This window comes from Oncorhynchus masou, chromosome 31 (assembly GCF_036934945.1).
Source record: "Oncorhynchus masou masou isolate Uvic2021 chromosome 31, UVic_Omas_1.1, whole genome shotgun sequence".
Lineage (NCBI taxonomy): Eukaryota > Metazoa > Chordata > Actinopteri > Salmoniformes > Salmonidae > Oncorhynchus > Oncorhynchus masou.
The window spans coordinates 87121607-87265785 of NC_088242.1; the positions used below are offsets into that span (position 1 = coordinate 87121607).

Sequence of the window (144179 nt, forward strand, 5' to 3'; positions counted from 1 at the left end):
GCTGGTTTGATATGATTGGATATCTTCGTTTTATTAACTTTGGTTTGGTCTGTGGATTGGTCAACAATTCTTTTTGAATACAAACAGTTCAGATCTGGTATAAATGGAATGAAGCTCTCTCTTATCCTGTATCCTGTCCATCAGAGAACGGTGGTATGATATGTTCTCATTTCCTAGGCTTCTAGGCCTCCAGACTATTAGGCATCTATTTGTAAGTTAACCCCAGGCCTGGGAAACTCCAGGTCTTGGGTGCCTGGTTGGTGTCATACTTTTTGCCCAGCTCCAGCTAATACACCTGACTCCAATAATCAACTAATCATGATCTTCAGTTAAAAATGCAATTAGTTTAAATCAAGTGTGTTTGCTAGGGATGGTGGGAGAAGTGACACCAATCAGGCCCCCGAGGACTGGAATTGCCAAGGCCTGTGGCTGTACCCTGAGTGTACAAAACATTAGGAACACCTTTCTAATATTAAGTCATGGCACAACGCAGACTGTGAAGAAAAACACACACATACTTTAACACACACACTCTACACATAAAATAAAGATCTCAAGTGTGTGTGAGTTAGGCAATTACCCCTCTTTTCCTGAACCCACTGGACCTTTGTTGGCCACCTGTACCATGATACCATGTGTTGTGGGATGGGTCAGCTGTACAGTACATGGAAGTCTTTGTGCAACAGCCCTGGGCCTGAGATGGGCGTTAGCTGGTTATCAACTTAGCATTTGGTGCGGGGAGCTAACTCAGAGATATCTGGCCGGATGTCCGTGTTGTTTTGAAGGAGCTCTGAACACAAGTGTGTCTTCTGTAGTGGCAACAGGGTGAGATCCAATGGGATATTTTATTTATTTTATTTTACTAGGCAAGTCAGTTAATAAGAACAAATTCTTATTTATAATGACTGCCTACCCCGGCTAAACCCTAACCAGGACAGCGCTGTGTGCCGCCCTATGGGACTCCCAATCACGGCCGGTTGTGGTACATCCTGGAATCACTGATATGCAATGCCTTAGACCGCTGCACCATTAGGGATCCAATTAACATAATACAAGCCATGCTTAATCCCTGTCCTAAAGGTAAGCTCACTGATTATGCAGTTGTATCAAGAAAGAATTTTGTTCACTTATATAGACAACTCAAGAGCAATGGTACATGTTCCGTCAGCAACTTGCCACCCGACAGAGCTAGTTTTCACCAACTGAGGGATTGCGCGCTTACCTGAGGAGCAGATCTCAAGACAGGGGTAAGACTGACTTTGTACGGCAGGTAGCCTAGCATTTAAGAGTGTTGGGCCAGTAACCTAAAGGCCACTGGTTTGAATCCCAAGCAGACTAGATGAATAATTTGTTGATGCTCAGGATCACATGCGCTGAATAAAACATTACTGTGAAATGCTTACTTACGAGCCCTTTCACAGCAATTCAGGGTATGAAGAAGTATGAAAATTAGCAAAAAATAGGAAAGAGTAACACAATAAATAACAATAACAAGGCTATATACAAGAAGTACCAGTACAAGGTCAAAGTGCAGGGTTTCAATGTAGTTGAGGTAATATGAATGATACTCGTTAGTACCATTCCATACTAATACAGTACAGGCTTAGCTGGGCAAGTATCACAACATAATGACACGTATTATAAGGTAAGTACCACAAATCCAGACATGAAACAGCACAGTAATGTGATTGGAAATGTGAAATATTTCCACCAGGTGGCGCCTAATCACTACAATACAGTATTTTGGCTACTCAAGGTAATTGTGACAGTGTGATGGCTCCAACCTGTTATGACATATAACCAAAACTAAACCACGATATCTACATAGTGTTATTCTTATTCGGAGTTATTTTGCTCTGATATAGGTTAGATGGCATGGCAATCTAACATGTTGGACCCTGGTGCTAGATCAAACAGTATTGAGAAGCATGTGAAGAGTCATGGGACTCCTAACCTGAAACAAGCATCTCTGCTTATTGGTATGCAATTGCTCCCTTCCTAATATATTTAATCCAATTTAAAGTATGCTTCTATACAACCAAATCAAAACCAATTGATTTATATAGCCCTTCTTACATCAGCTGTTATATCAAAGTGCTGTACAGAAACCCAGCCTTAAACCCCAAACAGCAAGCAATGCAGGTGTAGAAGCAACCACATATTTAAAGTATGATTGAATAATAGGTGACGTATCTGTAACGCTCAATGAGTGAGTGTGTGTGGAGTCAGGCGCAGAGAGCAAAGGATGCGGGGAAAAAACACGCTTTAATGTAAACAAATAGTACCCTTTGGTAAAATACTAGGACAGCGAAAAAACCCAACACGAATACTAACACCTCTCACAATTACAGTAGAACAAGCCCGCACAAACAGAAGCGGGCTAAACAAACTTAAATAACCCCACCCTAACAACCAAACAAGGAACAGGTGAAACCAATTAGACAAAAACAAACGAACACAGAATCTGTGGCAGCTAGTAGACCGGCGACGACGACCGCCGAGCGCCACCTGAACCAGAAGGGGAGCCAACATCGGTAATATTCGTGACAGTATCAAATACAAACCTACGAATTTGCACCATAGAAAAATGCTGCCGTAAAGTAAGTTGCTGTTAGTGTTGAGGAATTGAACCTGCATTGATAGAGCTAACAAGCAGCCAATCTGGCATGTCATTAGAACATAACAGCCTATTTTACAGTATTATGGTCCTGCATACAACACTAAGATAGCCTAGCTTAGCTCCCATGCATTTAACATGGCCCACAAGTAGCTATAAAAGCTGCAGATGTAATTACAGCTACTCTGTCTTAAAAGCAAAGTGATTGATACTAACAATTAGTGCTCCGAGCAAGTCTATCATCAATTACTACTACAAAGGGTCCTGGTAGAATTTAGGAGAGAAACAGTGACCTCATCACAAGCCTGATAGAAAAACAAAGCTGAACAGAAAAGTATGCCCTGTCGATTCTTTGAAGCCAGAGAGATTCATAGATCAAACTACAGTAGTCCCTTGCCAGTTGTCTATCCCCACATAAAAAAACTGCAATGCACACACTTAAGCAGGTTAGTAGCAGGAGCACATCTGGAACTTTGCTATTTTTTTCTGTGATTTCTGCCCCATGGCTATAAATGCAAGAAATCCAATCTTACTAGGCCGAGTTCCTCTGTCCAGTGTCTGTGTTCTTTTGTCCATCGTAATATTTTATTTTTATTGGCCAGTCTGAGATATGGCTTTTTCTTTGCAACTCTGCCTAGAAGGCCCGGATCCCGGAGTCGCCTCTTCACTGTTGACGTTGAAACTGGTGTTTTGCGGATACTATTTAATGAAGCTGCCAGTTGAAGACTTGTGAGGCATCTGTTTCTCAAACTAGACATAAATGTACTTGTCCTCTTGCTCAGTTGTGCACCAGGGCCTCCCACTCCTCTTTCTATTCTGGTTAGAGACAGTTTCGCTCTGTTCTGAGAAGGGAGTAGTACACAGCGTTGTACGAGATCTTCAGTTTCTTGACAATTTCTTGCATGGAATAGCCTTCATTTCTCAGAACAAGAATAGACTGACGAGTTTCAGAAGAAAGTTCAATGTTTCTGGCCATTTTGAGCCTGTAATCGAACCCACAAATGCTGATGCTCCAGATACTCAACTAGTCTAAAGAAGGCCAGTTGTATTACTTCTTTCATCAGAACAACAGTTTTCAGCTGTGCTAACATAATTGCAAAAGTGTTTTCTAATGATCAATTAGCCTTTTAAAATGATTAACTTGGATTAGCTAACACAACTGCAAAAGTGTTTTCTAATGATCAATTAGCCTTTTAAAATGATTAACTTGGATTAGCTAACACAACGTGCCATTGGAACACAGGAGTGATGGTTGATGATAATGGGCCTCTGTACGCCCATGTAGATAGCTATTTCCAGCTACAATAGACATTTACAAAATGAACAATGTCTACACTGTATTTCTGATCAATTTGATGTTAATTTAATGGAAAAAAATGTGATTCTCTTTCAAAAACAAGGACATTTCTAAGTGACCCCAAACTTTTGAACGGTAGTGTATATTATTTAAAAAAAATAAAGATTTCAAGGGCAAACATTGGAACACTCTAGCACACTTGTTGGCGCAGGTAGGCCCACTACATCCCGAAGATTCTCAAGATTCTAAACGACATCATAACCGCCATCGATAAGAGACATTACTGTGCAGCCGTATTCATCGACCCGGCCAAGGTTTTCGACTCTGTCAATCACCACATTCTTATTGGCATACTCGACAGCCTTGGTTTCTCAAATGATTGCCTCGCCTGGTTTAACAACTACTTCTCTGATAGAGTTCAGTGTGTCAAATCGAATGGTCTGCTGTCCGGACCTCTGGCAGTCTCTATGGGTGTGCCACAGGGTTCAATTCTTGGACCGACTCTCTTCTCTGTATACATCAATGAGGTCGCTCTTGCTGCTGGTGAGTCTCTGATCCACCTCTACGCAGACGACACCATTCTGTATACTTCTGGCCCCTCCTTGGACACTGTTAACTAACCTCCAGACGAGCTTCAATGCCATAAAACTCACCTTCCGTGGCCTCCAACTGCTCTTAAACGCAAGTAAAACTAAATGCATGCTATTTAATCGATCACTGCCCGCACCTGCCCGGCTGTCCAGCATCACTATTCTGGAAGGCTCTGACTTAGAATACGTGGACAACTACAAATACCTGGGTGTCTGGTTAGACTGTAAACTCTCCTCCCAGACTCACATTAAGCATCTCCAATCCAAAATTAAATCTAGAATCGGCTTCCTATATCGCAACAAAGCATCCTTCACTCATGCTGCCAAACATACCCTCGTAAAACTGACCATCCTACCGATCCACGACTTCGGTGATGTCATCTATAAAATAGCCTCCAACACTCTACTCAACAAACTGGATGCAGTCTATCACAGTGCCATCCGTTTTGTCACCAAAGCCCCATACACTACCCACCATTGCGGCCTGTACGCTCTCGTTGGTTGGCCCTCGCTTCATACTCGTTGCCAAATCCACTGGCTACAGGTTATCTACAAGTCTCTGCTAGGTAAAGCCCCGCCTTATCTCAGCTCTCTGATCACCATAGCAGCACCCACTCGTAGGACGCGCTCCAGCAGGTAAATCTCACTGGTCACCCCCAAAGCCAATTCCCCCTTTGGTCGTCAGGGGGAATCGTCAGATCATGAAGGTTCTGAAGAGAGCATGAAGACCTATACGTAAAATGAGTTGGTTTGTAGTCAGGAGATGTTTTTATGTCTACCTCGAACAAAGGTGTAAGCTCAGAAGAAGAATATCTGATTATAAGAGCGCCATTCTTACACTTTCACTTAATCTCAGAACTTTGCAGGGAATCATGTCAACAAACCTGAGCCACCATAGCAATGATATATAATCCATTATTTGACGGAGTGTGTGAGCGCGTTCCAGTGGATCACTTTTGGCGAATCAGTGACCGTTGATCAATACATTTATAAGTTTGTCACATTTCAAAGAATTGCAGGACTTGCACCTACGTACAGTACCAGTCAAACATTTGGACATACCTACTCATTCAAAGGTTTTTCTTTATTTTTTATTTTTATTTTTTCTACATTGTAGAATAATAGTGAAGATATCAACTGTTAAATAACACATATGGAATCATGTAGTAACCAAAAAAGTGTTAAACAAATCAAAATATATTTTATATTTGAGTTTTCATCAAAGTAGCCACCCTTTGCCTTGATAACTGCTTTGCACTCTCTTGGCATTCTCTCAACCAGCTTCAGGATGTAATCACCTGTATTGCATGTCAATTTGTTGATGTGTGTGCCTTGATAAAAGTTTATTTGTGGAATTACTTAACTTCTTAATTAATGTGTTTGAGCCAATCAGTTGTGTTGTGACAAGGTAGGGGTGGTATACAGAAGATAGCCCTATTTGGTAAAAGACCAAGTCCATATTATGGCAAGAACAGCTCAAATGAGCAAAGAGAAACAACAGTCCATCATTACTTTAAGACATGAAGGTCAAAGGTTTCTTCAAGTGCAGTCACAAAAACCTCCAAGTGCTATGATGAAACTGGCTCTCATGAGGACCGCCACAGGAAAGGAAGACCCAGAGTTATCTCTGCTGCAGAGGATAAATTCATTAGAGTTAACTGCACCTCAGATTGCAGACCCAAAAAATGCTTCACAGAGTTCAAGTAACAGACACATCTCAACATCAACTGTTCAGAGGAGACTGTGTGAATCAGGCTTTCATGGTCAAATTGCTGCAAAGAAAACACTACGATGGAAATAATAAGAAGATACTCCTTTGGGCCAAGAAACATGAGCAATGGAGATTAGACTGGTGGAAATCTGTCCTTTGGTCTGATGAGTCCAAATTTGAGATTTTTCGTTCCAACCACTGTCTCTTTGTGAGACACAGGGTAGGTGAACGGATGATCTCCGCATGTGTGGTTCCCACCGTGAAGCATGGAGGAGGTGTGATAGTGTAGGGGTGATTTGCTGGTGAAACTGTCAATGATTTATTTAGAATTTGTCACGCCATGGCCTTAGTATTCTGTGTTTTCTTTATTATTTTGGTTAGGCCAGGGTGTGACATGGGTGATTTATTGTGTTTTGTCTTGTCTAGGGGTTTATTAGATTTATGGGGTTGTGTTCAGTGTAGTTGTCTAGGTAAGTCTATGGTTGCCTAGAGTGGTTCTCAATCAGAGGCAGGTGTTTATCGTTGTCTCTAATTGGGAACCATATTTAGGCAGCCATATTCTTTGGGTATTTTGTGGGTGGTTGTTCATGTCTCTGTGTTTTTCACCAGTTAGGACTGTTTCGGGTTTTCCACGTTTTCTTATTTTGTATAGTGTTCACGTTTTCATCTTTCATTAAAGATGTTCATAAATAACCACGCTGCCTTTTGGTCCGCCTCTCCTTCCCAGGAAGAAAACCGTTACAGAACCACCCACCAACCAAGGACCAAGCAGCGTGGTAACGGGCAGCAGCAACAGCGGCAGAAGACTCCTGGACGTGGGAGGAGATCCTAGACGGGAAAGGACCCTGGGCACAGCCAGGGTAATATCACCGCCCAAAGGCAGAGCTGGAGGCAGACAAATTGGAGAGGCGGCGGTTTGAGGAGGCAGCACGGCGGCGCGGATGGAAGCCCGAGAGTCAGCCCCAAAAATTTATTGGGGGGGAGGCACAGGGAGAGTGTGGCAGAGTCAGACCTGAGCCAATTCCCCCTGTTTATCGTAAGGAGCCAAGGAGGAAACCAGAACCAGAGCCAGTGTTGGAGGTGAGCGAAACAGAGACTGTGAAGGTGTTAATGGGGAAATTGGAGGAGAGAGTTATGAGGGAGTTGCTGTGTTGGTGCATGAGGCACGGCATTCGCCCGACGGAGTGTGTCGGGATTTGATGGGTCAGCTCTCCATACTCGTCCTGAGGTGCGTGTTAGTCGTCTGGTGAAGATTGTGCCAGCCTCACGCACCAGGCCTCCTGTGCACCTCCCTAGCCTTGCACGTCCTGTGCCAGCTCAGCGCTACAGTGCTCCTAGCAGTGCTAACCATGGCGGGCGTGGTACTGGTCAGGCACCGTGTTATGTGGTGGAACACACGGTGTCCCCAGTACGCGTGCTTAGCCCGGTACGCTACATCCCAGCTCCCCACATCTGCTGGGCTAGGGTAAAGATCCAGCCAGGGCGGTTGGTGCCAGCCCTGCTCTCAAGATCTCCAGTACGCCTTTACGGTCCAGTCCATCCAGTGCCACCTCCACACACCAGCTCTCCAGTGGCAGCTCCCCGCACCAGGCTTCCTGTGCATGTCCAGAGCCCAGTACTCCCTGTTCCTCCTCCCCGCACTCACCCTGAGGTGCGTGTCCTCGGTCCAGTACCACCCGAACCGGCACCACGCACCAGGCCTACAGTGCGCCTCGCCTGTCCAGAGCCGCTAGAGTCTCCCGTCTGTCCAGAGCCGCTAGAGTCTCCCGTCTGTCCAGAGTCGCTAGAGTCTCCCGTCTGTCCAGAGTCGCTAGAGTCTCCCGTCTGTCCAGAGTCGCTAGAGTCTCCCGTCTGTCCAGAGTCGCTAGAGTCTCCCGTCTGTCCAGAGTCGCGAGAGTCTCCCGTCTGTCCAGAGTCGCGAGAGTCTCCCGTCTGTCCAGAGTCGCGAGAGTCTCCCGTCTGTCCAGAGTCGCGAGAGTCTCCCGTCTGTCCAGAGTCGCGAGAGTCTCCCGTCTGTCCAGAGTCGCGAGAGTCTCCCGTCTGTCCAGAGTCGCGAGAGTCTCCCGTCTGTCCAGAGCCGCGAGAGTCTCCCGTCTGTCCAGAGCCGCGAGAGTCTCCCGTCTGTCCAGAGCCGCGAGAGTCTCCCGTCTGTCCAGAGCCGCGAGAGTCTCCCGTCTGTCCAGAGCCGCGAGAGTCTCCCGTCAGCATGGATCCTCCAGAGCCGCCAGTCAGCCAGGATCCTCCAGAGCCGCCAGTCAGCCAGGATCTTCCAGAGCCGCCAGTCAGCCAAGAGCCGCCAGTCAGCCAGGGTCAGCCAAGAGCCGCCAGTCAGCCAGGGTCCGCCAGAGCCGCCAGTCAGCCAGGATCCGCCAGACAGCCAGGATCCGCCAGAGCCGCCAGCCAGCCAGGATCCGCCAGAGCCGCCAGCCAGCCAGGATCCGCCAGAGCCTCCAGCCAGCCAGGATCCGCCAGAGCCTCCAGCCAGCCAGGATCCGCCAGAGCCGCCAGCCAGGATCCGCCAGAGCCGCCAGCCAGCCAGGATCCGCCAGAGCCGCCAGCCAGCCAGGATCCGCCAGAGCCGCCATTCAGCCAGGATCCGCCAGAGCCGTCAACCTGCCTGAGCTATCTCTTAGTCCTGAGCTACCTCTCAGTCCTGAGCTACCTCTCAGGTCTGAGCTACCCCTCGGTCTTGAGCTTCCTCAGTAATGAGGCACCCCTCAGTCCAGGTGGGCCCTTTGTTAGGGTTACTAGGCCAAGGTCGGCGGCAAGGGTCGCCACTCAAAGGACGCTAAGAAAGCGGACTAAGACTATGTTGGAGTGGGGTCCACGTCCCGTGCCTGAGCCGCCACCGTGGACAGACGCCCACCCAGACCCTCCCCTATGGGTTTAGTTGTGCGGCCGGGAGTCCGCACCTTTGGGGAGGGGGGGGGTACTGTCACGCCCTGGCCTTAGTATTCTGTGTTTTCTTTATTATTTTGGTTAGGCCAGGGTGTGACATGGGTGATTTATTGTGTTTCGTCTTGTCTAGGGGTTTATTAGATTTATGGGGTCTTGTTCAGTGTAGTTGTCTAGGTAAGTCTATGGTTGCCTAGAGTGGTTCTCAATGAGAGGCAGGTGTTTATCGTTGTCTCTGATTGGGAACCATATTTAGGCAGCCATATTCTTTAGGTATTTTGTGGGTGGTTGTTCCTGTCTCTGTGTTTTGCACCAGTTAGGACTGTTTCGGTTTTTCCACGTTTTCTTATTTTGTATAGTGTTCACGTTTTCATCTTTCAATTAAGATGTTTATAAATTACCACGCTGCGTTTTGGTCCGCCTCTCCTTCCCAGGAAGAAAACTGTGACAGAATTCAAGGCACACTTAAAACTCATAAGGATCCGCCCCTTTTTAAAAACATTTTGCCCAAAATGACGTACCCAAATCTGAGCCTGTAGCTCTGGACCTGATGCAAGGATATACATATTCTTGATATCATTAGAAAGGAAACACTTAGAAGTTTGTGGAAATCTGAAAGGAATGTAGGAGAATATAACACAATAGATATGTTAAAAGATAATACAAAGAAAAAACAACTTTTTTTCTGCACCATCATCTTTGAAATGCAATTTAGATTTCAGCCACTAGATGGCAGCAGTGTATGTGCAAAGTTTTAGACTGATCCAATAAACCATTGCATTTCTGTTCAAAATGTTGTATCAAGACTGCCCAAATGTGCCTAATTGGTTTATTAATAACTTTTGGACGACTGTCATTCACCAAGTTCAATGTAACACTAATAGGTTTAGGCTTACATGATAGGTTTAGATAATACTCAAATTTTCTCTACGCCCATCATGAGGTTGCTACAACCTAGCCTATGAATGGACGTTTACAACGTAGGTGCAACACAGGTTGAGAGAAAATGTTTAGGTGACAGACAGTGACACATTCAACATCGCCTTGCACACTTGCCTGCATCACGCTGATCTAGAGTGGAATCATGTGTCCAACAGTTGCAAACGAGTTTCTATTGGACGCATTCAGGTATGTTTGCTTCCGTTCTATTTGCTTCCGTTTAAGAAACATTTTACAACAGATTCGGCAGAATGAATACACCCCTGATCACATGTAAAAACAGTTCACTTTCATAGCAGCATCCCTACTCTGGATGGTTTTGACTTAGAATATGTGGACAACTACAAATACCTGGGTGTTTGGTTAGACTGTAAACTCTGCTTCCAGACTCACATTAAGCATCTCCAATCCAAAATTAAATCCAGAATCGGCTTCCTATTTTGCAGCAAAGCCTCCTTCACTCATGCTGCCAAACATACCCTCGTAAAACTGACTGTCCTACCGATCCTTGACTTCGGCGATGTCATTTACAAAATAGCCTCCAACACTCTACTCAGCAAACTAGATGTAGTCTATCACAGTGCCTTCCATTTTGTCACCAAGGCTCCATATACTACCCACCACTGCGACCTGTGTGCTCTCTTTGTCTGGCCCTCGCTACATATTCGTTGCCAGACCCACTGGCTCCAGGTCATCTATAAGTCTTTGCTAGGTAAAGCCCCGCCTTATCTCAGCTCGCTGGTCACCATAGCAAAGCCCACCCGTAGCACGCACTCCAGCAGGAATATTTCACTGGTCATCCCCAAAGCCAACACTTGCTTTGGCCGCCTTTCCTTCCAGTTCTCTGCTGCCAATGACTGGAACGAATTGCAAAAATCACTGAATCTGGAGTCTTATATCTCCCTCTCTAACTTTAAGCATCAGCTGTCTGAGCAGCTTACCGATCACTGTACCTGTACACAGCCAATCTGTAAATAGCACACCCAACTACCTCATCCCCATATTATTATTTATCTTCTTGCTCTTTTGCACACCAGTATCTCCACTTGCACATCATCATCTGCTCATCTATCACTCCATTGTTAATGCGAAATGGTAATTATTTTGCCTCTATGGCCTTTTTATTGCCTTACCTCCCTAATCTTCTACATTTGCACACATGCATCTAGATTTTTCTATTGTGTTATTTACTGTACGTTTGTTTGTAACTCTGTGTTGTTTTTGTCGCACTGCTTTGCTTTATCTTGGCTATCTTGGTCGCAGTTGTAAATGAGAACTTCTCAACTGTCCTACCTGATTAAATAAAGGTGAAATAAAAAACCTGTGCGCTCTCCTCCTCTCACCCTTTCCCTTCGCTTATGGACTTCAATACACAACACATCAGCTGTAAGTGACCAGGCAAAAAAAACTTTAGAGCCAAACCATAACAGAACAATTACACACACTCTACATCATTGTCACCATATTAGCTAAAGCAACATCATTCGTCAAGATAGTTTCTAGAACAAATACGTTAGTAAACCCGCTACAATTATATGGTAACGTTGCCGTGCACAGTCAGTAAGCAGTTTAGCAGTTACACCAGCGGGCAATACATTTGTAAAACCAAATAGCTACCTTGAATTGGAAGAGTTCCAGTGTTGTGTTGGATACTCATAGCCAGCTAGATAGCTGCATTTGATAAATAAGTAAGTGAAAGTGAAAAAAAAAAATCTCGCATTCTTGCTTCTCCTACATTTTTTAAGAAATTAATTTGTTAAAAACTGTTCAACTATTGTCTTTCTCTTTGAGTCAACTACTCATCACACTTTATGCACTGCTGTGCTAGCTAGCTGTAGCTTACGCTTTCAGTTCTAGATTAATTCTCTGCTCCTTTGATTGGGTGGACAACATTTCAGTGCATGCTGCAAGAGCTGTGATAGGTTGGAGGACATCCTCTGGAAGCTGTCATAATTACTGTGTAAGTCTATGGAAGGGGGTGACAACAAAGAGCTGCCTAGGTTTTGTATTGAAGTCAGTGTACCCAGAGGAGGATGGAAGTTGGCTGTCCTTCAACCAACTCAAATCGAGAATCGGCTTTCTATTTCGCAACAAAGCCTCCTTCACTTACGCCGCCAAACTTATCCTAGTAAAATTGACTATCCTACCGATCCTCGACTTCGGCAATGTCATCTACAAAATAGCTGCCAATACTCTACTCAGTTGAAAAGCATGCATTTGGTTTAGCTAGCGTTTAAGAGCAGTTGGAGGCCATGGAAGGAGTGTTGTATGGCATTGAAGCCTGTTTGGAGGTTAGTTAACACAGTGTCCGAAGAAGGGCCAGATGTATAGCGTAGACGCCGTCTGCGTAGAGGTGGATCAGGGAATCACCCGCAGCAAGAGCGACATCATTGATATATACATTGAAAAGAGTCGGCCCGCAAGGCAGTCATTTGATAAACCAAGGCTATTGAGTCTGCCGATAAGAATACTGTGATTGACAGAGTCAAAAGCCTTGGCCAGGTCGATGAAGACGGCTGCACAGTACTGTCTTTTATCGATGGCAGTTATGATATCATTTAGTACCTTGAGCGTGGCTGAGGTGCACCCTTGACCAGCTCAGAAACTGGATTGCACAGCGGAGAAGGTACGGTGAGATTCAAAATGGTCAGTGATCTGTTTGGGAACTTGGCTTTCGAAGACTTTAAAAAGTCAGAGCAGGATGGATATAGGTCTATAACAGTTTGGGTCTAGAGTGTCACCCCCTTTGAAGAGGGGAATGACTGCGGCAGCTTTCCAATCTTTAGGGATCTCGGACGAGAGGCTGAACAGACTGGTAATAGGGATTGCAACAATGGCGGTGGATAGTTTTATAAATAGAGGGTCCAGAATGTCTAGCCCAGCTGATTTGTATGGGTCCAGGTTTTGCAGCTCTTTCAGAACATCTGCTATCTGGATTTGGGTGAAGGAGAAGCTGGGGAGGCTCAGGAAAGTAGCTGGGGGGGGCTGTTGGCCAGGGTTGGGGTATCCAGGAGGAAAGCATGGCCAGCCGTAGAGAGATGCTAATTGAAATGTTCGATTATCATGGATTTATCGTAGTAGTGGGCAGCTGGGAGGATGTGCTCTTGTTCTCCATGGACTTTACAGTGTCTCAAAACATTTTGGAATTAAAGCTACAGGATGCAAATTTCTGTTTGAAAAAGCTAGCCTTTGCTTTCCTGACTTGACTGCGTGTATTGGTTCCTGACTTCCCTGAACAGTTGCATATCGCAGGGACTATTCGATGCTATTGCAGTCCGCCACAGGATGTTTTTGTGCTGGTCAAGGGCAGTCAGGTCTGGAGTGAACCAAGGGCTATATCTGTTCGTAGTTCTATATATTTTTTGAATGTGGCATATTTATTTAAGATGGTGAGGAAATTACGGCCAGGCATCCTCTACTGACTGGATGAGGTCAATATCCTTCCAGGATACCCGAGCCAGGATTATTAGAAGGCCTGCTCTCAGAAGTGTTTTAGGGAGCATTTGATAGTGATGAGGGGTGGTCATTTGACCGTGGACCCATAGCGGATGCAGGCAATGAGGCAGTGATTGCTGAGATCCTGATTGAAAACAACAGAGGTGTATTTGGAGGGCAAGTTGGTCTGGCTTAGCTTGTAGGACTGCCGTGGTGTTAAGCATATCCCAGTTTAGGTCATCTAACTGAATGAACTCTGAAGATAAATGAGGGGCAATCAATTTGCTTAAACCACACCAGGGGATTACTTTTGAGGCCTGGGGATTTTTTTTTCAAGAAACTTTATTTCAGTAAACATGCCCTGCAGTGTTGTTTGGTTAGCAGTTTTTATGTAGAGCACATGAGTTTGCAAATCAAATGCCCACTTGTGATGTCACTGGACAGCTAAAAAATAGTAAGTTAACTTTTGTTTATTGTAATTTAAATTAGCTTGTAGCAGTTAAGTGTTGAGTTAGATTACATAGCTACCTCAATAGTTATTTCAAATAATTTCAGTGACTTCACAACAATTGCTACCTAGCTCGCTAATGAAATTTAGCTAGCTAGCAGGATCAGCTAAATCCCTTGAGATACAGCCACATCTCATAGCCATGTCATGAGATGTGTATATAAAAGAGGAATACAAAAATAAGAATGGAGGTTCCCATATCCCCCTTGGAGTATTTCTGGCCCAGCAAAGAAATTCCCTTATCCAGATGGTGTGACAAAGGCATTTCCTTACATACTTGATTTGTTGCTGGTGGGAATATGCAGTACCTCCAGCAGGCAGAGGCAATAACCATTCATCCACCAGCTCAGGAACAAGCTATACTGTTCACACTGTTCACTATACACACTGTTCACTGTACATTGTACACAGCCCTGTGTAATAATGTTCAATGTATTTACATTGCTGGACTTTTTTAAACTTAATGTATGTGTATTGTTTAAAGAATGTGAGGAAATGTATGGCTTAAACATGTCTTTAATGTTTATTTTTTTAACTGTTAGTGATAATTCCCTAAGTATTAATACATTTGTGTTTACATCATTAAGCCTTTAAGTATATGTTATGGATGACTAAAGATGTCTCACTTTATGGCAAGTGCAGCATCATATGATACAAGGCATTTATGTATGTGTTATACATTACTAAAGGGGTCTGACTTTAAAGTAAGGACATTACATAAAGTTTCAATAAATAGGTTATTAACGTTCTTGTAACATGTGCGCTGAGAGCCGGGAAGCAAGTTCATTGAGTGAATCAGTTAATAAATAAATGAGAACATAATACAAAACACAAACAACCCACAGAACTGAAACAGAAACAATGACGCCTGGGGGATGAAACCAAAGGGAGTGACATATATAGGGCAGGTATAAGAAGGTGATGGAGTCCAGGTGAGTGTCAAAATGCGCTAATGCGCATAACGATGGTGACAGGTGTGCGCTGTAACGAGCAGCCTGGTGACCTAGAGGCCGGAGAGGGAGCACACGTGACAGATCTGCTGACATATGAAGGTTCTCTCATGAGCCGAAGGTTACTGTAGAGTGAGAGCTACTTAAATTGGTTGATGGACCTGCAAAGCTTGTGTGTGTGTGTGTGTGTGTGTGTGTGTGTGTGTGTGTGTGTGTGTGTGTGTGTGTGTGTGTGTGTGTGTGTGTGTGTGTGTGTGTGTGTGTGTGTGTGTGTGTGTGTGTCAGAGCCAAGATGATTTGGAGTACTTCAACCTGAGACTACTTCACCAGGTCTCCTCTTCTATTCCCATGGAGACCAGAGAGTGATTACAACCTGTTACAATGGTGCCAGCATTTTGTGGCTGATCTTTCAGCTGGGGAGTGGGTGAATGGGTCAAAGACCTGACTGGTCCCAGCCCCGCATGGTAAGGTTTGTTATATTGTTGTGTAGGTGATTGTGTAGTGAGGAACATGTAACTGTCACGCCCTGATCTTTAGAGAGCCGTTTTATTTCTCTATCTGGTTCGGTCAGGGTGTGATTTGGGGTGGGCATTCCATGTTGTCTATTTCTTTGTTTTTTTGGCTGAGTATGGTTCCCAATCAGAGACACCTGTCTATCATTGTCTCTGATTGGGGATCATACTTAGGCAGCCCTTTTGCCAACTTTCTGTTGTGGGATCTTTTGTTAGTTGCTGGTTTAGGGCTACAATACTTTACGTGCTGTTTATCTTTCTTGTTTTTTTGTGTTCATTTAATAAATTCAAAATGTACGCCTACAACGCTGCACTTTGGTCTCATTCCAAAGACAGCCATAACAGAATATCCCACACGACAAATGGACCAAGCAGTGTGGTCAGGAGGAGAGGACAAAACGGAAACCCGAGAGGCAGCCCCAAAAATGTTTTGGGGGGGGGACAGATGATGATTACCAGCTGCCTCTAATTGAGAGTCATACAAAACACTAACATATAAAATATAAACTAGAACACAACATAGAAATTATAATCTAGAATGCCCCCTAGTCAAGCCCTACGACACCATAGAGAAACCAGGGCTCTCTATGGTCAGGGCTCCGGACCGGGGACCGTTGCCGGAAGCTCCGGACTGTGAACCGTCGCCGGAAGCTCTGGTCTGTGAACCGTTGCCACTGGAGGCCTAGTGCGTGGAGCCAGTACAGGTGGCACCGGACTGGTGACACACACTTCAGGGCGAGTGCAAGGAGGAGGCACAGGACGTACCGGACTGGGGAGGCGCACTTGGAGGCCTGATGCGTGGATCTGGCACAGGTGGCACCTGACTGGTGACACACACTTCAGGGACAGTGCGGGGAGCAGGCACAGGATGTACCGGACTGGGGAGGCGCACTGGAGGCCTGATGCGTGGATCCGGCACAGGTGGCACTGGACTGGTGACACGGACTTCAGGGAGAGTGCGGGGAGCGGGCACAGGACGTACCAGACAGGGAAGGCGCACTGGAGGCCTGATGTGTGGATCCGGCACAGGTGGCACTGGACTGGTGACACGCACTTCAGGGAGAGTGCGGGGAGCGGGCACAGGACATACCAGACAGGAAGGCACACTGGAGGCTAGATGTGTGAAACCGGTGCAGATGTCACGCTCTTCAGCACGCCTGTACGGCAGCATTCTCATCGCTACCACCTCTCTCTGGAATCTTTCATCAAATTCCTCCTCCAACTCCCAAACAGGCTCTGGCACTCTCCGCTGCTCGACCGCCAGTTCCATGTGCCCCCTCCCCCAAAACATCTTGGGGTTTCTGTGGCCGTGGTCCCTGGTGTCGTCGCTGTCCTTCCATGCTCCTTGGTGACTTCCGCCAAGGAAGGGTCTCGTGTCCTCTCATGTCCTCCCAAGTCCAAAACGTCCTTACCTCATTTTCACGCTGCTTGGTCCTTTGTTGGTGGGATATTCTGTCACGTTCGTGTGGAGAGACGGACCAAGGCGCAGCGTGATTGGAGTTCCACATCTTTATTCCAAAGTGAAAAACAACATATGTGGAACTCCAATCATGCTGCACCTGCCCATTACATATCAGTCTATGTAATGGGCAGGTGTTCGACATGTTTTTTACACTCAGTGTATATCAGTAGAAGTCACTGTTCAGGCAGGAATCGTTGGATGGTGGCTTCTAGTTTTATTTATTATACCTCTTTATTTAGGTTGATGGCATGACGTCGAAACAATGACGTTGTTTCAAAGATGCCATTTTACTATCAACATCGAAACAAGATAAATTAAAATGTCTAATCAAATATAAGATCCTGTGTAGTGCAGTGACCTGGGTGTGGTTTCATTCTCACCCAGTAAAACAGGTTTTAGGGTAATTGAAGTTGACCCTTGATGTCACGCCCTGGTCTTAGTATTTTGTGTTTTCTTTATTTATTTTGGTCAGGCCAGGGTGTGACATGGGTTTTGGTATGTGGTGTGTTTTGTCTTGGGGTTTTTCATAGGTATTGGGATTGTGGCTTAGTGGGGTGTTCTAGTTAAGTCTATGGCTGTCTGAAGTGGTTCTCAATCAGAGGCAGGTGTTTATCGTTGTCTCTGATTGGGAACCATATTTAGGCAGCCATATTCTTTGAGTGTGTCGTGGGTGATTGTCCTTGTTTCTGTCTCTGTGTTACTTTGCACCAGTTTTGGCTCTTTCGGTTTTCGTGTTACGTTTGTTGTTTTTGTATTGATTAATGTTTTCCTTGTTTCATTAAAACATGAATCTCAATAGCCACGCCGCATTTTGGTCCGACTCTACTTCACCTAAAGAGAGCCGTTACACTTGACCCTCAAATCAAAACAAATACAGAGTTGTCTACATTTAGGTGTTGTTCATAATTGCATGATATGGAGGTAACATATCTCTGGACGATGGTGTTAATATAAAGTGAAACTTTAAACTGTCATGGGGAACAATTCTTCTTGACCCTTCCCCAGTCAGTCAGAGCACATTGGGGTCAGTCATGTTATGCTAATTATGAGATATAACAGCCTTGAATCTGTATCTGTCAGTCAAACAGTGACACTCTGTAACCCTGTATTCTGTAGTGTACATCGGTGCCCTGGCTAGGCTACTACTATGGCCAAGTGACCTTGTGTAATCCCCTTATGGCAGTCTGTTGGCCCACTGCAAACAAGTGTACCTCTATCTCTCTCTCCCTGTCCCTCCCTTCTGCCTTCTACTTATTAAGCATCCCGATGACAGCTCGCGCTCGTTCTAAGCGGTAATCAAACACTGTCGGGCTGCGGCCTGTCCAATCCCTCTGAGAAGATCCAGCCATTGATTTTAGCCTGCTCATTCCAGCCCCCCACGATTTGAATATGAATTCATATAATACTTCCTTCTCATGTATAACACACCTGAGAACAAGTCTTTTTTCTATACATGTATAATACATCTGAATACAATTATCATGCAGCCTACTGCAGCCTACCTACCGCAGGTTCATGCTCACTCGAAATACATTTTGCCACTAGAGACAGCGACTCATACTTTAGAAATATGTGAATTAACCAATGACCAATTAATTATATGTACATTTAGTTGTCTTTATTTAGCAGTTCCTTCACATGATTCAAGTGAAAGTGTTCATGTATAAGACAGGAGAATGTGTGAGGCAACCAGAGAGCATCAAAGGGTTTACCAGAAGATCAAATGTCACTGTGCTCCAAATCCTCAAAGTGTTGTCATGTCATATTGCTAAAGCAGCAGTATGTGATTTGGGGATTGGAAAAAATATTCAAATGGGGGGCATTAAGAGCATTTGGAGCGTATAAATATATTATTTACAGAGCATACAATATATAAATAACAGTGGATTGTAAAAAATAAAATAAAAAATCCATCAGATTTTTATCGAAGGTAAAATCAACGTTGATATAGACACCTACATTGATGGTATGAGGGTCCAGACATTTGTTAAATAAATGTATTCAAAAACATTTACATTTCAAACGTGCTTTGTCTGCTTGTTGTTTTTGTTCTGGTTGTGCTTTGTTCAGCTAAAGCTCACTTTGATTATGAAATTATGCAAAATGTCTAGTCAACTGGTAGGAAAGGCATTTCAAATGTACAGCAAAATGCAGACCACTTGCAGCAAAATGCAGAGACCACTTGCAGCAAAATGCAGAGACCACTTGCAGCTATCTTTTCCATCTTTTTTTATTATCTACACTCACAGTCACATGCTACTGTTAATTAGCAATACTAATCTGGACTAATCTGTACCTGTAATATACTGTATAATGTATTAAACTTTCAATTAACAACTTTATTGAATGCAATACCTAGTTCTCAAATCCCATCCATTCACCAGGTTACGGGTAGACATGGAGATACTGAAGGCGAAAGCCCAACTTGTGCTTACGGACGTCCATTTGAATTGATGAAAGTCGTGTTTCCATTACTCCAACATTAAACATGATACCTCTCTCATTCTCCTGCAAATCCACCCTATTACGTATCCAATCATAGGAGTCAAGTGGCTGCCCAGCAAACAGGGGACATCCTGAGGACATTCAGTGACGTTCCTTTAGGTCCCTTAAGTGTTTCAGCTTGACGTTATCCTTGTGACGTTCTGAGAACTTTCTAAGAACATTGCGTGATGGTCTCAAGGGAACATTCTCTGGGGGACCTTTGTCTTAGGTCCCTGTAAATTCCCAGGACGTCACTGAGTTAATCTGAGTATTGTCTAATTTATTTCAATTACCTATTTCAGCAATTTGAGTTTGGATTTTCAGAATAGTTGTCTAATTTTGGTGGGGCATATTTTTCTGTTTTAATGTTATTCCTGAATCACTATGACAAATATAATCCTTTTCATGAGTGTACACTTCCGTTCAAAAGGTTGGGGTCACTTAGAAATGTCCTTGTTTTTAAAAGAAAAGCAAATGTTTTGTCCATTAAAGAAATATCAAATTGATCAGAAATACAGACATTGTTAATGTTGTAAATGTCTATTGTAACTGGAAACGGCTGATTTTGATTGGAGTATCTACATAGGCGTACAGAGGCCCATTATCAGCAACCATCACTCCTGTGTTCCAATGGCACGTTGTGTTAGCTAATCCAAGTTACTCATTTTAAAAGACTAATTGATCATTAGAAAACCCCTTTCCAATTATGTTAGCACAGCTGAAAACTGTAGTTCTGATTAAAGAAGCAATTAAACTGGCCTTCTTTAGACTAGTTAAGTATCTGGAGCATCAGCAATTGTGGGTTCGATTACAGGCTCCAAATGGCCAGAAACAAATAACTTTCTTCTGAAACTTGTCAGTCTATTCTTGTTCTGAGAAATGAAGGCTATTCAATGCAAGAAATTGCCAAGAAACTGAAGATCTGGTACAGCGCTGTGTACTACTCCCTTCACAGAACAGCGCAAACTGTCTCGAATCAGAATAGAAAGAGTAGTGGCAGGCCCTGGTGCACAACTGAGCAAGAGGACAAGTACATTAGAGCGTCTAGTTTGAGAAACAGACTCCTCACATGTCCTCAACTGGCAGCTTCATTAAATAGTACCTGCAAAACACTGTCTCAGCATCAACAGTGATGAGGCAACTCTGGGATGCTGGCCTTCTAGGCAGAGTTCCTCTGTCCAGTGTCTGTGTTCTTTTGTCCATCTTAATCTTTTCTTTTTATTGGCCAGTCTGAGATATGGCTTTTTCTTTGCATCTCTGCCTAGAGGGCCAGGATCCCAGAGTAGCCTCTTCACTGTTGACGTTGAGACTGGTGTTTTGTGTGTACTTAATGAAGCAGTATATATTCCATTAAAAAATCTGTCGTTTCCAGCTACAATAGTCATTTACAACATTAAAAATGCTTACACTGTATTTCTGATCATTTTGATGTTATTTTAATGGACAAAGAATGTGCTTTTATTTCTATGGACAATTCTATGTGACCCTAAACTTTTGAACGGTAGTGTATGTTTCACAGTGCTGAGATTTCATTTTAAGTGCAAAGTCTCCATGGGACTATGGCACAACGTCCCAAGAACATCCTAAAAACATCCTCGGAACAAACCGGGAACAAGACAAAACCTCCAGGGGACATTGACACAACATCCTGACGACTTTAGGCGACCATTTTGTGATGTCCTGGGGACGTCTTAACAACTCATTATTGTTTGCAGGGTGTCTCATATTAGCAGGAGAGAGACAGCTATAGGAGAAGAGGGCGAACGTGGGGTGAAGAATATTGAAATGGGTTCTGAGTTTGTAATAATGCCCTGAACTTGAGAGGATATCAATTGTCAGGGCTCCATATTCTTTCATTTTTCTCATCAAAGTAGAATTGCATCAAGGCTTGATCTTCTCTTCTCTTTGAACTTGAATAGCCTCTTTGTGGGGGGGGGGGTCACCTCTGTTGGGATAAAATAACCCCTCTCAGACGAGCCCCGTCCCACCCCTACCTTCCCTCCATTCCTCGAAGTGACTCTCTTCAAGAACATCTACACTTTGCACCACCACCACCACCCTCCCCAACCCCAGTCTTTCCTTCTAAGGGTCAGGCATCAACTCTCCCTCCCTACATGATGCTGCACTTGCCCTTGAGCTTGTCGGCACGCTTCTGCTTGCCGGAGCGCTTGCCATCGATGCTCAGACTCATGTTCCTCTTCTTCTCCAGGGTGAGCAGCTCCTGGAAGAGCTCTTTGACGTTGTAGTTCATCTTGGCAGAGGTTTCCATGAAGGCACACTTCCATGCTGCAGCCTGCGCCTCACCCTCCGTGGTCTCCACCTCACGCTGGGTTTCGTCACTCTTGTTGCCTACCAGCATGACAGGGATGGCGTCCACACTACCCTTGATGGCAAGCACCTGCTGGTAGATGGGCTTGAGCTCCTCCAGGGACTGGCGGCTGGTGACAGAGTAGACCAGGATGAAGGCGTGGCCCTTGGATATGGACAAGCGCTGCATGGCGGGAAATTGGTGGCTGCCCGTGGTGTCGGTGATCTGGAGGGTGCACACGCTCTTGTCACAGCTGATCACCTGACGGTAGGTGTCCTCCACAGTGGGGATGTAGGTGTCCCGGAAGGTGCCCTTGACGAAGCGGAGGACCAGGGAGCTCTTGCCCACGCCGCCGGCCCCAAACACCACCACACGGTAGTCGTTGCTCTGCTCCGGCATGCTGGGCCTCTTGGGGGGGGGGTTCCTAAGACCTGAGTTTTCCTAAGACCTGTTTCCTAAGACTTAAGGAAGAGAGAAGAAAGAGAAGATCAGGTAATCAATGGAGGGGAACAGAAGCAGTATCAGGAAAAACATGAATGCCATTCTTTGTTGATTCAAATCAAATCTAATTTTATTGGTGACATATACATGTTTAGCAGATGATGTTGCGGGTGTAGCGAAATACTTGTGGGTGTAGCAAAATGCTTGTAGGAGGGATTGCGATTTTTCTTGCTGAAGCTACTCCAGTGGTTGAAATTATGTCAAATGATGTAATTTCAACCAGTTTGGGACACGGCTATAAAACAACAACAACATAACAATCACACCTGGGCAGGCTTTAGCCTTTTGGTGGGCCCAAAGCGAGATTTGGTTGTAGGGCCCCCCACCTTTCGGCAAAACCTTTTAGTAGCCCCCCTCTTGACGGTGGAGAGAACAATTTAAGCTTGAAAGTTCATTTCCTGCAATTCTATTATTTGACCATGGGACGTAGAGAAAATGTTGCTGTTTTAAAACAAGTTTTCTGCAATTACACATTTTACCATGGTGCAGAAAGAAAACATTGCAATTTAATAACACATTTCATGCAAGTCTACAAATTTTGCCATAGGACAGAGATAATTTTTTTGCAGTTTTAAAGCAAATTTCCTTAAATTCTACCCACTTTGTCATGGGGTGGAGAGAAATGTTTGCAGGTTTAAAGCAAATGTTATGCCATTCTACACATTTTGTAATGACATGCCCTATTAATAGCATATCTGAGTGAGAATTAATAACAAAATCAATGGGAGCACCCTTGAGGTTACCTGGCTAGACAAAGTACCAACATGAAAATGTTTAGCTGACAATGCTAATTGAGAGAGAAACTGCTGATGCATAACCACATTTCGAAAATTGCACCGGGTGTATTCTACTATTCTTAGTGGTTAAGTTGAGACCCCAATTGAGTTGTATATACACAGCACCAGTCAAAAGTTTGGACACACCTACTCATTCAAAGGTTTTTCATTATTTTGACTATTTTCTACATTGTAGAATAATAGTGAAGACATCAAAACTATGAAATAACACATGGAATCACTTAGTAACCAAAAAAGTGTTAAACAAATCCAAAAATATTTTAGTTTCTTCAAAGTAGCCACCCTTTGCCTTGATGACAGCTATGTACACTCTCGGCATTCTATCAACCAGCTTCATGAGGAATGCTTTTCCAACAGTCTGGAAAGAGTTCCAACATATGTGAACTTGTTGGATGCTTTTTCTTCAATCTGCAGTCTAACTCATCCCAAACCATCTCAAATGGGTTTGAGGTCAGGTGATTGTGGAGGCCAGGTCATCTGATGCAGCACTCCACTGTCCTTGGTCAAATAGCCCTCCACAGCCTGGAGGTGTGTTTTGGGTCATTGTCCTGATAGTCCCACTAAGCCCAAACCAGATGGGATGGCGTATCGCTGCAGAATGCTGTGGTAGCCATGCTGGTTCAGTGTGCCTTGAATTCTAAATAAATCACAGACAGTGTCACCAGCAAAGCACCATCACACCTCCTCCATGCTTCACAGGGGGAACCATACATGCGGAGATCATCCGTTCACCTACTCAGGCCTATTCTGTAAAGTGAGTAGTACACAACGTTGTACGAGATCTTCAGTTTCTTGGCAATTTCTTGCATGGAATAGCCTTCATTTCTTAGAACAAGAATAGACGGATGAGTTTCAGAAGAAAGTCTTTGTTTCTGGCCATTTTGAGCCTGCAATCGAACCCACAAATGCTGATGCTCCAGATACTCAATTAGTCTAAAGAAGGCCAGTTGTATTGCTTCTTTAATCAGAACTACAGTTTTCAGCTGTGCTAACATAATTGCAAAAGATCAATTAGCCTTTTCAAATGAAAAACTTGGATTAGCTAACACAACGTGCCATTGGAACACAGGAGTGATGGTTGCTGATAATGGGCCTCTGTACGCCTATGTAAATATTCCAATCAAAATCAGTCGTTTCCAGCTACAATAGTCATTTACAACATTAACAATGTCTACACTGTATTTCTGATAAATTTTATGTTATTTTAATTACAAAAAATAGCTTTTCTTTCAAAAACAAGAACATTTCTAAGTGACCCCAAACTTTTAAACGGTAGGTAGTATATATATAAAAACTGGTCCTGGAGGCCATACCCAACACAATATCTTAATCATGGCATAAAACTAGTTGTTATCTAAATAGCATCCTCGCTTACACAGATCTTGTTGTGCACTTGAACAATATATAAGCGACCCTAAACTGAGATAAACAGTGTGATTGTCACGTCCTGACCATAGAGTCCTTATTTTCTATGGTGGAGTAGGTCAGGGCGTGACTGGGGGTTAGTCTAGTTTATTATTTCTATGTGGGGTTCTAGTTTTGTTTTCTATGTTGGTGATTTTGTATGATTCCCAATTAGAGGCAGCTGGTAATCGTTGTCTCTAATTGGGGATCATATTTAGGTAGCCTTTTTCCACCTGTGTTTTGTGGGATATTGCTTATGGGTAGTTGTATGTCAGCAATCCATTGGCGTCACTGTTGTTATTAGTTTGTTTTTGCTAAGTTTCACGATTAATAAATTATGTGGAACTCAACATGGTCCATTTCTACAAACGATTTTGACAGTGATGATAAGCTTGTTTTTCCCTTTAAAGCCAAGCTTGCCATCATAGATTATGCAAATCAATGAGTTCTCAGATCTATCCACAGCACAGGGGGCAGAAGATGCCAAGCACATTGTTGTCAAATGCGTGTTTGATCCAAGATCTGTTTGTGCTGTCTTGCCACCTCCTATGGAGATTGCTTGGAATTGTCACGCAAACAGTTTTTGGAATGACAATTACCATACGAATTGGCAAGACTGCAAAACATATCTCGGACTAGGCAAGTGCTTGTGCGATCCAATGTTACATGGGGGCTGCATTGCAATAATGTCAAAGAATAGAAAGGTATGGAAAACATCAACACAAAATAGTGATAGTACTATTTTTCAAATAGTAATTAAAATAATTATATGTACTGTATCATTAATCTTAATGTACATTAGTTGGTAATGGATAAAATATGTATGTTAAATGCGAAACTGTAGCTCCGTAGTTGGAGTGTCATGTAGGCCTATTGCATTTTCAGACGCAAACTCATGTGCATGACAATGAGTGTAAAGGAGGTGGTTCAGTAAGCTATGCTTGCATTTTGAATAACTTTGCCCAGTCTTTAGCTCAGTGGGCTAACACAATCCTGAGGTGACAGACAACCCAGGTTCAATACCAATCAGTCACATGAGCACAGGTTCAGACATGCAAATAAGTACACTCGTGGGAGTGTTAAGGTATGTGTCTGTGCGCAGGCATGTGTGTGAAAGATCGTGTGTTTGCTGCCATCAGCACTATAGTCAGGGTGTATTAGGAAGTCATTAATCTTGCGGTGGCTGAGCAGTGGGCTATCAGTCTTTGGGTGTGTAGGTGGAGAAACAAGGTGGAATGGAAGGGGGCCAAGCCTGGGGAGGGCTGACAGATTGCCACTCTGAGTGGGAAGATGACTGAGTGAGAGACTAAGAGGAAGAACAGTCCGGATCTAGTGTCAGAATGTGTCACGCCTTGATCTGTTTCACCTGTCTTTGTTATTGTCTCCACCCCCCTCCAGGTGTCGCCCATCTTCCCCATTAGCCACTGTGTATTTATACATGTGTTCTCTATTTGTCTGTTGCCAGTTTGTCTTGTTTGTCAAGCTTACCAGCATTTGTCCTGTCAGTGCTTGTTTTTTTTTCCCAGACTCTCTTTTTCTCGCCCTCCTGGTTTTTGACCCTTGCCTTCCCTGTCCTGACCCTGAACCCACCCGCCTGACCACTCTGCCTGACCCTGAGCCTGCCTGCCGCCCTGTACCTTTGCCCCTTTCTGGATTTCAGACCTCTGCCTGACCTGACCCTGAGCCTTCCTGTTGTCCTGTACCTTTGCCCCTTTCTGGATTTCAGACCTCTGCCTGACCTGACCCTGAGCCTTCCTGTTGTCCTGTACCTTTGCCCCTTTCTGGATTTCAGACCTCTGCCTGACCTGACCCTGAGCCTGCCTGCCGCCCTGTACCTTTGCCCCTTTCTGGATTTCAGACCTCTGCCTGACCTGACCCTGAGCCTTCCTGTTGTCCTGTACCTTTGCCTCTGTTGCTATAATAAACACTGTTACTTCAACACGGTCTGGGTCTTACCTTATCCTGATAAGAATGACTAATTCAAGGTTTTGGTTGGGGGGTTTGCTCAAACATAGGGACATGGTCAAAAGAGCGTTTTGCCAGCTTTCTGTCAGTTAATCAAGTGATCACTATCAGTTCTATCTATGTACTCCAAGTGACATTAAAAACACTCAAAATATCACTTCAACTATATTACTGCAGTTTGAGTGTCAACCCAGACTATTCCAGGCAATCAAAAGCCATAACCAAGGCCATCCAGGTGACCATCAAAATGGAATATCAAGGTTCATAGGACAAGACAACACTCATCTACAAGACAGTCTACCAGGACTTGATTCATGGGTCTCTGAAGGTTGCTGGAGCATTTTTTAAACCGAATGGTATGCCCTTAAACTCAGAGACTATGGGGGAGACAAAACGTAATATTGGATCTGCTATCAGCAAACATATCCACCTGCTAGTTGTTGACTTTCAAAAAACACAAGATTCCAAGAATTCCTCTAAGATCAAGAATGGAGTTCCTTCAGTAAGTAGAGCAGTAGTGGAAATACCCCAGCCATTAATGTCTACTGCAGGAGAGTGCTTGAGTACAGAGACACTGACATGTTTGGGATTCGGATAATGGAGGGTCTAGGTGTCACAAATCAACAGCTATAAGTCAATCACAGTGAATAGAGACGTAAAGGGTTACATATTAGGTAGCATACTCCACCTCTATGCCTTGCTTATCTTGTGAGTATTTATCATTAAAGCTGAGCAGGTAGAAGCAATATCATCACACCCATGATCGTTTATGTTAAAGGGATAGTCCACTCTAGCTTCACAAGGTGTGGGACATAGACTCATCTCGACATGAGACCACATCTGATGTCTGAAAACATCTTAGCAACTTGGATTTTTCAAGCAAACTATCATTCGAATGTACTGTACTAGAAGACTACACCATGTTGCTCCTACCTATTCAGTGCTTTCAGCTCAGCGAACAGTAGGAGACATATTTCCCTGTGTGGGTATCTGAGCCTTGTATGTTACAGCCAAATGATTCCCATGGACCAGACAGATGCTAGATGGACCTCCGCTGTTCGTCTGTGGATGAAGGCTCCTGTGCGGCACCATGCATAGTAATCTGTTTGTAGTACTGTTTGTAGTACATCCCAACCAATACAATGAGCCTGTTGTCCTATAGCACCTCCCACCAGTCTCCTCTGGGGTAATTTACATATTTTAGCTGGACTTTGATTAATGCATACAAGGTTGTCCTTTTGCTAGTAAACAGTGAAAATAACTGGTTGTTGCTTACAGCACAATGTTAATGTTGTTGCTTATAGCACAACATTAATGTCCTGTATGATGAACTTAAAAAACAACTCTGATTTTATATCAGGTTTGTTTATATTTCTACATATTGAAATGGTGATGTGTCACTCCTAGGTGTTTAAGTCGCTGCTCTGTCTCTGTCTGTGCCTGCTGTACTGCTGTGTCCACCCAGAGAGATTGCTGGGTTGGTAATGAAGGCTCTGTAGACCAGTGGAGAGATAGGGTCCCCCGCAGAGACATTTCCATACTACCACCCCCATCTATCTGCCTGTGATAGCAATGCGTAATGACAGCCTGGACACTGCTGCTCTGGGCTCCCCCTGGCCTGCATGTCTGGTGGCCAGACCATATAGCCCAAGAGGCCACTGTTAGCCCAAGAGGCCATTTCCAGGGAAATTCTCTCCTGGCTACAGTTACATTGTCATTTGTTTCATGATTTACAGTGCCTTCACTGTAAAGGCACTGTTCCTTCACTCCTTGACTTTCTCCTAATTTTGTTGTGTTACAAGGTGGAATTAAAATGGATTTAATTTACATTTTTTGGTCAACGATCTACACAAAATATGTCAGTGTAAAAAAAATTCTAACATTTGAAAGAACTAAAATGAAAAATAAAACACTAATATATCTTGATTACTTACAGTACTAGTCAAAAGTTTGGACACACCTGCTCACTCAAGGGTTTTTCTTTATTTTTTAAAAACTATTTTCTACATTGTAGAATAATAGTGAAGACATCAAAACTATGAAATAACACATATGGAATCGTGAAGTAACCAAAAAAGTGTTAAACAAATCAAAATATATTTTATATTTTCACACTCTTGGCATTCTCTCAACCAGCTTCACCTGGAATGCTTTTACAACAGTCTTGAAGGAGTTCCCACATATGCTGAGTACTTGTTGGCTGATTTTGCTTCACTCTGTGGTCCAACTCATCCCAAACCCTCTCAATTGGGTTGAGGTCGGGTGATTGTGGAGGCCAGGTCATCTGATGCACCACTCCATCACTCTCCTTCTTGGTCAAATAGCCCTTACACAGCCTGGAGGTGGGTTGGGTTTATTGTCCTTTTGAAAAACAAATGATAAGTCCCACTAAGCGTGGTTTCTTTGCAGCAATTCGACCATGGAGGCCTGATTCACGCAGTCTCCTCTGAACAGTTGATGTTGAGATGTATCTGTTACTTGAACTCTGATGTTTGTATTTGGTCTACAATTTCTGAGGCTGGTAACTCTATGAACTTATCCTCTGTAGCAGAGGTAACTCTGGGTCTTCCTTTCATGTGGCAGTCCTCCTGAGAGACAGTTTCATCATAGCGCTTGATGGTTTTTGTGACTGCACTTGAAGAACCTTTCAAAGTTCTTGACATTTTCCAGATTGACTGACCTTTATGTCTTAAAGTAATGATGGACTGTCGTTTTTCTTTGCTTACTTGAACTCAAATGCATTCAGAAGGAAAGAAATTCCACAAATGAACTTTTAACAAGGCACACCTGCTAATTGAAATGCATTCCAGGTGACAACCTCATGAAGCTCGTTGAGAGAATGTCAAGAGTGTGCAAAGCTGTCATCAAGACAAACAGTGACGACTTTGAAGAATCTCAAATATATCATATATTTTGATTTGTTTAACCCTTTTTTGGTTACTACATGATTCCATATGTGTAATTTCATCATTTTGATGTCTTCACTACTTTATACAATGTAGAAAATAGTAAAAAAATAAAGAAAAACCCTTACATGACAAGGTGTGTCCAAACTTGAGTAATTACATGTTACAATCACCGTTGGCAATTATTACAGCTGTGAATCTTTCTGGATAAGCCTCTAAGATTTGCACACCTGGATTGTACAATATTTGAACATTATTCTTTTAAAATTCTTCAAGCTCTATCAAGTTGGTTGTGGATCATTGCTAGACAGACATTTTCATGTCTTGCCATAGATTTTCAAGACGATTTAAGTCAAAACTGTAACTTGGCCACTCGGTAACATTCATTGTCGTCTTGGTAAGCAATTCCAGTGTATATTTGGCCTTGTGTTTTAGGTTATTGCCCTGCTGAAAGGTGAATTTGTCTCCCAGTACCTGTTGGAAAGCAGACTGAACCAGGTTTTCCTCTAGGATTTTTCCTGTCTTCCTCTATTCCATCTCTTTTTATCCCAAAAAACTCCCTAATCCTTGCAGATGACAAGCATACCCATAACATGATGCGACCACCACCATGCTTAAAACTATGTAGAGTGGTACTCTGTGATGTGTTGTGTTGGATTTGCCCCAAACATAGCGTGTTGTATTCAGGATATAAAGTTAATTTATTTGCCACATGTTTTGCTGTTTTATAGTGCCTTATTGCAAACAAGATGCATGTTTTGCAATATTTGTATTCTGTACAGTCTTCCTTCTTTTCACTCTGTCATTTAGGTTAGTATTGTGGAGTGATTACAATGTTGTTGATCTATTTTCAGTTATCCTATCACAAACATTAAACTCTCTAATTGATTTTAAGTCACTACTGGCCTCATGGTGAAATCCCTTAGCAGTTTCCTTCCTCTCCGGCAACTGAGTTAGGAATGACACCTGTATCTTTGTAGTGACTGGGTGTATTGATACACCATCCAAAGTGTAATTAATAACTTCATCATGCACAAAGGGATATTCAATATCTGTTTGTTTTTTACCCATCTACCAATAGGTGTCCTTTTTGCAAGGCATTTGAAAGCCTCCCTGGTTTTTGTGGTTGAATCTCCGTTTGAAATCTCCTCTCAACTGAGGGATCTTACAGATAATTGTATATGTGGGATACAGAGATGAGGTAGTCATTCAAAAATCATGTTAAACACTACTATTGCACACAGAGAGTCCATGCAACTTATGTGACTTGTTAAGCAAATATTTACTCCTGAACTTTTTAAGCTTGCAATAACAAAGGGGTTGAATACTTATTGACTTAAGACATTTCAGCTTTTAATTTTCTATTAATTTGTAAACATTTCTAAAAACACAATTCCACTTTGACATTATGGGGTATTGTGGGTAAGCCAGTGACACAAAATATAAATGTAATCAATTTTACATTCAGGCTGTGACACAACAAAATGTGGAATAGACACCTAATATTGTTTCATCACATGTGCTTCTTGTTTTTGTTTATAAATAACTTACAAATAGATAAATTCAATCTCTCTATATAGTTAATGTTAATGTTAAAGTTAATGTTATAGTTAATGTTATATTTTTGAACAGAGCTTAAAGATGAAAAGATTACAAGTTAATTCACACAGTGTCACCTCCAGAAGAAGCTTTTTTTAGTTTCTAATGTTTAACGTCAGCCCTCTACCCACAGTGAGAGACAGATTTAGAAGAATGACTTGGAGGTCTGGTAATCAATCTACTCCCAAGATTTGGTTCATGTATGCTTGCCGTGTGTGTGTGTGTGTGTGTGTGTGTGTGTGTGTGTGTGTGTGTGTGTGTGTGTGTGTGTGTGTGTGTGTGTGTGTGTGTGTGTGTGTGTGTGTGTGTGTGTGTGTGTGTGTGTGTGTGTGTTCTCTCCCTCTGCAGCTCTGGAATTTCTCCGTTGTGTGTATTGTTTTCTACAGATCTCTAGGAGATCTCTGGTTACTGTGGTAACAAGGCCCAGAGGAAAATCTATGACAGAGGAAGAGAGGGTGTGTGTGTGTGTGTGTGTGTGTGTGTGTGTGTGTGTGTGTTCTCTCCCCTGCAGCTCTGGAATTTCTGTTGTGTATTGTTTTCTACAGATCTCTAGGAGATCTCTGGTTACTGTGGTAACAAGGCCCAGAGGAAAATCTATGACAGAGGAAGAGAGGGTGTGTGTGTGTGTGTGTGTGTGTGTGTGTGTGTGTGTGTGTGTGTGTGTGTGTGTGTGTGTGTGTGTGTGTGTGTGTGTGTGTGTGTGTGTGTGTGTGTGTGTGTGTGTGTGTGTGTGTGTGCGCGCGTGTGTGTTAAAGGAGATAGACAAATACAGCAGAGGGGTGATGACTTGTACATTTTGGGACAGGTTAAAAACATGTCATCGCCCCTGTCATCACTCAGTTGCCATGGTTACTTGCCCACACGCTTTTATGTCATATCTTTTTTCAGAGAGGTCAACAACACAACAAGAGAATGTCAGGGATTGACGTCAAATTTTCTCAGACTCTCTTTCTGAAATTGACAGTATGGCAATTCCTATCATTGTCAAATGTTTGGACCATTACTGAGAATTGACAACTTGCTAGCCATATAGAGTACCACAGTTTGAACCATAATACCCATAAAACCTAGAGGTCAAATAGGGAAATGGTTCCAATCGTTTTTCTACCATTCATTTTTCCCATGGGGGATTTTAGACACACTTAAAATAAGGGCAGTATCTTGTGTAGGCTTATCCTGGCGTGAGTCAGAGCCTAGAGTCTAGAGCCTAGAGTCTCCCTCCAGTCCGGAGCTGCCAGAGCCGTCCTTCACTCCGGAGCCGCCGCCCCTCAGTCCAGTGGCACCCTCTACGAGGGTCTTCAGTCCGGGGCCAGTTGTGAGGGTCCCCACGTACCACACCCGAGCCGCCGCCGTACAGAAGGCCCACCCGGACCCTACCATTTAGAATCAGGTTTTGAGTCCGCACCTTTGGGGGGGGGTTCTTTTTTCTATGTTTTTGTCTTTCTTTGTTTTTGGCCGGGTATGGTTCTCAATCAGGGACAGCTGTCTGTCATTGTCTCTGATTGAGAACCATACTTAGGTAGCTCTTGCCCACGTGGGTTTTGTGGGTAGTTATTTTCTGTTTAATGTGTTTTGCACCTGACAGAGCTGTTTCGATTGTTCCTTGTGTTACTTTGTATTTAGTGTTCAGTGCTATTTAATAAAATGACGAACAGGTACCACGCTGCACCTTGGTCCTCACCTTCTTCCGCCAACGACCGTTACACATATCCTATCTGTGTAGCGCCTAGCCATCTGCATAGATGCCTACCTACTGTAGTAATCATATTCACACCAGCATTTCATATTACAGTAATAACTATCTAAAAACACAAACCACCACATTGTAAGAATGCCAAAGCTACATACAGTGCCTTGCGAAGGTATTCAGCCCCTTTGAACTTTGCGACCTTTTGCCACATTTCAGGCTTCAAACATGAAGATATAAAACTTAAGGGGGCTGAATAATATTGCACGCCCAATTTTTCAGTTTTTGATTTGTTAAAAAAGTTTGAAATATCCAATAAATGTCTTTCCACTTCATGATTGTGTCCCACTTGTTGTTGATTCTTCACAAAAAAATGCAGTTTTATATCTTTATGTTTGAAGCCTGAAATGTGGCAAAAGGTCGCAAAGTTCAAGGGGGCAGAATACTTTCGCAAGGCACTGTATCTCATCGCTCCACCACCAACATCAACAACAACAGCCAAGATGGAGAACTCATCCAGAGAATCGTCCAGTGAACAACATGGCTTCCTCACACACACCTAATGAATGGCATTGTCTGTGGCAGGCATGTAACAGCCCAGATAAAGGGAGTAGTTCTGCCATCTCTCTTAGGCCCAGCTTAGTGCCTCTCTTCCCTGCCTGCCTCCCCCAGTGTAGTCTTGGGCTTTGTGTGGACGATACCCTGGAGAATGCAGCACGCTGTCCTGAGAATGTGTGTTTGAGCGAAACATGCTGATGCTAACAACAGTCCAAGGTGCCACACGTGATTAAGTATATAGCCTATTCTGGGGATGAGCTATCTACCAACACACACACAAACCACACACACACACACAGAGAGAGCAATTTATAATAGACATTAAGTGACGTCCAGACCAGTATTGCCAGAATGGTGTGGGGGAGGTAGTAGACAGACCACAACAGTATGTCAAGAGAGGGGGATTTTGATGTTATGACAATTGGGAAATAATGCCAGCCTCCAATATCTTGATTCCTGTGCATTTTGGCGAGGAAAACCATGGCAACACAACTGCAAAACAATGGCAACACAAACACGTTCGCAGGAACGCACATCAATTTTTCAATGGTTGGACAGATTGTTCCACTGGGACTGAGTTTCAATACTTTTGAAACCTTGGCTGCGATTCCCTTACTACACGTTTATAGTGGCACCCACCACCCGCCACACACCACTCACCACTAACCACCCACCACCCGCCACACACCACTCACCACTCACCACTAACCACCCACCACCCGCCACACACCACTCACCACTAACCACCCACCACTCACCCACTGTGCCACAACCCCATGACACTAATAGACCCATCCACAAACATGAACAACCCCTAGTTCCTCCATACCCCTGAATGTTGAGATTTGAAACGATTGGATATGTTGGAAAATTTCACACATCAACCAAAATGATAGCAGAAAAAAGTCATTGTAATATAGCGTAGGCTAGATTGGAAAATTGTCAATGGTTAAAACGTTAATATATTCTTAACATCTGGTACAGGGGTCATTGATGTAGAGTTGGTTCCGGCTCGATTGGTGGTGGTAAAATGATTAATGATTCCCTATAGTGATCAAGATGTGATGATTGCCCCACTACTTTCCTAACACATGCTAAGGTTAGCGGTTATAGAGTCAGGGGTGGCAGGTAGCCTGGCGGTTAGGAGCGTTGGGCCAGTAACAATATAAAACTCTGTTTCGCCCTTAAGCATGGCAATTAACCCTAATTGCTCCAGGGTAGCCGTCAATAATGGCTGATCCCCTGGCTGGGACCCCACTCTCCGAGGGTGTCTCAGGGGGAGTGAGATATTCAAAAAACACATTTCCATTTCACACCTGTAGTGATTATCCACTTGTACATACAGAGAAACAGGACTATATAAGCACGCCCTAATTTTGATTATTATTATTATTATCATTATCAGGGTCTCACCCCTACAATGCATCTTTCATACATCTGTAAGGACAGACGCTGGGAGACTATTTAATGAATAAACAGACAGGAAACAAAACACGAGCGGCGTCTGGACAAGGGACACATTACGACATTAATGCTGACTCGGGAAAGAAACTGAGGAGGTGACAGAAGATATAAGGGAGGTAATTAATAACGTGATGAGTCCAGGTGAGTCCGATGAAGCACTGATGCACGTAACGATGGTGACAGGTGTGCGTAATGATAAGCAGCCTGGTGACCATAAGCGTTAGCGAGGGGGAGCGGGAGCAAGAGCAGACGAGACAGTACCCCCCCCCCGGGGAAGCCCGATGGGCCGGCGAGGCATGGGAGAGGGCCAGCGAGGCATGGGAGCCCGACGAGCCGGCCAAGGCGCGGGAGTCTGACGAGCCAGCTGAGGCATCCCCGGTTGCTTCGACAGCGGCACCCGGACCCATAGCCACCAACAAAAACAAAAAACTCCCTGATGCTTCTAATTGAGGAGTCATCATTCTGCAGGGACAGATGCTGGGAGACGAGAAGGAAATGTTCAAGGAGTGAATATTTAATTAATAAACAGACAGGAAACAAAACACGAACAGTGTCTGGACAAGGGACACATAACAACATTAATGCTGACTAAATAAACTGAGGAAGTGACAAAGAACCCTTTTAGAACCCTGTCTTCTGAATGTTCTCAAATGAAAAAAGGTTCCCAGCTGAACCCTTGAAGATCTCAAGATGTTTTTGTTTGTTCTAAGAGTGTACCTTGTCAACGCTGCAATAACAAGACCTTGCCAATGCTTCAATTCTATTAATAAGCAAAGAAAATGACCTACAGTACCTGGATTAATTCTTTGAATTAGAACGTCCCATTGGGGGACCCTCCTGATGTCCAAGTGGGGGACCCTCCTGATGTCCAAGTGGGGGACCCTCCTGTCTGAGGTGTTCAGTGTCCCGTCGTAAAAGACACCTCACGCTCTGCCCTACTAGGTCCTCAGTCTATAGCCCCCTCGCCTGTCGTCGCAGCAGGGGACCAGCTGAGCTCTCCTGCTGCGGCCTAGCATCACAACCCGGGGCCTTCGTCTGGTCACCCTACTTTGCTCTGGTCTCCTGATGCGAGGCCTTCGCCTGGTTCCTCAGCCTGGGTCTGGCCTGTCCGGTGGCCACCGCCTGTTGCTGCTCCGTGAGTCCAGCCACCCAAGTATCCAGTCTCAGACTCCTTGTTGAGCTCTGTCGCTGTGACCTTGAGGTCTCCAGTCCGACTGACCTCAGCTGACCCCATGCTGTGGGTCAAGATGACTCCTGTTCCTCAGCTGGGGGTCTCACCTGCCCTCACTGCCCAGGTCGTTCTGTTGCCTGTTTCTTGGCAGAGGTTGGCGCTCCTCTTCCACAACTGCTGCACAGCCTGCACTGGTATCGGCCTCATCAAACAGCCAGGTTTGGTGACCTCAAACACCTACTTGCTGGGGTGGCCAGATGCACCAAAAAAACAATTCCTGCTTGACCAGATGCCTATGCTCTATGATGTTTCTGAAGGGGTGGCCAGACACACTCAAGGACTGGACTTTCTCTTGTCTGGCTCCTTCACAGCTCTGCCTCCCTGTCCAAGTGAATGAACACACACAAGTGACCTTATGATAGAGCCTTTTGTTTAGAGTTCACATTTACACAGTACATTTGGGGGTGGCTGATAAAAAGGACATTTCTGATTTGGCAGTTTCAGCACCACTTAACTATTAGTTAGTTGTACATGTCCGACACCCCTTATTTTCTTATTAGTCGTACCTGCAAGTCACCCCACTTGTATTGGCCAATCACATTTCGCCTTTCCCTGTGCACCTCACTCAACCCCACTCCCGCCGTCAGAGTGAGATTCCGGTCAGAAGAGAATGGACTCGTTGTACTGTTTACCTCAAGTGTTTTTGTAATCGCCTGTGTGTTTGATTTTGTCCCTTAAGTTATATATCATGTCATAGCAGTATAGAGATTGTATATACTATGTCATGATGTGTGTACACTGAGTGTACAAAACATTATGCTCTTTCCATGACATAAACTGACCAGGTGAATCCAGGAGAAAGCTAGGGTCCCTTATTGAGGTCACTTGTTAAATCCATTCCAATCAGTGTAGATGAAGGGGAGGAGACAGGTTAAATGTTTAAGCCTTGAGACAATTGAAACATAGGTTGTGTACACTACCGGTCAAAAGTTTTAGAACACCTACTCATTCAAGGGTTATTCTTTATTTTTACTATTTTCTACATTGTATAATAATAGGGAAGAAATCAAAACTATGAAATAACACATATGGAAACATTTAGTAACCAAAAAAGTGTTAAACAAATCAAAATCAAATCAAAATCAAAATGTTATATTTGAGATTCTTCAAATAGCCACCCTTTCCCTTGATGACAGCTTCGCACACTTGGCATTCTCTCAACCAGCTTCATGAGGTAGTCACCTGGAATGCATTTCAATTAACAGGTGTGCCTTGTTAAAAGTTCATTTGTGGAATGTCTTTCCTTCTTAATGCGTTTGACCGAATCAGTTGTGTTGTGACAAGGTAGGGGGTATATAGAAGATAGCCCTATTTGGTAAAAGACCAAGTCCATATTATGGTAAGAAAAGCTCAAACAGCTCTCCTTTCCTTCCAGACTCACATTAAGCATCTCCAATCGAAAGTTAAATCGCAACAAAGCCTCCTTCACTCATGCTGCCAAACATACCCTCGTAAAACTGACTATCCTACCGATCCTCGACTTTGCCGATGTAATTTACAAAATAGCCTCCAACACTCTACTCAGCAAATTGGATGCAATCTATCACAGTGCATTCCGTTTTGTTACCAAATATACTACCCACCACTGCGTCCTGTGTGCTCTTGTTGGCTGGTCCTCGCTACATATTCATTGCCAAACCCACTGGCTCCAGGTCATCTATAAGTCTTTGCTAGGTAAAGCTCCGCCTTATCTCAGCTCACTGGTCACCATAGCAACACCCACCCATAGCACGCGCTCCAGCAGGTATTTCTCACTGGCCATCCCCAAAGCCAACACCTTCTTTCCTTCCAGTTCTCTGCTGCCAATGACTGGAACGAATTGCAAAAATCGCTGAAGTTGGAGACTTATATCTCCCTCACTAACTTAAAGCGTCAGCTGTCAGAGCAGCTTACCGATCGCTGCAGCTGTGCAGAGCCCATCTGAAAATAGCCCATTCAACCAACTACCTACCTCATCCCCATATTGTTTTTGTATTTCTACTTGCACATTCTCATCTGCACATATATCACTCCAGTGTAAATTGCTCAATTGTAATGACTTCTATTGTGTTATTGACTGTATGTTTGTTTATCCCATGTGTAACTCTGTTGTTGTTTTTGTTGCACTGCTTTGCTTTATCTTGGCCAGGTCGCAGTTGTAAATGAGAACTTGTTCTCAACTGGCCTACCTGGTTAAATAAAGGTTAAATAAAATAAAATAAAAAATAAGCAAAGAGAAATGACAGTCCATCATTACTTTAAGGCATGAAAGTCAGTAAATACGGAAGACTTCAAACACTTTGAAAGTTTCTTCAAGTGCAGTCGCAAAAACCATCAAGCAGTATAATGAAACTGGCTCTCATGAGGACAGCCTCATAAATTGCAGCCCAAATAAATGCTTCACAGAGTTCATGCAACAGACACATTTGTGTGAATCAGGCTATCACGTCGAATTGCTGCAAAGAAACCACTCCTAAAGGACACCAATAAGAAGAAGAGACTTGCTTGGGGCAAGAAACACAAGCAGTGGACAAATCCAAATTTGAGATTTTTGGTTCCAACCGCGGTGTTTTTTTGAGACGTGGAGTGGGTGAACGGATGATCTCTGCATGTGTATTTCCCACCGTAAAGCATGGAGGAGAAGGTGTTATGGGGTGGGGGTGCTTTGCTGGTGACACTGTCTGTGATTTATTTATAATTCTTCAAGGCACACTTAACCAGTATGACTACCACAGTATTCTGCAGCGATACGCCATCCCATCTGGTTTGGGCTTAGTGGGACTATCATTTGTTTTTCAGCAGGACAATAACCGCAAAAATCAAATCAAACAAGTATTTAAAGAGCAGCAGTAGAAAAACAATAGCAAGACGATATACAGGGGGGTACGGAGTCAATGGGCAGGGGCACCGGTTAGTTGAGGTAATATGTACATGTAGGTAGAGTTATTAAAGTGACTATGCATAGATGGTAACAAAAGAGAGTTGCAGCTGTGTAAAGGGGGGGAGGGCAAAGCAAATAGTCTGGGTAGCCATTGGATTAGATGTTCAGGAGTCTCATGGCTTGGGGGGTAGAAGCTGTTTAGAAGCCTCTTGGATCTAAACTATGTGCTCCGGTACCGCTAGCCGTGCAGTAGCAGAGAGAACAGTCTATGACTAGAGTGGCTGGAGTTTTTGACAATTTTTAGAGCCTTCCTCTGACACCTCCTGGTATGTAGTTCCTGGATGGCAAGAAGCTTGGCACCAGTGATGTACTGGGACGTTCGCACTACCCTCTGTAGTGCCTTGCGGTCGGAGGCTGAGCAGTTGCCATACCAGGCAGTGATGCAACCCGTCAGGATGCTCTCGATGGTGCAGCTGTAGAACCTTTTGAGGATCTGAGGACTGATGCCAAATCGTTTCAGTCTATTGAGGAGGAATAGATTTTGTCGTGCCCTCTTCACAACTGTCTTGATGTGCTTGGACCATGTTAGTTTGTTGGTGATGTGGACACCAAGAAACTTGAAGCTCTAAACCTGCTCCACTGCAGCCCCGTCAATGAGGCAGAGGTTGTTGTCCTGGCACCACACGGCCAGGTCTCTGACCTCCTCCCTATAGGAAGTCTCGTTGTCTCACTGTTGTGTCATCGGCAAACTTAATGATGGTGTTGGAGTTGTGCCTGGCCGTGCAGTCATGATTGAACAGGGAGTACAGGAGGGGACTGAGCACGCACCCCTGAGGGGCCTATTTTGAGGATCAGCGTGGCAGAAGTGTTGTTACCTACCCTTACCACCTGGGACGGTCCATCAGGAAGTCCAGGATCCAGTTGCAGAGGGATGTGTTTGGTCCCAGGGTCCTTAGCTGATTGATGAGCTTTGAGGGCACTATGGTGTTGAACGCTGAGCTGTAGTCAATGAATAGCATTCTCACATAGGTGTTCCTTTTGTCCAGGTGGGAAAGGGCAGTGTGACGCGCAATATAGGTTGCATCATCTGTGGATCTGTTGGGGTGGTATGCAATTTGGAGTGGGTCTAGTGTTTCTGGAATAATGGTGTTGATGTGAGCCATGACCTCCTTTCAAAGCACTTCATGGCTACAGACGTGAGTGCCAAGGGTCTGTAGTCATTTAGGCTGGTTACCTTAGTGTTCTTGGGCACAAGGACTATGGTGGTCTGCTTAAAACATGTTGGTATTACAGACTCGGACAGGGAGAGGTTGTAAATGTCAGTGAAGACACTTGCCATTTGGTCAGCGCATTCTAGCAGTACACATCCTGGTAATCCGTCTGGCCCCACAGCCTTGTGAATGTTGACCTGTTTAAAGGTCTTACGCACATCGGCTGCGGAGAGCATGATCACACAGTCATCCATAACAGCTGGTGCTCTCATGCATGTTTCAATGTTATTTGCCTCGAAGTGAGCATAGAAGTAGTTTAGCTCGTCTGGTAGGCTCGTGTCACTGGGCAACTCTCGGCTGTGCTTCCCTTAGTAGTCTGTAATGGTTTGCAAGCCCTGCCACATCCGATGAGCGTCAGAGCCAGTGTAGTAGGATTCAATCTTGGTAATGTATAGACTCTTTGCCTGTTTGATGGTTCGTCGGAGGGAATAGCGTGATTTCTTATAAGCTTCTGGGTTAGAGTTCACCTCAATGAAAGCGGCAGCTCTACCCTTTAGCTCAGTGTGGATGTTGCCTGTAATCCATGGTTTCTGGTTGGGGTATGTACATACAGTCACTGTAGGAACTACGTCATCGATGCACTTATTGATGAAGCCAATGACTGATGTGATGTACTCCTCAATGCCATCGGAGGAATCCAGGACGTATTCTAGTCTGTGCTAGCAAAACAGTCCTGTAGCTTAGCATCCACTTCATCTGACCACTTTTTTTTATTGATCTTGTCACTGATGCTTCCTGCTTGTAAGGACAATAGAATTATGGTCAGATTTGCCAAATGGAGGGCGAGGGGGAGCTTTGTATGCGACTCTGTGTGTGGAGTAAAGGTGGTCCAGAGTTTTTTTCCCTCTGGTTGCACATTTAACATGCCGATAGAAATTTGGTAAAACAGATTTAAGTTCCCCTACATTAAAGTTCCCGTCCTCGCCTCTGGGTGAGCGTTTTATTGTTTGCTTATGGAGGAATACAGCTCATTCAATGCTGTCTTAGTGCCAGCCTCAGTCTGTGGTGGTATGTAAACAGCTACGAAAAATATGGATGAAAACTCTCTAGGTAGATAGTGTGGTCTACAGCTTATCATGAGATACTCTACCTCAGGCGAGCAATGGCTTGAGACTTCCTTAAATATCATGCACCAGCTATTATTTACAAAATACATAGTCCGCCACCCCTTGTCTTACCAGACGCCACTGTTCTATCCTGCCGGTACAGCGTATAACCAGTCAGCTGTATGTTGACAATGTCGTCGTTCAGCCACAACTCTGTGAAGCATAAGACATTATAGTTTTGAATGTTCCATTGGTAGCTCAGTCTTCTGCAAAGGTCATCTATTTTATTGTTCAAAGATTGCACGTTTGCGAGCAGAATGGAAGGAAGTGGAGGTTTATTTGATCAACTACGAAATCTCAAAAGGCAGCCCGCCCTCTGGTCTCTTTTTCTCTGCCTCCTCTTTATGTAAATCACAGGGATCTGGGCCTGTTCCTGAGAAAGCAGTACATTATTTGCATCGGATTCGTCAGACTCGTTAAAGGAAAAAAATATTATTTCAGTCCGTGGTGAGTAATTGCAGTCCTGATGTCCAGAAGTTATTTTCGGTCATAAGAGATGGTAGCGGCAGCATTATGTACAAAATAAGTTACAGACAAAGCAAATAAACTAACAAAAAACACAATTGGTTGGGGACATTTAAAACGTCATCCTTATTCTCAACACACCTCCAGGCTGTGTAAAGGCTATTTTGCCAAGAAGGAGAGTGATGGAGTACTGCATCAGATGACCTGGCCTCCACAATCCCACGACCTCAGCCAAATTGAGATGGTTTGGGATGAGTCGGACCGCAGAGTGAAGGAAAAGCAGCCAACAAGTGCTCAGCATATGTGGGAACTCCTTCAAGACTGTTGGAAAAGCATTCCAGGTGATGCTGGTTGTGAGAATGCCAAGAGTGTGCAAAGCTATCATCAAGGGAAAGGGTGGCTATTTGAAGAACCTCAAATATAAAATATATTTTGATTTGTTTAACACTTTTTTGGTTACTACATGACTCCATATGTGTTATTTCATAGTTTTGATGTCTTCACTATTATTATACAATGTAGAAAATAGTAAAAATAAAGAAAAACCCTTGAATGAGTCGGTGTTCTAAAACTCTTGACCGGTAGTGTATGTGTGCCATTCAGAGGGTGAATGGGTGAAACAAAAAATGTAAGTGCCTTTGAACAGGGTAAGGTAGTAGGTGCCTGGCACACCGGTTTGTGTCAAGATCTACAATGCCGCTGAGTTTTTCATCCTCAACAATTTCCCGTGTGTATCAAGAGCGGTGCATCACCCAAAGGAAATCCAGCCAACTGGACAGAACTGTGGGAAGCAATGGAGTCAACATCGGCGAGCATCCGTGGGGAACACTTTCGACACCTTCTAGAGTCCATGCCTTGAATAAAATTAGGCTGTTTTGAGGGCAAAAGGGGGTGCAACTCAATATTAGGAAGGTGTTCTTAATGTTTGGTGTACTCAGTGTGTATTGAATGTAAGTCAGTACTCATGTTTATCCCTTTCTATTCTTTTTACATGGAACCTCTTCTTATAGACTTTCACGTCGGTGAGCTGTCAAAACAGAGGACTGTGTGGTGTGGTTGAACCCAATATCTAATAAACCTGTTTGGACAGACCTGTTCGGACAGACCTGTTCGGACAGACCTGTTCGGACAGACCTGTTCGGACACACCTTTTCGGACAGACCTGTTCGGACAGACCTGTTCGGACACACCTGTTCGGACAGACCTGTTCGGACAGACCTGTTTGGACAGACCTGTTCGGACACACCTGTTCGGACAGACCTGTTCGGACTGTTGGACAGACCTGTTTGGACAGACCTGTTCGGACACACCTGTTCGGACAGACCTGTTCGGACAGACCTGTTCGGACAGACCTGTTCGGACAGACCTGTTCGGACAGACCTGTTCGGACAGACCTGTTCGGACAGACCTGTTCGGACAGACCTGTTCGGACAGACCTGTTCGGACAGACCTGTTCGGACACACCTGTTCGGACACACCTGTTCGGACACACCTGTTCGGACAGACCTGTTCGGACAGACCTGTTCGGACACACCTGTTCGGACAGACCTGTTCGGACAGACCTGTTCGGACAGACCTGTTCGGACACACCTGTTCGGACATACCTGTTCGGACAGACCTGTTCGGACAGACCTGTTCGGACAGACCTGTTCGGACAGACCTGTTTGCCCATTCTACATGGTCCCACCCAGATTGGACCTTTAGTATCTTTCACAACTGTTACATTCCTCAGTCTCCCTGCTGTTTTTCTTTCCCCTGTGTTATGTGAATGGATTTGCACAGGTAACCTAAACCAGGGGTGTCAAACTCAATCAGGGCACGGAACAAACAGCTTATTATGTTTGTTTTTCAACAACAGAAAAGAAGGGAATACAACTGGCCCAAACTGGCAATTGTTTTATTAGAAAAGATTGGGACCTTTATAATATCCTCTTATGTACATAGGATGCTGTATTAAAACAAGATAAGATATTTGTCCAGCCTTTGCTGCTATGCTTGCAGATGTACATAATATGCTGTGACCCTAAAATCAAAAGAGGATTGAATTACTCCAAATAACAAAAACGTACCTATTTAAAAGTAAAAGTGTTTCATTTTTTTCACTCTCCCTCCACTGAGTGCTGTCGGGACACATGAAAGCAGCGCAATTGAAGTTGAATTCACGAATGCGAGCACATTAGACTGTAATTTCATAAATTAGAATACTCAACTGTTGACTCATTTATGCTCGCTTGTTTGTCCTATTGCCCAGGAGTAGTCATTTATACCCGCATGTCAATCCTTTATCTTGTAACTTTTTGACAACCAAGATGACAGGCTACAGCAATGACCAGTTGGAACTGCAACTTGGCATGGCCATTTCGTCTACAACTTTAGTTCGGGTAAAAGACTGATGATTTGATACAGAGCGCAGGCTGGCTCGTGTGTTGGTGGGTGTGAGGCAATGCCGTTTGGCTTGCAGCACTTTGACAGTGCTTGCTGTGACTTGTAGTGCAGCGCGTTGCGGACTGCATGATAGGGGCCAAAATGAATTGACAATCCAAATAATTGCGCAGGCCAGATAGAAATGTGTCACTGGCTGGATTCGGCCCGCGGGCCTTGTGTTTGACGCGTGACCTAAACCCCATAGAAAATGTATGACATAATTGCAACCACGCGTCTTGGATAATTATCTAGGTATTTGACTTAACGGGCCAAACTACTGATTTAACGACACTAAATCCTAGCATCAATCACTCATTCATGGCATAATGTTTGGCGGCTACCTGCCCATTGTGGGTTGAATGTACGACACGTTGATGGCCCTCCATCACACGCTGTTATGCTACACAAACACACACTCCGCATTGTAGTACATTCCATATGCATGTCCATATGATATTATAGCAGCTACGATAGCCCTATAAAACAGTGAATCTTATGGTAAACTATGGGAAGTCAGAAATGAGATATAAATCCAAATCATATTAAGCTTATATTTGCAAAGTTTATTGTGGGGTTAACTTTGATAGAGAAATGTAGGGTTTCGAGACCTGCATAACACAAACTTATTTGAACACAACGGTGGTTGTCGGTCCGTCAGACGCATCTGATTTCATTCATAAACTTATCTTGAAAACGCCGCGACAGTGTCTCATCCTATGACCAGGTATCATTATCACACGGCAAAACAAAGGATTGGCCTCATGATACCGCTGTAACATGTAGCAAAACGCAAATTAAAAATGTCCACCAGATACTGAACAATGGAAATTAGAATGTTGAATGAGTCAGTAGGCTAGATTAGTGGGGGAATGGAGAGTGAGTGAATGAGTGGATGGATGTACGTGTTGAGTTGAAATTAATCGAACTTACCTTAAGCTAACTTCCCCAGATCCGTTGTGATTTTGCGGATTTACATATGCCTACATGTAACACTTGTAAAAAATTACATTGATGCTCGAGTCCTTGTATAGTAGGCTAATAGCATTTTACAGTATGCGTGATGTGCTGTTGAGCCAGGTCCTCCTCTTTTTACTGCATCTCTCTCTCGCTCTTTCTGATTTAAACCCCCTGATGCCAAAGATAGGAGGTGCTTTACTTTCCATTTCGTCTCTCATCGAATACTGACGCAAGCGAATGGGCAGATCGATTCCAGCAATCTTGCGCTCTTGACACTGCTTCCTGCTTTTGCTGAAGATGTAAGCTCCATCTTATAGCTCAGCGTCTGAGATCTGTCTCTCATTCCACTCTGTCTTTGTCTTTCTTCTTTTCAATACCTAATATGGTTGCCTGATTCAATCTTTGTAATTATTTTTAGGTTATAGACTATTATTGGTGAAACCTCAATCGGTTTATTGTTTAGAGAAGCTGGAATAGTATCATATCAATCTGACGTCAATATACACTACATGACCAAAAGTATGTGGACACCTGCTCGTCGAACATCTCATTCAAAAATCATGGGCATTAATATGGAGTTGGTCCCCCCTTTGCTGTTATAACAGACTCCATCCACTCTTCTGGGAAGGCTTTCCATTAGATGCTGGAACATTGCTGCAGGGACTTGCTTCCATTCAGCCACAAGAGCATTCGTGAGGTTGGGCAGTCAGTGTTCATTCATCCCAAAGGTGTGCGATGGGGTTGAGGTCAGGGATCTGTGCAGGCCAGTCAAGTTCTTCCTCGCCGATCTCGACAAACCATTTCTGTATGGACCTTGCTTTGTGGACGGGCCTTCCCCAAACTTCACAGAATCGTCTAGAATGTCATTGTATGCTGAAGTGTTAAGATTATCCCTTCAAATCAAATGTTATTGGTCACATACACATGGTTAGCAGATGTTAATGTGAGTGGAGCTGTAGCGAAATGCTTGTGCTTCTAGTTCCAACAGTGCAGTAATATATAACAAGTAACCTAACAATCCCACAACAACTACCTAATAGACACAAATCTAAGTGAAGGGAATAAGAATATGTACATATAAATATATGGATGAGTGATGACCGAGCAGCATAGGCAAGATGCAATAGATGGTATAGAACACAATATATACATATGAGATCATGGTGGCGATGGCCTCCGTTTTATGGTCTCCTAACCAATTGTGCTATTGTGGTTTTTCTCACAATATTTGTAAATTATTTTGTACATAATGTTTCTGCAACCGTATCTTTCGGCAGAAAAGAGCTTCTGGATATCAGGACAGCGATCACTCACCTCGAATTAGACATAGATTTCATCAACAACAACAGCAGCAAGCAGGACTCACACAATATTCTCCAAAGAACCCACAGGGCAGACATCCCAATTATTCGTAAAAGGAAGCGATGCAGAGGAAGAAGAGCCGGATGCCTCGTCCGGACCCGCAGAAGACAACTAGGAAAGCTGCCGTTACTGTCAATATTACTCAACAACGTGCAATCATTGGACAATAAACTAGACGAGGTAAGATCACAAATATCCTACCAACGGGACATAAAAAAACTGTAATATCCTATGCTTCGTGGAATCGTGGCTGAATGACGACATGGATATCCAGCTAGCGGGATACACGCTGCACCGGCAGGATAGAACAGCACACTCCAGTAAGACGAGAGGGGGTGGTCTGTGAATATTTGTAAACAACAGCTGGTGCACGAAATCTAAGGAAGTCTCTAGATTTTGCTCGCCTGAAGTTGAGTATATTGTGATAAACTGGAGGCCACACTACTTGCCTAGAGAGTTCTCAGCTATACTTTTCGTGGCTGTTTATTTACCACCACAGACAGATGCTAGCACTAAGACCACACTCAATCAGCTGTATAAGGAAATAAGCAAACAGGAAACCACTCACCCAGAGTCTGCGCTCCTAGTGGCCTGGAGACTTTAATGCAGGGAAACTTAAATCAGTTCTACCAAATCTCTATCAACATGTTAAATGTGCAACCAGAGGAAAATAATTCTAGATCACCTGTACTCCACACACAGAGACGCGTACAAAGCTCTCCCTCGCCCTCAATTTGGTACATCCGACCACAACTCTATCCTCCTGATTCCTGCTTACAAGCAAAAATTAAAGCAGGAAGCACCAGTGACTCGGTCTATAAAAAAATGGTCAGATGAAGCAGATGTTAATCTACAGGACTGCTTAGCTATCACAGACAGGGACATGATCCGGGATTCTTCCGATGACATTGAGGAGTACCCCACATCAGTCACTGGCTTTATCAATAAGTGCATTGAGGACGTCCCCCCCCCCCCCCACAGTGACTGTACGTACATACCCCAACCAGAAGCCATGGATTACAGGCAACATTCGCACTGAGCTAAAGGGTAGAGCTGCCGCTTTCAAATTGCGGGACCCGGAAGCTTATAAGAAATCCCGCAATGCCCTGCGACGAACCATCAAACAGGCAAAGCATCAATACAGGGCTAAGATTGAATCATACTACACCAGCTCCAGGGGCCGCCAGTCTGCAAGGAGCCGCCAGAGCCGCCAGTCTGCAAGGAGCCGCCAGAGCCGCCAGTCTGCAAGGAGCCGCCAGAGCCGCCAGTCTGCAAGGAGCCACCAGAGCCGCCAGTCTGCAAGGAGCCGCCAGAGCCGCCAGTCAGCCAGGATCCGCCAGAGGGATGGGAGAGAGAGGAAGGAGAGAGAATGGAAGGAGGAGGGAGATAGAGAAAAGGGGAGAGTGAGGGATGGGGTAGAGAGGGGAGAGAGAGACAGAGAAGGTGGGGGTGGGTTGAAAGAAGGGGGAGGAGAGAGAAGAAAAGGAGTGGGAATAAAAAGGTGGAGAGAGAGAGAGACAGACATGAGATGAACAAGAAAAACGTTAACCCTGTGACACTCATATTTTCCCATTGACTGCGATATACTGAGAAAACATCGCTGATGTGAGGGGGATGGCGCCACTGTCTGTACATTTTCCCAGACAGCCATTCTTGGTGCAGCTGACACAAAAGATTAGCTGTTGTCTCCCTCCAGTGGTAAATTGAGAAATTACAAGAATAAGAGGCAACGCCCACCTCCAAAACAATGACGCATGGTTAACCAATTATGAACGGGGTCATGTGCCTTTCTTCATTATTCATCAACGAGTTGGGTCAGGTGACTGAATAACTAAATTATACCTGGATTGGCAAAGTACTCAGGGGATCTGTCCGTTCAGCACCCCACTGCCCTGGTCAGGAACCTCTGTCAAGGCAGCGGCACCATTCACCTGTTCAGCACCATGGACAGCAACCCATGGCAAGGCAGCGGCGCCATTCACTTGTTCAGCACTATGAACAGCAACCCCTGGCAAGGCAGCGGCGCCATTCACCTGTTCAGCACCATGGACAGCAACCCCTGGCAAGCTTTGAGCAGAACATGTCAAAACTAAGCCTTGATACGACCAAAATGTGCACAGTATTATGATTCACAGATGCACACATTATAGGTGGGAACCAAATGTGACATCTGTGTGCTTTCCCGCACTTCCATATACACGTTTAAAGTTCAAGTTAAAAGTTTAGGCTTAGATTTTGCTAACCAGTCTTTACGCCGAACGTATGAAGCGCATTATAATACTTTCTATATTCAAAATTGCGTACCAAGACAAATAAATAGCGTTTTTAGTGAAATTGAGAGACAGCGAGAGAGAGCGCGAGAGAGAGCGCGAGAGAGAGGGTTGTGGTGTGTGACAGACTAGCATCACAACAGTAACACGCATCTGCTAGTGGCGAATTCAGTATCACTCCCACAGAATCCCGAGGTCTCATTCCACACCCCATTGAAATCAACACAGCTCGGGAAATGAGGTAAGAATAAAGCACAATTGTATGTATTATAATTATTTTACATGCCAGCAACGAATGCATCATGAAACGTAGATTTTAAAGCTACGAATTGTTTGTTTTATCGGTTTCTTACGATTCTGCATGAAAATGGAGGTCGGGTTGGTCGGGTTGGTTACGTTGCGAGCTGAGGGAGAATAGTCCTGATGCGAATACAATGTAAAACAGGCGGATGCATGGAAGTGTTTGTTTTTGAAGATACACATGACGCTTTTAACCTTGAATGCATTTTATGTTCAGTCATCACTGCAAAAATGTATTTGTAGCCCAGATTGTCCAATGTATAGGCAGGTACTGAAAATGTATTACAAGGTCGATTGAAATAGGTGGGCTTGTCCAGTTGACCTAATGTGATGCTTTCGAAACGGTACATGTGCAGGCTATTTCTCTAACTGATCATCTCTCCTCTCGACGTCAATAAATCATGGACATATTTTGCATTGAAATCGATTCGTGTATTTTCATAGCTACGTGGTGGCCTATTTGACGTCGCCAATGGAAGAAAACAGTAGACCATCGCTGTTGTGTGATTGATGGACTCCTAATTGCAGTTGTTTTTAGTAAGTTGTTTGGCTGAGCAATGTAGGGCCAAATGGATATGCACAATGTTTAACAACAATGCATGCTGTTTTAAGCAATTACATTTTTACTAGGCCTATATGGTAAATTCCAGAGATATACGGCCTACACTTGATTATTGAGAATGGTGGATAGACATTTAGAGCTGTACTGGCTAATGCGCAGGAGGCTGCGTGTGTGTCTGTCCTTATTTTGTAGCCTGTGGATTACAAAATGTACGAATTTACATTAGAATGCATGCACACACAAAAAGTTAATAAAATTAGGTTATTTTTGTCGGTTTGAATCAATCACTGGAACCTCATCAGTGTAAAATATAATTTTTGTGCCATTTGTGTAAAATTACATCACACCTCGTTAGAAAAATCGATATTGTATGCAAAGGAAATTAGTAGCCACATACAGCACAATACTACATGAATAATAATGTGTAAACCCAGAAGTAGAGAAGACATTTTAAGACCTATTTTTTAAATCATTGCTCTCACTGTAGACACACAATGGTAATCAGTACAGATCCTACTCTAATGAGTCTCTTAGGGACTGGCCACCCACTGTGGCCATGGCTTTGATTATCCTGTGAGTGGCTTCTATCATACAACTAGGGTGTGGCTGTGCCCTATTAGTTCTGTTGCCATCGGTGTATGTGTAACAGTATTGCTTCCGTCCCTGTCCTTGCCCCAACCTGGGACCCTCTGCACATATCAACAACTGCCTCCCATGAAGGGTTGTTACCTATCGCTACACAAAAGCAAGGGAAACAACTACTTCAAGGTCTCAGAGCGAGTGACTTCACCGATTGAAATGCCACTAGTGTGCACCGCTAACTAGCCAGCCATTTCAGACCGGTTACATATGTCTCATATCAAGCATTCACAACAAGATCCAGGAATCCAATGCTATTTTCTCAGTTTTCACTTCCCCACTGCAGTTGGTGAACTAGTTGCGAAACTGTATGCCATGATGTTCTGAGCTGTCTGGACACTGTCTGGACAAAACTGCCCAATGGAACTGAACTTGACCACCGAGAGAACTGCCAGGTTAAACAGACCATCGATTCATAGCCCCTTTAGGCCTGGAAACTAAGCATTGCCAGGCTTTAAAAGGCCTCAACATGGAAGGCGCTTACATAATGTTATATAGTGTGATGATTATTTAGGGGAAGGGATGGGCTACTACACTACATGACCACTTGCTCGTATCATTCCACCATTATGAGCATTAATATGTAGTTTTTCCCACCCCCTTTGCTGCTATAGCAGCCCCCACTCTTCTGGGAAGGCTTCCTACTAGATGTTGGAACATTTATGTGGGGACATGCTTCCATTCAGCCACAAGAGCATTAGTAAGGTCGGACACTGATGTTGAGCGATTAGGCCTGGCTCGCAGTCGGCATTACATTTCATCCCAAAGGAGTTTTATGGGGTTGATGTCAGGGCTCTATGCAGGCCAGTCAAGTTCTTCCACACCGATCTCAACAAATCATTTCTGTATGGACCTTGCTTTGTGCACGGGGGCATTGCCATGCTGAAAGAGAAAAGGGCCTTCCCCAAACTGTTGCCACAAAGTTGGAAGCACAGAATCATTTAGAATGTCACTGTGTGCTGTAGCAGTAAGATTTCTCTTCACTAGAATTAAGGGGCCTAGCCTGAACCATGAAAAACAGCCCCTGACCATTATTCCTCCTCCACCAAATTTTACAGTTAGCTGTAATGGCTTTCTTCTGGTGAAGGAGAGGAGGACCAAGGTGCAGCGTGGAAAGTGTCCATAATGTTTTTAATAAAGACAAATGAACACTCAAACAAAAACAATCAACGATGAAGTGAAAATATACAAAACCGAAACAGTACCGTGTGGCGACAAACACTCACACGGAAACAAACACCCACAAACGAACAGTGAAACCCAGGCTACCTAAGTATGATTCTCAATCAGAGACAACTAACAACACCTGCCTCTGATTGAGAACCATACTAGGCTGAACACAAAAACCAACATAGGAAAACAAACATAGACTGCCCACCCCAACTCACGCCCTGACCATACTAAAACAAAGAATAAAATAACAGAACTATGGTCAGAACGTGACATTAGCACTATGCATTGGAGCAGATCATGTTTTCCTGGCATCCACTAAACCCAGATTTTTCTGTCGGACTGCCAGATGATGAAGCATGATTCATTACTCCAGAGACCGTATTTCCACTGCTTCAGAGTCCAATAGATGTGAGCTTTACACCACTCCAGCCAATGTTTGGCATTGCGCATGGTGATCTTAGGCTTGTGTGCGGCTGCTCGACCATGGAAACCCATTTCATGAAGCTCCCGATGAACAGTTTTTGTGCTGACGTTGCTTCCGGAGGCAGTTTGGAGTGTTGCAACTGAGAAAAGGTGATTTTTACGCTCTTAAGGATTCGGCGGTCCCTTTTTGTGAGCTTGTATGGCCTACCACTTCGCGGCTGAGCATTAGTTGCTCCTAGACGTTTCCACTTCACGATAACAGCACTTACAGTTGACCAAGGCAGCTCGAGCAGGGCAGAAATTTGACGAACTGACTTGGAAAGGTAGCATCCTATGACGGGGCCACATTGAAAGTCACTGAGCTCTTCAGTAAGGGCATTCTACTACCAATGTTTGTCAATGAAGATTGCATGGCTGTGTGCTCTATTTTATATACCTGACAGCAATGGGTATGGCTGAAATAGCCTAATCCACTTATTTGGAGGGGTGTCCACATACTTTTGTATATACAGTGCCTTCGGAAAGTATTCAGACCCCTTGGCCTTTTGCATATTTTGTTACGTTACGGCCTTATTCTAAAATTGATTAAATCATTTTCTTTCCTCATCAATCTACACACAATAACCCATAATGACAAAGCAAAAACAGGTTTTTAAATGTTTTTGTAAATCTATTAAAAACAGAAAAACCCTTTGCTATGAGACTCAAAATTGAACTTAGGTGCATCCTGTTTCCATTGATCATCCAGGAGATGTTTCTACAACTTGATTGGAGCACCTGTGCTAATTTCAATTGATTGTACATGATTTGGAAAAGCACACACCTGTCTATATAAGGTTGATAGTCCATGTCAGAGCAAAAACCAGGCCATTAGGTCGAAGAAATTGTCCGTAGAGCTCCAAGACAGGATTGTGTCGAGGCACAGATCTGGGGAAGGGTACCACATTTTTTGCAGCATTGAAGGTCCCCAAGAACACAGTGGCCTCGATCATTCTTAAATGTAAAAAGTTGGGAACCACCAAGACTCTTCCTAGAGCTGGCCGCCCGGCCTAATTGAACAATCTGGGAAGAAGGGCCTTGGTCAGGGAGGTGACAAAGAACCTGATGGTCACACTGACAGAGCTCCAGAGTTCCTCTGTGGAGATGGGAGAACCTTCCAGAGAGACAACCATCTCTGCAGCACTCCACCAATCAGACGGAAGCCACTCCTCAGTAAAAGGCACGACAGCTCGCTTGGAGTTCACCAAAATGCACCTAAAGACTTTCAGACTATGTGAAACAAGATTCTCTGGTCTGATGAAACCAAGATTGAACTGTGGCCTGAATGCCAAGCATCACGTCTAGAGGAAACCTGGCACTATCCCTACGGTGAAGCATGGTGGTGGCAGCATCATGCTATGGGTATGTTTTTCAGCGGCAGGGACTGCGAGACTAAGCAGGATTGAGGGAGAGATGAATGGAGCAAAGTACAGAGAGAGATCCTTGATGAAAACCTCCTCCAGAGTGCTCAGGACCTCAGACTGGGGGTGCGAAGATTCACCTTCGCCCCAGTCAACAATCCTAAGCAGACAGCCAAGACAATGCAGGAGTGGCTTCTGAATGTCCTTGAGTGACCCAAACAGAGCCCGGGCTTGAACCTGATCGAACATCTCTGGAGAGACCTGAAAATAGCTGTGCAGCAATGCTCCCCATCCTACCTGACATAGCTTGAGAGGATCTGCAGAGAAGAATGGGAGAAACTCCCCAATTACAGGTGTGCCAAGCTTGTACCGTCATATCCAAGAAGACTCTGTAATCACTGCCAAATTTGCTTCAACAAAGTACTGAGTAAAGGGTTTGAATACTTATGTAAATGTGATATTTCCATTTTTTATTTGTATTAAATTTGCAAAAATGTCTAAAAACCTGTTTTTGCTTTGTCATTATAGGGTTTTGTGTGTAGATTTATGAGGTGGAAAAATGATTTAATCATTTTTAGAATAAGGCTGTAACATAGCAAAATGTGGAATAAGTCAAGGGGTCTGAATACTTCCTGAAGGCACTATAGTGTAACTGACACGCCAGATTTGATGAAGGTAAACAACTGAACCCTGATGTGGTTAGAAAGAGGTGGACTGTTTATTCTTTGTAAGGAAAACAAGAAGTCTGGAATTAAGATTCAACAAGGATGATGAATCAATTAGGTTAGTTTCTCACCAAGAGACCATTGTCATGTCTTTGGCTATGCCGGATTAAGTGATATGACATGCTACTCTATAAAATCATTTCTCTGTAATTAATAATACCTGATTAAGCTAATCATGTAAATGTAATTGACTCAAAAGTCGGGGCACCACGAAATAATGTTTATAGAGCTGTTATCTTCTGAGTAAACTCTTAAAGACCTAGTAATCTTCACAAACCCTGGCTAAGAAGTTGAATCCGCTATACAAAATTTGGTTTAATTATTTATTTACTAAATACCTAAATAATCACACAGAATTAATTACATATACACAGAATGTATCATATATTGATTACAAATTAAGTCATATAGGAAAACATCCCTAGCAGACGTAACAGATATGACGGCTGGTTACACAAAGAAAGGGGATTGGGTTTGAGTGAAAGAGCGGGAAGACTGAGGAGCAAAAAGGTTTTGTGTCTCTATTGGGCTGTAGGCAGCTATGCTATCGTAAATGCAGTATCTTATGCAGTCTAAATAACCGCCCATTTGAAAAAGGAAAATGCAATAAATATTTACTCTGAGCTGCGCTTCGGTAGATTGGTCGTAGATAGAAGGCGGGGTGGTCCAGCATGGATCTCTGGTCCTCTGAAGAATGTCTAGTGGTGAATTGGTGCATGGTAGAATGGATACTCTGTCCTTCCTCTCCTAGCCCACGTCTATAGTTGCTGCACTAACGCAACAGTTTAGGAGGTATCACTTCTTTAGTGAATAAGAGTTCAAAGTTCATACCAAGTTGCCATACTTTAAGCTCATGCTATATTCTGGCTGGTATAGTCAAAATTCATCCTTTCTGCGTGTGGATTGTCATCTTCACGTTGAAATTTGATGGTAATTTTGTGTGACACTCACTTTATGAGTGTCTAATGACATGGTCAACCAAACCCAGAGAATCAGTATGAAGAATTGGTATTATATATTTCTTTGTAAGACATGGTTCTTGAGGGAGGCATTTGTTACAGTACAGTAGCTATGATATATTTGTTTTTCCTAAGGATGATGTGTATTTCTTGACACTCTCAAGGGAATATCCAAGTTCAGCAATGTTTTCAGATTACAAATGTATATCACCTAATCATATACATTTCTATTTTCCTAATATTTTGGCAGTTGGTTGCTGAACCTCAGCTCAGATGCATGTCTATTAAATTGAGAAAACAACCATCTAGACATTTGAGCAGTTTGCTAGTTTCTCTCTATATAGCCTACTGCAATTGACATTCCCAAACATTGGTAGGAAGGAACGCAAATCTCCTGCAGTTAATAATGGCCTTCCTTCCATTTTCACTGAACACATTCTTTCCTGTAATGGACGCTGAAATGTTGCTGCTGATGACGCTGCTTCAGATACAATCTCTGAGGCAGTGCCTTTAAACTCCAAGCCAAAGTCATTGACATAATTAGCCAATGTGAACAAAGGCTTGCCTTGCTCACAATGAATGTACGTCATTCAGAATGCAATGGAAGATCTCTTATCCATAGAGGCTATAGTGGGATATTGTTGACCTCTGTCACCTAAACTATAGGAAATGTCATCCCTTCTACCCATGGTAGCCTACCACCTCTTTCCATTGTAAATTCATTGGTTGATGGTGTAATGCTAACCTCCTCTTTTGACTCATCCTTACTGTAATAGTCGCTAGGAGACCCCCTTAGGTTACATACCATAGGGTTGGTCTATCTAGTGACTGTACGTACATACCCCAACCAGAAACCATGGATTACAGGCACAATTTGCACTGAGCTAAAGGGTAGAGCTGCTGCTTTCAAGGAGCTTATAAGAAATCCCGCTATGCCCCCGACGAACCATCAAACAGTCAAAGCGTCAATACAGGACTAAGATTGAATCGTACTACACCGGCTCTGATGCATGTCAGATGTGGCAAGGCTTGCAAACTATTACAGACTACAAAGGGAAGCACAGCTGAGAGCTGCCCAGTGACACGAGCCTACCAGACGAGCTAAATAACTTCTATGCTCCCTTCGAGGCAAGTAACACTGAAACATGCATGAAATGACTGTGAGATCACGCTCTCCGCAGCCGATGTGAGTAAGACTTTTAAACAGGTCAACATTCAAAAGGGCCAGATGGATTACCAGGATGTGTACTCCAAGCATGCGCTGACCAACTGGCAAATGTCTTCACTCACATTTTCAACATCTCCCTGTCTGCGCCTGTATTACCAACATGTTTCAAGCAGACCACCATAGTCCCTGTGCCCAAGAACATTAAGGTAACCTGCCTAAATGACTACCGACCCGTAGCACTCACATCTGTAGCCATGAAATGCTCACATCAACACCATTATCCCAGAAACCTTAGACCCACTCCAATTTGCATACCACCCCAACAGATCCACAGAGGATGCAATCTCTATTGTACTCCACACTGCCCTTTCCCACCTGGACAAAAGGAAAACCTATGTGAGAATGCTATTAATTGACGACAGCTCAGCGTTCAACACAATAGTGCCCTCAAAGCTCATCACTAAGCTAAGGAACCTGAGACTAAACACCTCCCACTGCAAATGAATCCTGGACTTCCTGATGGACACGCGCCCAGGTGGTGAGGGTAGGTAACAACACATCCGCCACGCTGATCCTCAACACGGGGGCCCCTCAGGGGTGCGTGCTCAGTCCTGTCCGGTACTCCCTGTTCACTCATGACTGCACAGCCAGACATGACTCCAACACCATCATTAAGTTGTCTGACAACAATGAGACGCCCTATAGGGTAGAAACCTGACCGTGTGGTGCAAGGACAACAACCTCTCCCACAACATGATCAAGACAATAGGAAATGATTGTGGACTACAGGAAAAAGAGGAGCGAGCACACCCCATTCTCATCGATGGGGCTGTAGTGGAGCAGGTTGAGAGCTTCACGTTCCTTGGCATCACCAACAAACTAACATGGTCCAAGCACACGAAGACAGTCGTGAAGTGGGTACAACAAAACCTATTCCCCTTCAGGAGACTGAAAAGATTTGGTGTAGGTCCTCAGATCCTCAAAAGGTTTTACAGCTGCACCATCGAGAGCATCCTGACGGGTTGCATCACTGCCTGGTATGGCAACTGCTTGGCCTCCGACTGCAAGGCACTACAAAGGGTAGTGCATACGGCCCAGTACATCACCGGGGCCAAGCTTCCTGCCATCCAGGACCTCTATACTAGGAGGTGTCAGAGGAAGGCCCTAAAAATTGTTCAAGAATCCAGCCACCCTAGTCATAGACTGTTCTCTCTGCTACCGCACGAAAAGTGGTACCGAAGCACCAAGTCTAGGTCCAAGAGGATTCTAAACAGCTTCTAGCCCCAAGCTTTAAGACTCCTGAACATCTAATCAACTGGCTATCCCCCTCTTATATGCTGCTGCTACTCTCTGTTATTATCTATGCATAGTCACTTTAATTACTCTACCTGCATGTACATATTACCTCAATTACCCCGACACCAGTGCCCCCGCAAATTGACTCTGTATCGGTACCCCCTGTATATAGCCCTGCTATTGTTATTTACTGCCGCTCTTTAACTAATTGTTTGTTTTTCTTGTCTCTTATTTTCTTAAAACTGCATTGTTGATTAAAACCTCTAATGGCTGAGACCCCGCAAATGGGATCGATATGACAACAGCCAGTGAAAGTGCAGGGTGCCAAATTCAAACAACAGAAATCTCATAAATTAAAATTCCTCAAACATACAAGTATTTTACACAATTTTAAAGATACACTTCTTGTTAATCCCACCACAGTGTCCGATTTCAAATAGGCTTTACGGCGAAAGCACCACAAACGATTATGTTAGGTGAGTGTCTATTCACAGAAAAACACAGCCATTTTTCCAGCCAAAGAGAGGAGTCACAAAAAGCAGAAATAGAGAAATGAATCACTAACCTTTGATGATCTTCATCAGATGACACTCATAGGACTTCCTGTTACACAATACATGTATGTTTTGTTTGATAAAGTTCATATTTATATAAACAAATCTCAGTATACATTGGCGCGTTATGTTCAGTAGTTCCAAAAACATCCAGTGATTTTGCAGAGAGCCACATCAATTTACAGAAATACACATCATAAATGTTGATGAAAATACAAGTGTTATGAATGGAACTTTAGATAAACTTCTCCTTAATGCAACCGCTGTGTCAGATTTCAAATAAGCTTTACCGAAAAAGCAAATCATGCAATAATCTGAGTACAGCGCTCAGAGACCAAAACAAGCCAAACAAATATCCGCCATGTTGTGTAGTCAACAGAAGTCAGAAATAGCATTTAAATATTCACTTACCTTTGATGATCTTCATCAGAATGCACTCCCAGGAATACCAGTTCCACAATAAATGTTTGATTTGTTCGATAAAGTTCATCATTTATGTCCAAATACCTCCTTTTGTTAGCCTGTTTGGTAAACAAATCTCACAACGCGCGTGCAAGTCCAGCGGAAAGTACGGACGAAAAGTCCAAAGAGTTATATTACAGGTCGTAGAAACATGTCAAACAAAGTATAGAATCTATCTTTAGGATGTTTTTAACATAAATCTTCAATAATTTTCCAACTGCAGAATTCCTTTGTCTGTAGAAATGCAATGGAACAGAGCTGGCTCTCACATGAGCCCGCGAGACTATGCTTGTGGCTCTCTGCCAAACCTCTGACTCATTCCCCTCTCATTCGCCCCCACTTCACAGTCGAAGCATCAAACAAGGTTCTAAAGGCTGTTGACATTTAGTGGAAGCCTTAGGAAGTGCAATATGACCAATATCCCACTGTATCTTCAATAGGGAATGAGTTGAAAAACTACAAACCTCAGATTTCCCACTTCCTGGTTGGATTTTTTTTCTCAGGTGTTTGGCTGCCATGTGAGTTCTGTTATACTCACAGACATCATTCAAACAGTTTTAGAAACCTCAGAGTGTTTTCTATCCAAATATACTAATAATATGCATATCTATGCTTCTGGGACTGAGTAGAAGGCAGTTTACTCTGGGCACCTCTGGGTACCTTATTCATCCAAGCTACTCAATACTGCTCCCAGCCATAAGAAGTTAAGGGCTTGTAGTAAGTAAGCATTTCCCCTGTTGTATTCGGCGAGTGTGACAAATAACATTTGATGTGATTTGATCGTATGTCTGTCATTGGGACCCATGTATGGTTTTAGAATCTGTAGAGACAGCTATAGCTAGCAAAAGCCTTTCCCTTCTTGTTGTAGGCTTGTATAAACAAAAGGCCCAGGGCGTGTCACTAAGATTATGCAATCTTCTTTAGTGGTTTTTACCATGCGCATATCTCCCTTTACATCTGACATGTAATACACCCATGTAATTGATGAAAACAAAATGTTGTGGTCACTTCTGAAGGACGTGTCCTCAGAGAGATAGATCGTTTTGCGTCTGGGTCTTTTAAGAACTTGTGCACCGAGTCAAAGGCTGTCGCTGAGAGGCTTTTTGGCAAGTGAATTCCAGTCAACTCTGATGATAACACCATATTGATTCTTCACTTAGAGAGCATGTACAGAATAGTCAATCCCAGCTGTGACAAACTGATAGAATCAGACTAGCCTTTACAGTCCATTCCCTAAGCTGGGATGGCCAGTCAGTTCCAGGCTAGCAAAGATCTGTGCTGTTAGCATTAGCTGTAACGTTAGCAATGTTCTAGCTAAGAAGGCCTACTAACTATGTTGTGCTAGCTATTGTATGTGCTGACAATGCTGTGTAAGCTATGTGGTAGCTCAATCAAAAAAAAACACTCTGCTCTATGATATTTCCCCATGCGAGGACAATCCTTCTGTAAGCTTAGCATGTGTCCACCTGTCATGACAGTCACCATTTTGAAAGAAGAGAAACATCTGTGTCTGGAAACCACACATAACTTTACCATTAGAGTATAAGCATTTGATCAGTGCACGACTTCTTCCCCCGTTTACAATATCTGAATAATTGATGTTCTGGGTTTCATTTTGGATGAAATTGTAAATGCTCCTCCTACTTGGGTCAATCAAAGTGTTTTGGAATGACAGTATATTACCTGGCCTTTTGACCCCAAAAGCTCCATCTCTGTCAGTATGGGCTGGTCTGACCCCATGCTCAATCCATGGAAGTGGGTTCCTCCATTATTGGAAAATGGGGCTGTGGTGATGTATTTCATGTAAGATGGAAAATGTCCCTTATACTGCTTCATACGTATAAGAACTAGTTTTCATTAAACACCTGTGTTTGACTATATGTTTTGGACGAAATTGACCATAATAATAGGTAGGTTCCAACAACCTGAGCAAGGCCTCATTGTTAATCCGTAGCCTATGGCTATTATTCTATTGCATTTTATACTAGCAAAATACTTAATAGCGGTTTAGACATTCATCAACACCTTGAACGCGCCCATGGTACTGCCCTACTGTAAGAGCCATGTTGATTCTTAACCTACACCTACAGTATGATAAGATTGATTCTATTCAATTGTGCACAAGGACAAGACAGCCTGGTTGAGGAGAGAGATTCTCAGGCTCGACATCTTCACTGGCAGGTGCCGTTGTCGTGGTAACCAGACAGTCTTGGAGTGACAGGGTGATGTAGGAAGAAATGCAGCAGAGGTGGGCGGGCGTGTTGGTTGGGGGAGAATCCTATTATGTATGCTACTCCTTTTCTTTGTTCCGGCTCACATTCATGGCCTTCGTTTACTGTATCGATGACTCACACTGTAAAAAATGTTATAATAACAGTGATAACGTAATAAAAGTAAACCTATAGCTATGATAATCATGATAATGCAAATCTACTACTAATCTTTTTTAAGACTGAAATACATGCAGAAGTTCAGTAATGATAGAACATAGTAGTAGCCTATTTGTATTATAAATAATTACGAGTTTTTATTCATCATTACTAATAACAATATTGTTACTACAGTTTAAGTTGTGGTAAGAATGTTTTTACGGATTCGACTAGGGAATGAATTATTTTGTACAAGCTTCCATTGACAGACAACAAACCTGCTATTAGTAGCTAATTACTTAAACAAATGACCATAATGAAGAAAAACAAGATGGGAGAGGCAACAAACAGCCTGTTTGGCTCTGACTAACACTCATGGACCCCTGGACTTGAGCCCTTGACTGCTTAACCACAACAGACAATACTCAGAAACCAAGTCTGCTTGTTCTTTCAAACTCAGATCCCCATTTATGTCCACACAGCGTTTAAGTCATCGTCCGTCAGGAGAAAGTGCTCTTGATTAGCCTCTGTTTCACCTGACTTGGTTCGCTGGCTACACAAGCGGCAGTTGCATCCAGTGGATGTGGCTCAGAACTTTGGCTCCTATTCTGTTTGCATGACTGGAGATAGAAAGAGCCGGCTGTACAGAGCTTACTAGCTAATCACAGCTCTGCTCGGCCCTAGCCCACTGCTGCTGTGGGGCATCTATGCTCTAGCATGGTTGATGTTCAGCCTGACCTTATAGGCATGGAATGAGGCTCGGTTTTACGCTTTGTTTGTTTAGATTGTCTGAACATGGTTATTACAAAGTCCTAAACTGGCCATAAGTCCATTCGGGTTCATCTTGCCACACTGCTCCATAGAGAGTTGCTGTGTACTGTGTTACTCAACTGCTCCATAGAGAGTTGCTGTGTTCTGTGTTACTCACAGTAGGTGAGATAGTAGTGCCAGCTGAAGGCTGACTTCTTCCAGGTCATGGTTTGTGTAAGCTCTGTCTACTGCATATATTAGAGTCACTCACTGTTCAAAATAAACAGTCATTTAATGTCAGATTGCGGTTCTGAATGGAAACTGCACAGACCAGTTGTGAAGTCGACAGCACATCATGTCAGCGGCATTCGTTTAGCTGGTATCAATAGCCTTACACTATATGAGATGCCCACTTAACCACATACAGCAGGGGTGTGATGTCCAACATGGTTGCAGGACAGAGTATATGAGTATATGATATGGCGTTGTTTTGCTCTATGACATCGATTACCCTCCTAATACCCCTTCTGCTTTTTGCCTTTATTCATCTCATCCTCTCTTTTACCACCTTTTCTGAGCGTTGCCATAGAAACTGTCTCGAACTGTAGCACACCATTGGCAGGCTCGCTAACACTCGCACGGCTCCGTCGGAATTATATTCCTCTTGGGGACGATTTCCTCCTCCAGATTATCCAGCATGCATTGCGGCCCCACTAGCAGCAAATAGGACACAACATAAAGAGCCATGTTGGGGGGAAGAAAGAGAAAGGGAGGGAAAAAACGCCAGAGAAATAGACATCACCTGACAAATGTCACTGCAATTAATGCTTTTGCCACCGGGGCAATTAAGATGGAAGAAGGTCACGATAACATTGGCCCGCAAGCCAGCTCATGAATATATTGCTTTGATGGAAGAAACCTAATGGGCAAAATCAACCGACTGTATTCAATTCCCTTAGGACCACCATTCAGCACGCCCCCTCTCAGTCTCTACTCACTATCAGTGGCTGGCCTTCAGTAACACACTGCCACACTGCCTTCAAAGCTGTCCAGCAGAATAATAAATGTGTTTCATGTCTCCCACTTAGAAATGATAAAGAGAGTGGTGTGTTCAAGGCTTGGGCAATGATGTCTCTCCATATGTCCACAGCCATTAGCTAGACGTGCTGAGGCTGCTTTGTGCAGGCCGGAGGCATATATTATCTTGCACCTGCCTATTGTCAGTACATATTGCCTTGCTTATCTCTATATGTGGATACAGATAAATGTGTAAAGAAATGCGACTCACTAATGGAAAAAAGTAGGAAAAATACCACCTCTCTCATTGCTCCAACCCTCTGGGTTTATGGTAGAGTGGCCAGACGGAAGCCACTCCTCAGTAAAGGCTCATGACAGACCGCTTGAAGTTTGTCAAAAGGCTCCTAAAGGAATCTCAGACCATAAGAAACCAGATGGCCTGAATGTCAAGTGTCACGTCTGGTGGAAACCTTGCACCATCCCTACGGTGAAGCTTGGCCATATCCCACAACCCCCTCGGGCCTTATTGCTTAAATATAAAACATTTAAACATGTACAATACTCCATCAGCCTGATCTCTATTTTGTTCCACTGTGAATTCCTAAGTGGTGACAGACACGCTGTAATGAAATGCAACGCTATTCCAGGGGAGGGTATTTCTGCACTGACATTGCCTGCCTGCCCGAAAGCAGTGGTCCATAGCCTGACCTTTGTGACCCGCCAAAGGCGTAGATGCCCTCCCCAGTAATATAGAAGTGGCCTGAATTGTGCTGGTGTGTGCAGAAATACCTCTCATGTCTGGAAAGCACCTCCCCCCTCATCAACACTGCCGCTGCGGGGAGGAAATCTCATCACTCAGGCTGACAAAGAACTGGCCGAGGTCCTTTAGCAATTTAGATGGCTACACTGTGCAGGAATGAACGTCTGTTCAAATGAAATTATGTGTCGTCAAAATCCATTGAATAAGACCCCTTTTTTTGTGTATCTGTGTGTATTCATAGGAGTAATTGTTAAACAAATTCTCCAGATAATATTTACAAAAATGAATGCTTGCGTTAACTTTAATTTCTTTGTTAAAAATAGCAATCATTGTAATTCCATAATTAAAGAAAATGACTAGGGTGGACTGTATCAGTAGGCTAGGTAAGGAGTGATGTTGCCACTATGGTGCATCATTGTTGGAGACAAGGTTTCCAGCTCAGGGTATTTATTAACTAACAATCAACCCCAGCACCAGGACACAAGAAGTAGGATGGAGATTTGATGGCTTATAAAGCAGGTAGGTTAGTTTGTGATAAAAGTTATGGGCTTGTGGTAGTGGCGGAGGAGCAGAATTAGTGGAATGGTATCAAAATACATTCCAGACATTATTTTGAGCCGTCCTCCCCTCAGTAGCCTCCACTGAGAGGTAGATACAACACATTTACATAGAAGACAAAGTGCCATAACTAAGGAGAAATGTACAAGTATAACAAACATGCTAACCAAACAAAGTTGGCAGGTGAGGGGGCATGTCCAGAGGGTAATTAGGGAATAGGTGGGCTGGCATGATCCTTCAGAACAATAGTAGGGCAGATGGTTGCGCTTGCTCTCTCTGAAAAGCCAACTATGTTTACATTTTCAAACTACTTGCCATGCAAGCTTTATGCTTGAAAATGATGTGTGAAATTACAGGCCCAGGAGAATCACTGTCGCAGGTGCTGTTATCACCAGTCATGAAGAGCAGGAAGGCGTTAATAATGCACACCTGTCACTGTCGTCTGAGTCTCCATAAAACGCAGAGTGATTGACTGCTTCAGGCATTATGCACAAATGCATACTGGCTTCATTTTTTTTCATTGATGTCAAGGTGACAAGGGGGTGAATTTGATTTGTTTCTATATAATGGCATTAAAGCCACCAGAAGTGAGTCATATTCGATTTTTTGCATGCGTCATATATTTATGATACACTTTCAAATCCTTGAAATCTCATTAGCAAAGCAGCAATGGCTCCCTGCACACAGTCATTTATCAAAATGGCTGCACTGTATTCCCTCACTGACACACATCCCTCCCTCACACATTTCTGATGTTGTAAAAAGAGGTCCAAATCATCAAAGAACATAGCCCAGACAAAATCTATGAATTTGATGCATACATAATTGATGGGCACAGAGGTTTTAAAATCACGAGTAACTATAATAAGTATGCTGTAATGTCAATTTGATATGGTTTGGTATTCAACTGATGTAACCAGCAAGGCTCCCGGGTGCCACAGCGGTCTAAGGCACTACATCTAGGTGCAAGAGGTGTCACTATAGTAACTGGTTTGAATCCAGGCTGTATCACATCTGGCTGTGATTGGGAGTCCCATTGGGCGGTGCACAAATGGCCCAGCGTTGTCCGGTTTTGGCCAGAGTAGGCTGTCATTGTAAATAAGAATTTGTTCTTAACTGACTTGCCTAGTTAAATAAAATATCTTATACCATAATAACATCCAATATCTGTACCAATAACAGTTTCTTAACCAGATTAACAAGATGCTTAAACAAAACACAGAGCATCTGTGTTACCATGTCATGAGGCTTGAAAACGGGATAGACGCTCGCTGCCTTTTAGTCCTGTGTCTGTGTGTTTTGTAGCATATTGAATGGCCACACACAGAGTGAATACAGGCTCGGCCAAGCGCAAACATTGATCAAAACGGAGCTGAACTTGATTTGACAGATGATATGTTTCTCTGTGTACCATCTGCTACCAACCATGCACTGCAGAGAGGAGAGATGTGGCCGTTGTTTATATGTATGGAAGAGCCCCAAGTATTCACACCCCTTGACTTTTTCCACATTTTGTTGTGTTACAGTCTGAATTGAAAATGGATTCAAAGTGGAATTATGTACACAAAATATTCAATGACGTCAAAGTAGAATTATGTTTTTTGAAATTTTTACAAATGTATTCAAAACTAAAAACTGAAATGTCTTGAGTCAATAAGTATTCAACCCCTGTGTTATGGCAAGCCTAAATAAGTTCAGGAATAAAAATGTGTTTAACAAGTCATATAATTTGCATAGACTCAATCTGTGTGCAATAATAGTGCTTAACATTATTTTTGAATGACTACCTCATCTCTGTATCCAACACAATTATCTGTAAGGGCCCTCAGTCGAGCAGTGAATTTCAAACACAGATTCAACCACAAATACCAGGGAGGTTTTCCAATGCCTCACAAAGAAGGACACCTATTGGTAGATGGGGACACATTTTAAAAAGCAGGCATTGAATATCCCTTTGAGCATGGTGAAGTTATTAATTACACTTTGGATTTTGTATCAAAACACCCAGTCACTACAAAGATACAGGCGCCCTTCCTAACCCAGTTGCCGGAGAGGAAGGAAACCGTTCAGGGATTTCATCATGACGCCAATGATGACTTTGATGGCGTAGCAATGCAGACGTTGTTTGTCGTTCTCCCGTGTACATTTTGTATTTTTCGTCTTTTTGTATATAATTCAATATATTTTCAATCTCTTTTTCCATTTTTTTAAATTAAATATACCTTCCGGCAACCCGCCTCACCCAATGTGATACGATCTGCTATTTTTAGACCTTATAGCCAGAACCTCCATCAGAAGCTATCCATCAGAAGCTAACCAGCTAATTAGCTACTAGCTATTTATTCATTGTTAGCCACTGCTAGTGGCCTTTACCTTTAGCACAGACACCAGCCGCTTTTAGCCTGGATAATACTTGCCAGCCTGCCAATCTGCCAGACAGTTTTTCTCCACTACAACACCGGATTCCTGCCATAAGTCCTGGACCATTACTCCAGATTATCGCAGCTAACTAGTGCCACCGAGTGGCCCAGCCCCGAAGCTAGCCTTGAGCCAGGCCCATCTCCCGGCCTGCTCAGTGGACCCTATAATAAGTTTGCTACATAGCTGATGCCTCCCGAACTCTTCACTAACACGACTAGAATCCACTGCACCACCGGATTCCTGCCGTAAGCTCTGGACCTTTGCATCAGATCATTGCTGCTAGCTAGCTGCTACCGAGTGGCTATAGTGGCTAACGCCCTTGTCTTGAAGCTAGCATCAGTTAGCCGCGAGCCAGGCACATCTCCTGGCTAGCAAACAAAATTACTCCAGCTACAATACCTCTTTTGCCAACTGGCCTGGACCCTTTGTCGACACGGAGCCCCGTCACTCCATCACGACTTGTCTGCCGACATAATTCCATCCATTGTGCCCCCAACCGGCCTTTGCCGGACATCGGAGCAGACGCTTCTACTAGCCCCAGCCTGCTAACTTTTTTTGAACGCTGTGTCTCTCGCTTGCTAGCGTAGTAACGACTACCTAGCGGCTTCCCTGTTTCATCCATTGCTGGACCCTATGATCACTTGGCTACATAGCTGATGCCTGCTGGACTGTTCATTAATCATGGTACTCCATTTTGTGTATTTTGTTTATCTGTTGGCCCCAGCCTCGAACTCAGGCCGTATGTAGTTAACTGACCCTCTCTGCCCAATCATCGCCATTTTACCGGTTGTTGTTGTTTTCTCTGATTAGCTGTTGTTGTCTTACCCATTGTTGTCTTAGCTAGCTCTCCCAATCAACACCTGTGATTGCTTTATGCCTCGCTTTATGACTCTCACTAATGTCAAAACTGCCTTGTATACTGTTGTTTAGGTTTGTTATCATTGTTTTAGTTCACTGCGGAGCCCCTAGTCCCACTCAACATGCCTCAGATACCTCCTTTGTCCCACCTCACCCAGCATAACTAGTGCGTCCAGAGATGCAACCTCTCTTGTCGTCACTCAATGCCTAGGTTTACCTCCACTGTACCCGCATCCAACCATACCTCTGTCTGTACATTATGCCCTGAATCTATCCTACTATGCCTAGAAATAAGCTCCTTTTATTCTCTGTCCCCAACGCACTAGATGACCAGTTTTGATAGCCTTTAGCCGTACCCTCATCCTACTCCTCCTCTGTTCCTTGGGTGATGTGGAAGTTATCAGAGGCCATGCATGTCCCCAGGCGTTCTCATTTGTTGACTTCTGTAACTGTAAAAGCCTTGGTTTCATGCACGCTAACATTAGAAGCCTCCTCCCTAAGTTTGTTTTACTCACCGCTTTAGCACACTCCACCAACCCTGATGTCCTTGCCGTGTCTGAATCCTGGCTTAGGAAGGCCACCAAAAATTCTGAGATTTCCACCCCAACTACAACATTTTCCGTCAAGATAGAACTGCCAAAAGGGGAGGCTTTGCAATCTACTGTAAAGATAGCCTGCAAAGTTATGTCATACTTTCCAGGTCTATGCCCAAACAGCTTGAGCTTCTTATTTTAAAAATTAATCTCTGCAGAAATAAGTCTCTCACTGTTGCCACCTGATATAGACCCCCCTCAGCTCCCAGCTGTGCCCTGGACACCATATGTGAATTGACTGCCCCCATCTATCTTCAGAGTTCGTTCTGTTAGGTGAACTAAATTGGGATATGCTTAACACCCCGGCAGTCCTACAATCTAAGCTAGATGCCCTCAATCTCACACAAATTATCAAGGAAGCCACCAGGTACAACCCCAAATCCATAAACATGGGCACCCTCATAGATATTATCCTGACCAACTTGCCCTCCAAATACATCTCTGCTGTTTTCAATCAGGATCTCAGCGATCACTGCCTCATTGCCTGCATCCGTTATGGATCCGCGGTCAAACGACCATCCCTCATCACTGTCAAATGCTCCCTAAAACACTTCTGTGAGCAGGCCTTTCTAATCGAACTGGAAGGATATTGACATCATCCAGTCAGTAGAGGATGCCTGGTCGTTCTTTAAAAGTAATTTCCTCACCAACTTAAATAAGCATGCCCCTTTTGTAGAACTAAGAACAGATATAGCCCGTGGGTCACTCCAGACCTGACTACCCTCGACCAGCACAAAAACATCCTGTGGCAGATTGCACTAGCATCGAATAGTCCCTGCGATATGCAACTGTTCAGGGAAGTCAGGAACCAATAGACGCAGTCAGTTAGGAAAGCAAAGGCTAGTTTTTTCAAACAGAAATTTGCATTCTGTAGCTCTAACTCCAAAAAGTTATAGGACACTGTAAAGTCCATGGAGAATAAGAGAACCTCCTCCCAGCTGCCCACTGCACTGAGGCTAGGAAACCCTGTCACCACCGATAAATCCACGATAATCTAGAATTTCAACAAGCATTTCTCTACGGCTGGCCATGCTTTCCTCCTGGCTACCCCAACCACGGCCAACAGCTCTGCACCCCCCGCAGCTACTTGCCACAGCCTCCACAGCTTCTCCAACCAAATCCAGATAGCAGATGTTCTGAAAGAGCTGCAAAACGTGGACCCGTACAAATCAGCTGGGCTAGACTATCTGGACCCTCTATTTCTAAAACTATCCACGCCATTGTTGCAACCCCTATTACCAGTCTGTTCAACCTTTCTTTCGTATCGTCCGAGATCCCTAAAGATTGGAAAGCTGCCGCGGTCATTCCACTCTTCAAAGGGGTGACACTCTAGACCCAAACTGTTATAGACCTATATCCATCATGCCCTGCCTTTCTAAAGTCTTCGAAAGCCAAGTTCACAAACAGATCACTGACCATTGCGAATCCCACCATACCTTCTCCTCTGTGCAATCCGGTTTCCGATGCTGGTCATGGGTGCACCTCAGTCACGCCCAAGGTACTAAACGATATCATAACCGCCATAAATAAAAGACAGTCCTGTGCAGCCGTCTTCATCGACCTGGCCAAGGCTTTTGACTCTGTCAATCACCGTATTCTTATCGGCAGACTCAACAGCATTAGTTTTTAAAATGACTGCCTCACCTGGTTCACCAACTACTTCTCAGATAGAGTTCAGTGTGTCAAATCGGAGGGCTTGTTGTCCAGACCTCTGGCAGTCTCTATGGGGGTACCACAGGGTTCAATTCTCGGACCGATTCTTTTCTCTGTATATATCAACGATGTCGCTCTTGGTGATTTCCTGATCCACCTCTACGCAGACGACACCATTCTGTATACATCTGGCCATTTTTAGACAGTGTTAACAAACCTCCAAACGAGCTTCAATGCCATACAACACTCATTCCGTGGCCTCCAACTGCTCTTAAACGCTTGTAAAATTAAATGCATGCTTTTCAACCAATTGCTGCTCACACCCGCCCGCCCAACTAGCATCACTACTCTGGATGGTTCTGACTTAGAATATGTGGACAACTACAAATACCTAGGTGTCTGGCTAGACTATAAACTCTCTTTCCAGACTCAAATTAAACATCTCCAATCCAAAATTAAATTTAGAATCGGCTTCCTATTTCGCAAACAAAGCCTCCTTCACTCATGCTGCCAAACATACTGTTGTAAAACTGACTATCCTACCGATCCTTGACTTCGGCGATGTAATTTACAAAATAGCCTCCAACACTCTACTCAGCAAACTGGATGCAGTCTATCACAGTGCCATCCATTTTGTCACCTAAGTCCCATATACCACCCACTACTGCGACCTGTATTCTCTCGTCGGCTGGCCCTCGCTACATATTCGACGCCAGACCCACTGGCTCCAGGTCATCTATAAGTCTTTGCTAGGTAAAGCTCTGCCTTATCTCAGCTCACTGGTCACCATAACAACACCCACCCGTAGCACGCGCTCCGGCAGGTATTTCTCACGGGTCATCCCCAAAGCCAACACCTCCTTTGGCCACCTTTCCTTACAGTTCTGCCAATGACTGGAACGAATTGCAAAAATTGCTGAAGTTGGAGACTTATATTTCCCTCACTAACTTTAAGCATCCGATATCTGAGCAGCTTACCAATCGCTGCATCTGTACACAGCCCATCTGTAAATAGCCCATCCAATCTACCTACCTCATCCCCATATTGTTTTTATTTACTTTTTTGCTATTTTGCACATCAGCATTTCTACTTGCACATCATCATCTGTACATCTATCACTCCAGTGTTAATTTGCTAAATTGTAATTACTTCGCTACTATGGCCTATTTATTGCCTTACCTCCTCACGCCATTTGCACACACTGTATATAGATTTTTTCTATTGTGTTATTGACTGTACATTTGTTTATTCCATGTGAACCTATGTGTTGTTGTTTCTGTCGCACTGCTTTTCTTTATCTTGACCAGGTCGCAGTTGTAAATGAGAACTTGTTTTCAACTGGCCTACCTGGTTAAATAAAGGTTACATTTTAAAAAATGTGTAAAATAAAATTCAGTCTACTTTCCACCAGACACTGTGAGATGCATTACAACAACTAAAACACCAAATCTACACTGGAGTTGCTTACCAAGAAAACAGTGAATGTTCCTGAGTGACCGAGTTACAGTTTTTACGTAAAGCTACTTGATAATCTATGGCAAGACCTGAAAATGGTTTTCTAGCTGTAATGAACATGATGGGAGACAGAGAGCTGGTTTCATATGCAGCGCACAGCAGGTGTTTATTTGTGAAGGACCACAGGTGGGCGCAGGTAGCTGGGTCCAGGGGCAGGAAGGTCATACACAGGGTTCCAAAAAGGCAACAGTACAGGCAGGGAAAAGGCTAGAAACGTCATCTGGGAGATCAGGCAATAGGTTGATAACAGGAAATCCGAGGTACAGGCAGGGAAAAGGCTAGAAACGTCATCTGGGAGATCAGGCAATAGGTTGATAACAGGAAATCCGAGGTACAGGCAGGGAAAAGGCTAGAAACGTCATCTGGGAGATCAGGCAATAGGTTGATAACAGGAAATCCGAGGTACAGGCAGGGAAAAGGCAAAAGGCTTCGTTAGTGAGGCAGGCAAAAACTAACATACACGGGAGGAGAAAATCACAGGAAAAAACAGCTCTCCAAATAGAAGTGTGTCACTAAACAAACAATACCTCACAGTAATGGGGGGCAACGAACTGAACCAAATAGTGTGTGATAATGACATACCGGTGTGTGAACAGGTGATCAGAATTCAGGTTATTGGGATCTGGAGAATGAGCTGCGTTCAGGGGATCTATGTGTTTGAGAATGTGAGTTTTGACAAATTTGACAGAGCTTGAAGAATTTATAAAAGAATAATTGGCAAAAGTTTGCTTGAATAATTTTGAAAATTATGATGTTGCACAATCCATGAGTGGAAAGTTCTTAGAGACTTACCTAGAAAGACTCACAGCTATAAGTACTGCCAAATGTGCTTCTACAAAGTATTGACTCGGGGGTGTGAATACTTTTGCAGATATTTATTTATTTTATTTTCACTAAATGTGAAAAAAATTATAGAAACATGTTTTCCCTTTGTCGTTATGGGGTAATGTTTTTAGATGGGTGAGCTATTTTGTATATAGGGACTGGGAGATTAGTCAGGATCGAGGGAAAATGCACAGAGCAAAGTACAGAGAGAACCTTGAAAAAAACCTGCTCCAGGGCACTCAGGACCTCAGACATGGTCGAAGGTTCACCTTCACAACAACCCTAAGCATACAGCCAAGACAACGCAGGAGTGGCTTCAGAACAAGTCTCTGAATGTCCTTGATTTTTATTTTATTTTATTTGGATCTCTTTTAGTCCCCATTTGGACTAATCTTCCAAGAGTCCTTAAACATTAAAATACCATTTATAATACGAAAACATTTTCACATATAACACACTATTACAAACATACATAAGTGACTTGGGCCTTGAGTGGCCCAGCCAGAGCCCGGACTTGAACCCGATCGAACATCTCTGGAGAGACCTGAAAATAGCTGTGCAGCGATGCTCCCCATCCAACCTGACAGAACTTGAGAGGATCTGCAGAGAAGAATGGGAGAAACTCCCCAAATACAGGTGTCCTAAGCTTGTAGCTTCATACCCAAGAAGACCTCAATGCTGTAATTTCTGGGGGTCTGAATACTTATGTAAATGCTATATTTGTAAAAAAAAAAAACAACAACAACAACATTAAAATCTGTTTTTGCTTTGTCATTATGAGGTATTGTGTGTAGATTGATGAGGACCATTTTAGAATAAGGCTGTAATTTAACAAAATGTGTAAACAGTCTGAATACTTCCCGAATGCTCTGTATTAGGAAATAAACTGCCTGTTTTCCTATAACTGTTGCTACAAAGACACAATGGAATTATAATAAGCAATGCATAATGTGCTGGAGTTAGCCATGAAACTCATCTCCAACGCTCATTAACCTCCAGCCCCACTTGTTCTTCTGCCTTGCAGGAACCACAACATTGTCTGAAGATGGCAAACTCCACGGCTTCCTATGACCAGCTGGTCTACCAGGTTGAAGCTCTCCGCCAGGAGAATTCCCATCTGCGGAGAGAGCTGGAGGACAACTCCAACCACCTGTCCAAGCTGGAGAACGAGACCACCGACATGAAGGTGAGAGAGGTTAGAGGGCCCAGGGCTAAGGGAGAAATAAGAATAGGAGGCTAACATTGGGCTGTTGATTTGATGATTGGTTAGAAAGGTGGATTTTCAAACATTTCCAGATTTCCTTGACCTCTTCATTTGTTGTTTATTATTTCTATGCATCTGGACTTAAGATTTTTTAAAAATATGAAGACAGATGAGAATATGTTGCTTTGATGATAGCTCATAATAATGGCAGCAATTGTCATTTGTTTTTTAAAAGGACACATTTTTCATTTGGAATTTTCTCTCTCTTCTCTCTATGCCTACATTCCCTCCATTTTGTCAAGCCATGGCTGATAGTATGATTTAGATAGAGATAGGACATTTCCCCATTCAAAATCCACTCAGTTCTGCCTCAGATGGATAGAGTTCATCCCCAATTCTGAAGGATGCTGTAGACTTAATGTAACTCCTTCGCTATAGACCCGGTTTCTCTCCTGAGTGACTGAAGACACTAATGCTTCATGGCTAGAATTCCTGGCCTGGATAGATGAGGCACTGAGCTACCCTTAAAATCATTCCTCTTTCTGCACTGATCTAACCAGTTGTCCTCGTTACAGTAATGATAGCACCAGGGATTGAGACAAGCTGCAGAGGAAGAAGGATAGACCACATAGCCCGCTATGACATTTTCTCATTAGCGATTATTTTGTTGCTTGAAATCCCAGCTTGTCTGACAGGATATTTCTTCTTTGATATAGTCATTTTTTTCTCTGTGGCTAAACCTGCTTCAAATTTCTGTACACTCCTCCCTGTCACACCATGTGCAATTAGGGTTTACTGTTAGGTATCTGTCTGTTTGTCAACAAAACGTTTGGCTTTTATAGACATGCATCATAAGAGGATATCTGTGTCAGGGTCTGTGGTGATATTATAGCCTAGGTCACAGTTTTGTGCCAGGCGAGCATTAAACGTTGCCAGAATCCCAGTTTGTGGGGAGTTTGGATTACTGGCAGAATTAGGGACCATCCCACGAGGTGTGGAATCAGGGTTCCCAATGTGCTTTAGTGTGGCTTTAGCCTAAATGCTGTGTACTGTGGACTACCACTGAAACACTGGTCACCTGATTCTGAGGCATGAGCAGAAAGGTCAAAACATATATCAGAATCTGGTCATTGAAAACGTCCCACTCGTCCTTCTTTCATAACAAATTATTTCAATCTGAATTGACAAAAGTGAACAACAAAACATACCAAAACAATTTCTCCATTCCAGCCAGCAACATCAATCATGTAATAGTCTGGATAGGTCACCATTTTATGATTTAATTGTAGGTGCAACCCCAGGTCATGTTGGTACGCCCTATCACTCCTCTGGCACACAGCTGGATTATCCACAGCTAAAGCCTTTATATTCCTGAGGGAAGCTTGAGCTATCAGCAGACAACCAGGACGCTCTGTAGGGAGCTCACAGAGCCAGACACTGGTGGCAAATAGACCTAACCTTCCAACCTCAAAACAACCCCTTGGAGAATATTGATTTGAGGAAAAGGCTTGGATTTTACATTGACTTGGCTGTGATTTCAGGCGGCCTACTGAGGAAAAAGAAAGGACAGGAATAGGAGGCATGCAGTAGTTGCTTTGCTTTCTTCATCTCTAGGAGGACATTGTAATTCCAACAGGTTGTGACTCATTTTTGGATTCACTGTGGCCACAACAATTTAATTTGACTGGGATTCTGGTTGGACACAGATAGTGAATTGTTTTCTCTTCCCTAGGGGGTTCTGAAGGGGCTGCAAAGCAAACTGGAGCTGGAGGCTAGCACTTTGGCCTCTTCCGGGAGGACTGATGTGCTGGACCAGCTCAAAGGTATGTGTGCCTTCACCCTGTGCTTTTCTGTCTATTTTCCCACTATTTAATGTCTGTTTAGACTGATATTGTACAGAACTCATTAATTAATTCAATATCAGCTATTCCAATCATTCATTTTTATAAAATAAAATCATATTTAATTTTACAAATATTAATGACATTTCTCTTTCTCAGAGTTGCACATGGACTTGACCAACTACTATGAGCTGAAGTACCAGCCGCAAAACATGCGCGTTCTCCCAGACAGTCTAGCCAGTCTGGCAGCTCAGTCGGGTGACATGGACGATTGTCTGGCCTGCTTGCCTCCCTCCTCCTCCAGAGCCAGGAGCCCCCTGCGGCCTTCATCCCGCCAGAGCTCCTCTCTGTCTGGGGAGGGCACGGCTGTGAACCCTGGAGCCCTGACCAAAGCCATGCTGGGAGACAGACGCATCACGGCCCAGCATCTGGAAGACCTCTACAAAGAGAGGTTAGCACTTTACCATAGTTCAATCAGATGTATGTATTACTAGTAATACTAAGTCAAACATCTTTAAAATAATACCTTCAAAATAATAATTCACTATAAATCAGTAGTCCCTTCAACAACAACAAAAAAGTGAGGTACTATGAATCCCCAGTGATGTTGTGGTGGATGGTAGTCAAAGTGTTAAATGTAGCTGGGTGTGTTCCAGAACGATGTTGCTAAGTGAGATAGACAAGGAGGAGCGGGAGCGTCACTGGTACTACAGCCAGCTCCAGGGACTGTCTCAGCGGCTGAACCAACTGCCACGCATCGACACGGTGAGAACACTTTAACACCACTGAGTCTCCAGAATATTCTCTCCTGCACAGTGCTCAGACACAGTGGACCATAACATACAGTACAAAGTATACTTGTACTCAGCACTCAGTTGCAGGAAATGTAAACTGTCGCCCCCTCGTACTTCATTGTGTGCTTGTTGTTTGAAAATGACTCTTTGGAAACAGTTTAGAGTATGAGTAGAGCATTACTTTATTATTTCATAGACAGACACAACATGTCTTATTGCTCATTGCTTTCTTGCATGTTCATTGTCATGAAATCAACTCATTATTGTTTTAACAGGCGATAGTTAAACTATCAAGTAGAACAATGAGCCAGATATTTCACAGGATGTATAAATGTGAAGCATCCACTTGGTGTTTCCACTCACTACCAAATATGGTGATGAGAGGAAGCCCAGCAGCCGGCAGTGTGAGAAGATGGAGCGTGATGGATTTTGGCCGACATTCTGCAGATTTTTTCGTCAATGAAGCATTTAGTCTCCATGCAGTTCTCTTTCCAAAACTATAATCTGTAACAAACAGAGTGGACTGATTCTTAAAGACTTTACCCTTTGCCAAAGTTTCACATTTTTTGTTGTTGTTTAGAAGGAGTGCAAGGGCGAATTCAGTTATTGCACACGCGCACTTCACAGAGTAGGCGTTCCATAACAGAAATATGCAAATAAATGCTAGATTGCACCAGTAGGATCTCTCCAGCTCATGCTTGGTCCTGCCCACTATGATTAATTTGGTCCCATTGGAAACAACAGGCTCTGGTCTATCTTGGGTTAAATCTTTGGTTCAACTCTTTGGCAGAGAAGCTAGCGTCCAGAATGCCCCAAAATGGAGGCTTGTGTTGTGCGGAAACTAATCTCTTTTTCCTTATCTTAACAGTTCTCCATACAGATTGACCTCATTCGCCAGCAGCTGGAGTTCGAGGCACAGCAGTTGCGTTCTGTCATGGAGGAACGCTTCGGAACCAGCGATGAAATGGTCCAGAGGACACAGGTAAGGAGAGGCCCTCTCTACCATGTCTGTCTCTGTCATGGCAACACACACAGTAACATTTGGCAACTGTTCTCAATATCTTCAATTACATTATTGCGTGTGGAACTTCTTTCTGAAACATGTTTTGGATGCAACACACACATTTTGCATGAAAAACCAAGAAATTAAAACTGCTCTCAGAGGGTGTTGTACAATGTTTGGACAATGTTTGTCGTGCCACAAAATGACTGTGGCAACTAAAGACTCTCTCTCTGTCTCCCCTCACAGATCCGTGTGGCTCGCCTGGAACAGCTGGAGAAAGAACTACAGGAGGCCCAGGAGTCCAGAAGCACCCAGGAGAAGATCCTGTGTGAGGTGAGAACACAGTTCGGACATATAAAGTTTGTATTTGAAAACTGTTTCTAGATGCATATTTTCAGTTTTTCCCGAACCCACTTCAGTCGCGCAAAAGAAGTAAGCTCGCACTGCTCTTGCTGGCACATGTGCAGATCAAATACAACACAGTAAGTATGATTAAGAAGTTTACATGAAAGATTGCTCATAAAACCAGGTGTTTTAATCGGCGTATGTGTCACGCCCTGGCCATAGTTTACTTTGTATGTTTCTATGTTTTGGTTGGTCAGGGTGTGACCTGAGTGGGCATTCTATGTTGGATGTCTTGTTTGTCTATTTCTGTGTTTGGCCTGATATGGTTCTCAATCAGGGGCAGGTGTTAGTCATTGTCTCTGATTGGGAACCATATTTAGGTAGCCTGGGTTTCACTGTGTGTTTGTGGGTGATTGTTCCTGTCTCTGTGTAGTGTTCACCAGATAGGCTCGGTCACTTTGGTTTTTCTTTTTACTTGTTTTGGAAGAGAAGAGAACGAGCGCCATTCTCCTTGCGGAGATGGTGCTAAATACATCAACACGGTCGGGATTGGGCTGGCCAACACGATTCGGTTTGCTTGGAAGGAAAAGGAGTTGGAGCCTTTAGGACGGGAATCTTTTGGAAGGATAATATTGATGGGGATTCTAAAGCTGACGGTGAAGGACGTGTTTTGTTTCCAAGGCAACTCGTTGGAGGGAGCATACGACGTGGCACTATATACAGAGGAAAAACACGATGATATCCTGAGAAGGGCAAGAGCAGTGGGAGGTGAGAGGCCGATGTGCCACTACGAAATAACAAGCCTGGCGAAGAATAACTTTAGGGTTGTAACTGTCAACATTTACAACCCTTACGTTAAGGACGAAGAGGTGAGGGCTTTTCTGGGGAGATACATGGATAACGTCTCCTCAGCAAGGCACCTCAAAGACTCCCTTGGGTTTTGGAATGGGAGGAGAGGCTTCCAGGCCCTCCTCAGAGAAGACCCAAAGGGACATGGTGGCTACCTCCATCCTCCTGCTATGTTATCCCTAGGGGCAGACAGGGGGACGTTGTTTTATGCACGTCAGCCCCCATTTTGCAGGCGCTGTATGGCCTACGGTCACATATTCGCCTCGTGCAGTACAAGAAAATGCAGATTTTGTGCATCTGAGGATCACGAGGCGAGGGATTGTGACAAGCCTAAGACGTGCCATGGGTGTGGCTCATCAGCACACCTGTGGCGGGGGTGCCCGGCCCGTCAGAGGTCATATGCGTCTGCGGCTGGGGGGGGAGCAGGAGCGGGGGATGGGGGAAGAAGAGGAGGGGAAGGAAGCACGCCTCATGACCAGAGTACAGGTCCAGAGGGGAAGGCCACAAGGAAGGAAGAGGAGCAAGAAGCGGCGGATGGAAGAGAGAAGGAAACGGAAGGCACGGGAGTAGGAGAACCAGGAAAAGCGGCGGAAGAAGGCAACCGAGTGGAGGAGCATGAGAGAGAAGAAAGTGAGGGAGGAGTGGTGGAGAAGGAGACGGTGGAAGAGCAAGTGGACTGGGGGGAAAGTGCCCTGGTGGAAGAGATGAGGGGTATGGTGGAGGAGCTGGCGGGGGGGGGGTGGTATCTCTCCACTGCCGCCATCACCAAAGAAGAGAATGAAGAGGAGGGTGCGATTGGCCGACAGTGAGGGGGAGGGGATGGCCAAGAGAGTGATGGGGGTGGGAGAAACCTCTGGGTTGCTGCTGGTTTCCCCAGGCCCTCAACTTCTGTTGGGTGGGGACACACCTAACAAGACTCAGGACTGGGTACAGGAGGAGGTGGGGAGTTTTTTGTTTGGGGACTCAGCCTCCCCAATTTTTTTCCAAACCAGCTGCAACACTGGGGAGGGGGAGGATTGTGGGGGTAGACCCAGGGTGCAGGGCACCCCGGAGCCAAACACTATTCCTGCATCCTGGGATGGTGTGATGGAGGAAGAGGGGGGGATGTCGGGATTATGGATGGTGTTCTCACCGGTAGATATGGAGCAGGGGAGCATCGGGTGAGTCTCCTGGGTTTTTTTTTTTTTTCTGTCTGGGTTTAGAATTTGAGTGTATTACATGTTTTTATTTTTTCATGGAGTCTAATTTTACTTTTGTTAGTTTAAATGTAAGGGGTTTAAGGGATTTTGTTAAGAGGAGGGCGGTTTTTAGTTATTTGGAGGGTGTGGGGTTTGATTTTTGTTTTTTACAGGAGGTTCACCTGAGGGATGGAGGGGATGTTAGTAGGTTTAAGAGGGAGTGGGACAAGGGGGAGTCGGTTTGGGGTGTTGGGGGGGTGCACTCATCGGGGGTAGGGATTTTGTGTGGGCACAGGGAGGTAAAAGTGGAGGATTCTTTTGTGGTAATGCAGGGGAGGGTTATAGGGGTGGATGTCACAATAAGGGATTGTACATTTAGATTAGTGGTGGTGTATGGGCCACAGGTGGTGGCAGACAGGAGGGAGATGGTGGACTGTCTGACGCCCCTGTGTGTCACAAATAGGAAATTAGTGATAGGGGGGATTTTAATACAGATTTAGGAAGAGGGGGGGATAGCAGTGCAGGCGCCATTGCCAGGCTAATGGCTTGCCATAGTCTGGTAGATGGTGGTCTGCACACTACTCCGAAAATGGACGGTCCTACATGGCGCAACTCCAGGGGGGTTGAGCGGAGGCTCGACTATATTTTTGTACCCAGGTCTTTGGGTAAGTTGTCTGGGCGGCTGTTGCCTGTTTACTTTTCGGATCACGACGGGGTGCTCCTGCAGGTGGGGTCGCCAGTCTGCCTCTTTGGTAGGGGGTACTGGAAGCTAGATCGGGATGTGCTGGAGGAGCAGGCTTTTGTTGACGGGTTTTATGGTTTCTTTTGGAGGCTTGAGGGCCTCCGGTCCATGTGCGAGGGGGTGTTAGAGTGGTGGGAATTAGTTAAGGTGAGGATTAGGGCTTTTATAATAGGGTATTGCAAGAGGAAAAAAGGGAGGCGAGGAGGGAGGTGGATCGTATCCAAAGGTTAATTGAACTTGAATACGAGGCAGGCAACCTCGGCGGGTTGTTTGACTGGGAGAGATCCGCAACCCTAAAGGCGCAGCTCAGGGAGTTGCAGGAGCGGAAGGCTCGAGCTTTCCTGGAGCGTGCGCATAGTGGCTTTCTAGAACATAATGAGACTTGTTCTGCTATGTTCTTTAAGTTGGTTAGGGCAAGACAGAGTAGGAAGGTAATGCATGGTGTTAGGGAAGAAAATGGTAGTATAGTTAGAGAACCAGAGGATATGGTCAGGGTGACAACTGATCATTTCCAAGGTTTATTTAAGGAAAGGGAAATAGATGTAGAGCAGGGAAATGTGTTTTTAGAACACTTGTCCAGGCGGTTGCCGGAGGACATTAGAGAAGTGATGGAGGCCCAGATCTCACTAGAAGAGGTTGAGAGCGCTCTTAGGAGGATGGGAAAAGGGAAGGTGCCTGGGATGGATGGGTTGCCGGCTGAGTTTTATCTCAAGTTTTGGGGTATACTTGGACCAGTGGTCCTCGAAGTCTTGAAGGCCATCCTTGAGACGGGGGTCCTGGGGGGATCAATGGCTGTTGGTGTGCTGTCACTTTTATATAAGAAGGGGGAAGTAACAGACCTTGGCAACTGGCGGCCGTTGACCATGCTGTGTGTAGATTACAAGCTACTTCCAAAGGTTTTAGCAGACCGGTTGCGCACAGCCCTTCCCTACGTCGTTCATGAGGATCAGACGTGCGGGGTAGAGGGCCGCTCTATTAGATGGAACCTACAGTTAATCAGGGACTCCATCGCTTGGGTTGAAGATAGAGGACTGCCTTTTATGGTAGCAGCGCTAGATCAGGCGAAAGCCTTCGATCGCGTGAATAGATCCTTTTTATTCAGAGTGTTAGGTCGATTAGGATTTGGGGAGAAGTTTATTGGATGGATTCGTACATTATATGTCGGAGCGGGGTGCCGAGTTAGTGTAAATAGTCACTTGGGTGACGTTTTTGACCTCTCGTCTGGGGTCAGGCAGGGGTGCCCACTCTCGGCTCTCCTCTTCGTTCTGTACATGGAGCCTCTGGGGGCTGCCATTAGGGCAGACACAGGGGTGGAAGGTTTGCTGATCCCTGGAAGTGGTGGGCTGCGTGTTAAGATGACGCAGTACGCCGACGACACTTCCTTGCTGTTGTGCAAGGACTCGTGCCTGACAAGGTTCCTTGCCATCTTTGGGGATTTCACCGAGCGTCGGGAGCAGTTCTGAACCATGCAAAGTCTTCCGTCAAGAAGATGGCGCTGTAGAACGGATGTGCCTGGGGGGTTATCTCTCTGTGAGGGGGCCCTGAGGATTCTCGGGGTCCATTTTGAGACCTCCGGCTCAGCGACACTAAGCTGGAACATGCGTATCGCAGTGGTACAGAGGAAGCTAGCAATGTGGAAAGCTAGGGCAAAGTCCTGGTCCTAAAGGTGGATGTGTTGCCGTCTCTTTTGTATTTGGCATACATCTACCCTAGTGAGGCTTGTGTTTCAGTTTATGTGGAGTGGCAGGTGCGAGTGGGTTGCCAGGGCACGCATGATCTGTCCCATCGGGGAGGGAGGTAGGGGGGTACCACATTTCCCCCTCAAGCTGGACACAATTTTTGTTTCTTTCTTGTAAACGGAGCTTGCTCAGCCAGTGATACACCCATCCGGTTACCTCCTGCGGGTATTTTTCTCGTATCAGGCGAGAAGCATAATGGTGTGGTCTAACACGAGTCCTCGGGCGGAACAGCTGCCGTGGCACTTTGGTCATGCAGCCAAGTGGCTGCGTGCGCACCCTGAGGTTGAAGTTGCCCGAGTAGGTTTAGATCATAGGCACCTGTACGAGGAGGTCAGAAAGGCAGGGAGTCCGGCGCCTGTAGTGGGCATCTCGGAAGTGGTCTGGGAGGGAGTGCAGGCGCGGGGTCTGGACAACAGGCTCAAGGACCTGAATTGGTTGAGCCTTCATAAGTGTTTGCCGGTACGTTCCATCTTGTACCGGTATAGTTTGGTGCAATCCCCCACCTGTCCAAGATCCTCTTGTGGCAGGGAGGAGACTGTGCGCCATGTCTTTTGGGACTGTGCCTTTGCCGGAGTAGTATGGGCTAGGGCACGGGTGTTGTTAGGTTTGGTAAAGGGGGATTTTGTATTGATGTGGGCCAGGTTAGAGAGGGGTGTAGGGAGAGCGAGAGGGACGGATAGGGACAGGTTTCTGCTCTGACTTCTCATGAGTCTCTTTAAACACTGTTTCCCATGCTTGTTCAATGAACCATAAACAATTAATGAACATGCACCTGTGGAACGGTCGTTAAGACACTAACAGCTTACAGACGGTAGGCAATTAAGGTCACAGTTATGAAAACTTAGGACACTATAAAGAGGCCTTTCTACTGACTTTGAAAAACACCAAAAGAAAGATGCCCAGGGTCCCTGCTCATCTGCGAGAACATGTCTTAGGCATCTGCAAGGAGGCACTTACAGGCTCTAACCAATAGTGCAAAAAAAAGGAAAGTGAACAATGGGTATGTAAAGAAATAAAAAGTGAAAAATAACAGTAGCGTGGCTATTTACAGAAAATAATCCTTGTCATCTTTCATTTTTACAGTACAAAATCATTGTGTGAAAACAGAACACAGGATTATCTGTCACTGTCACTTGCTTGTCTCAATCTCTGAATACAGTATGTTCACATGCAGACTAATAATTTGATATTAAACTGAGTATGGCAGTAAGCCAAGTATGGCATTAGTCATGTAAAAACCTTACTCTGCTTATCTTAAATCGCCGTTAGGTCATAATCGAAGTAAGCATACTGTCACGGCTTTCGTTGTGGGAAGGAGGAGCGGACCAAAATGCAGCGTAGTTGTGATTCATTTTATTTAATAAGGAAACTATACACGATGAAACTAGCAAAATAACAAAAGTACGAAAACAGAAAAATCTTTTTTTTAAATACAAAATAATTTATTATCTTCAATACCATTCATTCTTTACAACTCATAATTTACATACATACTCAAATAATGGTATTTTAATTAAACTAATTAAACTAAACATAAACCCCAAACAAAACCTCAGGGGAGCATCTTCCCTCCCGTCACCCTACAAAATACCTTTCCCTATCTCCCCGTCCCTAATCTATCCTCTTACAAATCTAAATGACACCCAGCCCTAAACCCCCTTCCACCTCTCCCGAGCAGCATACTGCCCCCACTTCCTCTCCTCCCTCTTCATCCTCCCCCTCAAATCTCCTTCCACCCTCCTCACTATCCCTTCCACCCCCCAATCTCTCCCTGTCTTCACCATGTTCTGCCTTGCTTCCCACAGCCCCTGTTTAAAACCTCTTACATCTATGGGGGCGCTATTTCATTTTTGGATGAAAAACGTTCCCGTTTTAAACAAGATATTTTGTCACAAAAAGATGCTCGACTATGCATATAATTGATACCATTCGAAAGAAAACACTCTGACGTGTCCAGAAATACCAAGATATTCTCTGTGCGTGCCCTAGAACGTGAGCTTCAGGCAAAACCAAGATGAGATGGCATCCAGGAAATGACAAGGATTTTTGAGGCTCTGTTTTCCATTGTCTCCTTATATGGCTGTGAATGCGAGAGGAGTGAGTCAACCCTTTCTGTCGTTTCCCCAAGGTGTCTGCAGCATTGTGACGTATTTTTAGGCAGATCATTGGAAGATTGACCATAAGAGACCACATTTACCAGGTGTCCGCCCGGTGTCCTGCGCCGAAATTGGTGCGCAAAAGTCACCTGCCAGTATTTTTCTTAAACCCTTTACAATGAATCTGTGAAGTTATTTGAAATTTTACGAATTATCTTTGAAAGACAGGGTCCTGAAAAAGGGATGTTTCTTTTTTTGCTGAGTTTATAATACTGTTGTTTGTGGAATGTTGTGTTATCCTGTAATATACAGTTAATCCACTTTTCTCTCTATCTCTCTCTCTCTCTCTCTCTATCCCTCTCTCTCTCTCTCTCTCTCTCTATCCCTCTCTCTCTATCCCTCTCTCTCTCTCTATCCCCCTCTATCTCTCTCTCTCTATCCCCCTCTATCTCTTTCTCTCTAACCCCTCTCTCTCTTGCTCTCTTTCTCCATCCCCCTCCATATCTCTCTCTCTCTCTATCCCCCTCTATCTCTTTCTCTCTAACCCCTCCCTCTCTTGCTCTCTTTCTCCATCCCCCTCCGTATCTCTCTCTCACTTTCTCTATCCCCCTCTATCTCTCTCTCTCTCTCTCTATCCCCCTCTATCTCTTTCTCTCTAACCCCTCCCTCTCTTGCTCTCTTTCTCCATCCCCCTCTGTATCTCTCTCACTTTCTCTATCCCCCTCCATCGCCCCACTATCTCTCTCTCCATCCCACTTACCTTGCTCTCTATCGGTGCCGTGCCGCTATGCAGAACACAGGCTTTGCCCCTCTTTAGCTTGGCTCCAATTGGTAGCTCCTCCCAAAGAGTATAGTGTTGCTTGGGCACTGCAAGCTTGGCACAGCAGGAGTGGGTGTTTCGGTTGAGTGGGTCTCAGACCGGCCCGTTTAGGTGTCTGTGTATCTATCCTCTGGGGCTCTGTAGGAGAATAGCAATGAGTTCTCTAGTACCAGGATGCAGGAAGAATGTGAATTAAAAGGGACAACAATAGACACATTGTTCCATGTTTTTCTGGGCTATTGTCAACCATCTTGCATCACACAGCAGGTTCCTATGCAATCCATTGTGAGCGTTTGATTATTTATTTGAACTGTGTGGCTACGACAATTAAAGGGGTAAAATCCACGACAGATTCAATCCATCAAAACACAGACACATTTAGCATGTTTATCTTGTTATCGGCGAGATCACACTTTATTACTTACAACATGGTGGAGCTATTCAGACGAGCATGTCTAATAGCCCTTCCCCTTTGTCTGAAAGCTTGTCTTCGGTGTGATCAGGCACAAGCCTGGTTACCATGGTGATCGACTGGGGGAATGAAAGAGTTGATAGATGACTCTCTGAAGATTTGTGATGGAGCCAATCGGTTTGTTGAATCCAAATGGAGTGTGTCTGTATGCTGGGAGTGTGCAACTCATACCTTATGAGAACAGACATGAATGTCTGTCTGCACGGCCAATATTAAGATGCAGGAGGTGTAATTAAATGTATTGATATCGGTTAGTTGACTACTGACAATAACATCTCACTGGTGTTCACTTCAGGAGATACTGATGCTGACTACTAAATACTTTTTTATGTTTGGACAGCAAATTTAGGTCATTTATTTTTTTTCCTATGATCTACTAATGCCAGAGGCTGGATACATTTGTTATTTATTCTGGCCTATTTATCGGGTATAATTATATTTGCACAATAATTTTAATGGGATATTAACAAACATTATTTTAAATTTGATGTTCATAATCTTTCTATTCAGATGTAATTATTTCAAAATAAATGTGTTAAACCCAATAAACTTAACCAACTCCAATTGTGTACATTCAGTATTGAATATAATTATAGAATATAATTTATCTACAAAGATATTAGTCTATTTTAGATATTCTATTTTAAATAATCAATACAATTGTAATTTAGACTGAAATTAATAACAAAATAAACATTTTCAAGGGAACTTGAAGGCCAGTCTTGATTTGTTTTGGATGATATTATATCAGTACTTTGACTCCAAGTATCGATTTTGAACAATTTTTGTAATATATACAGTAAATCAAATCAAATGTATTTATATAGCCCTTCTCACATCAGCTGATATCTCAAAGTGCTGTACAGAAACCCAGCCTAAAACCCCAAACAGCAAGCGATGCAGGTGTAGAAGCACAGTCAAAGGTTTGGTCATTCCAGTTTTGTTTTTTTTGCTATTTTCTACATTGTAGAATAATAGTGAAGACATCAAAACTATGAAATAACACAAAATATATTTTAGATTCTTTAAAAAATTGCCACCCTTTGCCTTGATGACAGCTTTGCACACTCTTGGCATTCTCTCTGAGATGTCTTCACTGTTATTCTACAATGTAGAAAATAGTAAAAATGAAGAAAAACTCTGGAATGAGTAACTTTTGACTGGTACTGTATATATATATTTATTATCATTTTTTTCTAGGTAGTATTAGCTAGCGCTTGTCGGCTGTAACTCCACAAAACTCTGGTATTTTTCATCCTATTCTTCTTTTGTTTTTCTCATCTTCTATTTAAGTTTTTTCTGCACTTTTATTTCCATGACTGATCAACATTTTTCTCATGCTCTCTCGTCTCTCTGCAGCCGACATATAGTGAGCAATATGCTGAGGAAATTGCAATAGAATCACAGTATAGAATACATATACAGTAGAATCGTGATAATCGCAATACATACCGTATCAGCAGCGATGTATTGTTATAATATCGTATTGTGAGGCAATTCCCAGCCCTAATAGAAAGATCAAAGCAAACCGCCTGCAATTGACTTTTATGCTACAAAATGAGAAATTTGAAACCATGTCATTTACGATCCCTCTCTTTCTTTGCAGATCTCAAGCTGTGAAAAGCAGCCTATTCCTGAAACTGAACATGCATTGACTGCTTCTGCTCTGGATGCACAAGGAGATGGAAGCAAAGTAAGGCCATCATCACATCTTTAGTAATAATGAATGGAGTTTGCATTAGTGGCTCTGCATTATTTAGATGACTATTTGTGTGTGGACAATAATCAGATCCCATTGAGCCATGTGTCGTGAAAGTAGATCTTACATGCTTATTATAATATTTAACCACCATTTTCCGACGGGGTATTTCAATGGTTTTACATATGTAACCCTCTCACCAGGCTCGAATTTGACTCTTACAATATTACCTTACTTAGATTTCTGAACGAGATGGGATATTAGGTGAGAAGGACATAAGAATCCCTATTGTAAACTCGCCAGGGTGATTACAAACTAGGGTAATAACTTCAGATAAAATTTTAAATTGTAGGTTTCTTCCTAGGTTCTGGCCTTTCTAGGGAGTTTTTCTGTACAGCACATTGTGACATCGGCTGACGTAAAAAGGGCTTTACAAACGAAGCATCGGGGAGTGCTGGCTTTCCGGTTGGTGGTGACGTCGGGTCCGGGGGCCGCCACCAATAGAACCGGGGGTGCCTAAGCCAGCTCGTCAGGCTGTTACGCCCTTGCTGGGTCGAGAGGTTTTTTGCCCCGGTTGGCTTGGAAGGCGGCCATCCCACGTCAAGCCTCAGCCAGATCGTCAGGTTTTTCCACCCAGCCGTCTCGTCAGGCTTCTGGGCCTCCGACGGATCATCTGACTCCCACACCTCAGCGGGATTAACAGCCCTTCATGCCTCAGCCGGCTCGCCAGGCTCTCACACCTCTGCCGGTTCGTCGGGGGTACTGTCACGCCTGCTCCCGCTCTTTCCCCCTGGTGCTCGAGGGCGCCAGATCCCCAGCATTACGCACTCCTGCCACTATCATTACGCCCACCTGCCTTCCTTCGTCACGCGCATCAGCGATTATTGGACTCACCTGGACTCAATCACCTCTGTCATTACCTCCCCTATATCTGTCTGTTCCCCCGCTCTGTTCCCGGCTTCAGCATTGATTGTCATATGTCCTTGTATACCCGTGTGCTGACTCTGTTCCTGTCTTGTTTCATGTCTGTTCCTAATTAAATGTTTGACTCACCATACCTGTTTCTCTACTCTAGCGTTGGTCCTTACAGTTACTGACTACTCGTAGATATTTCCTCAGCACCGTATAGCAGTTTGGTGCAGGTGAGGTGTCCTCACAAGATCCATAGCAAACACAGTTTTCAATGCAGCCAGTAACCGATATCCCGTGGAAACCATAATTCGCCGATCGTCCACAAGTAATTCTCTCCAGACCTTGCAAGATGCTAGGCTAGCCTTGAGGATGTTGAATGTATCCACAATGTGAAGGCAGCTCCAGTCTCCAATAGGTATTTCTTAACAATATAATAATACTCTCTTGGAAAAAATAAAATCAGTATTTCCCTTCAAAACTCTGTAGGTATGTCTTTGTTCCCTCCTTATAGTCTTCTTTAGTCGTTTTTCTTCACCAACACTGATAACGTCTCTCCTCTCTCTTTTTTCAAAGTCCCCCTCTCTCTTTTTTTCAACCCAGGCCTCCTGTTAACCAGGTCAACTCTCCCATTGGCCACATCATAACAAGCGACTTCATTAGTTACAACTTAACCAAATACATGGGAAACTTAAACTTAACAGTAAACCAACCTATTCACTTGTACATTAAAGAAACATTGCTTCAAAAGAAATGCATTAACGACATAACAAATCAGGAGCAATTCAATCACCTTTTAAATATAATATCAATGAATTATAACAAATAAACTATATGCTTGGTTTTAACAAAGGTATTAGACATAATATGCAAGTTATGCTTATAATCATTGCTATAAAATATTGAGGCATCTCTCAGTCGACTTATCTGCCAAATAAAGGTAAATAAATTAATGAATAAAATATGTATTCTCCACGGCCATGTATTTCACCTGGATTAGGTGGAGATGGTGTTCTGGCTGCTCTCCATGCTGGCCAACCGGGACAAGGAGGAGATGTCCCGCACTCTGCTGGCCTTGTCCAGCTCCCAAGACAGCTGCATCGCCATGCGCAAGTCCGGCTGCGTTCCCCTGCTGGTGCAGATCCTGCACGACGGCCCAGGGGGCGCCGGAGAGTCGGCCAGGAGTGTAGCATGCAGCCGGGAGGCCCAGTCCAGAGCCAGCACTGCCCTGCATAACATAGTGTACTCCCAGCCCGACGAGGGCCAGGCCCGGCGGGAGATGAGGGTGCTGCACGTGCTGGAGCAGATCCGCTCGCACTGTGACAGCGGCTGGGACTGGATTGAGAGCCATGTGCGTACTCCCTCTCCTGGAGGTACTACAACCACAGGTTAGTAGAAAATGATTATTTTAGGAGATTAATGTGATCTCTATAGCAGACTGTGGATTATATAGTGATGTGAGAGTAATTCAAGATGTACTTGTCCGTGTTCCGTTCAGACATCCCTGAGCCAGTGGAGCCGCAGATCTGCCAGGCCATGTGTGCTGTCATGAAGCTTTCCTTCGAGGAGGAGTACCGAAGGGCCATGAATGAACTCGGTTAGTGAACAACACGTCAATGGGAAATATACAGACGATAAGCATAACCATAAAGAAAAATATGATATGTGAATGAATCTATTATTCAGTTTGTGATGTGCTTGGTGGGTGTATCTGTTTAGGAGGGTTGCAGGTGGTTGCAGAGGTGATGCACTTGGACCAGGAGCTGTACGGCATGCAGAACGATCCCATCAATATGGCACTTCGACGCTACGCGGGAATGGCACTGACGAACCTTACTTTCGGAGATGTCGTCAACAAGGTATGATCCGAAAAGCATCGAACCACTGAAAGTTTTACATATTTATCTGATTTGTAAAGGCATTTTGAAAACAAAGACATACACCTTAGCCAACTACATTTAAACTCCGTTTTTCACCATTCCTGACATTTAATCCTAGTAAAAATTCCCTGTCTTAGGTCAGTTAGGATCACCACTTTATTTTAAGAATGTGAAATGTCAGAATAATAGTAGAGAGAATTATTGATTTCAGCTTTTATTTCTTTCATCTCATTCCCAGTGGGTCAGAAGTTTACATACACTCAATTAGTATCTGGTAGCATTGCCTTTAAATTGTTTAACTTGGGTCAAATGTTTTGGGTAGCCTTCCACAACCTTCCCACAATACGTTGGGTGAACTTTGGGCAGTTCCTCCTGACAGAGCTGGTGTAACTGAGTCAGGTTTGTAGGCCTCCTTGCTCGCACATACTTTTTCAGTTCTGCCCACAAATGTTCTATAGGAGTGAGGTCAGGGCTTTGTGATGGCCACTCCCATACATTGACTGTGTTGTCCTTAAGACATTTTGCAACAACTTTGGAAGTATGCTTGTGGTCATTGTCCATTTGGAAGACCCATTTGCAACAAAGTTTTCACTTCCTGACTGATGTCTTGAGATGTTCCTTCAATATATCCAAATAATTTTCCTACCTCATGATGCCATCTATTTTGTGAAGTGCATAGTCCGTCCTGCAGCAAAGCACCCCCACAACATGATGCTGCCACCCCGTGCTTCACGGTTGGGATGGTGTTCTTCGGCTTGCAAGCCTCCCCCTTTTCCCCCCAAACATAACGATGGTCATTGTGGCCAAGAGTTCTATTTTTGTTTCATCAGACCAGAGGACATTTCTCCAAAAAGTATGATCTTTGTCCCCATGTGCAGTTGAAAACCATAGTCTGACTTGTTTTGTGGTTTTGGAGCAGTGGCTTCTTCCTTGCTGAGTGGCCTTTCAGGTTATGTCGATATAGGACTTGTTTGACTGTGCATATAGATCATTTTGTACCCGTTTCCTTCAGCATCTTCACAAGGTCCTTTGCTCTTGTTCTGGGATTGATTTGCAATTTTCGAAGTCCGTTCATCTCTAGGAGACAGAACACGTCTCCTTCCTAAGTGGTATGATGGCTGCGTGGCCCTAAGGTGTTTGTACTTGCGTGCTATTGTTTGTACAGATGAACGTGGTACCTTCAGGCATTTGGAAGTTGCTCTCAAGGATTAACCAGACTTGTGGAGGTCTACAATTTTTTTCTGAGGTCTTGGCTGATTTATTTTGATTTTCCCATTATGTCAAGCAAAGAGGCACTGAGTTTGAAGGTAGGCCTTGAAATACATCCACAGGCACACCTCCAATTGACTCAAATGATGTCAATTATCCTACTAGATGTTTCTAAAGCCAATACATAATTTTCAGGAATTTTGTAAGCTGTTTAAAGGCACAGTCAACTTAGTGTATGAAAACTTCTGAGCCACTGGAATTGTGATACAGTGAATGATTAGTGAAATAATCTGTCTGTAAACAATTGTTGGAAATGTGACATGCACAAAGTAGATGTCCTAACCGACTTGCCAAAACTATAGTTTCTTAACAAGAAATTTGTGGAGTGGTTGAAAAATGAGTTTTAATGACTCCAACTTAAGTGTATGTAATCTTCCGACTTCAACAATATGTCTGACCTTTATTTTACACAGGCCACTCTCTGCACAAAGAAAAGCTGCCTGCAGGCCATTGTCACCCAACTTGCATCTGATAGTGAGGAACTACATCAGGTTCGATGTTGTTACTACTATACTAAAGCTATTTCCAGAGTGTATTAATTCTGTCACCCTTTCAGGATCACTAGGCATTACTCTTTTTAGTTTCAGTGCTTCAAATACATTTTTACAATACCACATGGCTGAAGAGGTGATGTCTATTGTTCCCTCACAGGTAGTGTCGAGTATTCTTAGAAATCTGTCATGGCGTGCAGACATCAACAGCAAGAGGGTCCTTAGAGACGTGGGGAGTGTAACAGGATTGATAACCTGTGCTCTTCAAGCTACAAAGGTAAAATCATACCTATATTATGTGATTAATTCATGTTGGCAATTGTAACCAAAGCAATTATCAAAGGAAATAATTGCAAAATACAATATATTTTTTAAATCTCTAATGCAATGTTAATGCAAAATCCCATTTTAGGAATCCACCTTGAAGAGCCTCCTCAGCGCTCTGTGGAATCTGTCAGCACACAGTCCTGAGAACAAGGTGGCCATTTGCTCAGTAGATGGGGCTCTGGGCTTCTTGGTCAGCACCCTCACCTACAGATGTCAGACCAATTCACTGGCAATCATTGAGAGTGGAGGTGGCATCCTGCGTAATGTGTCCAGTCTTGTGGCCACCAGGGACGATTACAGGTATTTCCTTGAATGGAATTCTACATCAGTGCAACTGTTCAATGAGTATTGTCATCAATTTCTGCACATGTCATTCTGACATGCTTGTATACTTAGTATGTTCTCATTCTTTCAACACAGGCAAATCCTCAGGGACCACAACTGCCTCCAAACACTGCTACAGCACCTGCGCTCCCACAGCCTGACAATTGTGAGCAACGCTTGTGGGACCCTCTGGAATCTCTCTGCCCGCAGTCCCAAGGACCAGGAACTGCTGTGGGACCTGGGAGCGGTCAGCATGCTGCGCAACCTCATCCACTCCAAGCACAAAATGATAGCCATGGGAAGTGCCGCAGCTCTACGGAACCTGCTCACGAACCGGCCCTTCAAGTATAAGGATGCCGCGGTCATATCCCCTGGTTCCTGCATGCCCTCACTCTATATGAGGAAGCAGAAAGCACTAGAGGCTGAGCTAGATGCAAAGCACCTTACGGAGACATTCGATTCTATTGAAAAAAAAAACTGTGCCAAGCATCCAAGCATCAACAAGCCACTGTGGCACATCGAAAGCCTAGCAAAAGATTATGCATCTGACTCGGGCTGCTTTGACGATGATGAGGCCCCTAATGTCTCCAGTAGTCTGGACACAGGGAGTTTCTCCATGCTCTCCATGTTTCTGACCAACTCCAACTTTCTTCAAAACCAGCCTCGCAAGAAGGACAGTGAACCGGAGAGAGATGTGGAGCCACCACAGACAGAGGAAAAGAAGCCAGTGCCTCCAGAAGATGAGGTGTCTGTTGCAGCAGAAAAATTAGCAAAAAAGATCACCAACACTGTGGCTAAGATTGATAAGCTTGTGGAGGACATTACCATGCATACATCTTCGGAGGACAGCTTCAGCCTTAGCTCAGAGGATCGTTTTGCAGACCTACCCTATGGATCAGATGAACTCCATGAGGCCCGGGCCAAGTCATGCTCCCCCTGCCGCCTCTCTGATACCAGCAGCTATGCACACAGAGAACGTCTAAACAGAGCCCATGCTATCTTACGTCTCAAAACTACCCATGCAAGTTTGTCCACTGACAGTCTGAACAGTGGCAGCACCAGTGATGGCTATTGTGGTAGCAAGGACCAGATTAGACCCTCAGCGAGACGGCCTAACAAGCTTGATCTTAAGGTGGCCCATCAAGAATACCTTAACGTCGGAGCTCATGTCCTCAATGAGACAAGTCAGATCGACGTACCAGAGAGAGATTCTGTGGACAGCAAAAATGTGAAATTGCCTGATCTTAATAGCACAGAAACAGAGAAGAGCCAAGCGTTGCCCCCTCAAACACCAGCTAGCCTATCAACTAAATTCTCTTCTGATGTCAGCATGACTTCCATAAAGCTGTCCCCTTCCTATCAACATGTCCCTCTAATTCAAAGTGTTGCTAAGTTTGGTGTTGCAAAGACTGCCATCAATATACATGCAGCTCAAGCAATGAGGAGACAAGCCTGGGTCCCAACTGTGATGACTGGGGGGAGTTTAACCAAGTTTTCTCCAATGAGCTCTGCTAGAAGTCCTACCATTGGACCAATGGAGACACTGCAGAAGTATTCAGTGGAGAACACACCGATCTGTTTCTCCCGTTGCAGTTCCCTGTCCTCCCTCTCCTCTGGTGATGAAGCTCTTGACGGGCAGAGTCAAAGTGAAAATGAGTTGGAGAGTGACTCATCACTTGAGATCATTGAAGTGGAAGATGAGGATCTGGTAAAGAGGGAGGAGGAGAATGAGACCTTGGAGGATCTTAGTGATAGCCAACTGCTAGTCACTGATTCAAAAACCTGTCAAAGCCTTGGGACTGATCCAATTGAAATTACCTGCCCAACCAAACATGAAAAGGTGTTCCTGAGGGGTGTCTCACCAGGCATACTTGAGGACAGATCACCTTCAAGTTCGTCAGAGAACTACATCCATGAGACCCCACTTGTGATGAGTCGTTGTAGCTCTGTCAGCTCACTTGGTAGCTTTGAATCTCACTCAATTGCCAGCTCCATACTAAGTGATCCATGCAGCGAAATGATCAGTGGGACCATAAGTCCAAGTGATCTTCCTGACAGTCCAGGGCAAACCATGCCTCCCAGTCGAAGCAAAACTCCATGCTTTGCTGAATCAAATGGTACAGAAAGCCAAAACGCCGGGACAGCAGGGCAGTGGGAAAGCAGCTTGCGCAAGTTCATGGACATTGCAGAATTTAAGGAAAGGTTCAACCTGCCTCCAGATTTAGACACCATGATCTACTTTACAGTGGAAAAGCCGACAGAGAACTTTTCATGCGCCTCTAGCTTGAGTGCTCTACCTCTTCATGAGCACTTCATTCAGAAGGATGTTGAACTGAAATTGACCCCCATACTCCAGCAAAAGGACAACAATCCAACATTCCCACAGGCTCAGGGAGAGACAGATGACAATGAGCATCCTTCCTTTATGGACCAAGGGGAAAGATATAGTGAGGGCAATTCAGATGATGATATAGAAATTCTCAAAGAATGCATCAATTCAGCAATGCCCTCCAAGTTCAGGAAAGTAAGACCCTCCCTGATCTCCACCTTACCCACCCATGTTCTAAACTCACAAACCCGAAAACCTATACCTGTTTATATGATGGTTCCTAACAATGCCAATCAAATGTGCTCAGGGAGAAGGATTGTAATGCAACAAAAGGACTTATATCTTGATGATTCCTCATATACTGATTCTGCCGAGGGCACTCCCGTAAACTTTTCCAGCACGACATCGTTAAGTGACGAAACACTTCAGTACCCAGTGAGGGACAAGGGGGCAAAAGATTGGAGGGTAAGAAATATGAACAAACAGGAATTGTTGGATCAAGAGGCAAAGAGAATTGAAGACCTTCGGGTTTTCTCGCACTTCCACAAGAACACTAAAATGACCAGTCAGCCTGACATACCAGTCAGTCAAATGAACAGGTCAATCAAACATGTCATTCCCACTCAAAGAGTACTGATGCAGAGCAAAGAGGTGGCTGATAGAGTGGCTAACCAGAGAAAGCATGATCAATCACTCATTCAACAAAGACAAAAGCAGGGACAGGTCCTGACAAGGAAACTGGATCTGCCTATCATAAAGCCAAACACAGAGGGGAACCAAATTCAGAGTGCACTCCAGGGGAACAAGGTTTTTCAGTCCATCCGGTGTCCCACAGAGGAAGCCATTCACTGCTTATACAATGAACAGACAGACAAAGAGGAGGGAGTGGTTAAAAGGGCAGGGAAAAAACAGATGAGAGAGTCCAGCAAGAACACTCTCTCCCGAAGTATGACTAATATTGGTCGGATTGACAATTCCCAGACAAGACCCAAAGGTTTTAATAGGATCAAGCACAAACTAATAATGGACGAAACACCCCCATGTTATTCTCTTAGTGGATCTCTTAGCTCTTTGATTGATGCAGAATTTGAGGAACACCAATCAAAAGCCCAGCAAATATGGGTGAAAAACAAACACAACAAGATATCTAACCAGGCCCAACAAAAAAGACCAATGCACATCCACAATCAGTATGAGGAACAAAGCTCACCAAGCTCAGTCAGTATGGATTCAGAGGATGATCTTCTGCAAAAATGCATAACATCTGCAATGCCCAAGCAGAGGAAGAAGCTTTCTGCAAGAAAGAAAGCAGAGAAGAAGCAGAAACAAAGAAACGTCATGCAGAATGTGGCCAGTGGATGGAACAAAGAACAAGAATTTGACAGTGAGGATATGGCTTCGGATAAAGACTCAGACCTCAACAGTGTTGAATGGAGAGAAATACAAGAAGGCGCTAATTCTGTTGTCACACGGTTACAAGCATCAAAGTCTCAAGAACCGTCCTCTGAAGAGACCGAATCTGTCCTCTCATTTATGTCTGGATCTAGTTTTACTCCTAAAGAAAAGAAGATCTTTAAGGACAAAAAAGCTAACAAACCTCTGGACTTTAACCAACGTAAGCCAGTTCCAAATCTGCCAGTGGTCTTCAGAGGTAGAACAGTGACATACACCCCTAAGAAAGAGATAAATCTCTCACAAATACCTCCTCCTAACAAAATGTCACCCAAGACAGATGCTCCAAAGAATCCAAACCTTGCTCAACAGAGGTCAAGGAGTCTCCACCGTTTGGGACAACCCCATGACTCCACACAGTGGTGTTTGCCGAAAAGAAGCTCAACCCCACCTCCGAGGATACCAAAGAGCTCATCATCTGGATCATCTCAAAGCTCTACTCCATCGAGACAGTCCCCAAAGAAAATAACCTTCCCCTCACAAACTAGTCAATCTGTTTCCAAAAAAGATACCACACCAGCAAGTAGTCCACCTGAAAGGAATGGACGTTCTACTGTTCCTTCAAATCCGACCCCAAAATCTCCAGCACACAAAACACAGAAGTCACCCGTCCGAATACCCTTCATGCAGAATGCAGCAAGACAGTCCAGAACTCTATCACCATTGGTAACCAACCAACCCACAAGTATCAGCAGGCAAAACAGTCAGGTGGCAGGAAAAAGAATACCTCCAGCCAATCGCATGACATCTGTCCATTCAAGCTGCAGCGAATCTGACCGCAATGGGTTCCTGAGGCAATTGACCTTCATCAAGGAATCAAAGACTATGATGAGACGTGACGGTCCGTCCTCACGCTCTGTTCCTACCTCACAACATGCATCGCCCAGAAAAGCAATCCCAGGTGCTCCTGCAGTCTTCCTCTGCTCATCTCGATGCCAAGAGCTAAAGGCAGTTGCTCAGGGACCAAGAAGGACGCAAGAAAGGGGGCCAGGACAAAGGCAAGAGTCAAGGCAGGGGCTACAAAGGCAGACTGTGACTCTGTCCAGAGCCTGCTCTAGTGACCGAGACCTCTCAACCAGGCATCCAGCCAGGAGAACCAGCTCAGAGAGTCCCTGCAGGTTGCCTCAGAGGAACATCTCTGCAACCAAGCAGCAGGAAAGAGACACAATCAAGCGCCATTCCTCATCGCCCAGCATTAACATACTGAGCAGAGTAACGAGCCGTTCCTCCCTCCGCTCCTCGTCCTCTGACTCAAGTGGTCGAGCCAAGAGTGAGGACGATACAAATAAGAAGCAGCAGAGAACTGGATCACGTCTCAATGACAGAGTCACCTGGAGGAGAATTCGGGATGAGGATGTTCCTCAAATCTTGAAGAGCACTCTGCCATCTACTGCACTGCCTCTGTTGCCTGTTCCCGAAGTGCCAAAACCTAAACCACCGGCACTGCCAGGGAAACTGCCGACCATTTTACTTAATTCAAGAAAGACGAGCGATGCCACAGTCCAAACAGAGGATTTCTTGTCCAACAAGACCAACTCAAGCACCTCTCCAACTGTTGAGACAGCTCCAATCATCTCAGAGGAGGCAGCGAGACTAGCCCTCCTTAGAAAGATCAGCATTGGCTCCGGTCAAGATGGAGGCTCTGATGGATCCCTAAAGAGCTACAGCACAGCCTCTACTGGAAATTCACACTCTGTGGAAACTCACACAGGTGGCGTCGGTCATTTCCGTCAGAGCTCCCCCAGCATGGCGGTTAGGGTTACCCCATTCAACTACATACCCAGCCCCATGGCTTGCTGCCTGCAAGACAAACTGAGCCAAGAAACAACAATCAATGAGAAGTCATGTGATAAATCTGAAGCGCAGTAGCTACTACGTAGTACCGTATGTACTTCTGTACATTTGAGATGAATAAAATCCTACTGTGTTCCTGATTGATACTAACACTCAGATGGTTTAGTTGTGAATATCAATCATTTTACCTCGGGTATTGAACCTTTTTTCCTCACTGCATCAGAAATATGTCTTCAAAAAAGAAGACTTGTCATGTCAAATCATCTGATCCCACATGCCATTCATACAAGTTGGATGACAAGACTTCAATGGATAGACTAACACTATCCTTTAGAGAGGAGTTACGGGGAATAGCCTATTCTCTTACAAAATAACATTTTTGTACTTTTGTATTTGTAAATAAATCATTGCCTGTTAGAAAAGTAGTGTAGACGTGACAACATACAAAAAAGAAAATTGTATGTGGATTCCAAGACATACAGTACCATCATCAAAATGGAAGAAGTACCATTAATGAAAAACAATATGCAAATTATTGAGTGAAAACCGTCTGGAAGAGTTTGTGTTTTTGGAAAGGTACTACTGTGTCTCCAAACTAATTTGAGAAAGACCATTGAAATACATCAAAATAAGGACATAATCTCATGTACAGTATTTCTGATGTACTCACATGTCACTGCTTCGCCTTCACCTCACTACTGAGGATACAACACTGTTAGCGTTCACTTTTGAACCACTGAAGGAATTATTATTGCTAATAGTTAACCTTAAACAATAGCACTGCTGGAACTCTGTGTTATCTGTATTCTGTCTTTAAAGTAGTATTTAAATGCGTGCAGGCATACGGTAGAACTATAAGCTTCCCAGTGAGCAAAAACAACTCTGTGTTGCTCCTTACAGCATGTTAAATACACCTGTATTACACCTCTTAATATTGTGGATGTTGGACTAAAATCAACTTCTCAGTGGTATTCTTCATTATTTAAAAAGTTCAACAAAAAATAACCAGTAAACATGCATTTCTAGTCCATCTGCAATCTGGATCAAGTGGCAATGAAGTAACGTCATGCTCATTGATGCTCGTTGTACATGAACAGGCTAAATGACTTGACTGTATTTCAACTTAATAGCTGTAAATGCCTTTGTCTATTGAATGCTATAACATATTTGTGTTTGCCTCTAGAATCAGTTATACTTAAAGTAATCACAGGCAGGTAAAAGATGGTGTTAAGGTGGCTGATGGTCACTAAGAGAGAAACAACTGTTGGGTTTTACAGACGTGTACTCTTACAGAAATTATTCTGTATAACTATTTACAGAAATGTGTTAATATTTGCTTAAACGTCTTGCTGCCAGTAGTGATAGGTCAAAGAACTCAAGTATTAGAAATTAAAATAATTAATATTCTCTGTAGTTGTAACATCACCTGTTCATATGTTCTCCGGTCATATGTTCTCTGAGAGATGTAACCAAGACAAAAGTTCTTGACAAAAATTTAACTAATCTGGCTTGATCTCCATGACATTTAAGGGCTGTTTATTCTCATTAAATGTGCAGTGTTGAATTGTGTCAACAAATAACATGTCCATGTTTTACTCGTGTTTTCAGTAATGCAATGAACCAAGTCTCTTTGTCACACAAACATTGTCACATAATGGCCATTGATACTGTATAAACAGCCCTTAAAGACAAATAGTGAGTGTACAGTGTGTAGGAAAGTTTTGTCAAAGACGAAGACATTATCTTTGAAAGTTTTGTCAAGATTCTTACAACTGAAGTGTTGTATATGATATGTTACGATTAAAATGTCCAAGGTCGTCCACCATGAATGTCATATGCTTTGTTTACACCTGGCATTACATTACTTCAAGTTATATTCAGTGCTTGGAAGTGCCAGAATGATTTGCAAACTGGCTGTGAACGAGTCTAATGAAATCACCTCCAAAGTTGGAACATAAAAGCTGATTTGCATCGGCCATGACTTGGAACTGGTCTACTGTAGCAGTTTCCTGTGAAGATAACTGTCATTTTGACATTACCCACTTTGCTACAACTAGAATAAATGAAGTTGGACAACTAGGTGAAGGGAAGGAGGATTATAACAGATCAGATATGGGGGACAAGAAATCTCATGCCAGGTGTGAACAGAGCCATAGGCAGCAAATGGTACAATGTGATATAGGCCAAGGAATGAAAGTCATCATAATAAATGTTCTCATCAAATAAATTGTGGACACATTTCATTAACCTGGCTGACTAAAATCTTCATTTGAATTTTTCTTGAATTTGTCAAAACAATCAAATGGGCTTTCCATTATATTGACTTAGCATGCACTCAATGAAATGTGGACATCCTGACAGTTTTATGAGCTCATCGGGATATCAACAAATGCACTTCTACACTGACATTTCATCCTGGCATTAATTTCATAATGACCTTTAAGTTTAAAAAAAATATCACATGGCTAGGTGTTATCACATGGCTAGATATTATCACATGGCTCGATATTATCACATGGCTAGATGTTATCACATGGCTAGGTGTTATCACCTGGCTAGATGTTATCACATGGCTAGATATTATCACATGGCTAGATATTATCACATAGCTAGATGTTATCACATGGCTAGATGTTATCACATGGCTAGATGTTATCACATGGCTAGATGTTATCACATGGCTAGATGTTATCACATGGCTAGATGTTATCACATGGCTAGATATTATCACATGGCTAGATGTTATCACATGGCTAGATATTATCACATGGCTAGATATTATCACATGGCTAGGTGTTATCACATGGCTAGGTGTTATCACATGGCTAGATGTTATCACATGGCTAGATATTATCACATGGCTAGGTGTTATCACATGGCTAGATATTATCATATGGCTAGATATTATCACATGGCTAGATGTTATCACATGGCTAGGTGTTATCACATGGCTAGATGTTATCACATGGCTAGATGTTATCACATGGCTAGATGTTATCACATGGCTAGATATTATCACATGGCTAGGTGTTATCACATGGCTAGATATTATCATATGGCTAGATATTATCACATGGCTAGATGTTATCACATGGCTAGGTGTTATCACATGGCTAGATGTTATCACATGGCTAGATGTTATCACATGGCTAGATGTTATCACATGGCTAGATGTTATCACATGTTATCACATGGCTAGATGTTAACACATGGCTAGATGTTATCACATGGCTAGATATTATCACATGGCTCGATATTATCACATGGCTAGATGTTATCACATGGCTAGGTGTTATCACATGGCTAGATGTTATCACATGGCTAGATGTTATCACATGACTAGATATTATCACATGGCTAGATGTTATCACATGGCTAGATATTATCACATGGCTAGATGTTATCACATGGCTAGATGTTATCACATGTTATCACATGGCTAGATGTTAACACATGGCTAGATATTATCACATGGCTCGATATTATCACATGGCTAGATGTTATCACATGGCTAGGTGTTATCACATGGCTAGATGTTATCACATGGCTAGATGTTATCACATGACTAGATATTATCACATGGTTAGATGTTATCACATGGCTAGATATTATCACATGGCTAGATGTTATCACATGGCTAGATGTTATCACATGGCTAGATGTTATCAAATGGCTAGATATTACCACATGGCTAGCTATTATCACATGGCTAGGTGTTATCACATGGCTAGGTGTTATCACATGGCTAGATATTATCACATGGCTAGATGTTATCACATGGCTGGATATTATCACATGGCTAGATGTTATCACATGGCTAGATGTTATCACATGGCTAGATGTTATCACATGGCTAGATATTATCACATGGCTAGATGTTATCACATGGCTAGATATTATCACATGGCTAGGTGTTATCACATGGCTAGATGTTATCACATGTTATCACATGGCTAGATATTATCACATGGCTATATGTAATCACATGGCTAGATATAATCACATGGCTAGATATAATCACATGGCTAGATGTTATCACATGGCTAGATGTTATCACATGGCTAGATGTGATCACATGGCTAGATATTCATATGACCCATGTAGCTTATCTCCTGCCTGACACTCGATCCATGCACATAAAGTCAGTGTGGTTGAACATTAAAACCAAGTTATATTTATTCACAAATTCATATTTGATCCATATTCATTACATAAAATCTAGAAATGTAGACAATACACATAACTAATTTGTTTGACCATTTGTGAAAAGTCACACCATTTTATGGAGACAATGATAATGCCAACAATTATTTGGAACAACAATCAACTGACAATGTACAATCAATCTGTTGAGTCCCATTTCCATTTCTGAGACCCTCCAGTGTGAGATTGAGGTGGTGTGACTCGAGGAACGCCAAGTTTTCTCGTGATGAATCTGTTCAAGCTGAGGTAAGGTTCTCCCCCACCCCTGAGGTTAGATGCTCCCCCAGCCCTGAGGTTAGGTGCTCCCCCACCCCTAAGGTTAGGTGCTCCCCCAGCCCTGAGGTTAGGTGCTCCCCCACCCCTGAGGTTAGATGCTCCCCCACCCCTGAGGTTAGGTGCTCCCCAAGCCCTGAAGTAAGGTTTTCCCCGTGCCCTGAGGTTAGATGCTCCCCCAGCCCTGAGGTTAGGTTCTCCCTCACCCCTGAGGTTAGGTGCTTCCCCACCCCTTAGGTAAGGTGCTCCACCAGCCCTGAGGTTAGGTGCTCCCCAAGCCCTGAGGTTATAGCTCCCCCACCCCTGAGGTAAGGTGCTCCCCAAGCCCTGAGGTAAGGTGCTCCCCAGCCCTGAGGTAAGGTGCTCCCCGAGCCCTGAGGTTATAGCTCCCTCAGCCCTGAGGTAAGGTGCTCCCCAAGCCCTGAGGTAAGGTGCTCCCCAGCCCTGAGGTAAGGTGCTCCCCAGCCCTGAGGTAAGGTGCTCCCCAGCCCTGAGGTAAGGTGCTCCCCAGCCCTGAGGTAAGGTGCTCCCCAAGCCCTGAGGTAAGGTGCTCCCCAGCCCCGAGGTAAGGTGCTCCCAATCCCTGAGGTAAGGTGCTCCCCAGCCCTGAGGTAAGGTGCTCCCAAAGCCCCGAGGTAAGGTGCTCCCAAAGCCCCGAGGTAAGGTGCTCTCCAAGCCCTGAGGTTATTGCTCCCTCAGCCCTGAGGTAAGGTGCTCCCCAAGCCCTGAGGTAAGGTGCTCTCCCAGCCCTGAAGTGTGATGCCTCAAAGACTGGTTCGAGGGCTCTCCCTTTGACCTTGATCCCCAACTGCTCTCCAGCTGTCCTCAGTTCCTCTCTCTGCTGCACGAGTTCACCTCTGACCTCTTGAAGCCTCTTGTTCATCTCCAAGTACCTGCAGCTCTGAAGATACTTTGTCTCCACTTCATTGTCTGATGACCCCCTCTTGGCATCTGTGGAAGGGGGAAATCCAGTTTAGTTCAATAGGTTTCCTAAAACACAGGCCACCAAATCGAGTAGACAATTTTCTGAAAGCTCAAAATTAGATGCTCTCCCTCATAACATTACATGTGATGTAAAGTAAAGGGTGCCTGCTTGAATTCACTTAGTAATAGTGTCGTCTATTTGACAGATGTACAGTAGCTAGGTGCATACCTTGGATGGCATCCTCCAAGACGCTGAAGACTGGATCTTTCGGAAAGGCTCTGATGTCCATCAAGAGGCCCACAGTGGGCGGATCTGGTCGACTATGAAGCACCACTCGCTTCTTATTTTAGCACCCATGCTGATATTCAATCTGCAGAACCAAAATGCGGACTATCTGGAATAATGGCACTGTGGAGAAGTATGTCTTAAGATAGCCAGCTAATTTATATATTCAATTAGCTATTATAGCTAAGAGTCCTATCTTGCTACTGGTGTCTGTCTACACATGTCAAATGTCCTAAGACAGTCATGGTTTTATGGGGTCTCCTAAACTTGCCACTTCTCTGTTGGTAGCTAGCTGAAGACCAAGTTGTCTTACAAACATTTAGAACTGTGCATACAACATAACTTAAACAATATCAATATGCAACAAAAAAATCATTATTGTGTGCATGCGTGGACCTGAAGTTGAGACGTCATTTGTGTGAGGCAGACACGTCATTACGCACGTATTTGTTCTATTCTTTGATAACCTTGTTCATTATGTTTTTAATCTTGTGTTTTTTTATATTTTTTATATCTGTTGAATAATACATCAAATTGTATGTTTTTATTGCCAACACGCAATTTAGAAGCCGTTTTTCATCGCTGTTGAGACAATGAGGATGACAACCAATAGAGGGTACTCTCCTCTAAAATGCTTTGTCTCCGTTGCTCCCTGCCAAAGAATCTGTGATCATCTTGAGAAGCAACATGTCCAGTAAAAAACACACTAAATAAGAGGACACGTATTCATACACAATTGGTACAAATGTATGTGCTTTTGAGAGTACAACATCTGTACATGTATAATAATAATACTAATATTAATAATAATGGAATGTTATTGAAATATCTTATTGCATTGCTAACTCACAACTACAATAAGTAGCACTTACTCAGTTTCTCATTCCATTTAAATTATTGGTTAAATACATAGTAGCAGTATTTACCATCGGAAAATGATTTCACCAGAATTCCAAGACCCACTGCATTAAAATCTAACTTACAGTAGAGGTATGTGGCAATTTAATTTTAATACAGCCTAGATCTGACTATAATACAGTTTTACAAGACAAAAAGAGAAAAAAACATGTTAAAATAAAAAAAAGAAACAAAAGACAATGATGAATAAATATTTCATTCAGCGTAAATGAGTTATGTGAAAACAAAAACAAAGAGGTCTAAGACTAGAACACTGTGCCTATTGTTGAAGCATTGAGCCCACACACTCCCTTATCGGAAGACAAGGACATTGATTGTAAAGCAAAGACATATCAGACAAATTCAGTTACTCTAATCAGGTGATGAGAAGGTCAAATATCAGACATTGCATAGCATTCAACTGACCAGACACACGACCACGCGGCTGTGAAGGGACTTTCAGCTGCAGTGGTTTTGGTCCATATAAAGCTTGGCTATGTGTTTTTCCTGTCCCGTTATCTGTCTGTGTAATGGTATCCCATCTCTGTCAGATTTGTTTCATCGTTTTCCCACCATAGGGCATCAAGTATAAGTGGTTCAGCAGTTTGCAAGTCAACATGGAAACCAAAGTCCTTCCGGTGAATCTGGCATGGTTTGGTTTGCTGTCTTCAGTACCATCACTGAGACGATGCCTCTACCTGTGGATCTGTAAATATAATAAAAGACACTTGCTCATAGTTCACTCAAAGTTGCTCATTGTTCTCTCAAAGTTGCTCATAGTTCACTCAAAGTTGCTCATTGTTCACTCAAAGTTGCTCATAGTTCACAAAATCTAATTTTGTAAAATACTTTCAAATCCCAAAGGTTGAAAGTAGACCATGTCTATGTCTCTATTATTCATTTGCGATTGAGGCATAGCTGGGTCTACACAATGATGTCATGGAACATGAACTCATATCGACATGAGACAACTTTGGAAGACTGAAAACATCTGACAAACTTTTGGAGTGAACGATGCTTTTAAGAGGTTAGGTATTTTGCTTAATGCAATTAGTAATCTATCTATGCCACCAGATCCAGCCTCTGCCCTTGTGATTGACCAGGTGAATACAGTGAGTAATCCTGTGTACACATAGTATCACTGCGTGTCACTTACCATTAGTCTACTTTGGGTTCAGTGTAGGTCAACTCATGAATCATCTTATGAACAGACATGGAATAGGACCAAACAAGACAATGAGGAGGAATTACTTTCAAACGAGCTTCACAACCATGTTATGAAAGGGAAACAAAGCAGTGGGAAGCATACGTTTAGCATCCTTGAAATATAGGCTAATTGGCCGATAGTCGAATACCTCTTTTCACAGCTCAGGTAATGGCTGTTGTAGTGGTTCTAGATAAGACCCTGAGGAGGGAAGCCTGGGAGAAGCTTTAGTCCCGGCATGTGTTCTTCTCACAAGCGGGATTTGCTGATTTATGTCCTTGTTTTCCTTCTTCATAAAACAGCCCTCAAGTTCAGGCCTCACCATGTGGTTGCTGTGATAAAGTCTCTGACGAACCATATATGAAAGCTTATTTTGTGTTGAGGCTGCACTTCCTACTACATTTCCTTCACAAGGCACTCACAAAACTGAATGTACAATAGACCCACATTCAAGCTTGCAGAAAGAGAAAAATAGCTTTGCTACTCATGGCAGCATTATCAGTATCCATTGTCCACAGAGGAGAGGGATTGGTTTGTTGGCACCCCCATTAACTTCAGCCTGACTCTACAGAGGAATCGCTCAGGACACACCAACAACATTTACCAGCCGAAGGGGAGAAAATAGTGGTCCACCGTGTGACTGAGGGGCTTGACACTTGCACCGTACAATGACAAGCACTTTCAATAGTGTTTTGACTTTCAATCCCACTGAGTGTTTTCATCTTCTGTTGTTGATTTTCTATTGATCCAACACCTGCTGCTAAGTCAAGCCAGGCTTGTAACTGCATGTGCATGTGCATTGCTTGCTGTTTGGGGTTTTAGGCTGGGTTTCTGAACAGCACTTTGTGACATCTGCTGATGTAAAAAGGGCTTTATAAATACATTTGATTTGATTGATATTGTTGATTTTCTATGGCTATGTTCATTAAGGGACTGACAAGCGACTAGAATGAAGGAGTGGTTTGCATAAGGTTACAACAAAATGACAAAAATCATGAAAAGGAGGCTTGCCAAGCAAGACTTCTTAAAGGACTAAGGGCCTATTCTCATTGAAGAGACTTGGAGTGGAGATATCGGGATGATTTTTCAATTTACATAATATGTAGATAAGTTTATCAATTCACATTACCAATGGGAGTGTCATAAGCCGAGAAAAGGGAACCATTGTTCAAGATGAGATCAGTCACCTGTACACTCATTCTGAACAATGGAGTAAAGTGAGCTAATAATAAATGAATCTCTTGTTGAGTGCTGCAACTCCTTTCTGCCACAAATTTGTCCTTTTGGAATTTTTCTTGGTAAGCCCTTTTCATGATCTAAGGGAAACAACTCGCAGACACAGCTAACGTGCAAGTTAACGAATAGTGGGACTATGTTAGCTGAGCTGGAGGGTTGTTAGGGAGTAACTATGGACCAAGGAAATAAAGTAATAAGGAGTTATATATGAAAATAAACTGTTTGTTTTACATACAGGTGAATCTGATGTGCTGGGTAAGCCTTTTGTCTCTGATGCTTGTTGTATAGTCTTGTTTTTCACCAGTGTTTGAAGGACTGAGGCCAGACAGGAAAGAGAGAAAGAGACATGCAAACAAAGAGACAAAGGTTCCATCACAAACAAGCAATCTATGCATATGTTATTGCAACAGTCATTGGAAAAATTGTATAGAAATAATCAAGGCTGAAACACACACACATATGCACCCGCTTGCACACACAACAGAATAGCTCTGTTTTTACTGAAAATTGAACGGATCTCAATATTTAGGCTAATTAGATTGTTCCGTGTACTTTGCATTATTCTTAAAGCAAGTATGCATTCTTTCAACAGGTTGCATCTTTCAACAGATCTATTTATATCAGCTGACCTGGTTCCTGCCATCCTTTCGTCTAACTGCCATAAGCTGTCTATGACCTCAGCCGACAATGTTAATCCCTGCTAGACCATTTGCCAGTTTATGAACTCCACCACTGGTGTGACCTCATACAGTAGTCTACAGCACATTGATTCTATCCTCATTGTTTACACGCAGGTCTCTAATAGGATTTATACTGTGAAATACCAAGTAATTTAGGGACAGCATAGGGAAAATAGTATGTAGCTGAATCTGGTGCAATATGTTGGGCATCGTTTTAAATGCACTGCTAACCGATACAATACGTTTTCATTAGCATTGCTACTGTCACGCCCTGGCCTTAGTTATCTTTGTTTTCTTTATTATTTTGGTTAGGCCAGGGTGTGACATGGGTGATGTATGTTTTTTCTCATCTAGGGTGTTTGTCTTGTCTCTGGGTTTTGCAAGTTTTTGGGGCTGTTTCCTTTCTAGGTAATTGTATGTCTAAGGTTGCCTAGATTGGTTCTCAATTAGAGGCAGCTGTCTATCGTCTCTGATTGGGAACCATATTTAGGCAGCCATATTCTTTGGGTATTTTGTGGGTGATTGTTTCCTGTGTCAGTGTTTGTGCCACACGGGACTGTTTCGTTGCTAGTTCACTTTATTATTTTGTATTTGTGTTCATGTTTAGTTTTTCTTATTAAAAACCATGGATACCTACCATGCTGCGTATTGATCTGATCCTTGTTTCACCTCTTCAGAGGAAGAGGAGGAAATCTGCCTTGACAGCTACATTCTCCAAACATGCATAATTGAAACAATGGAGGCTCCTCAGATGAGGAAGGGGAGGACCATCCTCCTCAGTGAATTTCAGAAAAAAATAAAAATAGTGAAACATTCAAAAGGTTATCCTTTTTAGATAAAACTATACTAAATATATTCACGTCACCAAATAATTTATTAAAACACACTGTTTTGCCATGAAGGTCTACAGAACCAATAGCAGCACTCTGTAGGGTAGCACCATGGTGTAGCTGGAGGACATCTAGCTTCTGTCCTCCTCTGGGAACATTGACTTCAATACAAAACCTAGGAGGTTCATAGTTTTCACCCACTTCCATAGACTTACACAGTAAAAAACTTCCAGAGTACTTCCTTCAACCTATCAGAGCTCTTGCAGCATGAACTGGCATATTGTCCACCCAATCAATGCATCAGAGAATTAATATAGTACTGAAAGCATAAACTACAGCTACCTAGCACTGCAGTGCATAAAATATGGTGAGTAGTTGACACAAAGAGATAGGAAGACAATAGTTTAACAGTTTTGAACAAATTAATGTCCTCCTAAATTAAGGAGAAGCGGCAGAGAGAGAGCGCTAGATACAGTATATTTGGTTTTATGTTTTTTAACTTTCACTTAGCTAGCAAATACAGCTAGCTAGTTTAGTCTATTCAAACACCTGGCTCAAACAGAGAGGGATGCTATGTTAGCTAGCTGGCTATGGCTATCCAACACTGGAACTCTTCCAAGTCAAGCTAAGTGTTTGGTTTTATTAATTTATTGTCATCGGGGCCCGCCGGTGTAACTGCTAAACTGTTTTCTGACTGTACACTGTACTGCGTGATTGTAGCGGGTTTACTAACGCGTTAGTTCTAGTAGTTCTAGTTGACAATGAAGTGACTATGTAGTCTGTGTGTAGGGGTTTTTCACCTGGCCACAGACAGCTGATGTGTTGTGCACTGAAGTCCACAAGCGAGGGAAAAGATGAGAGGAGGAGAGCACGTAGATAGTTGGAGGAGGAATTGTATATACAAAGAGCAAAGTGATCATGCTGTTTTTATGTGGCTGCTATGAAAGTGAACTGTTTGCATGTGATCAAGGGTGTATTCATTCCGCCGATTCTGTTGAAAAACGTTTCTTAAACAGGACGAAACGGAACGAAACAGGGATAAACATACCTGAATTTGTCCAATAGAAACTCTCATTTGCAACTGTTGGACTAATGATTATACCCTAGTTCAGCTAGATGCAGGAAGAGTGTGCAAGGTGGTATTGAATGTGTCACTGTCTGACATCTTGATTACTCAATATTCTCTCGACCTGTGCACCTACTTTGTAAACTTTAATTCCTAGGCTAGGTTGTAGCGACCTCATGATGGGTATGGGGAAAATTTGGGTATCATGTAGTAGCCTAAACCTATTGATGTTTCATTGAACTGGGTGAATGGAATATAAATTACAGTCATCCAACATGCTGTAATAGGAATAAGGCCATGCTCATTAAAAAAAATCATCCTCCCTCATCTTAAACAGCACCAGTTGCCACTGAATTTGAACATTGATTTTTGGTGGGGGTAGGAACTCAATGTACAGTGCCTTCGGAAGGTATTCTGACCCCTTGAATTTTTCCACATTTTGTTACGTTACAGCCTTATTCTATAAAATGGATTACATTAATTTTATATTCCTCGGCAATCTACACACAATACCACATAATGACAAAGTGAAACAGGCTTTTTCGAAGTTTTTGCAAATTTATAATAAATGAAAAACAGAAATACTTTATTTTCAAAAGTATTCAGACCCTTTGCTATGAGACTCGAAATTGAGTTCAGGTACATCCTGTTCCCGTAGATCATCCTTGAGATGTTTCTACAACTTGATTTTAGTCCCCCTGTAGTAAATTCAATTGATTGGACATGATTTGGAAAGGCATACACCTGTCTATATAAGGCCCCACAGTTGACAGTGCATGTCAGCGCAAAAACCAAGCCATGAGGTCAAAGTAATTGTCCATAGAGCTCAGAAACAGGATTGTGTCGCGTAACAGATCTGAGGAAGGGTACCAAAACATTGCTACAGCATTGAAGGTCCCCAAGGACACAGTCAAATCAAATCAAATCACATTTAATTTGTCAAATGCGCTGAATACAACAGGTGTAGTAGACCTTACAGTGAAACGCTTAGTTACAAGCCCTTTACCAAAAATGCAGTTTTAAGAAAAAAAGTTTTGAGTAAAAAAATATCAATAAAAAAATAATTAAAGATAAGCAGTAAAATAACAGTAGTGAGGCTATACACAGGGGGTACCGGTACAGAGTCAATGTGCGAAGGCACCGGTTAGTCGAGGTAATTGAGGTAATATGTACATGTACAGTGCCTTGCGAAAGTATTCAGCCCCTTTGAACTTTGCGACCTTTTGCCACATTTCAGGCTTCAAACTGTCATGCCCTGGTCGAAATATATTATGTTTATTCTTCATTTATTCGGTCAGGCCAGGGTTTGACATGGGTTATTGTGGTGTGTTTTTGTCTTGGGGTTTTGTGGGATGTCTAGCGTTAGTCTATGGCTGCCTGAGGCAGTTCTTAATCAGAGTCAGGTGATTATCGTTGTCTCTGATTGGGAACCATATTTAGGCAGCCATATTCTTTGTGTGTTTCGTGGGTGATTGTCCTTAGTGTCCTTGTTCCTGTCGCTGTGTTAATTTACATAAGTATAGGCTGTTTCGGTTTTCGTTACGTTCATTACGTTCTTGTTTTTGTAGTATTGTTTTTGTATTATTCGTGTTTACGTTTTTTGATTAAACATGGATCGCAATCTACACGCTGCATTTTGGTCCGACTCTCCTTCGCCTACAGAAAACCGTAACACAAACATAAAGATATAAAACTGTATTTTTTTGTGAAGAATCAACAACAAGTGGGACACAATCATGAAGTGGAACGACATTTATTGGATATTTCAAACTTTTTTAACAAATCAAAAACTGAAAAATTGGGCGTGCAAAATTATTCAGCCCCCTTTGTAGCGCCACCTTTTGCTGTGATTACAGCTGTAAGTCGCTTGGGGTATGTCTCTATCAGTTTTGCACATCGAGAGACTGAAATTTTTTCCCATTCCTCCTTGCAAAACTGCTCGAGCTCAGTGAGGTTGGATGGAGAGCATTTGTGAACAGCAGTTTTCAGTTCTTTCCACAGATTCTCGATTGGATTCAGGTCTGGACTTTGACTTGGCCATTCTAACACCTGGATATGTTTATTTTTGAACCATTCCATTGTAGATTTTGCTTTATGTTTTGGATCATTGTCTTGTTGGAAGACAAATCTCCGTCCCAGTCTCAGGTCTTTTGTAGACTCCATAGACTCCATGATGTGTTCAGGGTGATGAGCTGTGTTGCTTTTACGCCAAACATAACGTTTTGCATTGTTGCCAAAAAGTTCAATTTTGGTTTCATCTGACCAGAGCACCTTCTTCCACATGTTTGGTGTGTCTCCCAGGTGGCTTGTGGCAAACTTTAAACAACACTTTTTATGGATATCTTTAAGAAATGGCTTTCTTCTTGCCACTCTTCCATAAAGGCCAGATTTGTGCAATATACGACTGATTGTTGTCCTATGGACAGAGTCTCCCACCTCAGCTGTAGATCTCTGCAGTTCATCCAGAGTGATCATGGGCCTCTTGGCTGCATCTCTGATCAGTCTTCTCCTTGTATGAGCTGAAAGTTTAGAGGGACGGCCAGGTCTTGGTAGATTTGCAGTGGTCTGATACTCCTTCCATTTCAATATTATCGCTTGCACAGTGCTCCTTGGGATGTTTAAAGCTTGGGAAATCTTTTTGTATCCAAATCCGGCTTTAAACTTCTTCACAACAGTATCTCGGACCTGCCTGGTGTGTTCCTTGTTCTTCATGATGCTCTCTGCGCTTTTAACGGACCTCTGAGACTATCACAGTGCAGGTGCATTTATACGGAGACTTGATTACACACAGGTGGATTGTATTTATCATCATTAGTCATTTAGGTCAAGATTGGATCATTCAGAGATCCTCACTGAACTTCTGGAGAGAGTTTACTGCACTGAAAGTAAAGGGGCTGAATAATCTGGACCCTCTATTTCTGAAACTATCCGCCGCCATTGTCGCAACCCCTATTACCAGCCTGTTCAACCTCTCTTTCATATCGTCTGAGATCCCCAAGGATTGGAAAGCTGCCGCAGTCATCCCCCTCTTCAAAGGGGGAGACACCCTGGACCCAAACTGTTACAGACCTATATCCTTTCTGCCTTGCCTATCTAAGGTCTTCGAAAGCCAAGTCAACAAACAGGTCACTCACCATCTCGAATCCCACCGTACCTTCTCCGCTATGCAATCTGGTTTCCGAGCCGGTCACGGGTGCACCTCAGCCACACTCAAGGTACTAAACGACATCATAACCGCCATCGATAAAAGACAGTACTGTGCAGCCGTCTTCATCGACCTTGCCAAGGCTTTCGACTCTGTCAATATCCATATTCTTATCGGCAGACTCAGTAGCCTCGGTTTTTCGGATGACTGCCTTGCCTGGTTCACCAATTACTTTGCAGACAGAGTTCAGTGTGTCAAATCGGAGGGCATGCTGTCCGGTCCTCTGGCAGTCTCTATGGGGGTGCCACAGGGTTCAATTCTCGGGCCGACTCTTTTCTCTGTATATATCAATGATGTTGCTCTTGCTGCGGGCGATTCCCTGATCCACCTCTACGCAGACGACACCATTCTATATACTTTCGGCCCGTCATTGGACACTGTGCTATCTAACCTCCAAACGAGCTTCAATGCCATACAACACTCCTTCCGTGGCCTCCAACTGCTCTTAAACGCTAGTAAAACCAAATGCATGCTTTTCAACCGATCGCTGCCTGCACCCGCATGCCCGACTAGCATCACCACACTGGATGGTTCCGACCTTGAATATGTGGACACCTATAAGTACCTAGGTGTCTGGCTAGACTGCAAACTCTCCTTCCAGACCCATATCAAACATCTCCAATCGAAAATCAAATCAAGAGTCGGCTTTCTATTCCGTAACAAAGCCTCCTTCACTCACGCTGCCAAGCTTACCCTAGTAAAACTGACTATCCTACCGATCCTCGACTTCGGCGATGTCATCTACAAAATTGCTTCCAACACTCTTCTCAGCAAACTGGATGCAGTTTATCACAGTGCCATCCGTTTTGTCACTAAAGCACTTTATACTACCCACCACTGCGACTTGTATGCTCTAGTCGGCTGGCCTTCGCTACATATTCGTCGCAAGACCCACTGGCTCCAGGTCGTCTACAAGGCCATGCTAGGTAAAGCTCCGCCTTACCTCAGTTCACTGGTCACGATGGCAACACCCATCCGTAGCACGCGCTCCAGCAGGTGTATCTCACTGATCATCCCTAAAGCCAACACCTCATTCGACGCCTTTCGTTCCAGTACTCTGCTGCCTATGACTGGAACGAATTGCAAAAATCGCTGAAGTTGGAGACCTTTATCTCCCTCACCAACTTCAAACATCAGCTATCTGAGCAGCTAACCGATCGCTGCAGCTGTACATAATCTATTGGTAAATAGCCCACCCATTTTCACCTACCTCATCCCCACAGTTTTTATTTATTTACTTTTCTGCTCTTTTGCACACCAATATCTCTACCTGTACATGATCATTTATCAATCCAGTGTTAATCTGCAATATTGTAATTATTCGCCTACCTCCTCATGCCTTTTGCACACATTGTATATAGACTCCCCTTTTTTTCCGACTGTGTTATTGACTTGTTAATTGTTTACTCCATGTATAACTCTGTGTTGTCTGTTCACACTGCTATGCTTTATCTTGGCCAGGTCGCAGTTGTAAATGAGAACTTGTTCTCAACTAGCCTACCTGGTTAAATAAAGGTGAAAGAAAAAAAAAAAAAAAGAAAAATTTGTACGCCCAATTTTTCAGTTTTTGATTTGTTAAAAAAGTTTGAAATATCCAATAAATGTCGTTCCACTTCATGATTGTGTCCCACTTGTTGTTGATTCTTCACAAAAAAATACAGTTTTAGATCTTTATGTTTGAAGCCTGAAATGTGGCAAAAGGTCGCAAAGTTCAAGGGGGCTGAATACTTTCGCAAGGCACTGTAGGTGGAGTTAAAGTCACTATGCATAGATAATAACCAGAGAGCAGCATCAGCGTAATGTGTGGGCAATGCAAATTGTCTGGGTTGCCATTTGATTAGCTGTTCAGGAGTCTTATGGCTTGGGGGTAGAAGCTGTTAAGAAGCCTTTTGGACCTAGACTTGGCGCTCCGATACCTCTTGCTGTGCGGTAGCAGCGAGAACAGTCTATGACTAGGGTGGCTGGAGTCTTTGACAATTTTTAGAACCTTCCTCTGACACCGCCTGGTACAGAGGTCCTGGATGGCAGGAAGCTTAGCCCCAGTGATGTACTGGGCCGTACGTACTACCCTATGTAGTGACCAAGCAGTTGCCATACCAGGCCATGATGCAACCAGTCACGATGCTCTCGATGGTGTAGCTGTAAAACTGTTTGAGGATCTGACGACCCATGCCAAGTCTTTTCTGTCTCCTGAGGGGGAATAGGCTTTGTCGTGCCCTCTTCAAGACTGTCTTGGTGTGTTTGGACCGTGATAGTTTGTTGGTGATGTGGACACCAAAGAACTTGAAGCTCTCAACCTGCTCTACTACAGCCATGTTGATGAGAAAGGGGGAGTGCTCGGTCCTCCTTTTCCTGTAGTCCACAATCATCTCTTTTGTCTTAATCATGTTGAGAGAGAGGTTGTTATCCTGGCACCACACGGACAGGTCTCTGACCTCCTCCCTATAGGCTGTCTCATCATTGTCGGTGATCAGGCCTACCACTGTTGTGTCGTCGGTGATCTTAATGATGGTGTTGGAGCTGTGTCTGGCCATGCAGTCATAAGTGAACAGGGAGTACAGGAGGAGACTGAGCAATCACCGCTGAAGGGCCCCCGTGTTGAGGATCAGTGTGGCAGATGTGAGTGCTACGGGTTGGTAGTCATTTAGGCAGGCTACCTTAGTGTTCTTGGGCACAGGGACTATGGTGGTCTGCTTGAAACATGTTGGTATTACAGACTCAGTCAGGGACAGGTTGAATATGTCAGTAAAGACACTGGCCAGTTGGTCAGCACATGCTGCCCTGCGGCCTTGTGAATGTTGACCTGTTTAAAGGTTTTACTCACATCGGCTACGGAGAGCATGATAACACAGTCATCCGGAACAGCTGATGCTCTCATGCATGCTTCAGTGTTGCTTGTCTCGAAGCAAGCATAGAAGTAAATTAGCTCGTCTGGTAGGCTCGTATCACTTAGCAGCTTGCGCTGTGCTTCCCTTTGTAGTCTGTAATAGTTTGCAACCCTGCCACATCCGACTGGTGTTGGAGACGGTGTAGTACGATTCAATGGCCTCCATCATTCTTAAATGAAAGAAGTTTGGAACCACCAAGACTCTTCCTAGAGCTGGCCACCTGGCCAAACTGAGCAATCGAGAGAGAAGGGCCTTGGTCATTGAGGTGACCAAGAACCTGATAGTCACTCTGACAGAGCTCCAGAGTTACTCCATGGAGATGGGGGAACCTTCCAGAAAAACAACCATCTCTGCAGAACTCCACGAATCAGGCCTTTATGGCCCGATGGAAGCCACTCCTCTGTAAAAGGCACATGACTGTCCGCTTGGAGTTTGCCAAAAGGCTCCTGTAGACTCTCAGAAGAATGGGAGACACTCCCCAAATACAGGTGTGCCAAGCTTGTAGCGTCATAACCAAGAAGACTCAAAGCTGTAATCACTGCCAAAGGTGCTTCAACAAAGTACTAAATGAGTTTGACACCCCTGCCCTAGGGAGGTTGAAAATAAGCTAATACTTCAACAGAGTGAACTATCACTTTGAGATGTACATTAAATACAATGGGGCTTGGAGCTAGCAGTTTCTCTGTACCTTCTCTGGTGACGGACTCGGCTGCGTTCATGGCTTTCCCGCTGAGGTCATTGACCATGCTGTCCACAGTGGCCTCATGCTTGAGGAAGAAGGGTCGCACCACCCGGTTGTACAGGATCTGAGAGCCGTTCCATGCAACGGGGGCCATGCACCACAACAAGAACAAGCACTGGGAAAGAGGGAAGGAAAAAACAGGAACATTGTGACACGTTGAAGGGCAGCACATACTAAAGGAACAACATAAGCAAAGCATGACTCCTCCATGAGCATAATAAACCATAAATACATGTGTTTGACGACAGGTATTTCACAGCATACCCAGAATTTATTGACAGGAATGTATGAATTGTATGTATAACTAACTCATAATGGCTTGTAAATTGTTTATTAATGTGTTATATACCATATTCCATAGTCTATAGTGATTTTGAATTAGAGTGTAATTGTAAGGTCAGTAGTTGGTGACAATTTTTTATTTTTTTTTACCTTTATTTAACTAGGCAAGTCAGTTAAGAACAAATTCTTATTTTCAATGATGGCCTAGGAACAGTGGGTTAACTGCCTGTTCAAGGGCAGAACGACAGTTTTGTACCTTGTCAGCTCGGGGATATGAACTTGCAACCTTTCGGTTACTAGTCCAACGCTCTAACCACTAGGCTACCCTGTCGGATCTGAGGACCCATGTCAAATCTTTTCAGTCTCCTGAGGGGGAATAGGCTTTGTCGTGCCCTCTTCACGACTGTCTTGGTGTGTTTGGACCATGATAGTTTGTTGGTGATGTGGACACCAAAGAACTTGAAGCTCTCAACCTGCTCTACTACAGCCACGTTGATGAGAAAGGGGGCGTGCTCGGTCCTCCTTTTTCTGTAGTCCATAATCATCTCCTTTGTCTTAATCATGTTGAGAGAGAGGTTGTTATCTTGGCACCACACGGCCAGGTCTCTGACCTCCTCCCTATAGGCTGTCTCATCGTTGTCGGTGATCAGGCCTACCACTGTTGTGTCGTCGGCAATCTTAATGATGGTGTTGGAGCTGTGTCTGGCCATGCAGTCATAAGTGAACAGGGAGTACAGGAGGGGACTGAGCACGCACCGCTGAAGGGCCCCCGTGTTGAGGATCAGTGTGGCAGATGTGAGTGTGTTGATGAGTGAGTTGAGTGAGTTGAATCAGTTTTGGCTTAGAACATAAAGCACACAGATAGTGTCTTTCTGTGTGAAACATATCTAATGCTCTCCTTACCTTGAAAGCATAGTAGAAAGGAAACCAATAAAGAAAGATGTCGGAGAAGAATTCCCCCACACTGAAGATTCCGTAGACCACCCAATAGGTCAGCCATTTTGTGTCATCATCTTTGTTTTTACCCTCGAGGGCTTTGATTCTACATAGAAGAGTGGAAAAAGTAACCAACATTACATAAGCCTACTTGAGGCAAGGTACTACATAAAATAAAATGGCAATACATACACAGTCTGGCTAATAAATAATACTATCAGGTCTCTACGATCAGGAATCTGTCATGGGCCCAGATTCACAAAACCTTCTTAAGAAGACATTTCTTCTTAACTGACATTTCATTTTTTCTTTAACTATAGACTTAAGTAGAAAGTTAAGTTGTTATTCCTCCAAAAGGTTCTTGTAAATTTTCTTATGCAATTTCTCATGTTTCTCCTTAAGCAAAAAGTTAAGAAGAAATTAGAGTCTTGAAAATACATTTATTGGAAATGTTCTTAATTCCAAGATTGCTAAACCCTTGTCTTAAACTCAGGGCATTGAGAGAAAATCTCATGAAAGCAATTGAACATGTTCCTTTATAATCATTCTAGGTAGTTGATGTAGTGTACATTAGAAGTAGATATACAGTACATAAAGATATACAGTTTTAAGTTAATGCTAAATACATGTAACTTTAAACCTAGTTTGCTACTGTACTTACGAATAATATGCAGGATACACAAAACCAATCATGTTACAGAGGAGGGAGGCGCCATAGCCGTATACCAAATACAGTCCTGTCAGAGACACTGCACCTGTCGATAACAGAAAGGACACGACGAGAGGTCAAACTTTATACTGCACAAATATCTTAATCAAGCATTGCACTGCTGCTTCATGAGAATGTAAGTAGTCTTACGGAAATGAGGAAAAGAGTCTCAAACGCTGTTATTGACTTAGATAAATGATTTACAGAACGGTAGAATGCCATGCAAAATGCATAACTGTCTTCATAATTATGGATGAGCGAGAGAGAGAGAGGGAGAGAGAGAGAGAGAGAGAGAGAGAGAGAGAGAGAGAGAGAGAGAGAGAGAGAGAGAGAGAGAGAGAGAGAGAGAGAGAGAGAGAGAGAGAGAGAGAGAGAGAGAGAGAGAGAGAGAGAGAGAGAGAGAGAGAGAGAGAGAGAGAGAGAGAGAGAGAGGAGGACCAAGCCATGAGGTTGAAGGAATTGTCTGTAAAGCTTTGAGACAGGATTGTGTTGAGGCACAGATCTGGGGAAGGGTACGTTTTTACGTTTTTTTATTTTTAATACATTTGTTAAAATTTCTAAAGACCAAACGTAACATATCATACTCAATGGAGTGTCTCTGATTGACGTACAGAATAATACGAAATGCTCTGAGTATGGTGGCGCTGTCCAGGGCTAATACCAACATGTAACATGGATCAGTATCAGTTGAGGCTGGTGGGAGGAGCTATAGGAGGACCGGCTCAATGGCTGGAATGGTATTAATGGAACGGTATCAAACACATCAAAGATGGGAAAACCACATTACACTCCGTTCCATCAATTCCATTCCAGCCATTACAATGAGCCCATCCTCCTATAGCTCCTCCTCTCCTCCAGACTCCAGTGATCAGTACCACCCACTGGCATGAATACACCTGTCCCATTCCTTGCCTTGTCCTCTGGAGGCTGACAATGATGCATTAGACATAACTACGAAGACATTTAAATTTAACTCGGCAAGTCAGTTAAGAATAAATTATTATTTACAATGACGGCCTACCCTGGCCAAAACCTAACCCAGACGAGGCTGGGCCAATCGTGCACCGCCATATAGGACTCCCAATCACGGCCGGTTATGATACAGCCTGGAATCGAACCAGGGTCTGTAGTGACCCCTCTAGCACTGAGCCCATAAATGGCATGGTATTGACACTGTGGTTGGATTTCTGACAGTGAAATCTTTGAATGAAGTTGCGTTGTTTTTGTTTACATAGTAACAGCAATAGCATTTTATATTATAATAATGCACCATTAAAATATTCCTATTCCCAAACATAAAAACATTATATTATTAAGTAGTTCGATTTATTTCAAGTTACATTGATAGAGTTTCCCCTGATGAGAGTGTGTAAATTGGTCAATACCAAACTGTTTGAGACAGCCTAATTTACGTATAGGTCTACCATTTGGCTGGCTGTAGTTCGTGTTCACTGCCAGGATTAACCGAAACGTGTTGTGTATTCAACGAACATAGGTTTACAATGCATTATAGCCTTCACAGGTTGCCATCATAGACATAATTAGACATCATATTTCGATTTAGGTATCCAGTTATCATCTTTTCATGCACATAAAAGGTGTCATCATAATAGGCTACACAAAATGACATACCTACGGCAAAACATTTTTTCTTGATCCCCGTTTTCTCCTCCAGTTTCCCAAGGAAATCTGTCACTATGTTTTTCTCATTTAGAAATGTATCTGCGCGATCTCGAAGTTTGTCAAGTAGTTCTGAGATTCCCATGGTGAACTATTACACGTTTCGGAGTTTCTTAAGGGTAAATTATAATAGTAAACACGTAAATAATATAATTTTAAAAAATCCCTGTGGAGATCTAAGTAACCTGCAGTTCAAATCCGCTGACGGGACATGTTTCGGCTCCTCAATCCGCTTTGCTGGAGAATCCCTGGGTGCGTCATTTTGCGGTGGAGAGGGAATCGTCAATGATCACGTCTGGCTAGAAGGAACCCAAAAGGAAAAGGCTACAGGTTATAATTCTCTGAAGTTGTACAGTGACAAATTCCAACAGGTGTATCCGCTACACTGTATTCATTTCAGCAGGTTAACAACCTGCAATTATATGGGTATGTGCCTATAATTTGTCTCTATTTCCAACGGGAATAATATTTGTTGCTGTGTGCAATGTATTATGTTACCCAGTAGGTGTCAGTGTATGCATTCATAGTGAGCCCTCTGCTGGCTGGCCCGCTCGGACTGGAATGAAGCCCTGGCCTAGACAATGACCTCAGGTCAGTTTTGCGTTTTTACACTAATGTTGAAGTTTAGCCCTTTGGAAAGGTAAGCTGATCCTGCATATGTGCCATGGGGCAACTTCAACTTTAAAGCTAGAATCCTTAGTTCAGGGGAGGCAAACTCCATCCACGGAGGGCTCAGTGTCTGCAGTTTTTGGTTTTTCCTTTCAATTAAGATCTAGACAACCAGGTGAGGGGAGTTCAAGGGTGGAGCGAAAACCCACAGACACTGGCCCTCCATGGCGAGTTTGACACCTGTTCCTTAGTTGATACATCAATTTTTTCTTTATTATAAATGAATGCATTGATTCTTGAAGTGTATTATAAGTGCCTAAAGAGCTTAGTTCAACTGTCATACTCCATCAGAACCGTACATATTGTAGTACAATGTACATTCTGTACATTGTTATACTCCAATGTTGGTAAACAAAATAAATGTAAACAAACACCATATAGCCTCATAACATGGTTAAAACTATACTTTTGACATCATGGATGGAGAGTCCTGCATACGTAGGTCTCTCTTTGAATTTGAGTGCGGTTACAGCTTTTGACCAAAACACAGGCGTGGTGACCGCTTTGTTATTGTTTCAATTACAAGAATCCAGTTTTAAGTGAACTTGACCATTATAAATAATGAGGAATGTATTTGGGGTCAACGTCAGGTAGCCAAAGTTCTCTATCAGGTGTAAAGAATGTGTCTTGTAGTGTTGCAACCAGTCCCTAGACAAGCTGAGACACATCTTGAGAGTATAAGCAGGAGAGGGGAAAGGGGAAGACAACTCTTTGCTGTAGACTTTCGATTTCAAACTACCACACCTGACTTCTCAAGAACTCACATAATACACAAGGAGAATGGTGAAAGGAATTAAAAAATATATAACCATTAAATACACTTTATTCGTCTGCTGTTACATTTTTTGGGTAAGTTGGCAAAAACTATATCATTAGCAGAGACATGCCTTGTGTAGCCCGTATATATTTTCTTTTAATATTGTCAAAGGATGCTCTGCTAATCTATTTTCTCATCAGAAAGATAAGACCTGGGTGTATGTCGTTAACAGTCACAATTTCACAAAAAGCCTGCTGTGTTTACTTTAAAGTTCAGTGATTGACTATTCCTTGTAGCTAATGACAGCCTGCCTACACAGAATATTCCAAGTGAAAGGCTACTATGAAATACAAATGACAAGTTTGTAAATCCGACTGCATGCTATATTACAGTTCGTTCAACATTCCTTTCTCCAGGTAGCAAGTGCTGTTCTTATAGCAGTAGGAATCTACGCCAAAGTTTCCAAAGAGAAAGGTCAGTCTAAATGTAATAAACACACATTTTCAATGACAAGTGCTTGTCTAGACTCAACTGACACATATAGCCTATTTAGTGTGATACATGCCACTGATGAGACTGTGTGTGTGTGTGTGTGTGTGTGTGTGTGTGTGTGTGTGTGTGTGTGTGTGTGTGTGTGTGTGTGTGTGTGTGTGTGTGTGTGTGTGTGTGTGTGTGTGTGTGTGTGTGTGTGTGTGTGTGTGTGTGTGTGTGTGTGTGTGTGTGTGTGTGTGTGTGTGTGTGTGTGTGTCCACAGATGTTGTGGACACTTTGATGACTGACCCAGCTCTCTTGCTGATCGTCATTGGCTCCCTAATGTTTATGATCACCTTTTTTGGATGCTTCGGTGCATTACGCAATGGAACCTGCCTACTGAAGACAGTGAGTCGCTCCTTGCTTGAGACAATAGTTTACATTATCACTGTGATGAGCTAGCCACACATAACATATTGATTTAAGTACATTGGAAAGCCATAGATAGATGGTGGTGAATAGTAGACATGTAATTATCTAAACATTGTTAATCATTATAATGATTACAGAGAGTAATTAATGCAACTGTCCTGGTCTACTGCAAGGTTGAAATGTCCCTTCTGTTTCTAGTTTTCAGGGATATTGGTGGTAATCCTTCTCCTACAGATTACAGCTGCAGTGCTTGGATTCCTGTTCACTGACAAGGTAATGTGAGAACCTTGAAAGTTGGTTTTATGCTGAGAATTGCATCCCCTTTATAGCCAAGCAGGATGCAATTCTCAGCATGCCAACATTTAAAATACAAGTTAACACCATAATCAAATGATGTTGTATTAGATACTTTTGACTCATGAGATGCTTTCTGATGTTCTTTCAGGTTTTGGAGAGGACTGAGAAGTTAATGAGAAAGGCAATTGTTAGCTATCGGGAGGATTTGGACTTGGAAAATGTTATTGACTTTGTTCAAAAAAAGGTGAATTACACTGATAATCACTGTCAAAGTGATTCCGATGGTTCAGTTGGACGAAGCATGGTGCAGGCCCTAAAATAGAATTACTAGAATTGAGGGTTTTATTTCTTTCTAGATCACATACACCAAGTATTTGTGTATTGGTGTCTTTGTGTAACTGGTGTAGTCAGGCGCAGGACAGCAGATATGAGGAATCAAATGTACTTTACTCAAAAAATGAATATATACAAAGTAACAGAATACACGCACACCATCTCAGACCAAAATACAAATAAACAATCACTCACAAAAACCATGGGGGGGGGGACAGAGGGTTAAATAATGAACAGGTGATTGTGGGATTGAAAACAGGTATGTGAAACAAAGACAAAACAAATGGAAAATTAAAAGTGGATCGGCGGTAGCTAGAAAGCAGGTGACGTCGACCTCCGAAAGCCACCAGAACAAGGAGAGGGACCGACTTCGGTGGAAGTCGTGACACTTTGGATAAAATAATCTGATAAATTAAAATATTATTACTATATTATCTATTTAAGTACAGCACTGTTCACTTTGCTGTACAGGGGTTTATTGATACTAATGCACTTGTCGGTTCTGATTGCAGTTCCAGTGCTGTGGTGTTCACACCTATGAGGACTGGTCCGATAACGTCTACTTCCACTGCTCTGCGGAAAACCCCAGTCTGGAAGCCTGTGGAGTGCCTTTCTCTTGCTGCCTACGACTGCACAATGAGGTCAGACAAACAAATAACCTCAAAATAACACATTCATAAATCATTGATATTTCCTTCACTCAGCTTTATTAAAACACTACAGTATATAAATGACCTCTGGGAACAACCTTTGCTATGATTATGAAATGAGAAGAAGGAGACCACAACACTATGCACTGCATACCGACGGAACAATGGACAGAAGGCTGCTGACTCGACTGAAATACTTCCTGTGTTAGCAGAATCCATGCAAGAGCAATGAAACACAACCTACTATCCTAGAATAGAATGACGCAACTGCAGTGAAGCAACTCAATCTAAACCTCAGGGGGAAAACATTTAATCAAGTTTATTCACTATAGTCAATCAGTTTGCCTGGTCTCAGAAGATTCAGGTGTTTTATAGCAGTGCCGCAACAAAAGCCTGCACACCCAGTAGCTCTCCAGGAGGAGCGTTGGCCATTCCTGGACTTCAGTGTCTGTCCCAAAACTCATGCTTACTAATGTTATATCCACTGTATTCCCCCAGACAGTTTTCAACACCATGTGTGGCTATGAGGTCCAGAGTATGGAGCCCAGTTCAGCAGGGAGGAGTGTGTACACCAACGGCTGCCTGGATAAGGTTCTGTGGTGGGGGAAGCAGAACCTCTTCCTAGTGGGGGGGATTACTGTGGGTCTGCTCTGCCTCGAGGTAAGACATGGCTCAGTATTAGAAGATTGCAAACATTTGTAGATTCTGGAAAAGTACAAACCCCTTTCCAATGTAGTGCAGTTCAGCAGTTACAATTTAAATACATGTGTTACTTGGAAATCTACCTGGCAACAAAAATCCATTTAAAATCATTAGGAATCAAATGTATGAAGAACCAGTAAGAAGATGGCATGAACAAATATACAATGTATACACACTAGCGTTCAAAAGATTGGGGTCGCTTCGAAATGTCCTTGTTTTTGAAAGAAAAGCACATTTTTTGTCCATAAAAATAACATCAAATTGATCAGAAATACAGTGTAGGCATTGTTAATGTTGTAAATTACTTTGTAGCTGGAAATGGCTGATTTTTAAAATGGAATATCTACATAGGCGTACAGAGGCCCATTATCAGCAACCATCACTCCTGTGTTCCAATGGCACATTGTGTTAGCTAATCCAAGTTTAGCATTTGAAAAGGCTAATTGATCACTGGAAAACCCTTTTGCAATTATGTTAGCACCGCTGAAAACTGTTCTGATTAAAGAAGCAATAAAACTGGCCTTTAGACTAGTTGAGTATCTGGAGCATCAGCATTTGTGGGTTCGCCTCCCTCATGTGGTACCCTTCCTGCAGGCTCATCCTGACATGACAATGTCAGGATGAGCATGACAATGCCACCAGCCATACTGCTCGTTTTGTGAGTGATTTCCTGCAAGTCAGGAATGTCAGTGTTCTGCCATGGCCAGCGAAGAGCCCAGCTCTCAATCCCCATTGAGCACGTCTGGGACCTGTTTGATCGGAGGGTGAGGGCTAGGGCCATTCCCCCCAGAAATGTCCGGGAACTTGCAGGTGCCTTGGTGGAAGAGTGGGGTAACATCTCACAGCAAGAACTGGCAAATCTGGTGCAGTCCATGAGGAGATGCACTGCAGTACTTAATGCACTGGTGGCTACACCAGATACTGACGGTTACTTTTTGATTTTGACCCCCCCTTTCTTCAGGGACACATTATTCCATTTCTGTTAGTCACATGTCTGTGGAACTTGTTCAGTTTATGTCTCAGTTGTTGAATCTTGTTATGTTCATAGAAATATGTACACATGTTAAGTTTGCTGAAAATAGATGCAGTTGACAGTGAGTGGACATTTATTTCTTTGCTGAGTTTAGGGAATAGGGAATTCTCAGCTGAAAAGAGGCCACCAAACCAGTCCAATAACATGTTTAATCACATTTGAAGATATACTGTGCCAGTTCAGTTGAAAACAAGCAGAAACACATAAAGCTACACAAGTCACAGAGACAGAAAGAAAAAGACAATGATTTCTAAATCAACACAAAGACAGTGATTTCTAAATCAACACAAAGACAGTGATTTCTAAATCAACACAAAGACAGTGATTTCTAAATCAACACAAAGACAGGGATTTCTAAATCAACACAAAGACAGGGATTTCTAAATCAACGCAAAGACAGTGATTTCCAAATCAACACAAAGACAGTGATTTCTAAATCTACACAAAGACAGTGATTTCTAAATCAACAAAAAAACAGTGATTTCTAAATCAACACAAAGACAGTGATTTCTAAATTAACACAAAGACAGTGCATCAAAAAGGACTTGAGAAAATATGAGTGATTGTAGGCATGTTTGTTGTGGCCATTCTTTTTCATCATGTACCAACTTTTTTTTTCTTTTGCAGCTGTGTATGATTACTTTGGCATCTTGTCAGGTGTCTCGTATAAAGACGGTTCAACAGAGGACAAAACAAGATGGTGGAAAACATCCTTCCTTGACTAGAGAAAGACTAGACAGCAATGTTTGGTACCCTGCTTCCTGGGACTTCAATAAGGAATGAAAGGGCCCTCTTGGTCCATTAGAGTTGTACATGAGCAACAGCTTTGAACAGAAGTTGTGTGTACGCACTGTGAATCTATGTACTTTCATGTTAAAAGGTTGTTCAAGAAAGCACTGTGTGGTCCACTGTGCACAGATGTGACCTTGATGTTTATATGTTATTAAAACTGTGATTCTGATCATTGCCGGGTTTTTCATTGCAAGCCAGAAAGCAAAGGCATTAACGATCAAATACATGATTTCCAACCACAGGAAAAGTTTATTTATCCGTTTATTTTGAAACGGATGTTCTATCCTAGTTTGAACAGTTTCTCACATCAGGAAAATAATCCTGTAGCACCAGGAAATGTGAATGAAAATTAAACTTTAGAAGCCATTTTAATCCTTCAATACACTAGAATTTGCATAATAGTGAAGACATCAAAACTATGAAATAACACATATGGAATCACGTAGTAACCAAAAAAGTGTTAAACAAATCTAAATATATTTTAGATTTTAGATTCTTCAATGTTGCCACCCTTTGCTTTGATGACAGTTTAGCACACTCTTGACATTTTCTCAACCAGCTTCATGAGGAATGCTTTTCCAACAATCTTGAAGGAGGCTTTTCCTTCACTCTGTGATCCAACTCATCCCAAACCATCTCAATTGGGTTGTGGTCAGGTGATTGTGGAGGCCAGGTCATCTGATGCAGCACTCCATCACTCTCCTTGGTCAAATAGCCCTTACACAGCTTGGAGGTGTGTTGGGTCATTGTCCTGTTGAAAAACAAATGATATTCCCACTAAGCGCAAATCAGATGGGATGGCTGCAGAATAAGTGTGCCTTGAATTCTACATAAATCAGACAGTGTCACCAACAAAACATCATCACACCTGCTCCTCCATCCTTCACGGTGGGAACCAAACATAGATGATCCATTCACCTACTCTGTGTCACACAAAGACACGGTGGTTGGAACCAAACAATCTCCAATTTGGACTCCGGAGAAAAGGACACATTTCTACCGGTCTGATGTCTATTGCTCGTGTTCCTCGGCCCAACCAAGTCTCTTCTTCTTCTTGGTGTCCTTTAGTAGTGAAGCATTTATTTGGGCTGCAAACTGAGATGCAGTTAACTCTAATGAACTTATCCTCAGCAGCAGAGGTAACTCTGGGTCTTGCTTTCCTGTGGCGATCCTCATGAGAGTCATTTTCATCATAGCGCTTGATGGTTTTTGCGACTGCACTTGAAGAACCTTTCAAAGATCTTGAAATGTTCCGTATTGACTGACCTTCATGTCTTAAAATAATGATGGACTGTCATTTCCAAATAATAGAAAAATAATAACACAAGGACTAAATGGACTTCGACCTGTTTCAGTAATCTGTACCTGATAGAGAACGCCCTTCTTGGATGCTATAAGTAGTCTGCCATGTTTTGCAGTCAAAGGTTAGTTGTAAGGGTTAAACTATGTGAAGAGTTTTCCAAACTGGTCTGCACTGTCTTGGCCTCGGCGGATGGGTGGGAAGATGTGTTGCGTCTGAGAGGGAGACGACCATTCTGTTCAATACTCCAAGAATTATGGAGATACCCGTATATTTGACTTGGAGTATGTCTGCTGTTTTAAGATGCCATACTTTCACCTGCAGGTAAAGCAGAAGTGTTAATGGGCTGATGATATTCATTTGGGGAGTCACTACTGTACGTATCAAAAAAAGCTAGAAACAGAATGATTGAAAAGTGCATTTTTTTATTTGATATAAGACAATTGACTCCTTCACATCCATGTCATACATGGCCTCCTGAGTGGGTAAAGACGAGGGCCCACTCCTCAGACACGTGGATGTGTGAGGTGGAAGGCGAGGGGTTACTAGACACCGCCTCCAGCATACAGTACAGCTGCCTGCCACTCAACAGGCTCCACCTCCTCAGAGTCCCATCAGAAGCCAATCGCCGCTGTCAATTGCTCTCACTAATAGCACTTTAGCTGTAGAGCACAAACAAGTAGACACACACACACACACACATAAACACACAGAAATAATAAGCAGACTTCAGATATGCCTCACAGCGATTCTGGCAAGGAGATTATTACACAATCAAATACCTTTCCTAAGAAATGAATGCACACACACACACACAGAGAAAGACTGAGCAAGAATAAGCAGAATTTGAATATGACTGACTGCGATTCTGGCAAGGAGATTATTACACAATCAAATACCTTTCCTACGAAATGCATGCCCGCACACACACACACAGAGAGAGAGAAAGAATGAGCAAGAATAAGCAAAATGTAAATATGCCTGACAGCGTACCCATACTAAATCCTAACCTTAATGATTAGAGAGGTGAAATAGAGACTAAACTTGGATCATCCTATACTCCTGGGCTCATTCGCATTAAATAAGTGAATCCTACAGTACTGTGTACCAACCTTCCTGGAAACCAGCAAGCGTTGTCTTTAGCACTCCTCCTGGAGACTGGAGGAAGGTGCACTTGGGGGTGAGGATGGGGTCGGGACAGCACAAGAACCAGTCGTGACAGAGGTTACAGAGTCGTCCTATCAGTGAAGGGTACATCTCAGCGAAAGAGTGGAGCCTGGCCAAGACCTCCATGTAGAAAAGGGAGGGGTCTTTGGAAAGGAAACATAGTATTAGAATGGAGTGAGATGGTTGGTGAGACAGTGTGAAGAGCAGGCTCTCCTGATATCATCCATCTAGCCCATCCATCCATCTACCCAGCTCATCCATCCTAAGTATAATGTCAATGTTTCTGGTTCCAAGCCATAGAGGAATGTATTAGGGACTCATATCCATCAATAACCAAATCATCTACCCTACAGAATGGCTTCTAAATATGTGAAATCGTGATCTTCTTTATCAGAAACAGGACAGATTTAAAACCAACAGAACATGTGTCAATTCAAACGTGACACTTGACTAAGATGCCAGCCCCTGACCCAATAGAGACTGCCCCATCTGTCCATCTAGGAAGTCCAGGGTGGGCTTGAGGAGAATGAACGTGTCTCGGATCAGTTGAGTTTCGGGACAGTCCATGAGTTCGGTGCAGAGGGTCAGGTCCTCAATGACACTGGCCACCCCACAGGTCAGAGACTTACAGTACAGCCACTCACTACTGCCTGTGGGGCAAAATAGTCTCAGCTTGAAAGTAGACTTTGTAATATGACATCATCATACACAGTAAGGGCATCAACAATTAAAATTGACGTTCTTGACATTAGCCACTCCTTTAACGAAACACGGGGGCTGAGGGGGCACCTTGAGAAGACAGGTGTATATTAATGATTCAACACCACACAAATGTCCCATGGGAACATTTTCACACTGGAAACACGGCCGGTTAGCTTCATGCTAGTTTCAGTCCTTATTTACTGTGAGTTTCTGGCTGTAGGTGGCGTGAGATAATTGGTCGAACTGAACTGAAATCCCATCATTCTGTTACCTTGAGGTCAGCATCCATTGTGGTATTCAGTGGAGGTCAAAGGACAGCTATAAATTGGCCTTGGCTCCAGCTAGCCAGGAAGTACTCTGCCAGGACGCTGTGTCTCTCAGCCCGCTGCTCTGACCTCATCTACCTCCCTCGCACTGTTTCAAATTGTTAAAGTGGGTTGTCCAGACCATTTTGATTCAGATCTAGATTTCACACGCATTGTCCTCAACACTCATATTACCATATCAAATTATACAAACACTGTACACTGTACAATTGTACAACGCTGTACAATTGATCGAGGGCGTCTATTAAGATAAAAAAGTGTGTGTCCTCGCTCCGACACCCCAGCTAGAAGGCTATGGAAGAACCTCATCAGGTCCTCATGCATGTTTGAGGTTAGCAGGTGGGTGGCGGCAAACTGAACGCAGTGCAGATCCGGCGGACGCAGTCCACGTCGGAGCTCTTGGCTGACATCCCCAGAAACCTTAACACCACCACGGCCCTGGGATCCAGTAGTCCACGCACCTCCTGAGCCAGCTTGCAGAGCAGCACTGTCTTACCCACGCCCGGAAGCCTGTGCACCATCAGGGGCGCATGTCAGAAGTTGGTGTGCTCCCACATGGCCAGGCAGATCTTCCCCAGGAGGTCCTCCCTGCCGCAGAACACACCCAAACCCTTCCTGGTGCTCAGAGCCATGTGGTGGCTCAGCTCCTGGAGCAGCCACCTTTGGTCTTCTTCCTCTTCCCCCTCCCCCTGCCCTTCATCTCCTCCTGCCCCCTTCATCCTCACCGAACCAGCCGCTAATTGGGAAGCAGCATCAAAATCAAATCAAATGTATTTATATAGCCGTTCTTACATCAGCTGATATCTCAAAGTGCTGTACAGAAACCCAGCCTAAAACCCCAAACAGCAAGCAATGCAGGTGTAGAAGCACGGTGGCTAGGAAAAACTCACTCGAAAGGCCAAAACCTAGGAAGAAACCTAGAGAGGCACCAGGCTATAAGGGGTAGCCAGTCCTCTTCTGTCTGTGCCGGGTGGAGATTATAACAAAACATGGCCAAGATGTTCAAATGTTCATAAATGACCAGCATGGTCAAATAATAATAATCACAGTAGTTGTCGAGGGTGCAACAGGTCAGCACCTCATGAGATAAATGTCAGTTGGCTTTTCATAGCCGATCATTGAGAGTATCTCTACCGCTCCTGCTGTCTTTAGAGAGTTTAAAACAGCAGGTCTAGGACAGGTAGCACACCCGGTGTACAGGTCAGGGTTCCATAGCCACAGGCAGAACAGTTGAAACTGGAGCAGCAGCCTTGGTCTGGGACACGAACTGCTCGCAGAGGCTCTCCCGGTACTGTGCGTGCTTGCAGCACAGTACCTTGCAGCTGGGCTTGATGTCTCCCTTGCTCAGCTCCACACAGTGCAGGTTGAGGATGCCAGCTGTGGAGGTGTAGACACGCAACTCGGTATCCAGCAGGCCATCAGCCATCACGTCCATGTACTGGGCCAGCTGCCGTCCTTCTTGTGCAGTTGGACCACACAAAGAGGACGGTGGAGGGCTTGATCTTGTCCCCATTCGATGTTTGCAGAAACTCTTCGATCTCATGCTCCATCACTACGGAGGGAGAACACCAGAAAATGGGTTGATCCATTCTACAATGTGGATTTTTCTACAATAAGTTACAGCTGGTAAGCAAATAAGCTACCAAGTCATTGTGAATGCATAGTAGTTTAAGTGGAAATTTAACTAGAAAGCCACCATGAGAACATACCTTGATCTAGCAACACTTGTCTACACACCACAAGGCAAACATAACAACTGGTTTTAGCTCGCTCCTATTCTAACATAACTGATCCAAGATACTTCTAAACTCTGACCATATTTGAAGAACTGGTATTTTTGTTCAGCGGTGATATCCCCGTCTTCCTCAACCTGCTCGGCCCGCAGAGCGTGGAGCTGCAATAGTCGAGCCTCTGTGTAGCGCCAGGAAATTACATTGTCGTCCTGCAGCAGCCCACTGTCAGGGCAAAGGTCATTGTAGTGAGGCAACAGAGTTATGTATACGGGCGGGACTGCATTGCTTTCTTTCCTGAAACATTTATGAAGAAGCCCCAGCTGGTCCTGTAGTAGCTTGGACAGCAGCAACTCAAATTGTTTCCCACAGAGTACACGGGGATAGGGCGGTGTCCATACTGGTCCCCTAGCAGAGCCTTGAGAGCCTGGGGACAAATTGAATCAAATTAAATGAAATCAAACTACACAAAATACTGTTGGGATTATAGATTTAAAGACCCACTTAATTCAAGGAAAAGAAAAGCCAATGATCATTTGTGCAGGGTTCTCCAACACTAGACCTGGAAAGCTGCTGAATAATCAACTCATCAGTCTTCAATCTAAAGCACAGTTAATTCAGGTGTGTTAATGTTGGTCTAGAACAAAGCCTGCATGTTCAGTAGCTCTCCAGTCTGGAGTTGGACTCCTGTGCTAGAGGAATAGCACATCTACACAGTAAATCTACAAGGAAACTTGGTCCCACAGACACTCTCTTGCAAGCCTGTATTTCCTGAAGACACAGTTCTGTGGTTATTTGGTCCACGGCGATGGCATCCTGGAGGCCCCATCACATATCCACAACCTTTGGCGACAAGGTACTTTAGGTCAATACTAAACACTTCCCCAAACACTTCCCAATCATGAACTTCGAAATCCCAATTCTGAATTTCTAATAATGATTTGTAATGAGAACTCTATGACGTGTTTTATGTCTGATTGTGGCCCGTACTGTTGTGGCCAAAGTGTCCAAAAGTTGAGAATGACACAAATATTGATTTTCACAAAGTCTGCTGCCCCAGTTTGTATTATGGCAATTTGCATAAACTCCAGGATGTTATGAAGAGTGATCAGATGAAATGCAATTAATTGCAAAGTCCCTCTTTGCAATGCAAATGAACTGAATCCCCAAAAAACATGTCCACTGCATTTCAGCTCTGCCACAAAAGGACCAGCTGACATCATGTCAATGATTCTCTCATTAACACAGATGTGAGTGTTGACGGAGACACGGCTGGAGATCACTCTGTCATGCTGATTGAGTTTGAATAACAGACTGAAAGCTTCAAAAGGAAGGTGGTGCCTGGAATCATTGTTCTTCCTCTGTCAACCATGGTTACCTGCAAGGAAACACGAGCTATCATCATTGCTTTGCGCAAAAAGGGCTTCACAGGCAAGAATATTGCTGCCAAGTAAGATTGCACCTAAATCAACCATTTATCAGATCATCAAGAACTTCAAGGAGAGCGGTTCAATTGTTGTGAAGAAGGCTTCAGGGCGCCCAAGAAAGTCCAGCAAGCGCCAGGACCGTCTCCTAAAGTTGATTCAGCTGCGGGATCGGGGCACCACCAGTACAGAGCTTACTCAGGAATGGCAGCAGGCAGGTGTGAGTGCATCTGCACGCATGGTGAGGCAAAGACTTTTGGAGGATGGCCTGGTGTCAAGAAGGGCAGCAAAGAAGCCACTTCTCTCCAGGAAAACATCAGGGACAGACTGATATTCTGCAAAAGGTACTGGGATTGGACTGCTGAGGACTGGGGTAAAGTCATTTTCTCTGATGAATCCCCTTTCCGATTATTTGGGGCATCCAAATAAAAGCTTGTCCGGGGAAGACAAGGTGAGCGCTACCATCAGTCCTGTGTCATGCCAACAGTAAAGCATCCTGAGACTATTAATGTGTGGGGTTGCTTCTCAGCCAAGCAACAACAACAAAATAATCGCACACCTCTTCAAGGAACCCGCACTGGTGGTCTAAAAGCGTGGTCATAATATTGGAGATAGCTTGGTGAGATCTGACCTTCCCCTGAGCCCACTCAGACACTCTTGACACCTATCCCAAATGGAAACTACAAATGTGGCTCATGGGCACTAGAACTTTAAACCTGTCTTTCTTCAGACACCCACATACAAGTCGAAAGATCCCTGTTAGGGGTATCATCTCATGCAAGACCAAGGGAGTAAGTTATCTCATCACCTGTTCATGTGGAAAAGCCTACGTAGGACAAACGAAAAGACAATTTAAAAAAAGTATAGCTGAACACCGCAGCTCAATCAGGTGTAAGAACATTGATTATTCAGTAGCAGCTCACTTTGTTGAAGCTAACCATTCAATCTCCTCTCTCAAATAAACAGGCATTGAGCATGTTGCTCTACCAAGGAGAGGAGGTAACGTCAAGATCCCTCTACTACAAAGAGAGGCTTACTGGATGTCCTATCTAAAAACATTGACCCCACGTGGTCTGAATATTGACTTTGATCTCAGGCCCTTCTCGTGAACAAATGTTTCCTTTATGAACAAGTCTTATGAATGTATATATTATTTTAATAGCTTATTAGTGTACACCTAATATGTTCCCCCTGTTGATGATGCTCAATATATATTAAAGTTGAACCAAAAGATTACATGTAACAAATATGAAATGAAATACAAAATTAGTATGCGAAATTGAATGAAACAATAATGTATGTTGATGCTAATATGTACAATAATCCATTATGTTTCTATATGATAACAATAGCATAATATATTTAATATGCCATATACTCTTTTTTAACAGTTTCACTAATTAATTTTAATTAACTTAATCATTATGACACACCCCTCACTATTGGTTACACAAATTGCACTGTTCGTCTACATAACCTGGCACACGATGCAAATAGTCCAGATAGCCATTTGATTAACTGCTCAGGAGTCTTATGGCTTGGGGGTAAAAGCTGTTGAGAAGCCTTTCGGTCCTAGGCTTGGCGCTCCGGTACCGCTTGCCATGCGGTAGTAGAGAGAATAATCAATGACTGGGGTTTTTAGGGCCTTCCTCTGACACTGCCTGGTGTAGAGGTCCTGGATGGCAGGCAGCTTAGCCCCAGTGATGTACTGGGCCATACACATTACCCTCTACAGTGCCTTGCGGTCGTGGCCGAGCAGTTGCCGTACTAGGCAGTGACGCAACCAGTCAGTACGCTCTCGATGTTGCAGCTGTAGAACCATTTGAGGATCTGAGGACCCATGCCAAATCTTTTTTCATTTTCTGAGGGGGTATAGGTTGTCATTTTTTTATTATTAAAAATAAATGTTAACCTTTATTTAACTAGGCAAGTCAGTTAAAAACAAATTCTTATTTTCAATGACAGCCTAGGAACAGTGGGTTAACTGCCTGTTCAGGGGCAGAACGACAGATTTGTACCTTGTCAGCTCAGGGATTTGAACTTGCAACCTTGCGGTTACTAGTCCAAGGCTCTAACCACTAGGCTACCCTGCAGGTTGCCATTGTGTTCTTAGACACAGGGACTATGGTTGTCTGCTTGAAACATGTTGGTATTACATACTCAATCAGGGACATGTTGAAAATGTCAGTGAAGACACCTACCAGTTGGTCTGCACATGCCCCGAGCACACATCCTGGTAATCCGTCTGGTCCCGCAGCCTTGTGAATGTTGACCTGTTAAAAGGTCTTACTCACGTCGGCTACAGAGAATGTGATCACACAGTCGTCCGGAACAGCTGATGCTCTCATGCATGCCTCAGTGTTGCTTGCCTCGAGAAGAGCATAGAAGTGATTTAGCTCATCTGGTAGGCTCGTGTCACCGGGCAGCTCGCGGCTGTGCTTCCCTTTGTAGTCTGTAATAGTTTGCAAGCCCTGCCACATAATACGAGCGTCGGGTGTAGTACGATTCAGCTGGCGGTGGAATTGCAGCTGAGGCTCACCTTTAATGACATGGGGGACAAGGGACAATTTAATATGTACTATCATTGTTTCCAGCTTTCACCAATTACTTTTAGGAGCTGATGGGCTTGATGCCACTAGTCAAATCAATTATCAGAGATCTCGGAAACTGAGCTTTCCTTTTACCATGTGATAGGGATGAACATTTTCCTGAAAATCTACCAAGTTTCTATACCGGGAAATATTCATATCTATCCGAAGGGTCTGGGGAAATACAGCAAAATCAGAAGTGCCAACTAAGATATGGTCACTATGCCAGAATTCTCCCCGGCTTGGCTGCGCCAAAGATTTCAGAGCAAATAAAACTGATATGTAATAATGGAGCCCCACTCGTCTGAAGTCAGTACCACGGATGTGCCAACTTCTGTCTGTAGCGTGGAAACATTTGGGCTACAAAATAATATGACCACTCTTTGGAAATATGAGATATATGAGATATATGAGATTCTCATGAACATGATGGTGTTCTCTCCCACAAGTGTCACAGGACTCGTCTGATGGTTGTAACGGCAAATTTCCTCCTCTTCCTCTGAAGAAGAGTAAGGATCGGACCAAGATGCGGCGTGGCAAGTGTTCATGACGATTTTAATAAGAAAAGCACTGAACACTATGAAAGACAAAAACAATAAAGGAATATGTGAAATGCTCTAAAACACAGATTGATTTGGTGTTCAGTAATAAACCAGAGAGAGTGACTAAATCATTCAATATGGTTACTGGGCTGTCTGATCATAATCTGACACTTATAGCCAGAAAGCTGTCTAAGAGCAGGTTTAACCTCTCTACTGTTAGAAAGCCGGATCAACTCAGAATACCTAAGAGTGAATTAAACTATTTTGAAAAAGCAATTAAGGGAATAAACTGGAATGATCTCTTGTCCTATACAGACGTGGAAGCTGATAGTCAGGTTTTTCTATCCACAATCCAGACTACAATAAATGGCTTCCTAAAGAAAATCAAATCCAAACCTGGCCAAAAGAGCACTCTTCCTTGGCTAAATGGAGAAATCTGGAAATTGATGAAAGGATGAGATTATGCTCTAAAAATAGCCCTAAAATCTAAATTAGAGCATGACAGACGTAGGTTTACCATGTTGAGAAATAAGGTGATGAAAGAAATCAGACAGGCCAAGGCAAACTTTTTTATTAACATAATTGGTGAAGCAAAGGGAAATTCTAAATTGATATGGGAGAATCTAAAAAAGTTAACAGGGAAAGACCATAGTAACACTGAAAAAGACTAGAAATCATGGTGAATAACAATCTAACACAGGATGCAGTCGAAATAGCAATAGCCTTCAATTCCTACTTTATTGACTCTGTCAGGGCACTGACACAGAACCCCTCCACCGGTTTCTTGGGCTCAGTGCTAGTGAATGACACTCAACCTGTCTTCATCATAAGGGAGGTTTCTGAGTCAAAGGTGAACAAGGTGATTAGCTCACTAAAGAACTCGAAAGCCAAAGATTTGTTTGGGATGGACTCTACCTTTCTTAAAAACTACAAAGAGTCACTCATTGGCCCCATTACTAAGGTCACCAACACATCTATTGGTCTCGGTGTGTTTCCAAGGGTATGGAAGTCGGCCATAATAACGGCCATCTTTAAATCAGGCGACCCTGCTGACGTGAGTAACTACAGGCCCATTAGTATACTACCTGTGGTGTCAAAGGTTGTTGAAAAGTGTGTAGCAGAACAACTGATTGCCCACCTCAACAACAGCCCCTTCACATTACACTCCATGCAGTTTGGCTTCAGAGCGAAACACTCTACAGAAACGGCCAACTCCTTTCTTCTGGAAAATGTGAAGTCCAAGATGGACAAAGGGGGTGCTGTTGGGGCTGTGTTTCTGGACCTAAGGAAGGCTTTTGATACTGTTAACCATGAGGTTCTCGTCACAAAATTGTCAAAGTTCAACTTTTCCCCTGATGCCTTGAGATGGATGAAATCATACATTGAAGGCAGAACTCAGTGTGTCAGAGTGAGCAATGAGCTGTCGCCCTATCGTAGCTATGATGTGGGCGTGCCCCAAGGGTCAATACTGGGGGCCCTCCTATTCAGCCTGTACATTAATGAACTGCCTTCTGTCTGTACTGGGTCTGAAGTTCAAATGTATGCAGATGATACAGTGATGTATGTGCATGCAAAGAGCAAACAACAAGCTGCACAAGAACTCACTACTGTAATGGTCCAGGTTAAAAAGTGGCTCAGTGACTCGTGTTTGCATCTCAATGTGAAAAAAACTGTTTGCATGTTCTTCACAAAGAGGGCAACAGATGCTACTGAGCCAGATGTCTATGTGTCAGGGGAGAAGCTCCAGGTGGTATCCGATTTTAAGTACCTTGGCATCATACTTGATTCCAACCTCTCTTTTAAAAAGCATGTGAAAAAGGTAATTCAAATAACTAAATTCAACCTAGCTAATTTCCGATTTATACGAAATTGTTTGACTACAGAGGTAGCAAAACTGTACTTCAACTCTATGATACTCCCCACTTAACATACTGCTTGACTAGTTGGGCCCAAGCTTGCTGTACAACATTAAAACCTATTCAGTCTGTCTACAAACAGGCTCTCAAAGTGCTTGATAGGAAGCCCAATAGCCATCATCATTGTCACATCCTTAGAAAGCATGAGCTCTTGAGTTGGGAAAATCTTGTGCAATACACCGACGCATGTCTTGTATTCAAGATCCTTAATGGCCTGGCTCCCCCTCCACTCAATATTTTTGTTAAACAGAAAACCCAGACATATGGCAGCAGATCCACAAGGTCTGCCATGAGAGGTGACTGTATAGTTCCCCTAAGGAAAAGCACCTTTAGTAAATCTGCATTCTCTGTGAGAGCTTCCCATGTCTGGAATACACTGCCATCAGACACACATAACTGCACCACATATCACACTTTCACAAAATGCTTGAAGACATGGCTAAAGGTCAATAAGATTTGTGAACATGGTCCCTAGCTGTGTGTTGCCGCTTTCCATGTTGTCTGTTGTCTGTAGCTTGTGAGGTGTGGAAACACTTTGTTGCTTTTATGAATTTTGTCTTGCTGCTTTTTGCTCTGTCTGTATGCTACGTCTTGCTTGTCCTATGTTGCTATGTCTTGCTTGTTCTATGTTGCTATTGTCTATATTGTAATTGTTTTTAATAACCTGCCCAGGGACTGCGGTTGAAAATTAGCCGGCTGGCTAAAACCGGCACTTTTACTGAAACGTTGATTAATGTGCACTGTCCCTGTAAAAATAAAAATTAACTCAAACTAAAATAACCAAACCGAAACAGTACCGTGTGGCGACAAACACACACACGGAGACAAACACACACACGGAAACAGTGAAACCCAGGTTACCTAAATATGGTTCTCAATCAGGGACAACGATAAGCAGCTGCCTCTGATTGAGAACCATACACAAACATAGAAACACAAACATAGACTGCCCACCCCAACTCACGCCCTGACTATACTAAATAAAGACAAAACAAAGGAAATAAAGGTCAGAACGTGACAATGGTAAACCAGTTCCTGATTAAACAAATGAATGGAAGTATTGAGGTAGTTTTGTGCCAAGAAAAAAAAGGGGGTTATATGTAAATATATATATATTTCCTGAGTATTCTTAGATATAGAGTACCACCATATGAGTCATAATACACATGAAACCAAGCTGTCAAATAGGGAAATTCCAATCGTTTTTCCACCATTCATTGTTCCCATAGGGGAAACACTTGAAATAAGGGCTGTGTTTCATGTAGGCCTACCCTGGCATGACGTTTTGATAACCATATTGTATATCTCTCTATGCGGGGCTCTATGGGACAGACACTTCAACATCTTATTCCTTATACTTTTGGATTGTGTGTTTTGCCATTTATCAATGTGTTATTCAATGCAAACTGAAAAACAGCTTCAATCTCAAGGCCATCAGACTGTTAAACCGCCATCACTAACACAGTGGCTGCTGCCAACATACAGACTCAAATCTCTTGCCACTTTAATGAATGGATTTAACAAAAGGTATCACTAGTCACTTTAAATAACACTTTAATAATGTCTACATATTCTACATTACTCATCTCATATGCATAAACGGCATTCTATACCATCAGCTGCATCATCTTGCATACGCCGCACGGCCATGGCTCATTCATATATTTTTTTGGTACATATTCTTATTGATCCCTTTACATTTATGTGTATAGGGTAGTTGTTGTGAATTTGTTAGATTACTTGTTAGATATTCCTGCACTGACAGAACTACATTTACATTTACATTTAAGTCATTTGGCAGACGCTCTTATCCAGAGCGACTTACAAATTGGTGAATTCACCTTATGACATCCAGTGGAACAGCCACTTTACAATAGTGCATCTAAATCATTTAAGGGGGGTGAGAAGGATTACTTTATCCTATCCTAGGTATTCCTTAAAGAGGTGGGGTTTCAGGTGTCTCCGGAAGGTGGTGATTGACTCCGCTGTCCTGGCGTCGTGAGGGAGTTTGTTCCACCATTGGGGGGCCAGAGCAGCGAAGAGTTTTGACTGGGCTGAGCGGGAACTGTACTTCCTCAGTGGTAGGGAGGCGAGCAGGCCAGAGGTGGATGAAAGCAGTGCCCTTGTTTGGGTGTAGGGCCTGATCAGAGCCTGGAGGTACTGCGGTGCCATTCCCCTCACAGCTCCGTAGGCAAGCACCATGGTCTTGTAGCGGATGCGAGCTTCAACTGGAAGCCAGTGGAGAGAGCGGAGGAGCGGGGTGACGTGAGAGAACTTGGGAAGGTTGAACACCAGACGGGCTGCGGCGTTCTGGATGAGTTGTAGGGGTTTAATGGCACAGGCAGGGAGCCCAGCCAACAGCGAGTTGCAGTAATCCAGACGGGAGATGACAAGTGCCTGGATTAGGACCTGCGCCGCTTCCTGTGTGAGGCAGGGTCGTACTCTGCGGATGTTGTAGAGCATGAACCTACAGGAACGGGCCACCGCCTTGATGTTAGTTGAGAACGACAGGGTGTTGTCCAGGATCACGCCAAACTAGAAGAACACATTTCTATGGGCTATAGTAGTAAAGGCCAAATTCAATATTTAATCAAATATTTTGTTTAAAAATATATATATACCTACAGGGATCCAAAAATGTTACATCAAATATCTAAATGATCCATGGTCTGACCATCTTAAAACTGATCCATACAACTCTTCTTTATAAATACCCAGATCTACTCTCATGCTGTTGCTAATCACACATTCTTTACAGAAGCTCTTATATGGGGGGAAAGTATGAGACAGAACAGAGAAGCAGGGGAAATGTTATAGCGGTATTTTGACATGCATAGTCGAGAGACGTGCTTTGATAATCCAGCCTATGGATTCTGAAGGCCTACCTTCAAACTCAGTGCCTCTTTGCTTGACATCATGGGAAAATCAGAAGAAATCAGCCAAGGCCTCAGAAAAGAATTTGTAGACCACAAGTTTGGTTCATCCCTGGGAGCAATTTCCAAACAACTGAAGGTACCATATAATCTGTACAAACAATAGTACGCAAGTATAAACACCATGGGACAATGCAGCCATCATAGCGCTCAGGAAGGAGACACGTTCTGTCTCCTAGAGATTAACTTACTTTGGTGGGAAAAGTGTAAATCAATCCCAGAACAACAGCAAAGGACCTTGTGAAGATGCTGGAGGAACAGGTAGAAAGTATCTATATCCACAGTAAAGCGAGTCCTATATCGACATAACCTGAAAGGCCGCTCAGCGAGGAAGAAGCCACTGCTCCAAAACCGCCATAAAAAAAGCCAGACTCCGGTTTGCAACTGCACATGGAGACATGTCCTCTGGTCTGATGAAACAAATATAGAACTGTTTGGCCATAATGACCATAGTTATGTTTGGAGGAAAAAGGGGGAGGCTTGCAAGCCAAAAAACACCATCCCAACTATGAAGCACGTGGGTGGCAGTATCATGTTCTGGGGGTGCTTTGCTGTGCAGGAGGGACTGGTGCACTTCACAAAATAGATGGCATCATGAGGTAGGAAAATTATGTGGATATATTGAAGCAACATCTCAAGACATCAGACAGGAAGTTAAAGCTTGGTTGCAAATGGGTCTTCCAAATGGACAATGATCCCAAGCATACTTCCAAAGTTGTGGCAAAATGGATTAAGGACAACAAAGTCAAGGTATTGGAGTGGCCATAACAAAGCCCTGACCTCAATCCCATAGAAAATTGTGGGCAGAACTGAAAAAGCGTGTGCGAGCAAAGAGGCCTACAAACCTGACTCCGTTACACCAGCTCTGTCGGGAGCAATGGGCCGAAATTCACCCAACTTATAGTGAGAAGCTTGTGGAAGGCTACCCAAAACGTTTGACCCAAGTTAAACAATTTAAAGGCAATGCTAAGAAATACTAATTGAGTGCATGTAAACTTCTGACCCGCTGGGAATGTGATGAAAGAAATAAAAGCTTAAATAAATCATTCTCTACTATTATCCTGACATTTCACATTCTTAAAATAAAGTGGTAATCCTAACTGACCTAAGACAGGGAATTTTTACTAGGATTAAATATCAGGAATTGTTAAAAACTGAGTTTAAATGTATTTGGCTAAGGTGTATGTAAACTTCCAAATTCAACTTTATACAGTGCCTTGCGAAAGTATTCGGCCCCCTTGAACTTTTTGCCACATTTCAGGCTTCAAACATAAAGATAAAAAACTGTATTTTTTTTGTGAAGAATCAACAACAAGTGGGACACAATCATGAAGTGGAACGACATTTATTGGATATTTCAAACTTTTTTAACAAATCAAAAACTGAAAAATTGGGCGTGCAAAATTATTCAGCCCCTTTACTTTTAGTGCAGCAAACTCTCTCCAGAAGTTCAGTGAGGATCTCTGAATGATCCAATGTTGACCTAAATGACTAATGATGATGAATACAATCCACCTGTGTGTAATCAAGTCTCCATATAAATGCACCTGCACTGTGATAGTCTCAGAGGTCCGTTAAAAGCGCAGAGAGCATCATGAAGAACAAGGAACACACCAGGCAGGTCCGAGATACTGTTGTGAAGAAGTTTAAAGCCGGATTTGGATACAAAAAGATTTCCCAAGCTTTAAACATCCCAAGGAGCACTGTGCAAGCGATAATATTGATATGGAAGGAGTATCAGACCACTGCAAATCTACCAAGACCTGGCCGTCCCTCTAAACTTTCAGCTCATACAAGGAGAAGACTGATCAGAGATGCAGCCAAGAGGCCCATGATCACTCTGGATGAACTGCAGAGATCTACAGCTGAGGTGGGAGACTCTGTCCATAGGACAACAATCAGTCGTATATTGCACAAATCTGGCCTTTATGGAAGAGTGGCAAGAAGAAAGCCATTTCTTAAAGATATCCATAAAAAGTGTTGTTTAAAGGTTGCCACAAGCCACCTGGGAGACACACCAAACATGTGGAAGAAGGTGCTCTGGTCAGATGAAACCAAAATTGAACTTTTTGGCAACAATGAAAAACGTTATGTTTGGCGTAAAAGCAACACAGCTCATCACCCTGAACACACCATACCCACTGTCAAACATGGTGGTGGCAGCATCATGGTTTGGGCATGCTTTTCTTCAGCAGGGACAGGGAAGATGGTTAAAATTGATGGGAAGATGGATGGAGCCAAATAGAGGACCATTCTGGAAGAAAACCTGATGGAGTCTACAAAAGACCTGAGACTGGGACGGAGATTTGTCTTCCAACAAGACAATGATCCAAAACATAAAGCAAAATCTACAATGGAATGGTTCAAAAATAAACATATCCAGGTGTTAGAATGGCCAAGTCAAAGTCCAGACCTGAATCCAATCGAGAATCTGTGGAAAGAACTGAAAACTGCTGTTCACAAATGCTCTCCATCCAACCTCACTGAGCTCAAGCTGTTTTGCAAGGAGGAATGGGAAAAAAATGTCAGTCTCTCGATGTGCAAAACTGATAGAGACATACCCCAAGCGACTTACAGCTGTAATCGCAGCAAAAGGTGGCGCTACAAAGTATTAACTTAAGGGGGCTGAATAATTTTGCACGTCCAATTTTTCAGTTTTTGATTTGTTAAAAAACTTTGAAATATCCAATAAATGTCGTTCCACTTCATGATTGTGTCCCACTTGTTGTTGATTCTTCACAAAAAAATACAGTTTTATATCTTTATGTTTGAAGCCTGAAATGTGGCAAAAGGTCGCAAAGTTCAAGGGGGCCGAATACTTTCGCAAGGCACTGTATGTGACTGCAACCTCTTTAACATGAGGTTATAATTCACTTGGGATGTACTACTGCTATACAACCACGAGGACTGCCGTAGTGTCTCTAAATTAAAAACACTAGACAAAAGTATGTGGACACCCCTTCAAATTAGTGGATTCGGGCCATTTCAGCCGCACTCATTGCTGACAGGTGTGTAAAATCGAGCAAACAACCATGCAATCTCCGCAGGTGAACATTGGCAGTCGTGAAGAGGGCACAACAAAACCTATTCCCCCTCAGGAGACTGAAAAGATTTGGCATGGGTCCTCAGATGCTCAAAAGGTTCTACAGCTGCACCATCGAGAGCATCCTGATTCGTTGCATCACTGCCTGGTATGGCAACTGCTCGGCCTCCGACCGCAAGGCACTACAGATGGTAGTGTGAAAAGCCCAGTACATTACTGGAGCGAAGCTTCCTGCCATCCAGGACCTCGACACCAGGTGGTGTCAGAGGAAGGCCCTAAAAATTGTCAATGACTCCAGCCACCCTAGTCATAGACTGTTCTCTCTGCTACCACACGGCAAGCGGTACCACGGTACCAAGTCTAGGTCAAAGAAGCTTCTAAACAGCTTCTACCCCCAAGCCATAAGACTCTTGAACATCTAGTCAAATGGCTACCCAGACTACTTACTACTTAAACTGCATTGTTGGTAAGGGGCTCATAAGTAAGCATTTCATTGTAAGGTTGTATTCGGCACGTGACAATTTTTTTTATTTGATTGACAGTGGAATGGCCCAAACTGAAGAGCTCAGTTACTTTCAACGTGGCGCCATCATAGGATGCCACCTTTCCAACAAGTCAGTTTGTCAACCTTCTGCCATGCTAGAGTTGCTCTTAGTGCTGTTATTGTGAAGTGGAAACGCATAGAAGCAACAACGGCTCAGCCACAAAGTGGTAAGCCACACAAGTTCCCAGAATGGGAGAGTCGAGTGCTGAAGCACGTAAAAAAATAGTCTGTCCTCGGTTACAATACTCCCTACCGAGTTCAAAACTGCCTATGGAAGCAACACCAGCCCAATAACGGTTTGTTGGGAGCTTCATGAAATGGGTTTAAATGGCAGAGCAGCCACACACAAGCCTAAGATCACCATGCGCAATGCCAAGCATCGGCTGGCGTGGTGTTAAGCTCGCCGCCATTGGAAATGCGTTCTCTGGAGTGATGAATCACGCTTCACCATCTGGCAGTCTGATGGACAAATCTGGGTTTGGAGGAAGCCAGGAGAATGCTACCCACAATGCATAGTGCCAACTGTAACGTTTGGTGGAGGAATAATGGTCTGGGGCTGTTTTTCATGGTTCGGGCTAGTCCCCTTAGTTCCTGTGAAGGGAAATCTTAAAGCTACAGCATACAATAACATTCTCGACGATTCTGTGCTTCCAGCATTGTGGCAACAGTTTGGGGAAGGCCCTTTCCTGTTTCAGCATGACAATGCCCCTGTGTA

At 43.5% G+C, this 144179-nt stretch overlaps 4 protein-coding genes and 1 pseudogene across 4 annotated transcripts; 2 read left to right on the top strand and 3 right to left on the bottom strand.

Annotated features, from left to right (window-relative positions):
• Positions 1–18524: 18524 nt before the first annotated feature.
• LOC135525323 (GTP-binding protein Di-Ras1) lies at positions 18525–46524 on the bottom strand. The gene is made up of 2 exons (XM_064953028.1): positions 46270–46524; positions 18525–22169 (listed from the first exon to the last, which is right to left on the bottom strand). Exon 2 carries the CDS (start codon positions 22105–22107, stop codon positions 21511–21513), a length of 597 nt encoding a protein of 198 aa, XP_064809100.1. The 5' UTR covers positions 22108–22169; positions 46270–46524; the 3' UTR covers positions 18525–21510.
• Positions 46525–48690: 2166 nt separating this feature from the next.
• Positions 48691–99318, top strand: LOC135524679 (adenomatous polyposis coli protein 2-like). The gene is made up of 15 exons (XM_064952419.1): positions 48691–48776; positions 72540–72701; positions 74452–74542; positions 74720–75011; positions 75217–75325; positions 76223–76336; positions 76604–76690; positions 86205–86291; positions 88207–88594; positions 88705–88803; positions 88926–89065; positions 90769–90846; positions 91007–91123; positions 91259–91473; positions 91594–99318. Exons 2-15 carry the CDS (start codon positions 72561–72563, stop codon positions 97145–97147), a joined length of 7512 nt encoding a protein of 2503 aa, XP_064808491.1. The 5' UTR covers positions 48691–48776; positions 72540–72560; the 3' UTR covers positions 97148–99318.
• Positions 99319–103758: 4440 nt separating this feature from the next.
• On the bottom strand, positions 103759–119372 carry LOC135525324 (receptor expression-enhancing protein 6-like). The gene is made up of 6 exons (XM_064953029.1): positions 119066–119372; positions 117386–117479; positions 116692–116830; positions 115453–115621; positions 106331–106410; positions 103759–104361 (listed from the first exon to the last, which is right to left on the bottom strand). The coding sequence occupies exons 1-6, from the start codon at positions 119196–119198 to the stop codon at positions 104350–104352; spliced, it is 627 nt and encodes a 208-aa protein (XP_064809101.1). The 5' UTR covers positions 119199–119372; the 3' UTR covers positions 103759–104349.
• A 1084-nt stretch (positions 119373–120456) lies between these two features.
• zgc:113223 (uncharacterized protein LOC541424 homolog) lies at positions 120457–125423 on the top strand. Its single transcript, XM_064952421.1, has 8 exons — positions 120457–120631; positions 120956–121013; positions 121294–121418; positions 121641–121715; positions 121888–121983; positions 122585–122713; positions 123221–123382; positions 125085–125423. The coding sequence occupies exons 1-8, from the start codon at positions 120563–120565 to the stop codon at positions 125238–125240; spliced, it is 870 nt and encodes a 289-aa protein (XP_064808493.1). The 5' UTR covers positions 120457–120562; the 3' UTR covers positions 125241–125423.
• Positions 125424–129945: 4522 nt separating this feature from the next.
• LOC135525040 (NACHT domain- and WD repeat-containing protein 1-like) lies at positions 129946–131302 on the bottom strand (annotated as a pseudogene).
• Between the last annotated feature and the right edge of the window lie 12877 nt (positions 131303–144179).

What these genes read in the sequence shown, in the direction of transcription:
- zgc:113223 (XM_064952421.1), top strand. Translation starts at nt 120,563, where the DNA reads ATGGTGAAAGGAATTAAAAAATATATAACCATTAAATACACTTTATTC. An exon ending in TCTGCTGTTACATTTTTTGG is followed by an intron (nt 120,632 to 120,955) that starts GTAAGTTGGCAA and finishes TCCTTTCTCCAG; the next exon opens with GTAGCAAGTGCTGTTCTTAT. An exon ending in TTGACTTTGTTCAAAAAAAG is followed by an intron (nt 121,984 to 122,584) that starts GTGAATTACACT and finishes TTCTGATTGCAG; the next exon opens with TTCCAGTGCTGTGGTGTTCA.
- LOC135525323 (XM_064953028.1), bottom strand. Translation starts at nt 22,107, where the DNA reads ATGCCGGAGCAGAGCAACGACTACCGTGTGGTGGTGTTTGGGGCCGGC.
- LOC135524679 (XM_064952419.1), top strand. Translation starts at nt 72,561, where the DNA reads ATGGCAAACTCCACGGCTTCCTATGACCAGCTGGTCTACCAGGTTGAA. An exon ending in ACGAGACCACCGACATGAAG is followed by an intron (nt 72,702 to 74,451) that starts GTGAGAGAGGTT and finishes TCTCTTCCCTAG; the next exon opens with GGGGTTCTGAAGGGGCTGCA. An exon ending in AAATGGTCCAGAGGACACAG is followed by an intron (nt 76,337 to 76,603) that starts GTAAGGAGAGGC and finishes CTCCCCTCACAG; the next exon opens with ATCCGTGTGGCTCGCCTGGA.
- LOC135525324 (XM_064953029.1), bottom strand. Translation starts at nt 119,198, where the DNA reads ATGGGAATCTCAGAACTACTTGACAAACTTCGAGATCGCGCAGATACA. An exon ending in GAAAAAATGTTTTGCCGTAG is followed by an intron (nt 117,480 to 119,065) that starts GTATGTCATTTT and finishes TGTTATCGACAG; the next exon opens with GTGCAGTGTCTCTGACAGGA. An exon ending in CTTTCTACTATGCTTTCAAG is followed by an intron (nt 115,622 to 116,691) that starts GTAAGGAGAGCA and finishes CCTCTTTCCCAG; the next exon opens with TGCTTGTTCTTGTTGTGGTG.